Source organism: Cygnus atratus, chromosome 21 (genome assembly GCF_013377495.2).
Source record: "Cygnus atratus isolate AKBS03 ecotype Queensland, Australia chromosome 21, CAtr_DNAZoo_HiC_assembly, whole genome shotgun sequence".
NCBI lineage: Eukaryota > Metazoa > Chordata > Aves > Anseriformes > Anatidae > Cygnus > Cygnus atratus.
In genome coordinates, this window is record NC_066382.1 from 5,980,869 (window position 1) to 6,102,764 (window position 121,896).

General features: G+C 38.9%; 3 protein-coding genes across 8 annotated transcripts; 2 read left to right on the forward strand and 1 right to left on the reverse strand.

Moving 5' to 3' along the window:
- Window positions 1–1,658: 1,658 nt before the first annotated feature.
- Window positions 1,659–17,396, reverse strand: LRRC38 (leucine rich repeat containing 38). Of its 2 annotated transcripts, XM_035557751.2 has the most exons (3): window positions 16,769–17,396; window positions 4,229–4,514; window positions 1,659–1,798 (listed from the first exon to the last, which is right to left on the reverse strand). In XM_035557751.2, exons 1-2 carry the CDS (start codon window positions 17,394–17,396, stop codon window positions 4,261–4,263), a joined length of 882 nt encoding a protein of 293 aa, XP_035413644.1. In that variant the 3' UTR covers window positions 1,659–1,798; window positions 4,229–4,260. The 2 variants fall into 2 exon arrangements, with proteins under 2 accessions (XP_035413644.1, XP_035413643.1); XM_035557750.2 differs by lacking the exon at window positions 1,659–1,798 and having other exon boundaries at window positions 2,253–4,514.
- Window positions 17,397–35,771: 18,375 nt separating this feature from the next.
- On the forward strand, window positions 35,772–51,529 carry PDPN (podoplanin). 5 transcript variants are annotated; one of them, XM_035557754.2, is made up of 6 exons: window positions 35,772–36,085; window positions 47,757–47,842; window positions 48,455–48,587; window positions 49,049–49,087; window positions 49,604–49,705; window positions 50,391–51,529. In XM_035557754.2, exons 1-6 carry the CDS (start codon window positions 36,016–36,018, stop codon window positions 50,405–50,407), a joined length of 447 nt encoding a protein of 148 aa, XP_035413647.1. In that variant the 5' UTR covers window positions 35,772–36,015; the 3' UTR covers window positions 50,408–51,529. The 5 variants fall into 5 exon arrangements, with proteins under 5 accessions (XP_035413647.1, XP_035413650.1, XP_035413646.1 ...); XM_035557757.2 differs by having other exon boundaries at window positions 35,775–36,085; window positions 48,494–48,587; window positions 49,604–49,709; XM_035557753.2 differs by having other exon boundaries at window positions 35,776–36,085; window positions 49,604–49,715.
- A 13,109-nt stretch (window positions 51,530–64,638) lies between these two features.
- On the forward strand, window positions 64,639–121,632 carry PRDM2 (PR/SET domain 2). Its single transcript, XM_050714965.1, is given in 10 exon segments — window positions 64,639–64,752; window positions 81,048–81,165; window positions 82,718–82,821; window positions 86,358–86,510; window positions 92,684–92,810; window positions 112,890–112,997; window positions 113,726–116,655; window positions 116,657–117,365; window positions 117,368–118,091; window positions 120,036–121,632. Coding segments are annotated over 8 exon segments (4,773 nt in total). The 5' UTR covers window positions 64,639–64,752; window positions 81,048–81,165; window positions 82,718–82,812; the 3' UTR covers window positions 120,049–121,632.
- Window positions 121,633–121,896: the final 264 nt, after the last annotated feature.

A 121,896-nucleotide genomic window follows, 5' to 3' on the forward strand; every position in this document is an offset into this window, starting at 1 on the left:
GTCAGGAGCGTGCCAGCTAGCACCCTTGGAAACTAAATTCATTTACTCACGTAGTAGGCAGGTAGCACATGCTGAATCAGTAAAAGGTCCTGCACAGAGCTGCTCCCATGGGTTTGAAAGCCAGTACAGAGGGACCTCCGCTAGGGATGAAGGACTGTCTCAGGCTCAGCATCCCCATCAGGCTTCAGCTGTTCCACTGAGGCTGTCTACAGGGGTGATAGTTACAGCAAGCTCTAGTATTGTGATACACACACACCCTCTCCCTACTGCACAAGCGTGCACAATCCTATCCACATTTATAGGTGGTTGCACACACAGTGCTTTGCACAGCCAACAGACAAGACCATTTTTGGTTATCTCTAAGTATGCCTGGCTAAATTTTAGCTGTCAGTGTACAGTGGCTCACCCTGCAGTATGCATCTGAGGGAGACAAGCAGTATGCTCCTCTTTAAGAGCTTCCAGAACCATCCCTTCAAGGTACTTTCCCAATGTATTTTTATGCTGCTCCAAAAATTGATCCATTAATATTCACATCTGAGTGAGAATCACAGCAGGAATGAAGCTGCCTCAGAAAGATACTGGCTGACTGAGGATGAAATGCTAGGTTTGGACAGTCGCTTCAGGTGATCTTTATTTTAATATTCTGTGGATTAGACATTTTCTTAAACCAATGTGCATGCTTCTAGAAAGTCAGTCTGTATCTCAATTACATTATGCAGATTTGCTTTCTTGCACATTTCTTGGATTCTCACGCATACCAAGATCCAGCATTTCATCAAGGAGACATATCTGCAGGCAATGTGACAGCTGCTTCCTGGCTCTCTGAGCCGGCAACATTTTATTTGGGTCATGCATAGTATCTTTCCTTCTCCTTGAAGCAGGTAGAATGTCTGCCCACTTCTGACGGTGGGAGATACCAACACAAAAATTAAGCCATTTTAGAAGGAAGACTGTCAAGGAAGACAAAGTTCCTACTGCACATTTATAGCAATGCATAGACAGTGTTCCCTGAGCTAGCAATGCATTGCACGGGAAGCTAAATTCAGCTTTTACACTTGACAAGTGCAACTTCACTCATCTTAATGGGAGTTACTGCAGTCTGAGAAGATTACATACTCACTGGATCCCATCCATAGAAGGATCCCTTCACAGGAAGACTTCTCATGTCCACAAAGCTGGACATGGGATTACCTCCATGCAACTACCTTTGTGGAGGTCAGATTGCAATAATAATGCAACCTTCAGGCCACTTTTTCAAGAGTTCTACTCATGGTGAAATTTACTTTTAAAGTTTTGCAGGGGAATGTTTTGCTCTGAAGATTACATAAAATAACATAAAATAACAAAAATCCCAGTAGGAACTAAATCCAAGTTCTGTCTCATTTACTAGCAATTAGAAATATGGAAAATCAATATTAATAGTAGGTTACAGCTGATGCCTACAACAAATAAATATTGCTAACTGGAAGAGCTCAATACTTATGAATTATACATTACATAGTAGGGGAAACATCATTAAAACTTCTTATCTGGAAAAAAAACAACATACTTTGCAAAATTACTTTGATGTGATGGAATGTCCAGAATGGCAGCTTCATAAATAAAGCTTTCCTAAGCCTTGCTCTTCAGTTTGCACTGGATTATGTGGGTGTCAGCTTGGTCTGTTCCTTGCTGTTCTGAGGGGTGCTAAGATCCAAATAAAATCAGTGCTTTCAGGGCTTTATGTTGGGTTGAACAAAATGCTACAAACTCTACACAAATCTAGATCTTCATTTTGAGGCATCACGGTAGGATGAACCTGCAAGTAAGAGCAGAACTCAGTCAAAATAGTTGAGTATGAGCTAAGACCTCTGTAAAACTAGTCACCCTTACAGAATAAAGAAAAAAACAAAAACAAAAACAAAAAAAAAAACACCATAGATTTGTGACTAAAGGCTGGGTAGAAATTTGCTGAAACATTCACTGACATCTCACTGGAAAGTTTGGTAGGACAGATCATTTTGCCAATTGGACGCAAGCTTTGAGCCTGTAATAAAACTTGCCGACAAAAAGGTGTGACCCAGTTTCTTATTCCACCACTGAACCGCTTGCACAGCTCTAAATATAAAACTGTTGATAACATATCCATATTTGTTGCAAAGGGAGCGTACTGCATGAACTGCACCAGGCAACAAGTTGTATATTTCCAACCATACTGCAAAACCGCTCTTTTACTTTTTTTACATACAAATAAACATGAAAGTCCATGATGAAATTATAAATATATTTGTGTTATTTTTAAACATGGCACTACACAGTGAAAGTCATGTCATTTCATTTCTCTTGAAAGAGTAAGAATAACATAAGACAGTATTGATACAGAATATCCTCTTGCTGTCCCACTTAATTCTGTTCCAGTGTGTTTTTAGAAATAATAATCTTAACAACGGTAGGATTAAGTCACATTGAATAAGCTGTAGAGCTAACAGAAGTAAACACTCTTGTGCTGGTTTTAACCTCAGCATGGTGCAAACTCCATTCCGGTTGTGTTAGCCAGTGGAGTAACTCCATTGATGTCATGACTCCACAGCTAAGTCGTGCTGATGTGAGATCCCAATAGATCTGTCATGTAACTTCTGCATCAGCCTTACATACGTAATCATTACACATAGCCCCAGTACAGTGCCTCCCTCCCCCTTGTATATCTCGAAGCACTTAAAAAAAGATAAATAGTTGTTATCTTCATTTCATAGGTAGGAAAATGGAGGCACAGACAGAAAAAGTGATTTGCTGAAAGTCTTCGAGCTGGTCGCGGTTAGACAGGGACAATACCCAGGTGTCCTGAGTCCTAATCTTGTACCCCATCTACTGGACCACAGTACCCCTCAGCACACACAGTGCATTCACTCCTGTCTGCCTGAACAACCAGCGTGACAGATACAAGAGATTTGGAACTAACTGTCCATAAAGTCCATTCATATTAACTGAGCAAGGCAATATTATAACCAGAATGTTTTTAAGAAATGATAGCATTTACAGTAGTTAAATAGATGCTACTTTTTATCAGTTCTATTTTTTTATAATAGCATACAGTCGTTAGATTGTTATTACTATGTTATTTCTTAGTGTAAGTAAGCCCTCATGGCTATTCTAGATAATACTTCAAATACACAGAGCTTTAAAAAAATATTTCCATTACAAATATTTTAAAAATATACTTATCCTAAAAAGCTGTCCAGCACTATTCCAAAAATCACTTGTAATAAATGTCTCTTTTCATTTTAACAAAAATATCTACCGTTATATAGAAGAGCTCAAGTTTTGACAAATCTTTAATAGTCAGAAATATCTTGGGCCAGATTCCACTCTTGTTTATACAGTTGCCAGTTTGGATCACGGTGTTCACTTCATTTGTGTTACTCTAGTATAATCAGGAGCAGAATATAGCCCTTAGTGCTTTAAAATAACTAAACAGACTGAATACTGCAACAGTTCCTTGGGCTAGCATTACAGGGATGGGAATTCCTTTACTTCAATGTGTCTAAAAACGCAAAAGAATCTTGTAGTTAATATTTGTGCCATAATCAAAGAGGTGCCAGGCAGCTGCATTGGATGACTCAGATCTAGAACCATATTTCACCTATAGAGAAGAAGTTTTGGCTCAATGATGCCTGCAACTGTGCCATTAAAAGAAGAATGAACGTTTAGTGAGAACAATTAGAGAGAGAAAATGCCAACCTTCCTATGCTTTCTACAGTTCTAGGAATCATTTTAATTGCATTTTGTTACTTGGAAAATTGCGTGAGCTTATTAGAATCTCCCACTGCTCTAGGAAAGACAGTTTTAATTTGCTTCCATATTTCCAGCTGAAATGCCTCCATCTAGTCAGTTCTTTTCAAAGTGCATTTGAAACAAGCTATTAAGTGCTTGCAGGAATCTGCATCTGACCGGATGGACAATGTGGAAGCTGTTAAGTCTTTTTAAAACACTAGATTTTTTTTTCCCTTTCTTCCTTTTTCTTCCAGCTTTCAAATTTAAATTGTTTGATTAAGGTTCATAGAAATCAATCTGATCTCATTGCATCAGGTTACATATGCACGTAAAACTAACAGCCTCAGATGTAAACGGCAATTCCTACCTTTGACCATCACAAAATTAGAATGCAACCTTAAACATTTCATGTAATTCATATTTAAAGCTTTTAGTCTAGTTTTCTTCCTAGACATTGGCTGATGATCTAGTAACTTACAAACCAAGGAGATTTAAGAATATAGGCTAAGTTCAGTCCTCACTGTTGTCTTCATCATCGTCGTCATCTTTACTGGGAGCACATCTTTGGAAGCAGTGTACTATAGTTGCTAGGAAGAAGCTTGATAGAATTGCAGCAATGGAGACTGCGACTCCAGAGAAGATGATGATAAAAAGGTCCGTCAATGACAAACTAAATTTGCATTCACTAAAGCTGACCTCAGATAATTCATTCAGAAAGATTCTTCTATTTTCTACAGGCAGGGAACACTGGATTTCATGGAGACCTGCAAAGAAGAGGAGAGGGAAACAAATCAGAGGAATATTGATGAATCCTTCTGTTGCTCTGGACAGATACTGAATGTCTGAAGAAAAACTGAAGAAAAGGGTTAATTCCAGGTTTATGAATTTGTATGAAATTCGGGAAAAATTTGAACAATATCTGACACTATCTAAAAGCCATTACATAGTCCCCCTGAGTGCCCCCTCAAGAGATTAAGCTATTTTCACCCTTACTCTTCCACGAGGTATTACCTGGGGCTGTGATTTTGAGGATTAAAAAGCATGAATACTGAACCCAGTACGCCTGGAGACTCGGAAGCATTTCCGTACTAATTTCTGAACACAAATTCTGACTCCAAAACAGGATAAAAGGGACACTGAGTTTCCTTCCACACCTTGGTGCCTTCTACACTATTTTTTTTTCCATGCACAAAACTACAGTTGCCTTTTTCTTCTGGTCAAAAAAAAATAAAAATCTTAGGTTTAAAGGATTCTTGTTTGACTCTGACCTGATTTCAACCTTTTCTCTCCAACACTCCATACACAGACTAACAGATATTATTTCTCCATGCATTACTGAAGAATGCCTACAGGTGGGTTCTTTATAGTAAAAGTAAAAAAATCAAAATTTAAACAGTGGTGAGAATATAATTTGGTAGTAGGCAGTAAAGGCATATCTTCAATTCCCTCTTCATTCACACCAGGAAAAATAAGGAGAGTATATTAATGGGCTGGAATGGAAAAAATAGTGAAGTGAATGAAGTCTGTATCACTGTTAGCAAGATAGCTTTTATCTTGCTGTTGAGTATATGAATGCAAAGGGGAAGTACAAGAACTGCCTATTAATGACATGAGAAGTGCTGCTGTTTTCCCCGACACACACACTTATTATTGTCTGCTGATGATCACAAAATGTGATCCCAGTTTCACACTCTGCATTGCTGTGAGCACTCACTGTACACGGTGTTTCCATTGCACAGCTCCACATTGTGCCACTTTGCAGAGAGGATGTGGGATAAGGTTTTCGCTGCTTTTACAAATTCCATTTTTTCTTGTGCTTGAATTGCTAAGGTGCATTATGTTTTATTACAAAACCCAGGCTCTTAGCACTCGTGGTGCAAATCTGACTAGTTACCTGGATCCAGCCTGGCTGTTATGTTAATTCGAGAGGGATTTTTAGCCAAGGCAGCTGTGGATCCATTAGATGCATCACCCTGACTTATTTGACCCGTTATCAATGATGACTGTATGAAATTTTGATCCCTAAAAGCCGTTGTGTATCTGTCTTATATGCCTGAAGTTCTGTTGCTTTCCTTCTTTTCTCACCCACAACCTAATGAAAGCTGCCAGCAGAACAGGACACTAGTCAGCATGCCCAAGGCTGAATGGCTTCCTCTAGGCAAATTGCCACCTGAATACATGCGACATTTTTTCCCTGAGCCTGGAGCACACTGCTGGTGCATGGCAGATGGCGAGGCAACTTGCTCTGCAGACCTCTGAAACCTCTTGTCTGTGGAACTGGCCTGGAAGGGAGAGGAGCCACCCGGTTTCAAACATTCTCTGAGCCTTTTGGAAATCTGGAACCTGCAGTATTCACACACACCGTGCCTTCTGCACAGGCTGACACAGTGGAGCACTGGAGTGTGCCTGTGACTGCACAGATGGCGAGAGGAAGTACACACTCCTGCACTCTGTAGCTTGTGATAGAGCTCTTTGTACAAACCAGGAGAAGTTAGAGTTGTTGGCACTGAGTCTGTATTTTCTTTTCATCTAGACTTGAGAACAGCAACTCCAGGGGAAGAGCCAGAGTGACAAACAAAAGAGGACACAAATGGGTACCTTTCTATTCAAAGCCATAAGAAATAAGAGAGGAGAGAAAAGCCATAGCCTTTGACTCCAAAACCTGTCTTTCTAGTAAGCTTTTAAAAAAGGAAATGGTTTTCAATAAATTAAAGTGGGTAATCAAAGCAGTTACTGCTATTGTACAGAAACAGCAAGAAAATGAGTGTAACCTATTGAAAAATTGTTTGAAGAGGAGTTCCTCGCTAATAGGAAAAGATCATAGCAATATTTTGACTGAAATGCCATCTAAAATTCCATTTCACTTGTAGGAAGCACAAACAAAACAAAACAAAACAAAACAAAAAATATATAAACCTTGTTTCTGTAAAACAAACCATTAATAACTGCTGAGTTCTTATCAGCACTGCTATTTTCATAACAGCTGAGCTGTGTTCTCAGCGTGTCTAAAGAAAGATTGCACAGGTGACCATAAACAATTCTACTTTGCGAAAGAAATTCTCTGGTGTCCTCATCTGCAAGCTTTTAAAATTATCTCTGTGCTGCAGTGGCCTTTATGAGCTGGAGTAGCAAATCTAAGCTTCCACGAGGAATGCAGAAAAACAATATATTATAAAGAGAAAGAGAGAGGGGGAAAAAAACACAAAAACAAACAAACAAAAAACAACTAGCATTCTAAACAGCTCTACTTACTGCAGCCCTCGCCTCTAGAAATAACTTGCTGTTGTAGCATCTGCTCATGATCCTAGAGGGAAAAGAGCCCAATTGTTCCGCAGTGTTACCAGCAGCAGTTTTGCCACAGACCTAAATGGAACCTGTAGGCTCTGAGCTCTATTCCTCTTCCCCGATGCTTTCTCCTAACATCACAGCACACAGAATACAAACCGAAAAGAATCGCCAACATACCAAGTCACTTAGAGGATATTTCTTGCTAGGAGAATCAGTGTACTGTAATGATTTTGAGTCTGATTATACAATGGAGAGATATAAAAAAGCTCTTCTCTCTCCATGTAGCAATCGGTACTGAAATCTAGGTCATGTTCTCAAACCAAATAGATAAGATAGGAATTTTCTACTTGCTTTATTTTTCAACACTCCAAGGTGCTAGCTTAGCCTCCAGTTTTTTTGCAGAATTCTTAGTCATTGAAAACAGTAGATGCCAACAGGCAAAATACATCATAAATCAGGAGCCGGTATAGAGGCCTTGCTATCTCCCAGCTAATGTTTCACCCACCCTGCATATGCACCATTTGCCCAACAAGACGTGAATGAACGGACTTCCATCCACACATAAGGCAGTCTGCTAAAATCATACTGGAAATCATACTGGAAACCTAGAATGACTGCAGAGCGCAGTGGAAGCATGGCAGTGACTGAGGGAGAGAGGACCATTTATTATTACATCCTGCCCAGCAAATGTTGGTTTGGTTTTTTGTTTCTTTGGGGGGTATTTTTTGCTGTCTTGTGACACTATTGCAAACCCCAATACAATTAACAGAACCTTTTCTTTTGACTCCAAAGAGAATTTGGAGTACTTGGAAGGGCCTGTATTTGTAATAGTAGTAAGCTTAGCAGCTTTATTTCTAGTGACGCAAGGAATTTCTCCTCCCAAAGCTAATGCAGCCAGTATTAGACCAGAGCTTCCAATTGCTTACCTGAAAACACCACAATGTGAAGGTCAGGGGCATGTCTGTCTAGGACAACACACAAACAATGCCATTTCAGCTGCTTCCTTCCAAGCAGTATGGAACTTTGTATTACGTAACAGTACATTGGCCTTAAGAAATGGGCATCCAGTGTGTGGAGCACTGATGTTATGTGCTCCACCTCTCCTATTACATTCGTGCCTAGCAACATGGCCAGTTTTGTTCTTTGCTTAGGCAGAAAGTAATCCCAGGTTATCATGCACCCTCTACATGAGCACCCTCCACACAAGTCTTGCAGAGGAGGACAGTGCCATTTAACCTTAGGGGTCTGCTTTCACACATTTTGACCACTTGAATCATATCATTTTCTGATATGTAGATACACTTCTAATTCAGTACAACGTGTTTAATTTACTCTTTTAAAAAATCCGTTAGGCTTCTTGTAAAGGGTATCACAAGGAGGTTCAATATTTATTGCAGCAAGAAAACCTTTGATGATAGTTATATATATCTCATTGCTCCCACAACATGTTCAAAGAGTTGCTTCTTCATACCAAACAAATCTGTAAATGAAATAACAAGTGTGAGCATGTTATAAATACGCAGCTTGTTATTTTGGTCAGGGCCATCACATTATCTGTAAAAACTCCAGCTGTCTCAAGGACAATGTCACGCGCTCTTACTTTCTGCTACGTCCTCTGAAGAAGCAGATGTACTACACTGCCAGGCTGTAATGAATTGTTTGCTTTTAAAATGGGAATGCTTTGAAGTCCTAGTCAAGGGCCAGGTGCTAGATTCTGCAGAGGCTGGTCTCTAAATACTGAAAAAATGAGTTGAAATATGGGTCTGTTCCCAGATATCTAAGTTATGTGGGGAGTGTGAAGTTGTTGGAGCTCTAGAGCCTTATTTTTTAAAGGGAGAAGCGTTGGATTTTTTTTGTTTTGCTTTGTTTGTTTTGTTTGGTCTTTTGTTTGTCTGATATTTTGACTGCATTGTGAGTTGTGCCTTTTTTTATATTCCACTGGCTAAAGACAAGCAGCAGCACATATCACTTACACAGGTTGACCTGACTATTTGAAGGACTCCTTGTGTCATGATTTCTTAATACCTATGCTAACTATACCTTTTATTGGACAACTTCCGAAATTCATTATTACTTCAATATTGTGGTCTTTGCCTGTTAACCCTCTGTAGCTGGGAAATCTTGCTGTATTTTTGGAGGTTGAGTTTAAAAAAGAAGAAAAAGAAAGGGAAGCCCCAATTCTATCGGGTCTTTGTAGACTTCACATAATACAACTATTTAAGAAATATATATATAATTATATATGCTCTAATATAATAATGTACAGCAGTGCACACTAGTATGGGATTATGAAAATGCCTGCTCATACATACACTGATATATACAGGAATACATGCAGAACAATGTATGAAACAAGCCATAAACGTAAGTGTGTTTCATGTAAATGTGTTCATGACAATAACTGTAAGAGCACTATAATATGCTATTCAAATATTTTAGGAAAAATAAAACTGATATTTGCCTTTTTGGGTGCAATTCAGCTGTTCTCCCATGGCACTGAATGTAGTTTACACAGACTTGAAATGTTTAAGTGTGGTGTTTTATTTCTTGTATGGTGTTTTCCCTCCAGCTATAGTTCTCTTTAGTCTATTTAAACATCATCACTAATGTATTAGATCTATTAATAAGCAGTGAGAGAGGCCTTGCTTCTGAAGAGATATGGAATTTCATTAAAATTAGCCTCAAGCTATCAGAAAAGTAAGGCTTAAAAAAATGAAGCCTATATTTAGACTCCTAAATAAATTTTTTTAATGGCCAAATGCCCTAGAGTCTCCTAGTTTAACATCAGAAGGTACTTTATATTTAGCCATTGAAGCAAACTGTCAAGTTTAACATTAGGTGCCACACTGCAAACTGTCCTCACATCTTCAAATCCTGAGAGATGGAAGTACTCCAAAAAACCTTAGGATGGAAGAAACAGCGAAAAGGCAGTGGCAGCCAGATCATTTTACTGAAAATGACTTGGATATCACCTTATGTATTTATATATATATACGTATATATAGAAACAAATCTGTTGCACTTGTTAGGTAATCTTATTTCTCTTAGGAGTTTCTGCATGAACAGAATAAAAGCTGCTGAATGGGCATTCTTAGGGCTTTTAATTCCTTTCCAAAAACTGGATATTATGTTCTGTACTAGTGATGTGCTAGCATGTGCATGATATCCCAGGAAGAATTGAGCTGTAATGGACAGAACAGTCTGTCCTGGTTAGCAGAAGCTTGTTCTGGTTCTATATTAGTGCACGAAATTAAGGCAGCCTTGTCTACATAGCAGATGAACATAGGTACTGATAAAGAACAGTAAGTCAAGAGGACTTACAAAAAGCTGAGTCGTTTTACCAGCTTTTAGTTAGGTTAGAAGGTCAAATGAAGCTTGCACTCACATATAATTATGATGCTGTGTTTTTAAGACAATGTTTACCATTTTCAGTGAGCCCCTAAGGGCTACTCTAAGGGCCTAGACTACAGAAGCATGACATTATTTTTTTTTTTATTTACAGAATAAATTTATTTAGTAGTATATCTTGGATTGGAATGGGATTATAAAAGGACGTGGAGAACCAAGACATGATCACCTCGGGCACAGCCTTTCTGAACAGGCTTACAAAACCCATTCCATTCTCACTGCACTGATTCAATACTAAATCTCATAACCACTGCTTTTTGTACTGAATTCAGTTCAAGGACCCAGCTCCAGAAGGCTGCTTACAGTCTCCTTGTCCCCTGCTCTTAGCTTTTTTCCTGCCTCTCCTCTCACTACCATCCTTCCCTCCTATTCTTTGCATGGACGGTCTTTACATGGAAACACACCACTTTACCACAGTTTAACTATCCATCCATACTGGGGAGGTACCACCTACAGAAGTCCTAGAAGTAGCTAAATAGAACCCATACCAACACTGGCACTAAAAACATGCTCTGGGTCACTTAAGGATCTGTAATCTTGTGTACAAAACTTTCCAAAGTGGAGCAACAACTGATTAAATGAGGAGGAAAACACGGCCCTAGATATAGCCTTCATGTTGTCACATAGGCTTTGCAGTCCTCCCCTATAGCTCGTCTTACTCTGATTTTAAATGCTCAAAGCATATATTGCCTTTATTTATCAAAGAGAGCACAAACCTACTGGGAATTCCATCTCTGGCCAATCCTGAATGAATTTTTCAAGTCTCTCTGGAAATATCAGTGTGCAAATAAGAATGATTAGTCAAAAACTTCTCTGTAAATTGCTTAAGGTCTTTCTAATACTGTTATAATAAAAAGGGCAGCAGAACCTTTCATTCATGCAATGGATAGCAGGGAACTTAAATGGAGTATTTGTTAACTACACAAGGTTGAGAAAGCACCACTGTGTCTAGTATGAAAAGCACACAATGTTTCTTGCAGTCCCACAAACTCTACACAACTTCCTGAAACATTTTTTCCAAAGAAACTAAGGGGAAGACAAAAAAAAAAGGGAAGATGATGGAAAGGAGACACTCTGTCACACTAAGGAATAATTAAGCACTAATTAAAAGTCATGTTAAAAATGCATTCGTAATTAGCAAACAAGGCACAGCTGTCCAAAGCATGTTCACAGAAAGTAAAAATCAGCAGCAGATTTCTACAAAGCACTTTAATATGTTGACTGCAGACCTCCTGCATTTGCTTTTGCTATGTGCATTTTAACTGAGTCCATTACCTTCAAGATGAGATGCTCAGAAGGATTCGAGAAATTTCTTTTGTAGTGTCATGCACTCTAAACAGCACCTTTCACCAAGAACTTATTCCATCAAAACTTGCTGTACTTAAATGCTGGAATGGCAGCATTTCTGAAACTCATTTCTGCAGGTAATGGATGCCCACAACCTTCTGCTGGATGAGCCCAGAGTTTGAAACAGTATTATTGCAAAAATTAGGATAAGAGACAAGGCAGGAAAGGAAAAGTGCATTTTTAGCAAAGATAAAATGTGATACAGAACACAAACTTTGAAAGTAGAAGAAAGCCCCTCCATACATTAGAAATTGGTGAGTATTTTTGTAAGATTTCCAGTTCCCACCACAGCAGAAAATACAAATCTCAAAGGTGACTTGATCTAAGAAGGAAAGAAGGAAAGAAAGAAGGGAAGAAGGGAAGAAGGAATGAAGGACAGAAGGAAGGAAGGAAGGAAGGATGGATAATGGCAAATTTCCTTGGACTGAATTCAAAGCTTTGAAGCGTTATGCACAAAAGATATTTAACCAATAATCACGCTTCCCCTTTATTCAGTACCTTTCTTGCTTTCTATCATATTTTTCTTAATCACTTCTGTCAGATTCCTAACAAACTCTCTTCTTCTTCCTCTGCTTTCTTCAATTCCCACTTTAGCAAACTTCAGGCTTATGAGATGCTAGTTGTAAAATTCAAGAAGATAAAAAGGATTCTGTGGAACAAATACATGCAAGCAGAGACTAGAACATAATAGCATACACCTCAGATATGCAATTTCCTTGAATTCTTTGAATAACACATTCAAGACCAAGTTAGACTTCTGTTTTTTCAAGATATTCTTTGTTCTGAGAGTTTGCTTGCCCCACCATGGAATAAAACCTTCCATGAAAGACAACTGTCTTTAAAGGGACAGAGATCTTACAGAAGCTTTTCTATTTCCAAAAAAAATATCCAGTATTCTTAATCTCCATACTCCTCCTACTGGGAAGCTTTTAATGTGCATCATCAACCATCATGCTGCCATTCAGGCTTATCAAATGCCTGTAAAATCAAACTCACCCTTCCACAGAAAATCTTTTTAAGTTTTACAACTTAACTGTCCCATTGTGACCCACAGTGAACACTTTCTGTCTTCTCTAGGAAAAAAACTAACTGTTATATGTTCTCCACTTAGCACCATTTCACTGACCTTCACAGTTCCTTCTTCTACACTGCATTATGCACATCCATTTGTTTTTTTAATCCATATTAACCAAATGAGAGGGTAAAAATGTTGTTTGGTTTTCAAGGATGATGAAAATTCCATTATTGATATCTGTCTTACAAATAGAAAAATATATTTGCTTTTCTATTTTTTTAAAGCAGGTAGAATGCTGAGTTTCGTTGCAAAACTTTTAGGGCAGTTTCTTCATTAAGTCTGCTTGCAAATTTGGCACGTGAGAGTAGTTTCTTATTGCCAATCAATGCTTTAGTTAGAAATTTAGGTTGGATGCATAAATGCTGGGATCTGTAAAATGATTCAAATCCCAGCTGCATGTGTGCAGCGACAAGCTAGATTTGCAGAGGCAGCACAGCTGGAATGAGGCTTTCCAGTCAGCTAGTCAGGCAGGCCAGCAGAAGTTGTAACTTCACAAGCTTTTTCTGGTAGCATGCCAGAAAGAAAACAGACCTGGCTTTTGCAAAGCTAATGAGTTGAAGTATGTCTTTTGTTCAGATCACTGAGTTCTCCAGAGGCCTTAATTGCAGAGGTAGAGAGTTTCAGGATCAATTATTGAGATTTCTGTTCTGATTGACAAAACTCCAATTCTTAAAGCAAGCTGGTATTTCTTTTGCAAAAAACAAGGGCAGGTTTGACCAGCATGACATTTTACTGCAGTGCTAAAATTAAAAGGTGGAACAGTGGCTAGGCTTCATAAACAGTTGCAGCTCGAGTGATTTCTCTCAGACATGCAGACAGGGCACATTAAACTATTTTAAGTGTCATTGAAAGTGAAGAATCCAAATGAACTCCCTATACATAAGCCTGTCGGTGTATTTCTCCCAGACATTTATCTTCTGTTGCTACTGGTTCTGACTCCCCAGGGACTGCTACGAAACACTTCCAAATTGCACACCTGGATCCTACTTCATTCACAGTATAGTTGGAGTGTGTTTCTTTTCCACTTTGGCATACCTTTTCCCTTTCTAGTCCATTCTGAAGCATCCCAATCCAGCAGAAGACACACATGACACTGTACAGAGCCTTTAGCTTCTTTGTAGCTCTTTGTACTTTGTGTGAACACGCTGGGGATCACTGATGCAAGTTACTGTCATTCACCTTTCCATATTCTTTCCCTTCCCAGTAAATCCAGGTCACAAAGTTTGTCATTTAAAAGCTGGGGAACATCAGTCTGTCACAAAACTGCTCTGTAGCGTAAATCACTGCATATTCTTAAAGAAAATCAAGAAAAGAAAAACCCCAGCCAACCCTTTTTTCCATCCTTCTGTCTTCCATTCACAGAGGCCATGCAATGGAAATGCTCGAGCTTCTGCAGCATTACAAGAGACAAATATATAGCCAAGATAAGGAAGCTCTTTTCTTGGGCCCTGAAAATGTATTCTTATATTTCTCTTTTGCAGTGTTTCCAGACAATGCCTGCTGCCCTACTTATCCTGATGTGTTTGCTGCAAGAATACTTGCCTCCAACCTCATAGCAGTATCATGAGGAAGCCAGCAAGTCTGAATGCTGAGTCTTTGAGTTGCTCTTCCCACTCCTCCCAGGGAAGATGTAACACCACCAGAAATGCCAGGCAAAGAGGGCTTTGGACAAGTATAAGCAGACAATGAATGCTGGCACGATTAGCTCCTAATTGGTAAAATGTTGCAACTTCATTATAAACTCATGACTGTGTATAAAACCTGATCAAAACCCAATCCTAAGAATTAGTTCTACACGGACTTTCGGAAAGTTGCTTTGAAAGGCACTCAACTGTGGACATATTGTTTTAAAATGTCACCCAGAGGGTCTTTTCTTTTGGTCATTAGTTTTGCCCTCACCTTCAGGAATAATGTTTTACTGATCTATTAAAGGAGGCAGCCAGCATTTTTTGTGACAGCAGCTCACAAGGAGCAATCAAGGTGCTGAGTTTGTGCGCTCTTCTGCATGCAGGCACTGAACCCTCACTGACATGACTGGCTGCAAAGACATGGGTAGATCTGCACCTGGGAGTAAATGCAAAGCAGTGCATTTGCTTAGGCAATGGTCAGGTGGGCAGCTCTGCAAAGCAACCATTTAAATATTTGCTTCTTTCCTCCTTGTCTTCCCAAAGCAAACCAAACTGAAACTTTGAAAGGTATGGACAGGTAAATTATTATTTTTTGGTTGTTTGACTGAAACACAGCTTCCATTACTTTCAGTGAGCTAAAATACTGTAAGAAAACATCTGCAAGCTTGCAAGAGGCTGGGGAACACAGACACCGAGATGGAAAAGCTTAGGTACTTGAGATTTCCAGACATAAGAAGTTCAGATAAGCTTAAAAACACTGACAGGACAGGAAAGAAAGAGAGATGGGCTGCAACAGACTCTAACTGAACAGACTCAGTCTGGACGAAGGGGAAGGAGCTTAAAGTTCATGAAAAGATGGAAAGTATGGGGAAGTGAGCTGATGTTTGGCTGAGAGCCAGCAGGAGAGATGGGCAAATACTTGGCTCAAACAGAGTGAACTTTCACTAGAGCACTGGGAAGGTGGGGGAACAGCCAAGGTTTGGTGTACAAAGGGTAAAGATTTCACTGAGGCAGACAGGAAAAAACAAACAAACAAACAAAAAACACTTTTCCCTCAAATGACTTCATTATTATTATTATTATTATTATTATTATTATTTACAGCTAAGAATATTTAAGGCAACCTAGATGAATATAATAAAAAATGCCACCCAAGGTCATGAGCATAGAAAGAGCTTGAATAAGTGATTGCAAACTAATGATCAAGAGAGGAGACAAAAGACCTCTGAAATTTCTGGGCGGTGTTTTTCTTCTTTTGCATCTGAAGTCAACCAACCACTTACTCGACCTCAGCCCATTCTCCTGAGATTCTCCCCCAGCCTTTTACTTCTCACCATCTTCTTCAGGGACGTCATCCCTTGGACAAAGCCCAGACCCCAGTGATTTCGTGTACACCTGTACACCCTTGGCAGCCCTTACAAGCTTTTACGGTCCCAGCAGTCGCCCTTCTGCTAGCAGCTGGGCAGCTCAATGGCAGGAGTTTATGCTCCAGTGCTTGTTGGGAGGCAGGAACTGTAAGGTGATCTCCTGTTAAAGCTGGGTTAAGGATGGCTTTGGGGTCAGGTGGGAAATGAGGAGCAAAACCTTGGATTCCCAGGGACACGTGGCAGTCTTTTTTGTCCATGCTCTTCTGAAAATTACTGGCCCAAATACCAGAATTATATATCCTGTATTTTGGGGTGTTCCAGAGCCATTTTAATTTATTCCTAATATTGGAAGCAGTGCTATTTCAGTAAAAGCACCGTAATCAAGCTATTGAACAGAGTTTCAGAACATCACAACAAAATAGTTCTGGGAAAGGGGTGACAACCACAGCTGCATAAACTGCGGATTTAACTCCTCTGTAGCAGCTTTGTAGCTGATGAGTAAAATGCGAAGAAAATCAGCTTTCCTAAGGAGTTGGCACAGAATATTAGGTGTTCAAAGGGCTTACTGTAGAAAGAAACCGAAGTCTGGAAGAGAATCAGCTCTGGGCACAATGAATTTGAAAAGGCTCCTTCACTGCCTATGTGAGTTTAGTCTATAAATTGAAATTATTATGGCTTATTTTTAAAGCTTATTTCTTAACTGGGAGGAAGACTTGCTGCTAAAAAGAAACCAACATCATTTTAATGGCCTCTTTTGCTGAAAGCATGCAATTAGAGTTCGACCAAAAGGCAGTTCAGGTCACTGCAGGCAGGACACACAGGCAGTTTGACCAACAACCCTCCTTCCCTCCAAGACACATGTACAAAGCAACGTGCACACTGTGCTCTAAGCCACCGAGCTTTACCTTTCTGGAGCTTGGATGCATTGTCCTGTATCCAGCTGAAAAGGTTGGCAAAGTCACAGTCACAGACCCAAGGGTTGCCCTCTAAGCGTATAGTCCTCAGGGAGGGCAGCGCTTCCAGGGCTGCCACGTTGAGGCTTTGTAAGTTATTGTCATTCAGTTCTAACACTTGGAGCTGTTCCAGGTTCTCAAAAGCAGCCTCATCCACATCCACCAGGTTATTGTTTCCAAGGCTCAGTTTTATCAGTTTTTCTGCTGACTTGAATATCCCAGCATCAAGCTGCGTTAAATTATTGTAGCTTAAGTCTAAATACACCAGTTTGGTAGAGCTGCTAAAAGTGCCCTCTTCTAAAGAGGTGAGAGAGTTATTCCTGAAGTCCAAATAGACCAAATCTCCATAAAATATAAAGAAGTCAGCTGGTATCGCCTGAATGTTGTTATCGGCTATAAGAAGTTTCCGTACATCCAATGGAAATGGATTAGGAACACTTGGGAGTCCTTGATCCCGGCAGTCTATGGTGTGGTAGTCCATACAGCTACAGACAGCAGGACAAAAATGACCCCCGGGTAAGAAGAGCAGGCAGACAAAGACAGAAAAAGGCAGAAGGCAGAAAGGAAAGCATGGCAACATCGTCAAGGATTTGAAAGCTGTGATGAGCACCACTTCTAAGAGAAGGACATTTTGCCTAGCTGAGCAGCAGTGCCTGGTACTCGTGTGTGTGTGCTCGTCTCCAGGAGATCACATATCATCCCCGATCTGATGGCAGCGGGCTCGGCAGGGGGAGGGAGACAGTGACTGAAGGGGAGAGGGAGGCAGGCATATGTGAGGATTTACACTGTCAGAGAATGATAATACCGTACAATGCAAGGGAAAGAGCGATGATTGGGTAAGCCGAGGACCTTTCGAAGGACTCCCTTGCTTTTGTGAGCTAAAAAAAGCTGGGAGCCTGGTAGCATATTTGCTGTATATTCCAGCAAATGGGAAATCACACCTAATCCTGTGACTCTGGCAGCAACAGCTCATGTTTAAAAAGCCCTTCAGGTAATGCACCCTGATGAAAAAAATGATTTTGTTTCTTCACATGTGCCTACATCAAAGTGACCAACACCCGACAGAAAAGCAGGTGAGGGTCAGAATTATCCAGCTGACTGCTAAGGTCTCTTTTCTCTTTTATTTGTAAAATAGGGAGCAGAAGAGCAGCAAAGACAAGGAGAAATAGCTTGTGCTGTTTCTGGATGCCTTGCCAGCTTTTAGGGCAAGCATATTAACACTATTTAAATGACTCATTATCTTTTAATCAATGAGAATAATCTACTGCAGCAACAAAGAATATGGTCTCGAAAATGAGGGTGTTTGTTTTCCTGTTTTAATAACCTAAATGGCTACTTTCTAATATGGCACTAGTAATGTCCTTCAGGCCAGATAAAAGCAAAAAATGTGGATCAGACCTTCAGCTAGTTAAAAATGAATGGATTTTCTTCATTTTCAGGGCAAAAAAATATTTGACAATCAATCTGCCTGCCTCCTGCATCTCTGCTTCAATCAGCAGAGATGATTTTGCAAGAAGGCATCTGTGTTTTTGTGACACCCCCAAATCCACACCCAGAAAGGTAGGATCTCTGCCAGCTGCAAGCTTAACTTTTAACTCCATCACTCCCTCTTTACATACATCCTGTAAGTAGACAGAAATGGGACTCTAGTGCTTGGGCCACACCTATGTACTATGAACGAAGATTTTTCTAAAAAGACAGACTGTATTTTGGTGTGTACATCCTGAAGATTAAAGCACAAACTCAAGTGCCTTTGGCAAGCTCATTCCCAGGTCAAAGAGAGGCCAGTGATGTTGATTTAAGGTCATTTCATAACTGAATTCAGAGTACATAACTGAATTCAGAGTATTCATTCAGGACAGGGTACAAAAAATTCCATCTAAGATATCATATCCTCCCAAGACACCAAGAGTTACACTTAAATACAGAAAGTAGTACCATCCTCTCCTTCAGTGAGTGATACTGTTTTTGTAAAAGAAGACCCCTCCCCTTCTCCTTTCATTCAATAAAGACCCTCCTTAAATAGCAATCTGAAGGTGAGACTGTTCCATGCATCTGCTCCACCAGACAGTGCCAGGCACTGCTGTGTCATTCTGTTATTTAGCATTATTACAGACTTAAGAGTGAAATGCCACAATATCACTGTTTTTTCAAACGCGTTACGCTGCACAAGACTTTGATTTTGTGTTACGGCTTATGGTGAACACAGGGAGCATACCTTTTGCATACTTCCAGTGGAAGTCTGTTTCCTTCCACAGCCTTTCTCGTTAGCCCCAGCATTTCTGATGACAGCAGTGTTTGCTGAAGGTGTGCAGCAGGAGCTGAGAGTACCGGCCTGATGTACAAAGGACAAAATCCAGCCGGTAAAAGGGAACTTTGGATAGAAGGCCAGGGTGGGCACAAAGAGGGAACAGTCATGGATGGGACAGAAGCCAAGGCAGCACTTGCAACTGTGCTGCAAAACACACACAAGTTCACACACACACAAACACTTGAGAAAACCCTACACAGGGATGATTTTCTAGCATGCACAGAACCACCTTAGATAGCTAGTACTATGCTCCACGAAATTCTAAAGTACAGCAGGAAAGATAATTAAAACCTTTCAAAATCACCGGACCTCTTATGTAACTCCTTCCTAATGGGCACTGGAGCTGGAGTGACTGACAAGCGTAACTGACACGGCATTTTGCAGTACTGACGTACCTAACTTCACATTCCTAGATGGTTCTCCAGTGAAGTTATCAATATACAGCACTTAAGGGTCCCCCTGTGCAGATTTTTTCTTTTTTCCTATCAAATGTACGAAGTCAGACCCTGACATTTTCTTTTCCAAGATGTCTCAGCATTATTACGCCTATTTCACAGATGGGAGACTCCAGACAGTAAGGCATGATTTGCGAAAGATCCAAGAACATGTTAGTGGCAGAGGTAGGAACAGGACTCAGCTTCCCTGAATTCCGGCCCTTGCTCCAATTCCTGCTCCTTTCTGTATGAAAGGGACCTTCCCATTCTCAGCTGTTTGTGTGTATTCTTGCTGGTGTAGGGGAAGCACTCTAAGCAACGCTATTTTCACAGTGATGCTGCACCCTTGCATGCAGTTTGCAATTTCTCCACAGTATTTGTGGAGCTTTCCTGTCCGAGATGTTTGTGGAGGGGCTGGTAGGAGGTTATAGATTATTATTTTGAGCTAGGTATCCCACCGGTTTGTCAAACAGAGGCAGAGCATCCAGGCAAACAAGCATTTCAGTGCCAGCACATAGCACTGATCTTCTGCCAGACAGGACCAGCTGCAGTGCCTGCCATCGCAGGCCACCTGCCAGGGTCTGACACCTTCCTCTTGCCACCTTGGATTTCTGAGTTTCTCTCTGACCTGTCTTCCTCCGTATAACATTTCCTGTTTCAGTTTGTCTGTTTCAGCTACATTCTTTCCCTAGCTCCTGCTTATTTCTGTACCTCATCTGTTTCCCTCAAAGATCAGAAATTCTCTTTAATCTTTTAGAAGCTTCTTTCACTTGCAGACATTTCAGGCAATTTTGGATGGCACAAAGGAGATTCTGAAAAGCTTTCTACCTAATAAGACAGTAAAGCTTTATTTCTTTAATCTTTTATTTGCATCAGTTGGATACAGTAACCTATATTACTATACACAGGGCCTGGCCAGCTATCTGCTAAGTGCACAGCACCCTCTTGTGCCCTGCGGGACAGCAGTCACTCCACAACCACTATGGGCTCCTACCAGAAGCTATCAGTGAGCTTTACCGTACTCCTGTAGTTCTTGAATTTCACTGCTTCCTCTTCCAGTGGCCTCCTAAAGACACCCCAATCACTCCACGCAGGAAAATGAGATACATAATTTTGGTGGTGGTGTTCTCTCAGGTGCTCCCTTTAGAGAGGCGTACACTAAAACAGCAGCAGCAGCACAGAGCAAGCCTCACTGATGCGTGGACCTGTGAAGGGAAGCAAATGCAGGGAACAAAGCGAGCCTCTAGTTCCCTGCTTGCACTAAGACACGGGAGCTGAATTGCACACCTACTGTCTGCTGCAACTCCTGGCATTGGAATTTCATTCTACCTGCATGCTCTGCCATATCTTTTGGCTGTAGTAACTGGGACACCAGATTACAGACAAGCAATTGCTTAACAAAGCTGGAGGAAATGGTAAAGAACTTCACAATCGGTAATACACATCAGGAGCTTCTGCTTGGCTTCAGCTGACAGTAATGTATAACACAGAGCTGCTCCACCAGTGAGAAGTCTCACAAAAAAAGCTTTGTTTATAAGATGTGCTTATGGGATTCCACATGGATCAAAGCTCAACTATTAGCTCTTTAGTGATGATCCTTGTTTCCAAGGCTCCCCCAAGGCGAGGGACATGATCAGTATAAAACACATGCTTATGAAACAAAGATGGTAACAATTTCCTAGTCAGAGAACTAGTGAGCATCCCTACTTTATCCTTTTTATTTCTATTTTTAATTACTTTACAATATCTAGCACACTGCAGTCCTGGAACTGACAGAAGCTACCAAAGTTATTCTTTATGATAAAGTATACACGCATGTAAAAAAGCAAATCCATCTCATTTAACCCTTGAAAATGAGCATGGATGTTTTGTGTCAAATCCTTTTGTGGAGAATGAGGAAATAAAAAAGTATCTTCCGTCATCCCTTCTCAGCTGTGTGACTTGAATAAGCATAACAGTAGGCAGGCTTTGGATTAAAGTCACAAAGATCTGGCTTTCAATCCCTTTAACTTTCTGTTCAGGACATCACTAGGAGAAACTCAAATAAAACAGAGAGTGACCAGCCACAATGCTCCTAGACCTTTAGAGTGCTGCCAGTTTTATAACATGGCAAACAGTAGGAAACTAAAAAAATATATTAAACTCCTTGCCTAGTACAGTAAGAAATAGCTCTAGGCATCTTTCCCTCAGAAACTTTGAGCTCTCCTCTTAAGAAGAGCTCTCAAAACTTCCCAGAACAGCTTGAACAATGGAAGAAAAAAGAAAGAGCAATCACAGTACAGACACACATGAAGGATTCTGATATCATAAGAAATCATTACTTACAAGAGAATGAAACAGAAAATTGTCCATCCTCATTCGTATTTGTGAGCAGCTAATTAAGCATGTTTCTCTGTGAACGAAAGTTGTTATTCTGGGCTTATGCTTCACTGAGTCAAGGTACATGTTGTGTCCCAGGCTGCTGCACCAGGTGCACACAACGATTGCAAAGGGGTTTCCTAATTACCATACATAAGCAATGTGTCATGTGGACCAGTGTTCAGACTTGAATGACTAACAATAAGTTAACCAATCAAACACTGAAATCAAGTGGTGAACAACATCTCTGAAAGAGAATCCCATTTTTATTCCGATATTTACCATCTTGGCTTCAGCACATTATTCTTCTGAGAAATAGCTTGCCCTGCTATGACCAGATGGGTTTTTATGAATGCAGCCAAGGGGCACCTTTGGACATTTTTCCCTCTGATCTTGCATCTAAAATGGACTGAAAAAGCGAAAGAGGAAGAGGGATATATTCTTTTGTCTTACAAAAGAATAATAGAAACTGTGAACTGAAGCTTGTATTATACCTGCCCGCTGCTGCTGTTGCTGCTGCCATGCAACTGGGAGGGAAATCACATCAAAATTAATCAGCATGACAGCAGCAATGATTGAATTTGAAAACTTGAGACACTGCAGTTCAACAGCCAAATGAGAGCAGCCTAAACCCATCAGACTGCTTCCATCATCTGCTCTAGGGATGACATGGCTTTCTCAGACATGTGGTCACTACCTTATTATCAACCATTTACAGTCACCATAAACACTCTCAGGAGAAGAACCACTGTAAATTATGTTTCCTTTCTCCCCCAGGAAGCAGTTGGTATCCAGCCACTGTTGTCAGCTGCTTATCCTCTACGTAGTTTTGTTCCGGCCCAGTCCTACCACAGCTGGAAAGCAAATTAAAGGCAACTAAAAGTGAAAATTCTCCTAAGTTGTCAAACGGATATGCTCACGTGTATCCACCAGGTATGAGATAGATTTGGGACTAGATGGATCTTTGGCATGACCGAGAATGGCTATTCCTATACGTAAGAAAGTTGCAAGTACAGCTGGACACAGGTTTCTTCTCAAACACTGTTTATCTGGCCAGATTCAAGAGCGGGTCTGTCAAAATGTGAAGACCCTTAGGCAGACCTGAGAGTCTTTGGAAGCTCAGAGCTTCTGAATAGATATATATAAAAAAGTCCAATGCAGGTTTTGTAGACGAAAAATTACAAAACTCAGTGACTTTAAAGTAGCAGTTGGATTTGAGCATCCTTCATAACTGAAACTTGTTTCAACCTGTAGCTAAGTTTCAAACAGTGAAGCTAAACAGAAAAGGAAGTTCAAGAAAGTTCCCAAAGCCTTGCCATATCGCAGTTCAGTCCAGCTCTTGTGAAAGGCTGAACAGGCCGTGATTTTTAACCTGTGATTGCCATTATAAACATATAAAAAAGAATATTTGCTTCAAAAGACAGGAAAATAATGACTGTGGGAACTGATTTCTTCCAAACTGCATACTCATGATATAGAGAACAACTGCTACCTCTTCATCAAGCATCCAGGGGCTGAATGTACCCCTGTGCAATCTGGCTGAGCAGAGGGTAGAGCACAGCAAGTGGCGTATGTTCTGGGGAATCGAAGGCAGAAAACCATGTCTTAGAGGAAGGAAAACAAGAAATGATTCTGGAATATCTGGGAATTTGTACTGGTTCAGCAGGATGTGTACTGTTTTTATTTGTGCTCTGTGCAATCCAGGAAAACCTTTGGAGAGTTCTTTGTTCAAATGAAGAGCAAACAGATTTACAGCAAATAAAACAACTGACAGCTAATGTTTATACACACACAGTTTTTGAATATAAAACCCCTTCAGTTCATTTTACCCATAAGAGTATAAAAAACAAATAAAAATGACTCACATTCATTTTGCTGTTAACTTTGTAATATTAATGGGTACTAATGGGCTGAATGCCCTTTCCAGACCAAAGAAGACTGTGTACTTGTGAGGACTTAATGCAAATTGATACCAAATACACACCCAGCAAGAAAACAGTTCCACTTACAAACAAGGGCACAGCGAACTTAATTGGACATCAAGGTGTTTTAACGACTCCTTAGGCTGCTTTGATAAGGGGGTCTCATGAGGATGTTACTGTATTAGCTTATTTGATGTGATACAAGCTGAACACAGTGGGAAAAACAAGCTAGACTTTTTTATTATTATTTTTTTTTCCTGCAGAGACAAACCCATAAGACAGCCATTGGTAATTGTTGCCCTTCACCCACCTACCACGCTGACTATTGCTGCACACACTCCATGGATGTAAATTTGAAGGAAGGGTTTGTGTCAGTGGACATTCCAAGTACCTGATGAGTGACAGAGATAATGGAAATAATTATTAAACCCCTCTGCTGTTCTTTACCATAAAAATACCTCACCAAAAAATATAACTAAATGCTTAAAAGGTCAGAGTACATTTGAAATAGGGCTTGAAAATTGCCCTTTGAATTACATCGCAGACTCATTAAATTATGTGCACCATCACTGCAATCATGCTACCCCCCATCCTACAGGTTACTTCTGAACAGCTGGCTACCTGCAAAACTAATTACTCCACAGAAATGCACTCATCTCTGCCTTGGAACCAGACAGCATTAACAAGTACAAAGAGACAACAAACAATAGTTCAGGACTTGAGGCAAAAAAGGGAAGACTAGAATCTTGCACTGTGTTCAAATGAAAATAAGCGACAAATTAAGTTTGTGTGTACATGCCCATATCTGAGTATACAGGCAGTTCCTTCTTTTTTATTCTTTTTTAAATTAAAAATGGAAAACCAGAGTGGGGCAGTCTAGTGGAAACAACTGAAAGTTTGGCCCTAACACTTTCTTTGTGGAGCTCTCTTTGTGGGCAGGTCAGTCAGCCTTTTCAATCCTGTGTTAAACAAAGGCAACCCCCTTTGTAAATTCAAGCAGTACCGAGTGGTTTCATACCCACATGACGAGCAGAATGAAACAAAATGTTGACAAAGATCCTTGAACCAATGCAGTAAAATCTCCTCTGATGCAAAGGACTTGTTTTCACCTTTTAAGTATGAAGTATATGTTGAAAAGGTCTGTATGCTTTCTGTATGCAAAGAACATTTGCAGGATGACAAAAATTCATTATAGAAACCAATCTCCTGTGTAACTGTAAAATATCTATAGTCCCGTTCATGGTAAGTGATCCCGGTCATTCACATGTCTTCACTCTAAAGTGATCTTTCTATCCTCTTACAAGTTTCTCTGGCTATACAGAAGTGTATTGTCCTTAGGGAATGCAGCATAGTTTGACTTAATGGCTTCTGACATTTCACTCGCCTTGTTAATATGATGGGTAAAATGTCAGGTGGAATTATATCAGCGAGTGCAGCAATCCCCCAAAGGGAAATATTTGGAGCCTTGTAACACTGCTGCTGGATTTGCTTTTTAAAAGTGTGTTGATAACCAATGCTGATTATTACAATGACTAGTTTTCCTAATTGCTTCAGAAATTACATATCTCAGTGAGAACGAACTGGAGGTACTCCTCTGGTACTCAGTGATATCAGACATAACCTCTAGAATTTTAGTACAGTTCGAAGCGGTGCATTAGCACAGCTAATGTCCAGCACAAGTTCCTCCAGCCTAAATATTGACACTGCAGTGGTACATCAGAGTTTTAAATACTACAACTTCGGTAGGATTCTTTGCACTGGGAGATGGAGCTGTTTTAGTATTTGGCTGCACAGGTCCAGCCCCCAGTGTCCCGTGCCACTGTTGTGCAAAGGTAACTCTGTCAAGAGGCTTATCTGCTTGGATATATGATTAATGTTTGGATGAACCCCTTTACACATCTGCTTATACAGGCTTCTACAATTTTTGAGGTTGTCACATTTCAGATATTAAAGCTAAGAAACATCACCAAAAGAAAGTCAAACTCCCTGAGGAATGTAGTGAAGTTAGTGGGCATCAGTTAGCAGTATCCAGACTGTAGTTCTCAGCCACTAAAATCTTTGGGATTGTCCTACATCAATTTCTTTTTTATTAATAAATAAATAAATAAACCAATCTCCAAAAATGGAATAAGTGAAGTCTCTTAAATTTCGAAGTTGAATGGAATCCAGAAGAAAAAGTGTGTTTGCTTCAGGCTCTTGTAAATTTTTCAGAAAGTTAATGGCACAGAAGATGAACATAGTAAAAATATTGTTCATGTGGTAACACATGGAATGTTCTATACACTCCATTTTCTCAGGCTATGCTATAAGCAAAAGGTATTTTTAGGGAAAATGGAATGGCTGCAGACTAAAAATAGAGAAGCCAAAAGTGTCCAAGAAAACTTTCAACAAAAACATAAAACCGAAAAAGTAACTTCAACTGCTAATTTCTGTTTCCTTTGTTAAAAATGTTTTCAGTTTTTAACCAGGGATTTCATCTGTTAATTCTCACATTTTCTATATAACATTTAAACTTCTGAAAAGTCATCTCCTAAAACATAAGATCATTCAGTCAGAATGATCTTATCTAACTAAGCATATAGTGAGAGGCTTCTATTTATTTTTTCATATAGACACTTATGCATTAGCTGCTCCTACTGAAGCTAAACAAAGATTTGTTAAAACTCTGTGTATGGCTTCTTCTCACAGAGATTTTACTTTGCAAGTATTTTATTTGCTTATCCTGCAATAATAATCTAGCTTCCTGTTTTTTCATTATCAAGGTTTAGTTGTGTTGAGAAGAGGAAGATGGTGTGAAGCTAACTTCTTAGTAGGTACATAAGCAGACCAATTATTCAAAGCTCCCAGAGATGGGACTACGCCAGTGTCAAACCGTTTATGTGAGTACCATGGGCACAGAGGCCTGGGATAGCTGTCAAGGCATTGATGTAAGAGCTGTGCCATCCTCCTTCAAAGTTATTCACCATGACACCACAAGGTAAAAATGTTTGAAGCTATTAGCAATGACCAATTTTGATTCTGGTGGGAGGGCCACTACATTTAAAATGACTTTGTTATATTGTTGATGTTGGATCCCCTAAAAGGGGACTTTTCACTCCAAAAATATATGAAGTTGCACATCACAAATATCTTCTCTTCTGGCTGCATTTCCAAGCAAATACTGCACGCTATTCTGTGGGATGGCAAAAGGAATATAGTCACAGGTTGTACCATTGTGAAGCGTTGCAATGACTGCTTTTGGAGTAAGAAGAGATAAATCATTCTAGATGGACTTTTAATGCTCAGAGAAATCATTAAACCTACAATGGATAAGTTAATGCAAATGTCAGAGAAAGCACTATTGATTTTTAGTTTGCTTTTAGACTTGTCACTTTTCAGATAATATAGTATACTGAAATACTGTCACTGAGAGCATGGCTATTTGGCATCACTCAGTTGAGCAGACAACTTACTGTTCTGTCACAGAACAGTCCCGTTACTTTTAAAATATGATGTTGTGCACTGCCTGCTGATGTGGGGAACACCTTCACTCTTGCCTTCTTAAGTGAGAGAGGATGAAGGGCTGCAACTGCTGAGTCTAAGAATACAGCCCCAGAACTCCTGATAAGCTTTCTGGAAGATTTATATGCATAGTTTTATGCAAAAATATTTCACATTTTAATAAAACACAGGTCAAACTCCCTTGATATATGCTCCGAAGCAAAAAAAAAAAAAAAAAAATCATTAAAATATTCATTTTACCTTTACTCATACTTATGTAACACCTCATGCTTCAGTTTCTCCTTTTGAAACCAGGGAAAGTATAGAACTGCTACAAGAGTTATGGGCTATATAGGGCATAAGACAAATGGATCTAAATCCTTTGATTTAGAAGTAATCATACTCCAAATAAGTTCCAAAGGACCCTTACTCTGAGAAACAATTTCTTTTTCTTTGAAAGATGCTATATTACCATTACTGCTTGCAGGCAATTGAAATTGTTAATATTCTTTGTGTTGTACTTGGTGTACAGCTGCCTACGCCCACAAACACATGATTCATGATCCTCTAATTCAGTGAAACCAAGAAGAGATTAACACTCTAGTAAAGAAAAAACTCTTAATTCACTCCTTATATTGAATGAAGGAATTTATAGAATAGAGGCAGTGTTGGCATTGAAGGCAAAATCTGAGGTTCTTGTTTACACTCCTGATCTACTGTGTAATCACAGAGGTCACTACAGTGCTCAGTGCTTCAGCTTCCCCACTGCTTCATACTGAAATAACTAAATCCAGCTGGATGGACCTTTACAGTTAGATTATATTCACCTCAAAAGTTTTCGGTGTTCCCATTTTAAAAGGCATGGAATTTAAAATATTTACATTTTAAGAATACAATAGTGCCTTGATCTGAAGACACATGTAGGTGACCTGGGGCTATTAAAGTGGTGAGCAGGCCTCCAAGAGAGCAACTACCTTGTTCTCCTTTGTGTCCTAGAATTGGTTGATGCAAGACAAATCTTGCAAACACAGAGCAAAGCATAAAACATTTATTTCCTAATTTAAAGCATGAATTAACTTACCCATTAGATAGGAAAATCCTGCATTTGAACTGCCTTCCCTTCTCTCCCATGAGTTACTACTGACAAGCTAATATCACAAAAAGGGATCTCGTAATGGCTTGAGTAATGCAAAGATAAGTTCTCTTTTTATAAGTTCCAGTTCAATTGCACCCCTCTAGGCCCACCCTCTACACAGACTGGGACTCCCCCCCTCTACGCATTCTCAAGTCATCATTTCATTTTATCCAGACATAAGTGATTTATAGCATAGTTCAGGGAATAACCTGAACCCAGTCATTGTGTTAGCTATGATGAGCATTCATTACATTTTTTGGCATTCTTTGTTGTTCTTGCTTCCCTTGCTATTAAACATAATGGATTCTTTTCTTGAAAAATAAAGTGAATTAATATTCTAAACATTTAGCAGAAATATTTTTAAAGCAACACAATCAGTCTAGTATTTCTTCTAGACAAAGCATTAGGAGTTGCAGCTGAGACCAATTCTTTGCTGTAATATTTCATTTTTGGAGATTACAGTATAATATTCGACCATGTCAGTGAGTGTGAAAGAATCCAGATTTTGCAATATAACTGAGGCATTCGTGATTCTTCCACCTCCCCATGATTTCAGTGCGTAGTTTTGTTTTCATTTGACGTACGCTTTGCTCCTTAAAATTCTTCAAATCACTCTACCTGTTGAATTCGGCTGCCAGTCAGAAGGTGAACTGGGGTCACTCCAACAGCTGTCACTTCAAGAAAACCAACCGTTGCTACTGCTGAAATGTCTGTGCCTTGCATCTACCACTGAAACTGTCTCTGAAGCATGTATTTTCATACCCATTTGGACATGCAGCCAGCGTGGAAAAACACATTGCTGCTTGAAAATGTGGTAAAGCAATTGCAGCCCAAAGCCTGGCTTGTTTGGAAGCACATTTGTCTGCTCGGTTTCCTCTCAGGCGCTGGGGAAGTGGCAGAGTCCAGCCCTGCAGGGAGAGTTTTACACAAAACCCCACCAGCGACCATCTCGCTCCCTCTGGTGGCTGCAGAGTACCATGTAGACGGCCTAGTTCTGTCCGCTCACTTACAGATGCTATTTGCAGATAAATCCCAGTTCTATGAAATGTGCCGGAGCCAGGAAAGGCCACTGTAGGACATCTTTCTGTAGAACCCCCTCCCCACAGCCATCAGTACCCATCCCCGCACGCAGCCTGCTTCTCGGTCCCCACCCTCCATCCCTCTCATGTGAAGCACAGCTATTCTCTTTCCACCAGCTTTTGTTCATTTTTCCACTCCCTTCATAAAGCTGCTTATTCTCGGGAACATGCTTTGTATACAAAAAGGAAAAGAAACCACATTACTTTACTTGGGATTCCTCCCTAAAAACAGAGTTGGAACGAGAATTTTGCCATGGACCTTAACGGGGGGAGCATTTCTCACGTGTTCATCCACGTGCATCTCATTTCTTCTTGCAAGACAAGTTCATTCAAGGTGACAATTCCTCATTTGCAGAAAAACTGACTGCACTGTTTGTGACTTAGTCCGTCCATCTCCTTGCAAATCCTGGCAAATCCTGCCCCATACCGAAGCAGCGCAGGCAGCTGTTGTCCTGACTGCTGGGGCATCGCATGGCTTTGGAGAGCACGGGGATGAAGTTTGGTGCAGCGTGGTCTCAGCCACGCTTCGGGCCACAGCATTACTTGGTGTATTTTCAGCACTCAGGCACAACATATTTAAGAAAAGTCAGGACATGGAAATCCCTAATGACAGACGTTTGCTTATAAGTATAAACTCACTATAGAAGCAGTGTTTGGAAGTATAGTTTGGAAGTAAAGTTTGGAAGGCTTTGGAAGTATAAAGAAAAACTCACAGAATCTTTTTTTTTTATATATATAAAGTTCTTTTGGCTCCACTGCTGTGTTGCTTTCCTTATTTAACTGTCCTAGTTAAAAGAACACTCTTGACCTAAGAAAACCTACGTCAACCTCATAATTTTTTTGTTTAAATACATGGTGGTCATCCACAGGTTTAAAAGTAGTAAAGAGTGGGCATTCCGTATTTAACTCTGAGTCACGCCACTCTGTGTCACGTAGAGACAGCTGCTGGTGTTACTCCGTCGAAAAAAGGTAACAAATCATGCCTTTCTGTTAAAAAGGTCCAAATTCATCTGCTTCTAATGAAAAGCTTTACACTATGAATGAGAAACAATTTCAGTTTTGAAATGATAAAAGCAGGAAATAAAGCCACTTCAAGGCACAGACTTTGAAGCACCATAAAGTGTTGACGTTATATATGGACCAACTTGCTGTTACCTAAAACTGCTGTGTGGAGACCTTTCTGCCATTTCCTTTGCCCAGCACATCTTAACTGAGTCTTTGCTGGACTGACCGAAAGGGGATTAGAGAGAGCAGCAGCTTGTATAAGGACAACTGTCCAGAAACCTAAAATGAAAGTAGTACGGGTGCAGATGCTTCCATCTTTTCCCTTAAATACTAGTTCATTTAGAGAATCTGAGAGTCAGGTGAGTACACGGGAATTTCCTGGCTGGGCTGGGACCCGGCTAGTTCAGAGTTGCTCTTTCTCTCCACCCTGACTGCTTTATTTCCCAGAGGCACTGGCTCCGTGTGTGCCCATTTATCAGATCGTGAAATAGTTCAGCTTGCCTCTATGCCCCATAGGCTGGAGCATTTGTTTGAGAAAACTTGTGTGTACTCATTTTTGTGAAGCTCTTGAAGTTATATAGCTCACATCTAGCCCCATCTCTACAGCTGACTGATGACTGTTCCTCATTCTAGGTTAGGATCTCCAACTTCAAGTCCTGTTACAATTTTATGATTCAATAATCTCTCTTCTCTACATCTGACAGTGGTGCTCCCACACGTGCACATAATATTCCACAGGAACACAAATGGTCAACGAATCTTAAAAACATTTGCATATAGTGAATAGTTATGAGTTTATGTTAACACTAACAAAAAACTGAGAATAACCAATTCCTTTCTATGGGACACATTTCACTTTTCAAACACTGAATTATGCTGTCTTATATCAGCCACAACTCTGACTTCGTATTAGAAGTGGTGTCCTCGTCAGGCAGGAAAGGCTGCCTGAAATGTAAAGAGTGTGAAAGTAGCATCTTCCAGTTCTCCCATTCCCTGGCAGATGCTTGATGGAAAACGTCTGGATTTCTATTTTAAAGGCTAAATACAGGCCAATCTGTACTCTCGTATCTTGCACACCAAATTCATTTTCAGAAATTAGAAACTAGAAGCACAGTGACCCAAACCCAAAAGCTACCACAAAGCTACAGCTATCTAAGGCCTACACAAATCAATGAAGAGATCTGATGGACTTCAGCTTGTGACTAAGGGAAGGTAAAATACATTTCTGACTGTAAGGCTCCACACTCCTGCAGAAGCCTTCTAAGAATCTGCTTTCACGCAAGCAACTCCATGAGATTGGAACATAACCAAGCATACTCTTAGTATGCTCTTACTCTTACCCTTTCACAAAATATACACTCAAAAAGTGTAAATTAAGCATCCAATTTGATATCCTTTACAAAGCCACTTTTACTAGAAAGATACAGTCCTTTTCCGTTGCTGAATTTCCTGTTTCGGTACCCTGGGGGCAGCTGTAAACCCTGCAATATTTGTTCAGAAGCATAAATACTGTTTTCTGCAAGATTTTCTAATTTTCAAGTCATTTCCTGTTTTCCCTCTGTAGTCAAAACCCCCCCCTTTGGCAGGTATTGAAACACAAAAGCCCCCAATTCAGTCTGAGGAAATGTTCTAGTACTTGAGAGAGGAGACCCAAAAAATAGCTCCAATTTTCCATTACTTGCTCTCAACAAGGCAACATTGCTTTACTGTGAAGTAATCTTCCAGCAAATCATGCCGTATAGAACAACCCTTCTCAATTCCTGAATTGTTTATGTAATAGAGTTAGTCTTGGAAAACACTGTGCAAGCCACAATCAGTGTCATCCCCCTCCCCCCAAAAGAATCCTCTAGAAGGAGAAATAAAAAGCGGATTTTGTTATAGGTTGTATTTTTCAGAACTGATGTTTAGGCAGCTTCTATTGAGATGTAACCCAAAACGTAAAAACAAAACAAAACACCCAAACTAGTTTGTGTCCAGTTTGAGACATCAGAGCCTGATGAGGATGAACAGGCATGCACAGCTCCAATGGAATTTACAAGCGCTCTGCATGCTTGGCACACCTCACCATCAGTCCTGAAAGACATAAATGTCCTCAGAGGATTTCTAGAAGTTATACAGAAAAATCATATATCAACATGGGTAACCCTGCCCTGAAAAGTATACACCTTGAGATACATAATTCCTCGTGGTTTTAGAGACAGCTGTAGTAAAAAAGGGAATAATTCCTGAGATATTTCAGGAAAATGGGAAGAATTTTGTTGTTACCTGAGATTCCCAGCACAATGAACACCTGGAGCTCTGCAGCAACAGTGCCTCCTTCGCTCCAGCCCCTTCCAAGCAGAAGCTCAGCCAGGACAGTCGATGCCCAGCTTTCATGGTGACACTTCTCCCTGCTCAGCGTGCCTCACTTTCAGGATCGTAGTAATGTTCATTGGTGGGGAAAGGAAATCTGGAGCTGGGTTTTTGCGGTGTAAGTGACATAATGTACACATACAGATTATTTCATTCGGCAGAGAAATGCAATCCTCTTCTGCCAGGCAGTTTGCTAATGGTAAGGCCAAACCACTACCACAGAAGAGATCACCATAGAGAACTACAGTTTCAGAAGAGCGCACTTGGGTGGAACAACCAGCCCTAATACCACCTGCAATCTACTCCCTACATCCCTCCAGCTGTGTGTGAACAACCGTACACAGACGTGCTCACCAGCGACCGAAAACATGCTGCCCAGCCTGGTGTTGGTGTTGCTGCCCAATAGCCTGGCTCCAAGCCTGGTTAGGACACTGGGGAGATGTCCCATTGCCTTTGGTGCTCGTGGGGGCATCTTGCAACACTGACTGAGGCAGAGGAAAACACAACATCCCACCCAACTTCTGCCACAGGGACATAACACTTCGCAGGATGTATTTGCTGGTTTCTCCTCCTCCCCTGGCTACATTTCACGCTTTGCTCTTACTCAACTGGAGACAGCCCGAGCCTTTCACAAGGCTGCGTAAATGACTGATAGGGTCAGACAGGAAGAACAGATTATGAAATGAAAACAAAAGGGCTGCTTGTACTTCAGGTCCTTTCCACCTCCTCCCTTACACTGCTCTGATTAAGGACATACAGAGCAGCCTTGAAAAAAACAACCAAGAAAACCCTAAAACACCACACACACATGCAAAAAAAACCCAAAAAACACAAACCAAACCAAACCAAACTAAACCAAAACAAAAAACACCCCATCAACTAACCAAAAGAAAAATGAGAAACAGTGACCCCTGCACATCCTGCATATCCATACATTCTCCGGTTGGAAAGAGCTTGCTGAAAGACTTCATTGGAATCATCATAGCGCTTCCTGAACAAAGACCCAATTGCAACGTTTCTGTATAGACCTGAACTTTTTTGTAACAGCGTTTAAATATGTAAGTCCACCACCAGCCAGCAAAGACAACACTTACCTACAGGTAAGTATGCACTACTTTTAATTACAAAGCAAAGCACGTAAGTACTGCTTTAAATGAAGATGGATTGTTAAATCAGAACCTGAGAATAATTCCCTTATTTTCACAAAACCTATTGGCTTAACAGAATTATGACACAGTGAGCCACAGTTGCATTAGAAAACCTAAATTTGGTGGAGTTCAGAGGAAAACTGCTCTCTCATTTCTCTATTTCCATACCCTCTCCCAAGGGTACATGGGCCTTTCTGGAAGCATTTTTGTTTGTTTCCAATAAGCGGGCTCAGCAATGGCTCTGAACTTTAATACCCCTCCTCAGCACCATGCTGTTCTCAGAAGCAGGCAAGTTCCTGTCACTGTTGTCCTTAAGAAACAGTTTCATCCTAAGATGGCAATCGGTAAGAGACATTCCTAGCTTTTTCACTAACTCGTTTTGCATCTAGGGGCAAATTTCTTTCCCTTTTTTGCACTTATTTGATGAATTTATCTAAATTTTTCTGAGGAGTGGCCTGGACCAGAAAGGAGCTGGAACTTGGAAGTCTCTAATGGTGTACTTTCCATCTGCAGTCCTCTTTGCATGACTGTATCTCTGCTTACGTTCAAACTTGCTTTGCTCCTTTATATCACAAAGTGTTGTGGGGTCTTCATGAGAGCTCTGACTCATTACTGAGCAAAACAACCCAGCCATGTGGTTGGTTTGTTGTTGTTGTTGTTGTTGTTGTTTTCTCCTCCAAGTTAAAACCTCTCCCACAGGTCTGCTTCATCCTTCTGCAGAGGTTACCTCCTCTACCACTATCAGTAGAAAGGAAGCAAATCCGTATGTCAGCTGCCATGCTTCATGGACTGGTGTCCTAGCGCTGCAGGACACCAAGGTACCGAAACCAAGGGAGCAGAAGAGGCTGCCACCCAGCTAGGAGGAACACTGGTATAGTTAGCTTCCATGTGAACACTGATTAAGGCTCACAACATCCCTTAATAATAGATGTGGTTTAGTAGATTATTACTTGCCCAAGTTTCAGAAAAGGATTAATATAAATCATTGCTGCCAGAGTCCTGCTTCACCCCCAGTCCCTGTGCTGCAGTCCTTGCCTACCTGAGAGCAGAATGTTCAGTATCTGTTACAGATGTTTGTAGAGTGATAATCTAGTCTTGCATATGTGCATCTTGATGCTGATGCACAAAATGTTTACCAGAAGATAGTAACTAGCACTGTACAGACAATTGTACAGCTGTTCTACTTATACATGGAAAGGAAAAATCCTCTATCTCTAGCGGGTGAAATTAAAACTCTCAGGCTTGAAAACCTGTGGACAAAGATAAATGTTAGAGCACAGCAAGCATAGCACTTGAGGACACAAGCTGAAAGAGACGTGGACATGCAGAAACATTCAGTTACTATTTACTACAGAATTAAATACCCCGTTCTGAAACTATTTCAGTATCTCTAAAAGCACATTTATTACCAAACCTACTTATATAAACATAGGGGCTCACTTTGAAATAAAAACAACATCAATTCACTGCTGGAAATAACAGGAAAAATATACTTAGTGTTGGTCCTTAAATATTTTTAAGGAGAGTTTGCAGAAGGGAGGGAACTCCCTGAATACCTCGCTCTGCCTAAGTCCCCTTTCCCCCCTTTGCTAAATAAAAGTCTTCTGAAAGCCACGACAGCTCCTGTAACTTTAAACCTGGGCTGAGTTCATAATTTTAGTACTGACCAAACAGAGTGCAGAGGGCGGGTCTGGCTCTTCTTTTTGAGACCACCTTAGGCATGCTCCCCTCCCACCCCTTGACTAAACAAAAAAATGCTGACTCCACTCAGACACTTTGCTTTAGCTGTATAGTTATCATCTGGGAAAACCTTCCCCCTTTAGCAACAGCAGCTAAAGGAATACTTGGAATACCAAAGTAGTTTTTGCAGTGACTTCTTTTTGCACTCTCAATTCTCGCCTGCCTCTAAAAAGTTATCAGAATCTAAATCCATCTGGTCTCAGAACTGGAAAGCTCTTCTCTAAGCCGAGGAAAGATGTTTATTAAAGTTCAATTCTTCATCTTCATTCTAGGGAGTGTGCCTTTCATAGCACTTGCTGAAGAAGGTAAGAAAAAAACTTTGTTTAAAATTATTTCCAGTGATTTCCTTTAATTTAACAGTTTGTGTGCTTACTAATAGACGATACAATTGCTCTGTCCTGTTTATAAAACTCTTCCTTTTAATTCTTATGCTACCACTGAGCATATACTATGGTTGTAGCAGGAAAGAGGCGCATCAAAAGTTTTCAGATGGTTAGAGTTGTGCTCTATTAGAAAAGACTTCTGTGCGTCTGTGCGAGGGAAGGAATAGTTTGGAAGCAGCCAGCGAAAACATTACATCAGCAGCCCTTGGAAGTGTCTTCAGTTTCACCATATAAAATATGCAGAGAAGACTGCAAGCAGTAATTTAGTTATAACAGAAATTTCAATGGTGAAACTGCCTGCTATGAAAGTCACCTATAAATCTCTCCATTCAAGAGTTTAACTTCTACGCTTAGAGGCATTACCACAACTTGGAACTCACGCCTTATCAAGAATTCTCCTAGTAATAATTTGGCCATAGGCAATATACTTAAGCGAGGGAAGCTAAAAGAGGAAGAATTATTACCTAAGACAGATTTGAGAAATGTTATGTATCTACCCAGGAAAAGTTAATTTTGTGAACTATTTCTTTTGAATTTTATAAGAAAAATACCAAATATACTTTAAAATGTAATAGATTTTAAGTCTTACTAAAGATAAAGCAAAGAGTGATTTACTGACAGTAATCAGAACTGTCCTGAACAGTACTTGATTCCAGGAACAGCACATTCAAGTTTAGTCTGGTTAGCATTTGACTCAGTCTGAATGAGCTGGCCATCAGGCAACGGGCCCGACGGACGCCCATGCAGACAGTATGCACAGCAAGCGTTGCTTCAGGACACAGGCATTCCCTGGGCCAGCTAACAGTTCTCTGAACACAGCGACCCAAAACTCAACCCACTAGTTGTCCAAAGCATAAATCCACTTTTCTGACTTGGATTTTGGGATGTGGCCTGATTTTAGCCTGGTGCCAACCAGTATCGTTCTGCTGGAAATAACGGCTGTATCAATATGCGGGATGGGTAAATGTTGGCTTGCAACTTAATTGGCATTCCTGGTGTTCTTTGTGTCTCAAAGGTTGGAGTTACACTTCAAAATTTCACAGAAAATCTAAAACTGATCAATGTTAGTCAATTCCCAAATATTGCTTTTCTCTGTCCTAGAAACTTAAGGCTCAAATCACCGGCTCCCAGCTAGCTGATCCTTAGCAAGCACCAGTATTAAATATCCCCAAATTTACAGCCATTAACAAGAAGACAAAAAGAAACCACCATTTTACAGAATTATCTTAAGCAGTTTCTAGGATACCAGAACTTCAAGAAAAGAGATCTTCCATCTTAAGGCTTTTGGGGAGTTTTTAAGGATATTTTCTCTCAACTCTGAGTTCAGGAGCCCAGCAATAATGAGGTTGAAACCCCGCGACCCAAAAAAGTTACAGTATTTTAAGCAGAAGATTTCTGTTAAGAGTAGCACAAACCCAGGAAATCTTAACAGGAATTTTTGATCCCAAAGTCAGTAACTTGGTTTCCAACAGAAAGGATAAAGCTCTTTTAACTGGGTCATGTAAAGCAATACAGAACAAAGCTGTGAAAGGATAAAACACAATACTGATGTGGAAAAGAAGAAAATTAATTCATTTCCTTCTTTATATGTGAGCTTCCAAGTAAAATTAATGACAGAAATTAGCAGAAATACAGAAAGAAAACCTAATAACAAATCTTACCTCACTGTCTACTTATAAACCCATTCATGTATACTTTGTATTATCCATTCCTGATTTAAATCCTGACTGAAAGAGCCAAGTATTTGGTCATACTTACCACCCAAGGACAGCCCTGAGCACCCTACACAACCTGATGAATTTTTAGACTAAAGCATTTCCTTTTGAATGACTAGGAGATACATATTTGTCTTTCTGTGATCCTGTTCAGCATATAAAAACCTCAGGCAAAGCTTAGCACACAGGATCAAAAGAAATGAAATGGAAGTTAGCCTAAAATGTTTCTGGGCACAGCATTAATCACATGATGAAAAGCACAAGTATTCCAATGAATGCTTTAGAGGCAACACATTTCCTGACTTGAAACCTTTCCTATGGTGCAAGTATCATTGAGGATAAGAGGATTACTCTGTAGGCTGTCACATAACATGAACAAAAATTAACATGATTGTTAACAAGTTTCCACATGTCACTTGAGCTGCACCAACTGTACATGTGCCTGATCTTAACCAGAGGCAAATACTAAGTAATGCCTCCTTATGCAAGCCTCAAAATAAAGCAGGCCTATGCTAGGTCACATTACTTTACATTGGGTTTGGTCTCAAGGTTAGCACGTGGACAGGTAGGGTAATTGAGATGAAAAGGTTTTTACATGGTAAGAAAGGAAACTGAAGTTTACAGTCAAACACGGAAGTCTACAAAGCTTTCTAAATTTTTCAAAATCAAAAACGCGGATTGAAAAATTGCAAGAAAAGTTTTTTCCAAATGTATCTTGATCTACCCAATTGCCACTGCCAGTTCAGTAGTGAAGATAAACAGTGAAGTTAGGCACCTCTAAACTCTTCTGAAAAAACAAATCCTGTAACTGCAGGTAAGAGAGAAAGTGAACAACCAAAACAAAGACTCACATGTGAGTGCAAACGGGAATGAAAAGCTAGGCTTGTGTCTGTGGTATTTTCAGTTATTAGAGCAAATAAACCATGACTTTAAGTCATCTTTTTGCTACGGTATTTCACATAGCATTTTGCTACAATTTCTGCAGAGATGCACTCATTTCCTTATGCCTAAAATCTTCCCTCCAGTTTTGGCAGAACTGAGGCCTCTCCCTCAGAGGTCAGATCTGTGTCGGTAAGGTCCGAAGTAAGGGACCTGCAGAAGGTTGCAGCTCTCCATATACACAGTCGCAGCTCTTCATACATACGATCACTGCTCCATAAATGCCCCAGGAGACTTTCCCCTAGGCCTGCTGCCCCACCGCACTGCCTGCTCTGGCTCTTCTGCCCTGATGGAGCACGCGGGATTTCCAACCTGCATTCGGCTGCATCGTGGATGAGCGCACTTCTGCGTGCCTCTGTATGTGCCTCTCGACGACTATATTAGCTGGATACGAATCTAGCTGTACATATTCCATACCCAAAATTTAATTACCACAAAAATGTCTCACTAAATCTCAGTTAGTGGGCCTGCAAATTAGTGAGTGCACGTTGCAGCATCTTGGTAAAAAGATCAGCAGAGAGCACATTTTTCATTGGAAAAGCAGGGATGCTTGTGCACCCATTTCTCAAAACCTAGGAGTTAAGTTTTTGAATCTGTGTAATTTTGTACAGAAAGGAAACGGTCATATTTAAAAGCTCACAAGTGGGCCTTTCATTAACTCAGGTGGCACAGTAAAAACGGGAAACAGAGACTGGATTCTCAGCTCCTGTAGTTCAATAGCTTCCACTGAAACCATACATTTACCCTAGATCTAGCACTTCTAAACCATCTGCAGAAATATAAGCAGCTGACAACCTAGAGAGATAAAAGAACATATTAACAGATAATCAAAAAACAGTAAAGCAAGGTTAGCCCACAGTGTACAGGCTGTGGCCTCTGACAGAAGCACCCAGTGTTTCCTCCTTGTGTCATCTGAGGCAAACCATACATGCGTACCACAGAAAAACCTACTGTTTGCCCAGCTCTAACATAAAGTCTCTGTCTCAGTTGTTTGTTGTGTTGGTTTGTTTGCTTTTTGTCTGAGTGCGGTCAGGGACTACAGGATGGAACCCAGATGCTGCCAGGTCCTGCTCTGCCCCTGCATCCCAGACCCACGCTGCAGGCAGGCAGCCTCCAGGCGGCCTCCGCCACTCTGCGGGCACACAAACCCCATCCGCAGCCTGAGTTAAGGCAGCAGCACAGCTCCTTTAGCTGGGTGGTGTGCAGCTTGCTCCTTGTTATTTGGTAACAAAACACACGATTGGGAATACAGGGGCGCTGGGAAGTTTAAAGAAAAATGAGAAAAATTATTAAACAAATTTATGATTTATTTCCAACTCACTGTCTCAGATGTCTGGCCAAAGACTTAAAAGGAAACAAACCGTGGTGTTGTATACGTTCTCCTGTTGCTTTATCGTGCTCGTGCTTGTCCACCATTGTATTTCTTGATTTTAAAGACTACAACATCCAGCTTAAACTGTATCAAAAATCCTTTGCAAGGGTACAATTCAGCTGCGCACCCCATTTCAGGCAAGCAGGCACTTTATTCACAGGACTTGAGTAGTACACGAGCTGCTGCTAGATGTCTAAAGGGGATATACTTCATTCCAAATACATATTAAAATGTTTTTATGACTGTGAAACCCATCCAAACATTAGCTTGTGTATTAGTTAGGATGAATGTCAGACTAAACATATTTGAATGGCTCTCGCTTGCTGGCAACGTTACATTGTGTGGCAATCCACAGCAACTAGCCAAGAACCATTGTGAACAAAATTAAAGGCCAACCAGTTTCCAGTTCTAGTGTTTAGCATACATATTTCAAAGAAATGAGTTAGGAAATGATCACACAAACAGTTCTGCTGACACATTTAAGGGGCTAGCAACCTTTGTGATGGTTGTGATAAACCACCCCAGGAAGTAGCTTCCTCGAGCTGGCAGCTGTAAGAGGGGATAGCTATGGCCTCGGAGTTTTTGGCAGGAAGTGAATCAGAGAAAAAGATTCTTTTATTACTGTATCCAAAGTAATTTCTTAATTCCTTTCATCTGTATTCACAGACCACCATATTTGGACACAGACTGTCTGCTTTCTGCTGCATACCCTGTAAAATTTGTCGATCCACTGCATGAAATCCTGTACTTTTCTCCTTGTCAACCTGAGGTCCCTTGGAGAGTCCCAGCCCCAACACTCCTTCCCTTCCAGCCCTGCTGTGATAAACAGTACTGCAGTGCTGCAGTTTTAGGTGATCCAAATGAGCCCAGAATGATCCAAAAGAGACTCACACCCTGATCACATACCTCCAGTCTTGTTGCCCCCATCAGACCTTTACTGCTCAGAAAACAGAACATTGCTCATAGGACTGCAGCAGGGCAACCTTGTGGTTGGTTGTGGGGCAGCAGCAATCATCCTTAAGAAAGTGGGTTTTTAGACAGGTTCATGAGAGAGCAACTCTGAGGTCAGTGTACACAGTGGACAATCAGTGACACAGCAACATTATTAAAACCAGAAGCCTTAGAAGACTTAGTTCTACACGAATAGTTTAGAAAGAAATATCCCATAATGGAGTTAGATACTGTTTTCCTTAACCACAGCTTTGTGGCCAACTTTATCATAATAGAAAAAGCTTAGTAAGTTACCACCTTTTCCTCCTGTGGCTTTGTTTCATAACTTTGGTTGTGGGTCACATACGTGTAGTAAGCACACGAAGAGCAACTGATTTTCCTTTACATCTGCCCTGGTTAAAATGTGCTTTTTGTTTTGCCTTCCTGAGGGTATCCACATATGGACAATGTACAGTATATTGCAGCATTCAGAAGATGTGACTTACTTTAGAAACAGCTGAGCGTTTCCTTGCTACTCTGCACTGTAGATTTAAACTCTGGCTTAGTTTCTCTGGCTAACCCAGTCATAGCAATAGAAACCAGCTGCAGCAGGGTGTGGTGACCAAAGGAAACAGTTCTGAAAATTCAGCAAAATGTTGTCATCATGAGCCACATGGAATAGACGAACAAAGTCAGTTGTGCTCTAAATAAGGTTTAACTAAATCCTTCCTTGTGCATCATGGATGAGTTTTCAACTGGCAAGCACTTGCCTAAGTTCAAAGTATTTTTGTCATCCAGCTTCCTCCGCTACAAAAAGCAAAGCCGGTCAATCTTTGCATAGGGAAGCAGCAATAAGCACTCCAGGATTTTGTTAGACAGAGTGTACTTTCTCCTGAACAATACAAAGTCTAAGCACTTGAACATGTTTCAGGACATTTCTTTATGAGGGCATGACACACTAATCCAACTTCCAGAAAAAACTAACAGGAAAAAAAATGTAAATGCTGTGGCCCCAAACGGGCTGAAGATACAAAGTTCCGAGGACACCACAGATGCAATGAATTTTGCAGGAGCCACAGGTGCAAACAAGAATTGCAGATCTCACATTAAGGGACTCCTTTGCTTTGCAAAATGTGAAAATTTTAACTGTCTAGATGCTCAAAACTCAGAACGCAAATAAAGAGAACCCAGTATATTTTATTCTTCAAAAGCTCAATTTTTCAGAAAAAGTCCAAAAAAACGTGTACCCTGGATTTGGCAGTGTTGAAACATTTCACAGGAAGAAGAACCTATATGCTTTTCTATATGCCTTAAAACCAACCAAACAAAACAACAACAACAAACTCTGAAAAAAATAAAAGAAAAATAATAGAAAACTACTTTGGGAAGTAAAGTAAATTGCTGAAGTAGGTCTGGGAGGTAGGTACTCCTGTATTTGGGGTACATTTAAAAATGAAGATGAAGCCAAACAACAGAAAACAGAATTGTATTTGAAAACTACAATACTACCACTCAGAAATTATGTATTCAAAAGGAAGATACCTTATGAAATTATACATTTTTGTTAAGCTCCCACCACCAGGAACAGAAGTTCCCACTGAACTACAACTGAACAAGATTCCAATAGTGAGATAACGGATAAGGTATGGGTAAAAATAAACTTGAATTTTAAAATCAAAACCATAATTTGACAGTTACCCTGTTTTTTTTGAACTGTTATAAATAACTGAAAACATATATATGTATATATATTTAATAGGAGCAGAGGTGAAAGGAAAAAAAAAACTCTTTCAGCTAGAGAGAACTACTAGAGAGAACTTACTAGAGAGAACCCTTTAAAGTTAGAAATTTTTACCTACTGGTAAGAATTTTGTCATATTGCAGAGAAGGAAACAGTCTATTTTGAGGGCTTCCTACCTCAAGGACAAAGCTAAAATATTGGCTTAAAACTGCCTTTGCTCACTGGCATCTGGGTTTACTCAGACTGCCGGGAAAGAAAGGAGATCCTCCAACATTCTTCTTCTTCAAAAGTATCTTTGTTGTTTTTGGAGATACCTGAAAGAAATGCTAACTGACAACATTTTTACAGCTCACTCTCCTTTCCAGCACAACCACTGTGATTTGAAAGCAACCCTAAGAGGTTTTTCTAGTAAACTGTCGCTCTATGAATAACAATGAGTAGTGAGCTCATCTTTCCTTAAGTGGGTCATGGGATGCTTACCCACACAACGTTTTCAAAGCAGTATTAAACTATTAAGGACATCAGATTTTCTCCTAGTGTGAGAAGTTGCAGCCTGATAGCAGCTGGGGACTTTGAACTGAAATGCACCCAGCTGGAACTTGGGCAGAAAGAGATGCAATGATGAATTCACATCCACAGCAATGTATAGCTGCAAAAAGAAGAGGCCACAGCAGTATCTGCAGACAAAACCAGCACTGTGAGGCAATGTTTTTATTTACAGCCTCCTGTAAGGTACTGATAAGAACATTTACAGAAGCAGTACTTAACCCTATGGCTCTTGCTACATTTGGCCCACGTGAGATGAAGCCAAATGATTAAAGCACACACACCCTTACGTTGACATTCTCTTGGTATATACGCCTTGTCCTGGGTAGAGGGAAAGAAGTTTCATATCTGGTAGATTCTCTCAAATTTCATTTAAATATTTTAAAAAACTTTAAAACTTAGAAAGCTTGAAGCTAAATTTAGATGCCTTTTCCCAGGGCTGTTTTCGCCCTCCCTTTAATTCTCCCTCCCCACACTGTATTGATCTGAAATCAAAGGGTTGCTTGTTTGCAACCAATGCTGGCTTATTCTTGCAAAGGCATCTGAGAAAGCTAGCCTTTTTACACTGCTTTTACTCTCTCATGTAAGGTGCCAGAGTCCATCACGTCTCTTTCAATACGCTATAGCATCTAAGAATCCACAAAGTTCAAAACAAACCAACACTGCTTTCAGTTTATCTAGTTTCAGTTTCCAAGGATTTGTCTGGCCTTGAGCTTACTGCAGCTTTCTCTGACAAAGAGCTGTCCGGTCTCTGCTATCCCTTCCTACAAATGCAGGACACTGATAACTAATCAGCTCCCAGCCTTCTGATGGCAGCTCAGCAGCGTGTTTACCTACACACCACCATCTAGACCACATCTGTCCAGACACTGTCCATAAAACAAACCTGGAAATACAATCCTGGGACCACTCTCCAGCAAACACAGGACCTCGGCTTTAAGGCAGTATTATTCAGAGTGGGCAGGGCTGGAACAAGACCCACGTATTGGTAGAAATCAGGTCAATCTGTGAGTGTTAGGAAGTTAATATGGAAGCCTTATTATTCTAGTTTCCTTTTACAGTTGAGAAAAGCACTTCCAGAGGATGACCCAAATCTCAGGAGAGCTGAATCACCCTCTGGAAGTATTTACCTTTCTTTACAGACTGTAAGAGAAGGGCACAGACCTTATTTAAGCACCTTCATAAGAACCTAAAATTAGGTCAGATCAATCTGGGCCATTACCTTTCGTCAGTCACTGTATCCTGAGGGAAATGTGCTGAAATAGATTTCCTACATGCTGCTGGTCACCAAGAACCTTTGATAACTTCACCACACAAAGAATAATTATTTTCATGATTCTTTGTGACGTTCACTAGTTCTCTGCACCTTTGCTCTATGACACTGTTTCCTTTCCTGCCTTCACTGTCAGGTAATTCTTCAGGGCTGAGAGCTACTGCCTTGCCAAGGGTATAATTAGCTTCCCAAGTGAGCTGCTTGTTTTTAACATACTAAACTTATTTCACTTTCCATCTGGGTTTTTTTCTCTGGTAATTGGTTTTCTCCATCTGTGCTTATTTTGTCACTAGTGAATAAATGATTTTTTCATTTCTGCCTGGGATCACAAACTTACCTGATCCATACAATTCATGTTTAGCTCTACTGCAATTTCTTTCTTTACATTTAACATATACATACCATAATCCCAATATTCTAACTTAAAGACTTTACTGTATAAACCAAGCCTGAGGATTATTGAATAGTGCCATACCTTAAAATGGCCTGATATTTTAGATGGCTAATGAACATGCCTGGAAGTAAAGCCCCATAAATACTTGTGATCAAAAATGATGAAAACATTATTTTTACCATATAACTTAGACCCTGTTCTGTTCTAGTAGTTCCATGAATTATAAGGCCATTTTTGGGAGTCTGGCTGGCTTATTTAGCCAGCTATATTAGGCTTCATGTTGGCATAACATGAATACACTTTCTTCATCTGTTAGTGCCTCAAGTACTATTTTCACACCCTTCTTTTGGCTCTTAAATAGAAAGTGTATCTGTATGCAGGTTTATAAATAACAATATAAAATATAAAGTTCTTATTACTTAAGTAAATATGAATTTAGAAATCCAAGTTTAGATCAGTGTTTAATATTTTGGGGAAGGGACAAAGCTCTTGGTCTTGTATTGCTAGAGACTGATGACAAAATAATTTGGTTCAAATACTAGTTTTGGGAACAAGAAAAGTATTTGCAAGTTTCCAATAGAATTCAGTGGCAAATGGAAATGGAGATTATATTTACTTATTTATTTTAATGTCAGGTCACTCTTCTGCATGAAATGTTTCCTTTAAAAAGGCTGGTGCATTTTGTTAATTAGTTTCAAAATGAAATTTTTCTTTTTTCATTTGAAAGTACATTTTACATTTAAAGAAGGCTTTTGAAAATTAAATAAAGGTTAAATGGAACTAAAGTTAAAGAAAAATAATTCCCAAGTGATTATATGTACAGCTGATACAAATTGATTTTAATTTTTTCTCATTTTGACACAGTAAAATGCCCATTCTTTCCAATTTTTCAGCCACAGAACAAAAATTCTGTTTAGTTGTCTCTAAATCAAATACAGCATGAGTGTAATGCATTTAGAGGTATAAATATTAAAGTCTTTTATAAGAAATAGAAATAGTCTAACTACTCAGAACTGGTCTAATTAGTCAGTAATAGTCTACATTCAAATGCAGAAGAGGTGAGGATGTTTTCAGGTCACTAAATAAGAGAAAATAGTAGAAACACTGCTTAATATTTAATTAAACAATAGACGCCTCATGAATATTTCTCATATTTCTAATAAAATTGTTGAGTAAAATTCTCTTATTAAATAACTTGTGAATACTGTCATCTCCCTTCCTGAGACAACTCTCCAGCACTACTAAGTTTTCCAAATACAGAGGTATGAAGAGTACTGTATCAAACTACTCTATTCAACAGTAGAAATGCTATGGTATAAACTACCTTGCAAAGGAAAAAAGGATTAGATATTTTGTTCATAATTAACCTATTTGCAGCTGACAATGGTTACCTTATATACACCACAGGTAAATGATGTGTGAGTATCCAGGCTTTTCTCCACCACCTCTCCCTGCAAATCTCTCTGCTGCTTGAAGGGAACGAACATGGCTCTCGTTCACAGAACCTTCAGCTACCATTGCAATATTTCCTTACGGTAGATCAGTATTATACTGAAAACGTGTGAACTGATAAACTGGGTTTTAATGAATTTGGACTTTTGCCCCAGCTGTTGAAATAAAAGTTTGGTGCAAAATTTGAAAGTTGGAAATAATTACCCAGAAGTTTTAGGTTTTTATGCCTGATGTTTTTGCTCAGGAGAACGTCTGTCTATTATTAGTTCTTTGCTTAAATTTAAACACTGGTATCTGGAATTAGCAGAAGTCTTACGCGCCAGGCAACAGCAAAACAAGCAGCTTCACCTCCTAGCTTTACAGTCATGGTGAATTAAAAACTCCCAAGAGATATCACGCTACACTAACATCATAATGTGTATGGTCATAGTTTTGTGAGTCAGCATGCAACTTAGTCAAATGATGTGTGTACTTCCAACATTTCCTTGATAACTGCCAGTTATCTTCATGTACACATATTTTTTGTGTTCTACCTTGTTATGTCTCATTTTCCCTATTGATGATATTTAGCCATATTTGTGAGAAATGGTTTAGGTCAAAATTAAGTGTTTGTTATACCAAAAAGCATAGATGACATATAGGTCTAGAATAAAAAAGGAGACTTAAAAAAAACAATGAGAATTACAGCAGATAAGGTTTGCAACATTAAAAAGCCTCTCGTGTAGTAATATTTTTTAAACTATAGCTATACACATAAACATTAATGGCAGTACTAAAAAGTAAAGGTGGTGGCTGGGACTATGCTGAAAGATGGGAGAAAACTTTTACTACTTTAGAAAAGCAAAGATGCTTAAAGTAATTCATCCAGATATATATATACTAATACTTGAAGTATGGAGTAGTTGCATTCACCCGTACGGAGGGGACAACTTCTATTGAATAAAAATTTCCCTTGGAAAAAGTGTTTAGTGTTCAACCCTGACACAACACAGAAACATTATAAGCGATATGCGCTTAAGTTCTGTCCTACGGCTTTCTATAAGAATATAGACGAAGCCAGAAAGTCAGTCCAAATAATTTTGCAAGCCCAAGTGCAAAGGTAGGCAGATTGAGTGCTACCTATATATATATCATGTTTAACATAATTCAGATGTCAAAGTAGCCAGAACATGCAGCTATCAAGTAAAATCCTAACAAAGATCTATCTTTAATTTTCTAAAATTTTATTCAGCAAGTGCAATTCTAGAAGGAGAAGAAAGTGCAACAATTGATTTCAAAGACAGAAATGACACAGAGTTTGAAGAATTACCAACCCTGGTGAGTATCAGTCTAAATAAAGGTTGCTTTCCATTACCCTGATTTCACAGTCCTGGTTTTGACTCATTGCTTAGATTTTAAACAATCATAAATTATAGAGAAAAACTCTGAGTTATAAAATAAAAAAGACCATATGCTGATGCTTTTGCTTTGCAAGCAAGTAGGTTGAAGGCGACAAAGCTGAAAACATTTTTGGCAGTTCACCTGTGCTGCAGAAAGTGTTCATAACCTGCTTCTTTATTGCCATTTGCCTCTTCTAACTCCCTGTCTCTCTGTTAGCTCCTGTGAAACCAAACTGACAAACAATCAGACAAAAAAAAAAACACAAAACCACAAAAATCAAAAAGAACACGCAGGTCTGCAACCTTCTGCAGTCTTCTCCTGCACTTTAGTAGTCCTGTTGAGAATTCACCTGATCTATAAAGTCTCCGTCAGGAAAGACAAATCAGCTTGCTTTGGGTTTTGTCACTCTTCATAAGGGACACAAAGATGACAGGCGGTGGCTAGAAATTCATGTTCAGGGCACTCGGCAGATCAAGACATTTAAATGCATACTTAGACTGAACATACTGTGGTTTTCTTTCCCCTCTGTTTTTCCCCCAACTCTTTTAGCTGCCCACAAGTCTACACAGTGTAACAAATCTCTTGCAGTTTGGACAACTAATGACCACAGAAAGTGCATTTGCCCTGCCTGAAGACAGTGACAATTCTACGGACTATGAAGTTAACACTGGAAGTGTTGATGGTAAAAAAAAAAAAAAAATATTTCATTTTCCATTTTAATACATTCCAATCTTACGTCTTCTACTAAACATATATCTGGAAAATTCAAATACCAAGTTTAAGCTGCTCTCAAATGCAAATTCAATTCCAGAATTAAAGAACTGTACAAAAAAGATTTTGTACAAGTTTCCATGCACAAAAACAACATAAACTGATCTGACTTAAATTCCACTAGTGTATATTAGATATAACCATTTCATTAGATTTTAGTTTGTATTTCTATAACTTCAAGGAGCTCCTTGCATTCACTCTTGAGCTTTTCATTTGCTCAGTCCCTGTCCCAACAAAAGAGCAGCCTATAATGCAGCTCTCATACTGTTGTGATGTAGCTGATAAAAGTGTTCCTTGGATATGTCATTGTGAATTGGGATGCAGAACTTGGTATAAAGCACCTAAGTAATTATTCTCTTTCTGACTTTACAGGTGGACTGGGTGGGGAGAAACCAGAGAAAACTGAGAAAGGTATTAAACAAAATAATTGATTATAAAGACAAGGGAGAGCTCAATTGTCAGCTCACACCCTTCTTGAAGGCATTAGTTATGCCCATGCTATTCTTAAAAACAATGTCAGGAGGAGCCATGGTACACCCCCTGATCTGCCTCCTCCTGTTGACACGATCATTGTCTCTTTTCATCACATCTTTGCGGAGCCCTGCAGCCCAAAGGCACATTTGCAGGCCTATAGTCTACACAGACTATGAATCACTGTATGGATGGCTTTGCAGGTCTCAGTGCACAGAATAGACCATCTCAGTGACTTCAGCAAGTTTTCAATCTAGCACAAACGCTACAAAAAAAAAAACAAACCAAAACAAGGAAAACTGCTGAACTTATCAAATCCACCTGAGAGTTCACAAGAAACAAGGAAATCTACACCAAGGACTGGGCTGCAGCAGAAAAGTGTCAGTTCTATCTCTAGCCCCTGTTATCAATGGTCTCCATGGGAAACAAGTTAACATACCCAATTTCTTCTTTTAGGTGGTCTGGAAACAATTGCACTTGTTGGAATAATTATTGGAATCATAGTAGCCGTTGGAATCCTTGCAGGAATCATAATCGCTGTTGTAAGGAAGATGTCAGGCAGGTACTCGTAAGTAAATTGTTAATCAGGCTTTTCAAATAAGCAGAATCTTCTGAGCAAGGTCACAGGAATAGCTTCTGAACTTTCTAATACTTCCAGTTTGTGAAAAGTAACCTATTCAGAAAGAGCTGCCAATGTGCTGTGAGTGCTTTAAGTCCCCTGTGAGACACTTCAGAAAGATCTGTCACACATTGCATGCACACTCTCATAATGCCTCACCAGGTGCAGCAGTTTGGAGTTAGTCTACCACACATACATGAAGCTCACTACAAAGAATTGAAGGACCAAGTTCTAGAAGTGCTGGACAACATGTGAACACTGACAAGGGACCTTTGTCTTAATAATCTGGATATTTAAGGAAGCTAGTACCAATAACATTCATTGCTGCCACTCAATCAAAAATGCTTTACAAATTTTAGAGTAGTTAAAAAACAAACAAAAAACTCACATTGCATTTAACAAATACTGTTCACTCGGCATTAGTCAGTGGGCAGTAAAAGAATACTTCCAGTAACAGGGATAGGAGAAAATAAATTACGAACTGGGAGGAGAAATACAGAGGTGACGGGAAAGACAGGCAAGGGGAAGGAAAACAGATCACGTACCTAACATTTGGGTAACTTCATGAAAAACAATAAAATGTCTTCATGGTTTTTTTTTTCTTTTTTTTTTTTTTCTTTACAGGCCCTGAAAATAGTTGAAAAAGCAACCAAGCCATTCTATGCCAGTAAATACATAGCAAGTGCTTCTTACTTTATAAGAACTAAAGACTATTCCTGTATTGGTGTGAGAAGATGATCCATGGAAAATATGGTTGAAGAATTCCAGATCTATGGGGATCCCACACAACGCTCCCAAACACTATTTTTTACAGACTACAGAGAATGGAACATTCACATAGGATTTTTATTAACCAGGAGTTTACTAGAAGAATGAAAAAAGATTATTCAGTAGGAAAAAACTCCAGCGGCAATGACATTTACATCTGAAATATGATTTGCAGGTAATGTATGCTAGCTTAATTTTAAATGCTGCTGGCAAAGACTATTTCACATCACATTTTATGCATTTCTTTAAAAAACATATCAAGAATCTTTTCTGTCAAGTGTTTTGGCTGGTTAAGTGCTTATGGCATGTTCATCCAGTGAACGTATAGTTTGGCAAGATATGAAATTTCTTATCAAAAAGAAGGAATTGCTTCAGAGAGAACCAATTATATACAAATTCAGAAAACGTTCGGTACTGGAAGCTAAAACCTTTTCACTATCGTTACTGATTTTTTGCTGTTGATACTTACGTTATTGTGTGGCAAAGTGTGATAGGTCCAGCTGGAACTGACCTACCAACTGAAAGCTTGTGCATCTGACTGCTGCGACAAGAATTTCCTGCCTCCTCTTGTTGCAGAGACACAGGGATTGAAATACACATCCTGAATTAAAGGGTGCTTGGAAAATACCCAGTTTTGATGGGTCAACTTTAACCAGTTACTCAGCACGCTTTAGAGCTGATGTGTAAAAGCTTTTGAATTAATGTATATGTGTTTTCTTTATAACTGTCATTTTCCAACAGTGTAGCCTGCTTGATCACATGTGCACGACACTAGATTCGAGCATATTGGTAAGGTATAAAGCATCTTTGGACTCTACAGCTTTCCACTAAGGCATATTAAGCGCAGAAGTACCTGAACATGCAGAGTTCAGAGTAAAAGCTTTGCATGCCAAATGGCTGCAATGCATCGTGTTTTCTAAACTAAGGCATTAAATGTTTGGTGTAAAAATCATTAAAATCCATATGGTCAATATGTATTAAACAATTTATCTGAATATGTTTTTCTGTTTCTTCCTTGTGCCATGAACTTTCATATCGATCTGATCTTTGGAAAGAAAATACAATGCAAACTATGTTGTGTTTTAGAGTAATTGTTCTCTATTTTTTTAATTTCCTCAATAGCTTTGCTACTTGTCTTGTCAATTCTGACACATTTGACACTTTGATAACACCTGAAACATTTAGTCTGTATCAAAGCTAAACATGAGAAAAAATAATTTAGAGTCTTTTAGCACTGTTCTTACGCTCATGTGGTGGGGATGATGAGTTTATAAACTGCAAAAAGAGTAAGACGAGAGACTAGTAAATACCTCAATTGAGCAATATAAGCTTTGAATACATCTGAAAAGCCTCCATTTGGATCTTGTTAGGTTAAACTTTAGTAATCTTTGTCTTCAGACTGGCCTATACTAAGAACTCCACTTTAGGCTTTAGGCTTTGATTACCAGATATGGCTGCTTTTCTGTCCTATCTATTAAAACAAAACACTTTTTTTTTCCTGAAGTCTGTGTTTAGACTTTCCTTTAGTCTCAGAAATCAAGCATATTTGTATACAAGATTTTGGTTTGTAGCTTGCTGTCAGCAAATATAATCATCTTCAAAGCGCTGACCTTACTCCTGGTAGTAATTCACCTGAAACAGTCATTCTCTTCCTTATCAAGGAAGATTCTAATGTAAAGTTCTCCACAGGAATGACTTTCCCCTTGAATAAATTATTCCCATCACATCTCAAGCAGTATCCAGGCAGGCAATTTATAATGAAATGGAAGTACACCTTAACTTGTTTTGAAAATCTGCTCTGATGAAACATGGTGGAGATTATCATGTGTAGAGTATGTATGTACCCACACAAGGATGCAACTTACATTAAGGAATCTGTCATGTGTTTGCATTTACATACTAATCCTATGCAGTGAAACCTCAGATACCAAAGCATATGCATCCAGAATCTGTCCACAGTAATATAATTACTGCCCTTTGGTTCAAGGTAAAGCTTTATTAATCTTAGGTGACACCAATCATTAAACAGACTGCCCATGCTCCACTGAAATATAATCTGGGGGGCTTCCAGCACTGGAGGCTTAGTACTAAATATATTGTGCTGTAATAGATCTGAAGCAGTAAAAACATAAAGACACAAATTCCCTTCTGATTATCAGCTGGGATACAGAACACTCAGTATATGACTAGAGAAAGCAGGGGCTCTAAGAATCAGAATACCACCATTTCCCTTATTCTGCCAACAAGAAGAAACAACAACTGCTGCTGCACTGATGCATTTAATCCTATGACGATTCACACTGCCTTGCTGCCGAGAAATCTCCAGTGTAAAACATTCTATTCTGCCTCAATCAGGCCTCAAGAAACAATGACTGCGAAAAGCTTTGTTATGTATTTATATGCTACTGAAGAATTCGTAATTTAATTCACTTTTGTAACTTCATGATACAAGCATTCTAGAAATATAAACTAAAAAAAAAAAAAAAATCAACACAGAGGTCTACACTCCTACGTAAAGTACAGCAGTGTGCTGGGGCTGAGCTTTCACTGACCTGGATTATTTAGCTTCCCATTACTAGTTCAGAAATTCAACAGTAGGTTTAACATGAGCTACCTGTTTGGTGGTTGTTTTTTTTTTGTTTGTTTGTTTTCATGGAATATATGTGGAAGATGGGATCTTTTCTGCTTTGGAGAAGTCAAACAGCACACTGTCCTAGGGCAAATACTTCCATAAGCTGAAATGAACGATAAGTATACATGCTTGCAGAATCAGGGCCCAAGGTCAGGAAACTTCCTATGAATGTGAGCACATCAGGAAACATCAGTTCCATACTTTGACCAGCTGGCCAGGTTAGATTTTTATTCACCAGGAATGACATTCAATATATCAACACTTGTTGTTAACTTAAAATCCTGATTACTGATCATGTTCATTCCTTTATAGTTAGTAACAGTAATGTTCCCTTTCACAGCTTGGCTTTGAGTCATGACTGTGGCTCTCTCTAACAGACAAGCAGGCACCAGGCTTCCTCTGAAAATGCCAGATGTCACCAAAAAGTATCATAAACATGGTCGTCCCCTTATATTTGTGTCTGTGAGAAAGATATACAGGGGTAGTATACTGTGAAAGTAATGATTTGATGCATGAATATTTATAATTCTAGGTGTCAGTACAATGATTCATCATAAGGCTTTTTTTTTTTACTGTAAGAACAGAAAACATCTGAAGAATGAATTCAGTAACTGGCAATAACTAAGTATTCACCAGAAGAATATTATGGAAATCTCAAACTCCTCCCACAGATTTAAAAATTATTCATAAACAGTTAGAACACTAATTAAAACATGCAGCAATTTTAAAATCATTATTCAGTATTTTAAGAGATTACATTATAATATTGCAAGTATCTTAGCTGCATGCTATTTCAGACTTGCATTAAAAAGTACAACCTGCACACTAACACAAAGTTCTCAAACTCAAAAGCGCTGATGCATCGTCCACAAAAGGACAGTAAGTGCTACCTCCGGTTCAGGAGAGAATGATACACAGATGAAGTGACTTGCCAAGTGTTATATCTATGGGTAAGGGAAAAGCCATCAACACATGAATCTTTAAACATTAGTCCTGTCACAGCTTTCTATTACTTCAGATGAAGAGATAATCATTACATTATGATTACATGATCCTTTTTATTCTGTAATATAAAACAGTAACAACAGGCACAAGAAAAAAGCAACTACAATCTACCAGGAGGCCTCAGGTCAGAAATGCTCTCATGATTAATGTTTCTGATGAGAAGCCACTCCATCTAAAACAGTCTCTCCTGCACATATGAAGTTCTGTAGTGTAGGTACTCCTGAACCACTGCAATTTAAAGCTTTAAGTTATAATTGCCTACACCACGCCTGAACACGTTGTCATAACTATTTATATGCATCTACTTAACTAGGTTAAGTATAAGCTGATCATACCTGTCCTTTCCCAGACAGCTTTTTAACATGAAGTATCAATCATACCAAATTTCTCAGCACTTAGTTTTGCTGGATGGCTACTGATCAGCACAGAAGGTAACAGCAGATACGTAACTCGATATTAGGTACCATAACATACATTTCTCACAGCTGCAGCATGGAGGTATTTATGTATAAATAAGCCCAGCATCCCCTGTGTCTTTGTCTGGGCCTTGTGGATTCAGGCATCAGACCAAAACCATAGCCCCCCGCTCTCCAACAAACAGTTGGACAACGCCACAAAGATCCCTGTTCAATCACGCAGCTTGTTAGGCTCTTCTAGGCTGGAGTTAGTCTCTAGCAAATGCTATATTAGCAAGCGTCTTAGCCAGCAAGGAGTGCTGCACATTCCATGCATTTTCAAGGGTGTACTCTGTTTCCAGAAGGCATTTGGCAAGGGTGATTGATTTTGAGAGTTGAGAAACAAAACCAAGCAGTACCATCCAGAGAAGTGAAAAATGGAAGGAATAGGAAATGGTATAGCAACGCTGGCATAAACCAGGTTTAGTTTTTCAAATTGAGGATAATCTAAGAAGTCACTGCAGAAGCAGATATTGCAACCTTATTATACTTTCCCTTTGAAAGATGAGGGATACTGATGCAACGCAGCAATAAGTCCAATAAAACCTGGGTAAAACTAGAGGCTCCTCCTGGTTCTTGAGAGGAAAATAGTAAGAAAAACCTGCTTGATTCTTCACAGAAACCCTTCTTCTCCCAAGCAGAACAGGAAACTACTGATCAAGCAAGTCCTTTAACTCATCTTTTCCCTACAAAAAAAACCTGTCATCTGGTAATAACTTAAAGGCAATATGATCAGCAACTGAGTTAAATCAACTAGAAGTGGACCTAAGTCCTTATCAAAAAAACTTCCACCTTCCCTATGGAATGAAGAAATGTTCTCTAAGAAAGCAACTTCAAATGTACTAATGATTATCTTGGTCTTATGAAATCAGTACTGTATGACTCATTTGAGCTGGGAAGCAACTCTATTTCATACTCACATCAACTGTGTTATCCTCAGATAACACAGTTCTTTAGAGACCTGTGGATATTTTGCCTCATTACATTTGATTCATCGTATACAGGAAACAGGGAAGGGATTACTAGATTCAACAGGGAAAAAGATGGGAATGTCAGTTGTTCTTCACTTCCTATCTAGTCTTGGAAAAAATGACCACAGGAGATGAATAAGCAGTAATAACTGACCATAGCACAACATACTACCTTCCACCCTGAAGGAATGTCTTTTGTCTCCTGTGCACTTCTTACTGATGCTATTTACCGAGAAATAAGGAACAGCCATTTGCAGAACTGTCAGTGTTCTCCTGCCTGCAGCCTTATAGGCTCCTTCCACGGCAGAATTTCTCACGCATTCATTGTATGAGAGAGAGCCCTATCACTTATGCAAAGGCTACACATTATGTTAGTCCTTCACAACAAAATATCAGAACACCAAGAGGAAAAAGGTGTATTAGGGAGTGTGCATAAGCTTTTGCATATTCTGACATATCGATGTTAATTGTGTCCTGAAAGGTTTTTTTATAGCACTCAAAACATTTCAACTTGAAACTCTACATTCCTGTTACACTTTGGCATAAAGACAATTGCTGAAGAGACATGTTCTCTTTAAACATTGCAATACTTCATACAATCGAAACAGCTCAAATTTTACAGCTGTGAATGTTCAAGTGACGTTACTTTGCTTCCACGATAGTCAGTGTTTGGTCAGCCTAGATCTACTACACTAGTTTCAGTTCTTTCACCTCGGTTGATCAGAGACTGACAAAAGGCTGAGGATCACACAGGGGAACCTATTGTTTCATACAGACGCAGATAACACTTGCCTTGCAGAACTAAAATTACAAAAAGAATTAAGCAAAGGCCACTTCTCAAAATTTAACCTTAGTTTTATAGCTTGGTGGTAGGAGAGATTTTGACCCAAGACCCAGCCCTTAAAGGTAAGTTATACAATAAAATATAGCTTGCATTTTTAACAGGCAGCCTTGGCTTTATCAGTAAATGGTGAAAGCATTAAGATAATATAAATTGCTGCATCAAGTTACCTCTGTAATCCAGAGTGGGACTTCACCTGAGGAAACTACCCTTGGCACTAACACTCTTTGAGAGACAAAAAAAGTAATGAAATCACAAAAACATACATTGCTACTAACCACAATTCCCAGGGAGGCAAAACCTACCCTCTGTTCATTTAGAACTAGAAGTTCTGGGCTTAAGAAATGTTTTACTCTAATTATGAAGTTACCCCTTGAAAACAGCTTTCCTGGTGGACTTGCCTAGGTCATTTTGTCATGATTAATAATTAGCTTACTTCTACAATAAGTATGCTTGATTAACTGAGTGGAAAGCAATAAAAGTATCTGAGAAGGTAAAGTATTTCTGCATTTCACGCAGAGAACTGGGCAAGAATGACTTAAGACTTGATATACATGACAAGAAGCAATGTTTAAAAAAATACACAAGCAGAATACCAAAAGGAAAGACTTCTCACTGCAGGCTATTAATACAGATGCAGTATGACGGCATACCCAGTAAGTTGTATCATAGCACCAGCTAGTGGTAAGAATTAATGAAGGCATTTTTACAGGAAAAATAACCAGCATGTTCATAACAAGAAAGCTTCAGATTATTGTATGTAGTCTCTTAGCCATCAAGCCTATTGCCATATCTGTATTTTAGATATGGTTCAATAAAACCAAAGTTCCATATCAGTTTCACTGAGCATGCCTAATCCATCTATACTGCATATCAAGTGGTTTTGATGTAGCTGCTAAACGTTAGTAGTGTAGACAACAACCAAGCACTAAGTATGGGAAAAAGTGTTACTTCATCCTCAGAGCCAGCCTGTCATTAGACAAGTATTAGTTAACCAAAACAAAGAAGTTAAACACTATTTTATCATGTTTTTACCTTCCATGGAGTATTACCAACATTCTCCTTCAACATAAACTCACTGAAATACAGGATTTTCTCTGCTGAGTTAATTACTTAAATATTTAATGATCAATCATTTTCTGGTCCCAATCCTACAGTGTTTGAAGTTGTTTACAGAGGCAATCCTAAAACATCTACTCTAGTTTGCAGTGGAAACCATCGAATGTCAGTTGATATTCTAACTTTATTTGGACCTTATTTTTATCCCTATGTCATTGTTGATGTAATTAACACAGATTAATTTTTCCAATTACTAACCATCACCTGAGTCACTACTCCCAAGAAGTCCTACATAGCTTACCTGATGGACTGAAGATCTCAGCAGCTGTCAAGTTCTGGAGACAGCAATGCTCAAATTAAGCACATCTGTTCTGCCTTGGACTTAAGTTATCTGTTCTGTAAAACAGAAAAAAAAAAAAAAGTCTTGGGCTCCACTGCCTGTGATCAAGAGTTCATGAAAAGACTTCACCGAGTTTTGACAATTGTCCTACCCTGGATGCCCTCGTTACCTTTTTGCTTAAGTCATATGTGATTTGTGGGAAGGCCACTTGCAGGGTGTTCAGGGAAGCACAATATCTAAGACTAACTAGCTATGACCATATAATCAGTTCCTTAAAGTAGTCCTGAAGAGGAACCTTGCAACAACTACAGGGAAAGGAGTACTTGTTGGTTGGCAGATGGGTTGATGTACAGTATTACAGGCAATAACAGAACTCAGACAAGAGTGACAAGCAAACCATGAGGCATTTATGAATGGCGTTAACAGACACCATTGATAAGCTTCGGTACTGCTGTTGTAAAATAATTAGATCTTAAATTAAACTTGTTACTAATGTAAAGAAGAAAGACCATAGAAAATAGAAATGAAAAAATAAGGACTTTGAAGGACCCTGAGGCTAAGTTAGAAAGGACCACCTAAACCAGAAGGAAGTGAAATAGAAATACTTGAGTATTATTACCCAGGATATTCCAAGTCACCGAAATATCTTAGTAGTTCAGCCAATTCTTTGTTGCCTCTCAAACAATTTTAGAAAAAAACAAAACAAAACAAAACAAAAAAAAACATATTAAAATTTAGAGCTACTAAGTACCCCAAATCCCAAGCAGTTGGACAGTATCAGTCTTCCCCTGAGAAGCTTTTAGTTTAAGCCATAACATGCAGTGTATTGTCTCCTGTGCTTACAAGAACAAACTTGAACAGCACAGAACAATTAGATAATAGAGACCTTGTTCCAATTAACAAGAGAAGAATTGGCCATATTGGTATCACCTTGGTTCAGTTAGTTTCAAGGCTGCTTCAGACTCTCTGATGAGAAAAATCTTTTCTAGAAATTTCATTTTTCTTGGATGGGTCACCAAGACTGCTACATCTAACAACTTCCCTATCTCTAGCAACATAAGCATCACCTTTTCAAACACCCTGAATATATTCAGTCAGACATCCAGATTTACAGAAGTTCTTACCATTATTTTTCTCTCCCGTGAACTGATATGTGTCTGTGCATTTTTAAGCACACTCAGGCAACACAAGCTAGCCTAACTCAGGCTAATTTGTGATTTAGAAGCACAAGAATAGCAATATTGCTATTTTAAGAACACAAAAATTGAGTGTTCAGAATGTCAGTGGGCTAAAGATTTGTAGGCTTCTCTGACCATCAAAACTAGTAGAAACTGAAGTGCATGTCCACTGGAACACCGCCAGATGGTATATATTCTCAACGTGAGGTGAAAATAAAGATGACGTTCTTATATGTACACAGTCAGACCTATCTAGGTTTCAAGAAGTGGCTAGATAAACAAAAACCTTTGCTTTTTTTCCAGGCAAAGCAAACTGCAAAGTCTACCTGGAAATAAATAGGGCCAAGAGAAGAGTCAAGACCAGCACAGACTATGTCAAAACAGGACAGCTTTTTCTGCTCAGTAAGGCTGAATGATCAGTTCTGGAGAAAAAAAAAAAAAAAAGTATTAACAGTCACTCACCACAAGAAAGTGACCGAGTTACAGAATGAAAGTGTTTCAGACAAAGCTGATACTGCAAGATCTGTTTTTATTGTAAAAAGGGATGTTTCCTACGTGTTTCCATCACAATTATCCAAAAGTTCTGTTATCTGCCTTTTTAATGCTGTCTTTTAACCTCAATGGGCTTGCGTACATTTGAAAATGAGTTCTGATTACTTCAGTTTGCTGAAGTATTTCTCCTTCAGAGAAGGTAGAGTATTGCAGTAAGCTTTGTAGAGACATTTCTAATTTAAATGAGCAGCCTGAGAGCCATAGGATTCATATATGGAAGACTGCTACATCAGGAGTGAGCTGCTAAAATATTTATAAATAATGTGACATTCTACTGTGTAATGACTTCCAACTAGTGGTATTAATCTGTCACAAAAGATGAAATGGTATTTTACTCCCCTGCATTGTCATTCCTAATTTTTTTTTATGGACAAATCTTTGTCCATATAAAGAGTTCATGTGTCAATACTTTGGTTAACACAGTTATGAGATAAACCCTAATCATCTCCAGAAAGAAACATGGCTTTGAACCTTGACGAGTGTTCTCTCCTGTTAGAGCCTAATGTAGCTTTGAAAACATCCTGTCCATACAACAGATCCTTGGAGCCTCCTTTTGAATGTTAGTAAGGCCTTACAGCAAAACAGAAACAAGTCATTTCAGTTCTCCCTTTGCTAGTGTTTTGTCTGAGGTAAAGTATTGAAATAATGCCTAGCATTCTATCTCTTAAGGCAGCAGTTACTAAAAAAATAAATTTTTAAACAGAAGATTCTCATATACCTCATGTAACTCTTGCATTTTTAAAATAAAAAGGTGTTAAATATCAATGTCTTTCTGGTCCATATTCCACTGTTAGAAGCTATATATTAACTGAATCACAGCAGCACAGAAAAGTGATTTGGAAGCTGGATAATCAACAACAATACAGGGAACAATGTATGTGACTACATGATTATGGGTGTCGCTACCTTACAATCTTTCAGAACATACTACATGTAAAGTAGAGGTATAGAACCTGCTTGAGTGACAGCTAGTTGAGTAAGACACTAAGTGCTATTCACACTTGAGCAAAGCACAGCTGCTTAGAGCAAGAGTGATAGGATAAACCAAAAATACACAGCCTGAGAAACTACCAGTGAGGCCCCTAAGGGAAAATAACTGGAATCCCTGTAGTTCAATACCAAGCTGACAAATCATACGTTGTCTCAAGTTTCTCCAAATCTTCAAGTGTACTTTCACTGATGAAGTGTGGTGCTCAGTTTGTTGGTGGAGATCACATTATTCCCTATTACTGTTTTAAAAAGCAGCACAAATTTGTGAAGATTTTCACAAAGTTTGATTCATTACAAGTCACTGCCTGAACAATGCAAGAACTACAAAAAAAAGGCTCTTGTCTACCCTTTTTTTGCTTGTGAAAATGTTCCAGTGACAGCTGAACAGAGCAGTACTACTACTACTATTCAATAACCAACACCGACAAGCAACTCCAAAAGCAAAGTTTGTATTTGTAAGCGATTTGCTATCACACAGTCAATACAGTATTATTTGACAATATCCTTTAACAGGTTCATCAAACATTTGAAAGAGATATTGTTATATTTGCAGTATGGCTTATTTGCATCCCTTGTGTGTTGATTTATTCTATTCAGCACAGCAGAAGTTCTAATTTCGTCAGTGCAATACCTGAGAACTTATTATTATAGACACATAAGTAGTATTTAACACATGCATCTCTAAATTCAAGAGAGTCAGAACCCAGTTTAAAGTTTTACAAGTATTCCCCCCACATAGACACACCCCATAAAGTACTACATTAGTGGAAGAAAGCAAGAACCTTTTACAATATATAGTTAGTATTCTCTAAAATTTAAAAAGAAAATTCTTCTGTCAGAACTCATTTCTTTAATGTACTGTGCATCTGTTTATTTTTAGAACAGTCTTGGAAGATGATTCAAGTTAACAACAGAAAATATGAAGCCCAGAAAAGACTACGCATCCATTTTTAAGTTAAAAAAGGAAACAAATAGGATAGAGGTTCAAAAGTATATTTACTAGCAAATAGCACACTGTTGAGCAAATGGCTTGGAAATACTTGGACTACACTCAGCTTATATTACTAATGGCATTACAAGTGTTAAACACCAAAACTACTGATGAACAGACAGCACCTGAGAAGTTGTTGGGTTTTTTTTTCTCCTTTTGCAGGTATGCACATAATAAGCGCATGACAACTATACTTTATATAGATAATAAGAGAATATGACTGCTTTCTACTCTGAGGATTTTGGCTAAATAAGTGTAATAATCCATCCTTAAAATATCTGCAAACAAGAGTTCCTTAGGTCATAAATTACTTAATGCAAACCAATTCCAAAGCCTATCTTGTCTTAGCATGGTTAGCAGACCTCTTCAACATTTAGATTCTTTGTTTTAGTTATTTTCTTGTAACAGTGACAATTAGTCTTTTTAATTAACAGAGTTGAAGTATTTTCTCTTACTATTCCAACTCTTTCTTTTAAGATTTCTAACAACAAGGGTTCTAACAACAAATCAATTTTATTAAAAGCTTTTTTGAAAAATACTGATATTGTTACCATAGAACTAGGGCCTTTTATCCATTGCAATTACACGCATAAAATGTAAGTAATTAGAATAAGCTACCTTGTTTCCACTTAGAGCTTCAGCTTTTCAAGAGTTCCTTCTTCATCTACAATATAAGGTAGAACAAAGAAACAGTTAATAAAACAAGAAATATATTAAGAGCAACACAGAATTAAAGAGCCTTTGGAAAGAATTATGGATCTATAAAGAAGTCCATGTTGTTCCAGCATTACCTTCCTAGACAATAAAAAATAAAACAATGGCGTTGAACAAACAAAGACAATTTATAGTTTAAGGACCATCATCCATTAGAAGTCTCCTTAGGAATTATCATTAAATACTAAAGTACACTGGAAAAAGGTTTTTTAAATCGCCAACTAAGCGAAGCACAAAACAATGAATCCATCTTAGCTATACTACATTCCTACTATATTACTGCAGAAAGACACATAAAACCTGCAAGAAAACAAAAAATGCAAGAAATGAAAGACCAGCAGCCTCCCTTTTTATTTAAAATTAATAAATAAACAAATCCCACATATCCCAGACCTCAAAGTAAACCTATTACTGGCTTCTCCTATGACTTTTAAATAGATGTCCTTCCATCAGCGGCAGGTTGAGTCTTTATGTTAGGCTTCTGAAGTGCCTTGACCAGGAAGGAATAGAGAAGCAGTAGTTCTCAATGGAAAGTTTTTGCTTCTTTCAGCCTTAAATGAGGGAATAAGCATTGCTAATTTAGTAATGAAACTATAAAATAAATAAGTTCTAACAAAATGTTAAAAATACTAGCGCTTTGTAGCTAATGCTGTATGTTATGTGGGTTGGCTCGTTGGTATCTTCTCTGCTTAGTTTACAGTGTCAACAACAATGCTTCTGGAGTATAGAAAAAGAAGTTAAAAGATGTAAGATGGTAAACGTATATTTTCTGAAAGGGATTTGTTCTGAGCTTATCTGACACCATTTTCTAAGGCTCTAAATATGTTAAGCAGAAGACTGTTGTGATTTGTATTCAGATTACTTGTGGTAGTTTTGAGAAACCTTATCTTCAGTATTTTTGAAGATAAAAAAAGGTTGTACTTCAGCTAGTAAAACATGCATTTTGTTCTGGGGATTTGGTTTCTGTTACAGGTACAATAAAGCCCTAATAGAGCCAAGGAAAGCCTTGATTTTTTCTTGAGGGGAAAAAAAAAAATACGAAAACCTGTATAGGTGTAATCAGTCTAGTTTATAAACTGTTAATACAGATAAATTAGAATTCAATTAACTTAGTCACTTAATAAGTCAAAGCAGTTTAAGCATATTTATCTAAGGATTTGTCATTACTAAAATTAGAGGGTTCAGAACTGATTTTGGTATACTTAAGCAGCATTTTAAAATATAAATATCTCCTGGGTGTTCCAGGTGGGAAGATCACTGTGTCCTGTTATTTTCAGTCTGCTGTTGTTTGGTGGAGTTATGCATTGTAACAGAGGCATTAAAACTTCCTGGCTTTGAAGTCCATGCTTTCCTTATACGTGAAAGATCATCTTTGCAGCTATGCTCATTGGAAACACGGTGGAGTCTTTCAAAAAGCTTCAGTTTGACATGAATTGATGGTCAGGCAATTTCCTTGGCTACTTGTTAAGGAACTTTCCTGCTTTGTGGAACAGGGCTCCTCTCTATCCTGTTACTACGAGTACTTTGCATATCCAGGCTTAACGATTCTAGTGTTACTCCTTGATGTGCATACATAATGAATGTGAAATCAAAATAATCTAATAAATATTAAACGTTTCTAAACTTCAAACCTCTGATTTATAACTGTATTAGCTTGACTCCCATCTGATGGGCATAACTCAGGCTTTTTTTCACTACGTAAATGGCAAATCCTTAACACTTCCATGTTTTAAAAAAAAAAAAAAAGCCCTAGCCTAGGAAGATTACATCTTTTTGATGCTATTATGAATACAAAATTCAAGTGAGCGGTAAAAATTATTTTCCTCCGCAACTTAGACAAAGGGAGATGCCGTTATTACCATCTCCAAGGTGTAACTTGGCATTTTTCCTCTCAGAAATTAAACCAAAACAATTCTGGTTTCAAGAGGCCGGCACGACAGACGCGCAGCAGGGGCAGGTCGCAGCCCCCTGTCAGACCGCCGGCCCTCGGGGGGCGAGGCTGCGGCCGTGCATCACCTCCAGGTTTTCCAATCGTTTCCCCACAGACACTGACGTGATTTTTTTCCTTTTTTCAGTCAGAGTGCGGAGCTGCACTGCGAAAAGATGACATTTAAAAAAAATAATTAAAAAAATCAACTAAAAATTAAAAAATAAATAGGGAAAGAGAACCTGCTCTTCACAGCTCATTGTCTGGGGATGAGGGTGGTGGCTGGAGGCCGCGGTGCGGAGCCGGCTCGGGCAGGTGGGGTGAGCTGAGGCGGTCTCACGGGGGGCGAGGCGGGGGGCTGAGGGCGTCGGGGGTGGGGGGGGGGACGGCCCCGCTCCGGAGGGGGTCCCGCGGCGAGGGGACTGCCCGCTGGCCTCCCCCCAACGTCACTTCCGAGGCTGGAGACAAAATGGCGTCGGGACGGTGCCGGAGCTGAGGCCGCTCCGGGCCGCTCCGAGCCGGGGCCGCGGGAGGAGGCGGCGGCGGCGGTGGCGGCGCCTCAGGTGAGGGGAGGCGGCGGGGCCGGGCGCGCTGCCCGCGGGCGCCGCCGCGCAGGAGGGGCGGGCCGGGGCTTGGGGGCGGTGGGCAGAGCCACAGCCAGAGCCAGCGGTGCGGGGCCGGGGGCGCGGCTGGGAGGGGGTCCGGCCGGCGGAGCTGCCTCCTGCGGGGAGGTGGAGCCGCCCTGGGGGGACCCGGCCCGAGAGGGCTGCAGGGTTTCAGCCTGGCAGGGAGCGGGTCCCAGGGAGGGGAGGGAGCATCTTCTGCCACCCATCTGCGTCCCCTGCCTTGGGTTTTCAGGTTTCTTGTTGAAAACGCTGCCTCAGAGGCATCAGCTGGCGAGGCAGAGCTTTGTTTGCGAGACAACTTTTGGCTTCCAAGTAGTTTGCAATGCCTGTGCCTCTGAAGTTTTGGCAGTTCCCGAGTGATAGGGCTTGCTGTAGCCCAAGTGGCTGCCCAGCTGGGTGAGAGGGGGCTCGGAGACGTGAATTTTGCTTTCCTCAGTAAGAACATCCTTCCTGGGACACGGCACTCAAACCAGGGATTTCTTCGTAGCGGTGCAGTGGTAACGTGGGGAAGAAGGCTTGGAGTGAGCAGGCATCAATGTGGATGTGGGATATTTAGGGGAAATCAGAAGTAGTACCTTGAAGTACATTTTGTGTTTGAAGCCAGAGCAGCAAGTGGAGCATTGCTGACAAGCTTCTCAAGAGCATGTAGCTGAAATCTTCAGTAAAGTTTCTGATGGTTTTAAATTCACATGAAGGAGCCGCAGCTTTATTTTGAAATAGCAAAGACAACTTTAAATTGTTTTCAACTGTTGAAGAAGGGAGGGAAGGTGATGTGGCTGCACCTGCTGCCTCGGCACTTAGAGGCAAAAAGAAATATTTTTCTTACTTCACATTCAAGTGATCGATAGCGGACAGCTTTCGAAGGCAGCAGGGCTGCTTGCCTTTCTGATGCCACTTTTGCTTCTCCCAGCCTAGACTCTGAACTGCGTTGAGCATGTTGTTTGGATGCTAAGTCTTTTTCAGTTTATCCACGTGTATTATGTCAATGGGAAGATGTACGGCAGTGTAGTGTCTAAGTATTATGTTACTGTCCCTTGACATTTGCCACGTTTTAATAAAAACGCTGTGCGTGCTAAGGTACACCATCCTTGGCATAGACTGGGAGGCCTTCAGCTCTTCTAGCTGCTGAAACCAGTGGCAGTGGGGCAGTGACAGCCCTTCAGATAAAGAACGGCACCACTGGTAGACGGGCAATGTGACTTTTAGGAAACAGAAGATCTGTCCGTTTTGTAGAGAGTGCTGTCAGAGCCGTGTAGCGCTTCTTGGTTTTCAGGCGTGTAGCTCAGTGTTGGCCCCCCCCTCAGGATAAGCTAGGGCAGAAGCATCTCAACAGCTTGTCTGACCATAACAACGAGGCCAAGTTTCACTTTTAGTGAGACCCTAGTTTTGTGGGAAAAAAAGGCAAATCATCGCTTTGGACAATACAATCTTCGATAGAAATGATGGTTATGGTGTTGGAGATTCCCGAATTGAGTGCTATTTGCTGTAGGTGTGGGGATCCTAAAAAAAAAAACCTTCAAGAGTAGCATGGAAGATGGGGGAAGGATGTTGAAGTACTTACGTACATTTGTGTAAACCATCTATATTTATCTACAAGTATTTGCTTGAAAATGGAAGGGAATTAAAACAGAAAGTCAAAGTCAACGACAGCTTTCCTTTAAAACTCAAATGGCTCTTGGCATCCTTTGTTCAGTGCAGCATTGTGCCCGTTTCAGTGTTTTATACAAAGATTTTGATCCTTAGGGGTGAAAAAAAGTGACAGGACATAAAAAGATTTAAATATTGCTCAGCCCTAGGTGCCAATCCGGTAAAAACAGAAGTTCAGGGAGATTTAGAGATGACAGTTGTGGTAATGTGTTTGTGTATGGCTGTCTGCAGCCAGTAGCTCCTTAGCAGCATGCCTGCCATACCCTTAAATGAGTCTCAAGTAGGGGAAGAAAAAAAAAAAGAAAACCTAGGCTATGGCTTGTAGCAATAGCACAGTACCCTTTTCATTGTGAGTCATTTGCTTACTTGTGAAGACAGGAGACTGCTACTTTTTTTTTGTCAGGGTTTTATAAACATCTGGGGTTTATAAACTCATGCATGTTGAATACCTGCGTTGGCAAAGCTTTTCCTTTATATTTCCTTGTGAGCCTTTCTTCAGTCTTTGTAGTTAGCAGAGCCTCCATGCTTAATTCTTTCCGAGGTGGAGTTGTGTTACGTGCTATCCCCTTTTGATTTATAGTTTCACAGTTTTTAGTGTTCTGTAATTCAGTCAAATTTTTTAGTCCTGTACATGATTATATTTGCTGTACTATTAACATACATGTTAGTGTCTTACAATTGCAAAATCCCTTTAGTTTACTAACTCTTAATACGTGGCAATTTTTCAATAGGAACACCGTAGTTCTGCAGCATTTTCCATGGCCACGGTACGTGATAAATAAAGTCTTGAAAAGATTCCTGTTATTTTAGTGCAGTGCTCTTCATCTTGGATATGTTTATTTCGACTTAAATCAGACTGTTTGGAGGAATCTTTGAACCACATGTAGTCTTGGCGAGTATGAAGAGATTTTAAAAGTACTGCAATGTATTTCACTTTGAATTTCTTGGCACGTGAAAGGGCAGGTGTGATCCTGCTCCTTAACACCTTCCACCCAAATGAAATTGTTTCCTTTGCCAATGTGTATTTTCTGATCGTATTCCTAGCTGAAAAATATTGCTTTGCCTCTGTGTAAACATGCTTATAGACAGAAGTGAGAGACACTCCTATGTTGTAAGAAGAAACAACTGAAACAGGCTATTCCGTGTACTGGTAAATCTACAGTGTACTTGTCTGAGAAAATCATCGTTTGAATCTACTGCCTTTGCAAGTAGAATGGAAAGGTATGCTTCTGTCTGAAGATCGGAGTGATATTTCTGGGTACGTGCAGTTCTTAGAGACTGATACCTCCTGTTGCTGTTTCTGCTTCGTTGCTGTTTGATCCTGCCATGAGGAAGAAATGATTTTCTAGAAAAATGTGTGTGAAGGTGAAGAACTTGGCGTTTGGTTTTGTGTTGATGACTTGTTGGTGTGGCTATTTAAATAAACCCTCTTAAGGTATAACAGCTTGGTTTTTGCATAGCAGTAAACAAAGCTTTTTTTTTTTTCTTAGTGAACAAGAGGCAACAGATTTTAATGTTCTAATCATTACTTGCCCACTTTTCTCTGCTTTTCTTCTGACAGTCTAGAGTAATTGAAACTGTCGTGGCAATCAAGTGCCCATAGGTAGTGCTGGTTGTTTCTATCAAATCCATGGTTTTTAATCTTTCAGAGCTAACATGAACTTAAATTTTTGGAAGCTTTAGTACACACATTTTCAGTGTATTAGGTGAAAGAGTAACTCAGTATCAAACTGCAAAAAAATGTAAACACCCTGATGTGTGTGTGGGGTTTGTTTTTTAAATCTTTCATATGCTGCAACTGAAAACCAAGACAAAGAAAAAGAGAATTTCCAACACCTTGCAACGTCATCCCAGCCTGAGCCCCTGCTCAGTAAGAAGACACGCTGTTGAACCTTTCAAGTTTTATTCCTGTTTTGTAAAGAACATGTTTTTACTGGGCAGTGATGTAATGCATGTCCCGTTTGCAGCTTCCAAAATAGGATTGATGTTCTTAGGCCTGTTTTTTTTTTTTCCTTTCTCTGAATTGGAAGCAACATTCTCTTTCAAAGTAGTCTTTTATTTTGGGTTTAAAAAAATAAAAAATAAAATTATATGCTTACAGATGTGATAAATATGGCTTAGAAAATCAGAGGATAGACCAGTTGGTATAGCCTAGGATTGTACCTAGTATCTGTAATGCTGGTTTTCTATAAAATTGCTTTCTTTTATGTGCAACATTTATTCCAAGTAAGCTTTTTCTTTTTTCTTTTTTCATAAGGGAATATTTAAAATTCCTTGAATGTAGAATTCAGAAGCAAGGTCAATTTTTTTGTTTCAAATGTTTTCTTTCAGAGTGCTCAGTGTTTCCTCAAATAAGAATGCTTTGTATATTCTCATCTAAATAATTTGTTGCTTAATGATCAGACTTTCTAAATAAACTTTCCTGAGACTCTAAGATTATAGAGAGTGGTAAATATTTCTTTGTTTGTTTCTCAATTGCTTCAATATCGTGTGAAAGTGCCTAGGAATTTTCTACTCATGGGATGCAGCAGTATGTAGTGGTTTGCCGTAAATATTGTAATATTTATATAACTGTTGTAATATTTATGTCAATGTTTTCTGGAAATTTTAAAAATTCAAATTACTGGCGAGTATGTTTCATGTTTGGCATAGAACCAAACCTTTATTTACCTTTTCTGCAGTAGTTCGGTGAATGTTCAAGGTTTACTGTGATAGACTTTAATAATAGTCTGGGCTTTGACTGGTAGATACGTGTATGTGTTGCTGTTAAGTTTGGAGAAAAGGTTCAAAACATTTTTTACCTGTACTTGACGTAGCTGGTGATGTGACTTTTCAAAGTACTAACACAGTCGCAGTCTATTGCAGACTTAAAAACTGATCCATTGTGGTCATCCTCGCTCCTCTGAGCGCAGCGTCCTGCAGTTCCTGTGACTACAAATCAGTGCAGTGTCGCTTCCTTCGGGGCTTTTCTAGGAAACCTTATGTTGGACTCGACTGCACAAGTCGCTAATAAGTCATTAGTGTGTACAGTGGCAGCCTGTTGCTGCTTGCAGCTGCCTAGTTGGTAGCCATCGGTCATGCACGGAGCTGGTATTAGGGCAGCAGTTGTAGAATTTGGTCCATGTTTTCTTGTTTTTGTTGAACGAGGGGTTAAAGACAAAACTTGGTGTTGCGAATGGTTTGTCTTCTTTTCTAAAGCTTTTTTTTAGTTTATGTAAGGAGGAATAGTGACTATGGATCAGTCTGTATGTAGTCTTTTATTTTCTTCCAGTGCAATTAATCTTTCTTTCCAAACAGTTGTGTTCATTGTTAACAAAAACAAGCAAGCAAAGAAAAAAAAAAAAGTAGAAGGAAAAAAGACATTTCAAAAAAAAGACATTTTCAGAGAGCTTTTAAGTTCTAGAGCTCAGGTAACTTGTCAAAACTGCAGGTATAAAATGTGAAGGTGAAATGTGTGCTTTAAATTAGCACCTTTATAAGTAGTTGTTGCAGCTTTTGTTTTACTATAGCTTCATTTCTCATCTGATTGTATTTTTTTTTTTTTTGATGAACTGATTCCTTTGGTAACTTGAAGCTGAAAGAGTGTAGAGTGGTACAGTCTTATGAAAGTAAACTGTTAGGTATACGTTCAAATATAGCAGTGTGTTAAGTTTTGCAAGTTTGAAATATCAGTCAGAGTTTTGGATCCAGTCAGTTCTATAGAAGCTGAATAATAATACACATTTTAAAAAATGTGTGACAAAAAAAAAACACAACAACAGGCTTGTTTTGGTTCTTTCTGAAAACTATTAATTCTAAGCAAAATAATATTGAATTAGTATACGAAAAAGAGAAATGTATTTTTACTGCTCAAATAAAACAACATTAAAAAAAATACTTTTTAAAAGTTTTTTGGCATTTCTCTAATGAGTCACATAAGAAAGACCCCCCCCCTTCACTTATACTTGTTGCCTCTCTAATTCTTTACGTTTAGTGGCAGAGTTGTGGTGCTGATGAATGTTTGCCTCTGTACGCCAGTGCTTTAAATCTGGTCGGTTTTACATACCTAGAGTTCTGAGTTAAGTCTTCCTGGTTTATTCAGTGTTGAAAATCATGTATATACTTCCAGGTGACTGTTGTTTACTGCAACGTAACATCTGTGCACATCTTCCAGTAGGTTTTCTAAATCAGTTTCCAGAGCCATGATAGATGGTTCTGATAGAGGATGGGCACTGATCTGATAAGATGCAGTGCAAGGGGGGAGAAAAGGAAGACGTAGGCAGCTGGAGACACCGACCACATAACCTTGTGTGCTACAGCCTCAGTAGTTCACCAGGCTGCGCTGTGAAATCATGTTAATAAAATATTCTTGCTTTAGGTGTCTTTCTGCGATTAATCGTTTTTAGTTTTCTTGCCAAGCACAGAGAAAAGCAGAGGTTTGTTACCAAAAGTAAAGCATTTTTTCACTCTAGGAAATGCTTGATGCCTCTCTCGCTATCCAAAATAACCTCATTTACAGATGGACGTTAAGCAGGTACCACCCAAACGAGCAGTGAATAAAAGAGCACGGCGTTTTTCCATACCGAGATGCGCAGAAGTTTGTACCGGCTCCAACGTCGCTTTTCATCTCCTCAGCACTTCCATGTGCCATGGCAACTTTGGGCAGATGACAGGCAGCCTGCGGATCGCGTTTCAGAAGCCATTTGTCCAAAGCATTTGAGTAAAAATGTCTGAAGTAGAAACTGTAGTTGTTGGGAGGGAGAAGGAGTTAAGCTGTCGGTTAAGGCTGCGGGAAGTCAGTGGCATGTGGAAGATGTGTGAGGAACAACTGTGCTCCGGCACGAGAGGCTGGAGACAAAGGGACCTTATTGTGGCAGGGTCAAATGATCTCAGGAGTCACCATAAATCGTAACGAAACCCGTGGCACGCTCTGCTTGTTCGGTAGCTTCTTGGTGTTGGCTGTGTTCTTGTCGGTGTTGGGGAGTATTTTAGCAAACGAAATGCTGGGGCTGTATCGTGCCTAGGAATCGGTTTGAGTTTGATGCGCTGAAATAGGTTAGGAAGTAGCTGCGGTGTGCTCCCCAAGTGGTGCTTTTCTCCAGGTGGCTAAAAGCAGTTGGCATGGGGCTCCTGTCCCCGCCTGGTCCCTGCTGGCACAGCCCACAGAACCAGCTGCAGAACTGGACCCGAATTTCAGATGGTTCAGCTGTTTGGCTAAAGACAAGTAGAGTACAGAAATATTAGGACAAAAGTAGCTAATCCCAGAAGAGCTGTACACAATAGAAATACCCTTTTCAAGGAAATTTTTCCTTGTTTTATGAATTGATTAAGCAATGCAATCTTTGTATGAAACTTGGCAGTTTTATCCCTTGTTGTTACTCAGCGTTAAGAACTCTTACATGCAAAGATGTGAAGGATATATTGCTTGAATAAATTTTAAATTAAATGTTCTTACTTATACAAAGTATTTAGTAAAATCATTTAATGATTGTTATATATTTAAAAAAAAAAAACACAGTAAAGATTGGGAAGCAATAGCAGTACTTGAATAAAGTGCTTTAAGTGCTTAAGCACCGGTTAACCTCCAAAAAGGGTATTGTTAATTCATTGAAAATTTTGTATGACACCAGGATGGTGTTTTACAGTGTAATTGCAATAATGCTTTTCTCTGTGTATTGAAGGGAAAAATAAAAGGTGAGTTGATACACTAAACTTTCAGTTATAACATTATTCTGATCAATTTTGTGTTAAGAGTTTCCAAATTTAATGCCTCCTTGGACCAGCAATTTTTGGTGAAAATCTTTTTGAAGTCTCAGGCTTCTGTTAAACAAGAAAGTCAAATGTTAGCGTAATAAAATATCTTAATAAAAGGCCTAGTCTGAATGAAGAATTTCCTGCTTCTAGTATTGGAGAGTAAAGACTCAAATGCATGCATCTTGTTAATTTTAAAAACACTTAAGGTCTTTCATATTACTTTGATATTAAATGCTAAAGAAATTAGTGTTGAACAAGCTAACTTGATTTTGAAAACAAACAAAATGATCCTATTGGAGCACATTTCTCTTGCATCTTACTTTAAAACTTAGATAAATGATATATATTCCTCTTTGCATTATTCATATAGTTTTAAGCTAAAATAACAAAACATTAGCTTGGAGCAGATTTTGTATAAAGCAATATGCTGCTTTGGGAACAGTCCTTTAGGAAGAGAAACTACAGGTCTGTGTGCACTTTCAGTTCAATGTAAATTTGTAGGTAGGTGTGTATTACAATTGTCTGTTTTTCTTTTTAGGGCTCATGTAATCAAAGGAGTTTCTTTGTTGTGTGTGTCTTTTCAGAACACAACAGGAATTCAAAATGAATCAGGTGAGTTTAACTGCAAGACTTCATCAAAATACTTTACTTAGATGTTGGAACAGCTAATTTTTAATAAGTAAATCATCCACAAAAAATGTTCTTAAAAATCTTCAGTGTCATCTGAGCTCATGATCCTCCTTTCCGCAGTGTGCGTGCTTGTGAGATTTATTTCATGGATTTTAGTTTTTTGTGTGTGAATCCCCTTTAGCTACATATAAGTTGTTATGGCTGGCACGTCTTACGAGAATGCCTCTCCAAAAAAAAGAATCTATTTCAGCCTGAGGCTTTTCATAATAATTCAGCTCCTTATAAAAGTGGTTTGAAAATTAAAGGATTCCATTTTTTACCTGTTTAAACCACTTTACTATTTCAAACGTGCAGGGAACAGAATCTGTCATGGAAATTGATTGAACAGACATTTCGCACTTTTCTGGAACCGAAGTGGTTCCCTAGAATCAAGTGGAAAGGCCGGGAAAGCGCATTGCCTTTGCAATGCATTCTCTGCTATATGGATGCAAGAATATCCTGAATGCTCTGGAGGGTGTTGTTTTAATCAGTGCCAAATATGTGTTTTTTTTTTTTTTAATTTGTCTGTCCAAGTAGGAATTTTAATCTGTTTGTTACAGAACAAGTAAATGTTGGCTTCAGTTTTTCTCATAAGCGCTTCTCTATTTGGATGATCTTACAAAGTCCCTTTGGCATGGGAATGTGAACATAAGATGTTACACTGAAGGAAAGCTATTTTTTAATTTGCTAAAAAGATGACTATGTACAGAAGCTTCTTGTTTTCCGAGCCAGAAACAGCCATGGTACACAGTGATGCAAAATGCTTTGTATACTTTTTTCCATTGCCTGTTTCTAATGAGTGCTTTTATTGCCCTTAAGCCCCTAATTGATCAGCAGCAGCATTGAGTACAATTAGCACTTTGAAATATACTCTCACTAAAGTGATAGAAGAGCAAATATAATTAATTACAGTGTGGAGTTGGGTGGTGTGATATTTCCAGTTGCTTTTTTCATCTGATTTAAAGAAAAAAAAAAAACTAAAAAGCAAAATATAATATCTACCAGTCTTGTATTGTAAAGAGTGCATATTTGTATTATATATACACATAAATAGAAATGCTATTTGCATAATGTATAATGCATATTAGAACACGTTGAGACATTAGTTTAGTTTGGGGTAGCTAGGAAAACTATCGCTTCACAATTTATTTCTATTGAGACTTGAAGTTATTTCACCTGTAAAATTTATTTGAGTGCTCTCAGTGGCATAAAGCAAACAACTTGTAGTTCTCATCGAGTAATAGTTCTGCTTCATCGCTTGTTCTGATAAGCTTTGGATTCTGCTAAAACTCTGAAAGCTCTAGATCGTAATCTTTAACTGTTATCAACAGCTGTTTCCTTCCCATTTGTGTCCCCCATTCCACCAACACTGATCTCTTTCTAGAATTAAGTAAAATTTCTGCATTGTGTGAAAATAAAGTTTTCCTCTTTATTACTGGGGCTGCTACTGCTGCTCATGCAGTGCTGCGATGTGTCATCTTACAGTTAAATTAGGAGGTGACCCTGCCTCTGGGGATAGTTACAATAGCTTAGAGTCCTTCTTGGCATCTCTGCCTTTCACATTTAGTTTCCAAAGTGTACAGAGCTCATGTGGCTTTTAATTGTTCAATTACCATTCATATTAAGTGTGTATTTAGCATGAACCCTTTGGTGTTTTTTTCTTGCAGTGCCCTTGTCATTTCATTCACTGTTGACAAGTTGTAGTGCCAGGTCTGTATAAGAAATGTCTTTGATGCCTGATGCCAAACATCTCTCAAGTGCTCTGTTCTCGTATTTCTTTCATTCTGCTTATCTTTGCTTTTGGTGTGACTTTAGTGACCCTGAAACTAACTGGGCTATTGTTAACTTTGTTTGTGTGAAAGCACTGCTAGTTTGGCTGTAATGAAGAAAAACCTTGTCATAAATTGATATTGCCTTCTCCTTGTAGTAAGGAAAAAAAGTTTTTTTTTTTTTCTAAAATGCAGTTGTTGTTTAAATTAATATTTTCGCATTCCTTGGAAACTTGCTGTTTCAGGATAGATGGCATGCGTTCTCTGTTTTTAAAAAGAAATCTTTATTTAATATGTGAACTGCATCAGAATACTCTGAATAGTTTATTTAAAAAAAAAAAGTAAACATGGGTTATTGATCAGTAGCACTTACTCTATCTTAAGGCAGTCTGAAATGCGAAAGTTGTGTGTTACCTGGAGTACTGCATGGGCAGTTATCTTATACCTTCACCATTTTTAAAATAAATGACACCTGCGCTTGTAGTAAAACTCCCTCCCTCCCATTCCATTGGAATTGCTTAAGTGATTATTTCAAATGATTGTTTCTAATACATCTTTAATCTTCAAACACATGCAGTAAAACTGTTGCAAAGGGACATAGGCAGGACTTTGGGACAAGCAGAGACCTTTCTGCTCCTTTCCTTTTCATAACTCTGTTTTCTAACTTTTCTGCCATGTCTCTTTCTTCAGTGGCATCCTTTCATTTATCTGTTCATGTATCTCAGTCCCCTTTCCACCAAAACATGGCACTAACTGAATGTTTGTCATTCACCACGTCATTCAGCATGATTTTTTTTTTAATTTTTTGCTCCAACCTATCTGTAAATGTCTTGTAGCAGGTACTGTTTCTGCTTTGCTTCGGTACTGCTTGTAACACTATAGCCTAACTTGTAGATGGGCCATAGGTACAAGTCTATTGAAAGTGACATAAAAATTGCTTAAGTGCTGAAAGTTACTGTCAGAGTGACTGCACTCTGAATTTGATGCACATGGAGGAAAAAAAGCTTCAGTTAAGGTGCACCTTCAGCCCTCAGATGATTTTTTTGTGCTGTTCTCAGGTCTCGTCACCCGTGCTAGTTTGCATGCTAACAATGTAATATGTCTAATGAACTCCAGGGTAACAAATTTAAAAGGGAAACAAGCTCAGAGTGCTTATGTATTCAAAATTGCAACAAAATTGTGGGCAGGAGTGGGAAAAATACCCTATTAGGACTGCAGTTCAGTGCAGAAGCTGGCTGCAGGGTATGCTCCAGTACACTATCCTTATGGAAAGGTGAACTTCTTAATAGACAAAAGTATTTAAATATGACTGTTAAGTGTTGCTGGAAAAGCGATTGAAATCCTGGTATTTCTTCATTTGGTAGACAGACGTTCCTTGGGGACAAATTTTGGTCTGGAAAGTGCTTTAAATAACCACATATAAATTGCAAATAAAATTATGTTGCACTGATTTGACTGAACTAAATTGTTTATTTTATGATATAGTATTTGGCTACTTATTAATGTTTGTTTGAGGTGTGAAATGTGGTGTTACGTACTAAGCCATTTCCAATTTTCTGGTGCTTGTGAAATCCATTGATGTAACAGGTGCAGAGTGGGTCGGGGTGCTATGTTCTCTGAACATAACAGCTAATCTTTGACTTAGGTAGGTAGATGTTAAATAAAGTTGTAAATAAATTTCTTCAATGGTAGAGCAGTTTTGGAGTATTTATGGCTGAAAGGAGGTATCACTATTAAGAAATGTCTGATAGATCAGAGGATATAGATGTCTAAATTAGCTGAGTCTGATTTTTAAAGTTCTGATCAGATTATTTGGTAGGCTTGAGTTTTTTAACTGTTTATCTAGCTGTGGTTTTAAAAAAAAAAAACAAAACACTTTTGTTAGCTTGAAGCTTAAAATGCGTTGTTCTTGTAGTTGTCTTATTCATTCTCTGCAGTCTCCCTCGTCTATGCCTACATGTAGTTTGTTAGAAACCACTGTGGAAAAAAATAAGCTCGCTTTTCTCCTCAAGTCATGGGGTAATGTACTGGAAGAATATTTAGGCTTCTTCGTTTGATATGCTGAGAAGAGCGAGTTTCTTTTTTGTCTGCCGAGATGTGGACTTTTGCATATCAGTTCAAGGCTAACAGGTGTCTGAATCAGACTTCTTTCATCCCTATTTTTTTCTCTCTGGCTGTTGGAAGAGCAAAATAAAATGAGGAACAGCAAAATAAAATGAAATAAAACTTTGTTCTGCCTCGAGTAGACTTTCAGCTATTATACCTAAAGAATTAGGATCTCTCTTCCCCTGTCCCCTCACCCTTGTGGATGGGAAGGGATTTCTGGCATTCTGTTCCTTCCATAGTTTCCAATTTCGGGGTCTTTCTCCCCTACAAATAGCTCTCTAGGATGTGTCTGTGCAGCTGTTAGGGCTTACCAAGGCAGCAGTAGAATAACATTGCTATGACTCCAGTTTTACCATTTTTCTTGCTGTTATTGCTGAAGAAAGCTGGCAGAAGACATGCTCTTGTAACTTAACTCAGCAAGGCACACTTAGAAATATAAAGGAGAGCAACCTTGCAAAGAGTAGATGCAAAATACAAGAGGTTGGGAAGCTTCACGCATTTCGCTTTAGAGATTAAAAATGTTAACTTTGGTAGCATATAGAGATGCATTTTAAAATATATTTCCAGTAAGCTTTCAGCATAGCATTTCATAAGTGGTCAGGGGAAAATCCTGAGTGTTACTCAGTATATGAAGACTGCTATCATATCTCTGCTTCATGGCTGCATGTAAATGCAAGGATCATTTCTAGAAAGTCAGGGTCTACTTGGACAGCTGTAGTATTGCCCAACTTAGTGTTGTTATTTAACACCGCCTGCAGTTTCTCCAGAACTTAAATATGACATCCTTCCTATTCGAGGAGCTATTGCCATCACCACCAGGATTTGTGGCTGACCAGAAGGATCAAAGTTCAGTGTCGGAGGGCAGATATTTTTTATTTTTAGGGCTGTTGCATGAAGTTCAACATACGCCTTGTTCTCACCAACACAATTCCACAATAATGGGGACTGATTTTATGGGATATTGTACATCCTTGTAACTTTGAAGTTCTGGTAATTTTAATCAGGAATGGGTGTTTTGTTAACTACAATTAGGTAATAAAGTGCTAGTTGTCTATGACAGATGTAGCACTTGCTATTATAAATTATGTGAATAATGATATGAATATTATTATAAGCAGCGTACTGATCCTTGTAGATTCCTTAACATGAACATTAAGCTAATCTCTTAACAAGCATTCATAAATCATTTATTAGCTTTCTATTGCCTTTCCACCTTTAGTATAAAATCTCATAAAACTTTTTGTATTAATCACAGGATGCTGGTTAAGTCTTCTGAACTGTTGGATTATTTAGGAATAGGATACAGAAATAACTTTATTACATTATTTAAAACCCATTATTGTCTTTAAAGAGAGCGGTAAGCTTGACATGCAGATACTTTAAGGTTGGTCTTTGGAGTGGAATGGCACATTTGTAGGTTGTAAATAGAGCAGTAGGAGGATAACAACAGAGCCAGTAGTAGCTCTATGAAGTATGTTACAAGACAAGTTTCAGTATGTCAGCTATTCTACCAGAGGGGTATAGATGAGCATTACTGGTCTCCAGTACATGCAGGGAAGCTTCTCTCTGCCCACCTGGTAGTGCAGGGCATATTCATGCTTGTGGCAGATATTGTATCCCAAATTCCCATTTTAGTATGTACATTGTAGTAGTTTGTTTACTACAATATCCTAGATTCAATAGGTAAAATAAATAACTTTTCATTTTTGTGAACTATATATATTTTCCAGAACTTGGAGTATGGTTTTCTCCTTAAATTTCTATTTGGCCTTCCTTGCAAGAGATAGGTGTTCAAGTAAAGCAATACCAGAAATTATTTTAGATTTTTTTTTTTTTTTTTTTTGAGACTGATTGGGCTGAGAAATCAAGTGATGGCTTCCAGGCAAAAAGGAAATGAATCACTGATGTATGTGAAATTACCCTTAGTGTGGCGGGTAGCTGATGTTTTGGCTTTGCCCTGTATCTCAAAAACCATCACTTGTGTGCTTCTAGGCAAGTTATTTTTGCTCCTGAAGCTTTACATCATTCTTTTCTATTTGCATTTGCTCGGTTTGAAACCTTTATGCGCATGTTGAGGAAATGATTGACAAAAATTAAAATGGATGGCTGCATGAGCAGGTCTGGACCCTCAGACCAGAAGTGCTCTTGCCCTTTTGTAACTTGAAGACATCCTCTGCTCTAAACTGGAAGACCAGTTAGCGTTCACTATGAACACAGGTAGTATGAAACTAAGGTTCACTCAGGAAAATTGCAGTGTGTCTCAGTTGTCACTTAAAAGAATTGAAGTATTCTTAAAAATGCATAGCAAATAATGCTTTGAATTGTGTGTTCCTTACAAATATTTTTATAACTTAACAACTCATAGGATTTGACTTTCTACCTCTCTATTAATAGACATGCTCTTAGTAGTTAAAGATGTTTTTCTTGCTATTTGTCACAGATAACCAGTACTGTTTATGGACAGATATTCAGTGATTTATGTTAAATATAAAATGAAAAGGATGGTTATTGAAAGATAAATGTTTTTCCAGTCATCCTTTTCATTAATGCTGTCAATTATAATCAAGCTAAGCTACATGCCACACATCCGAGGTAGATCCAGTCAAGCCTGCGTGATTCTGTTAACCTTTACTGAAGTCTGCTTGCTGGTGGTCCTAATGGAGAAACTGCTTTGCTAGCTCCAGCAGACTTATTCAAGCCACATTTCTTCTGTGTTTTGGAACAAAATTTGCAGATGGTGAGTGTCTAGGTGTTGCGAGAGGGTAATCGAATGCAGTTGCTAATGCTTTATTGCCCCTGTTTTAGGGGCTTTTACAGTTTTATTCTACGTAGGAAAAAAAAAAAAACCTCCTCTATTTCTGTTCTGGCTGTTTTGCTGTATGCTGTTTTAATCAAATATGTGTATTTTAGCCCAGCAATTTATTTTCCTCTAGCTATTTTGCCAGTAATATGCTTCAACAGTATAATCTGGACAAACGATGTGCCTGTCCTGAAACATTTCTAGTAACTTTTTCTCATCTTCAGACTATTCAGAATCCATAAGTACACATCTGACAAAGGTTTCTGCTAAAAGCATCTTGTGTTGCTCTTAAATGTCCTAGTCTGTCAGAAGTGATCAGCATCATTTTCTAGCAGAAGAGATTATATTTAAGACACAGCATACAGCTGAAACATAAAATAATGAAAACTCTTCTTGAGGATTATTTCTAGAAAAGATTAGGTCTGTATTTAGATTGTACCTCTCTGTATTTTTAAAGGGAAAATCCGTCTAGCTCCTTTAGAGATTTTTTGATTGGGCAAGACTTTCCGGACAGGTTACATAAGAGCTAGTATGTTTTCACACTACGTGTTTTTTTTAAAACTCTGGGAACAATCTGGTTTAAAAGTAGAATTTAAAAATACTGTTTACAATTACCTTGTGTAATCAAAATAATTGTAATGCTTCAATAGAATGTTTAAGGAACTGGAAGTTTCTTTGTGATAACAACTAGATGCTAAAATTGAGGCAATGTTTCTATGAACAACTCTGTGATAAACTCAGGAGTTTCTCATGGCATAACTGATCACAAAAAATAGTGCAATTGAAACTTGACCTGTATTTCTGTTTCATGGATGAATTTTAGATTACCATATTAATGAGCAGTTTCAAAGATCTAACGCTAACCCTGAACCCATGTGAAGGTTATATCTTGAAAAAATGAACCTCATTACATAAATTTAATATGGATAGATGTTTTCCAAGGTATAAAAACACAGTGATTCCCATTTGTTCATCTTTAGGTGTAGTGGACTAGTACTGTCAGGTAAGCTATATTCAGACAAGAGAAATAAAATACATGTAGCTCTACATTTCCCAAATAACTTAAGGGGAAATTTTGAATATGTTTCGTAGGACAAGCCAAGGAAAATGAATGAAATGGCAAATCATCTCTGAGAAATATAAAAACCCTTTCAGTTAAACTCACTGTTCGTAGTCAAAACGCATCTATTAACTCAAGCAAAAGAATACTTACAGAAACTGACATAATTATCGGTGTTTTACATCTCTAGTGGTCTTAGAGCTCTTAATTAAAGCATAAACAAGGGTTATGAGAATAATGGTGAAAACTTGAACGTTCTGATAAAAAGATACATGTTAGAATGTTGATGGAGGACCCTAGTTGAAATGGCGATTTGGAAACTTTTCTTAGGACTAATATTAGGAGTAAAAACTCTCAGGAGTAGGTCATAAGGGGTTGATCATCTGCTGTGCTTTTTGTTTGTTTGTTTTCGCTAATGGTCATGGCCCTTCTGTTTTTTGACTTGTAGAACACAACTGAACCTACTGTGGTTGTGGAGACCTTGGCTGATGTACCTGAGCATGTGCTTAGGGGGCTTCCTGAGGATGTGAGGCTCTTCCCATCTGCTGTTGACAAGACAAGGCTTGGTGAGTGCCAAAACGGTGAAAAGAGAATTAAGACTTTTAAAGTAGCTCGCATAAATTACGCACAGATGCTGTCAAAGTTTGGTGCCCTTGTATGCTGGGTAGAGATGAATGTCCAGAGCATTTATCTGAATAAATTTACATTGGAAAGAGCGGTCTGCTTCTGATGCAGTTTCTCAAACAGACCAAGATTATGTTTATAGAACATAATATAATTTCAAGTCAAAAATGGACCAAGCTGCAGAAAGATTAGGTTATGAAAATACAGGTAAACTACTTCACTGGTTTGCTTTAATTTATAGCACTTTTATCAGTTGGGTTTTTTGTTTTTTTTGCAGCTACCTTATTGTTGTCTCCCTTTAGAATGCTGTGTCTCACTGTCCAATCAATATATAAAGTTTATAAGAAGATTCAGTGCAGACTTGAAAGCTGCTATATGGAATGAAGTATTGTTTTTGTAACGTATGCAAAATGCTTCTTTTTTTAAAACAGAGTTTTAAGTTGGGAGAACTTTGGAAGTCAGATTTGCAGACTGGATACGTGATGTTGAAAGCTGGTAGTTTAAGGAATATCCTGACTATGGATGCATTACTATTAGTAACAGGTTGTAAACTCCTTCGAGCAAGGTTAATATTTTCTAGTATGAACCTGTTCCGGCATAGTCTGAATGAGAATGTTACGTTGGAACATAAGTGAAGTAGAAGGAGGAAAAATGCTAGAAAACTTCTACTACTTTATGTTTCTATAACTTCAAAATATATTTTTAGGACACTTTCATTTTCACAACAAAGTCAGTGTCAAAACATTGTTGAAATATAAAACAAACAAAACAACAACGAAACAGACCTCTCATTTTACACCTGCAGGTAATTCATAAATTCACTGGCTGTTTTACATTCAATTTTTTGTACATGTTGGTGAAAGAGAGGTGGGCTAGGGAAATCTAGAAAAAAATAGCAATTATTTGTCAACCTGTGTGTAGTTTCTTTGCTATAAAATGTGAAGTGTAGCTGTCCATTTTCAGTTCAGCTAAATATTGTAAACTAATTTATGCACATCTTGTAACCAATCTTAAATGCTTTTCCTTCAAAATACAGTATTTAGTTTCATAATTTCTGTGAGGGCTTTATTTGTCTGATGCTATTTCAGGAAAGCAAATAGTTTTTTGTTTTATTAACTTGTTTACTCAGCAAAGCAGCTGGAACTTGGGACTTTATTATATGAAACTTGTAATGGTCTTATGGTATTTTGGATATCACGTGAAGTACAAGAGAAATCATCATTTTTTTTTGTCTTCAGAGCTACAGTAGCCCATGAGCAAAGAATAAAACCAGGTAAACGCTTAAACCTTATGTGATTGAAGGGAGCTTGGGGGTGAGGTTTGTTTGAATTCCTTTCAGTAAACTTCAGTTTCCTCATTGTCATCTTAATATTGTAGAATGCTCCACAACCTGAGACAGACACATATAATGATCTTAAGAAATAGGAGTTGTGAAAAGAACGCTTTCTTGAGATCAGTTAGATTTGTTATAATTATTGATATGTATCCTTTCAGGTGTCTGGGCAACAAAATCAATTTTGAAAGGCAAGAAATTTGGGCCTTTTGTTGGTGACAAGAAAAAAAGATCTCAAGTTAAGAGCAATGTATATATGTGGGAGGTAAGAAAAAGCTTGTAAATGAAAAGGGTATCTGTCACTAGCCCGGTATTTTGTATTTACCTTTCTAGAGATTTTAGATAGACATTATGTGAAATAATTGCTGCTTATGTGTCTGTGGTTACCATTGCAAATGTATTTATAGATACTTGCATTGAGCAACCATTCTGAATTACAAAACTTTAAACTAATGGCATTGTATAAAATTGCTGTAGTAATTTTCTCATATACTGTCTCTGGATCCCTCCTCCTTTTAGGAGTCTACTACTGAAAAAGCTTTGCTTTGTTGGCCTGAACACTGAGTGATATCCCTTCTGCAGTTGAGTACTCACGAAATTAGGGAAATTGGAAGGATATGGAATGTCTTAAAGAAGCCACAACACTCCTCCTCATCTAGCTCTTTGAAAAACAGCTTTGTTATGGGAATTGGTTTTGCTTTTGGAGTCTTTTATAAAAGTTCTCAACTGTTGCAGTATTTCTTGTGCTGCTTGTATTTGGGTTTGCCTTAAAGCAAGTACTGTCTGGACGGTTGAATAGCTTGTTAAGCTCCGCTGATAGTCATAAGACCTCAGATATTATGTAGACTTCAGAATGTAGGTTCCTTAATCTGGAGTTGAATCCTGCCTACAGTGTCTTTAAATAAGACAAGTCATAACTGTTCCCAAAGACTTCTTCAGCCTTCCCGAAGGTACATGCAGCAAGTGGCTTTAGCATAGTGGATGGTCAAGGAGGGGAGATGGAGGAACTGTGGCATAGCATGCACTGAATAGAAATGGCTAGTTTATGGATTTTTAGTGTAAAGAGATTGGTAGCAGTCATCCTTCTTGTCCCTGGCCTGCAAACACAGAACTGCATAAAACACCAGAAACACATTTAAAGCCTAATGTTAAGCCCTGTTGGAGGAATTGAGCTAGAATAATGTCACAGAAATACAGATTCACATTCAGGAAAGTAATAAAGTGTTCAAGTAGAATGCTTGTTGTATTAAGCTAATATATTTTACAAACTCCACTGCATAAGATATCTCCAGTTTTGATCTGGTACAAGAACACTTAGCGAGACTGAAATCAATCAACTAAATTATTGACCTTGCAACTGTTTTTCATCATGTTGGATTTTGAATGTTCTCACTAGATACATCTTAGTATGTTTGAAATTTGTGTTGAGAAATGCTAGTGGCAAACAATTTGATATGAAGATTCATAGCTTGCAATGCAGGCAACCACAGAAACCCTTTCTAGACTTCAAAGTAATCGTGTGTTGCTTCCATACTGATTTTGGAATTTAAAAAAAAAAAAGCAGCTAAAATGAGACAGCAACAGTTGGCCCCATATGCTGATATATGAAACCACTCCAGCATCTTAACTGTAAGAAAATATGATTTGTAAAAGGATGGTGGTGTGTGGAAGGAGTTCAGTATACAGACCTTCAGCTAAGGGAGCAACCTTTTTCCACAATAAATTCATTTTGTTTTTAGTGAAGTTAACCTGAAGAAAAACTAAGGCTTCTAAAACGTACCCTCTCCAGTCAATTTTAATAATTAGAAATGATCATGCTACAGTATCATTTTGAAAAAGATGAGTTCTGTGTCAGCATATGCTTGCTTTGTCTGAAGAGAGCAGTAGACTTTGTATTTTCATTTTCTGTCAGAAAAAAGCCACTGATAGGAAAATGGTAGCAAGTGACTGAAAACTGAGGGAAATGCCGCCCGCTGATGGGCTCAGAACGAGTGGCCCAGCTGCAAAGAATGGTCCTGGTCATGGCTTACAGGAATCATTTAAAATCACAGTGTTATGTAGAGAAGTTGAAACTATTTCCTTTCTCACATTGCACAAGATTTTTACAACAAAATCAGTATTTGCTTACTTTTCAGTGAAACCACCTAATCTACTATGCTTTGCCACGCATTCCATATCTCCTAACTCTTCCACATCATTGTTTAGCTGTTTTCTTCCTTTTTAATGAAAATGATTGCTTTTCCAGTCTTGGTCCGTGAAGCTGTTTACTTTCTCATGTTGCAAGGGCTGGGTGTGCTGATGAACATTCTTTCAGAAGTCAGCTGATGAAATCCATGCTGAAATAGTTTAAGTAAGGAAGAGGCTTTGTCTTTGCTTGGGAGGAGTCTAAGAAGATTTTGGTGATTTGTTGAAACTTCACCTCTATTGATAAAATTCTATTTTATTATAGCAATAGGATATCAGCACAAAAGAAATCAACTTCAGTAAATCATTCTGGCTTTAAGCTATTGTAGGAGTGTAGTTCAAATTGAAAATGTAAAACATTTGGAAAAGACTTAGATTTACTTCTAAAGTAAATATCAAAAACAAGCAAACAAAAGCTGCAGCATTGTGTAACAGAATGGGAAAGTTACAGTAAAATCCGAATTTCAGTGTATTCCTTATCTACGGTGTTGCTAAGCAAATGTTGCAGGAGGTGATGAGCTAGGGACACTGGGCTGTGAGTTCTTCCTGGCAGACACTGATACCTATAAACTTAACCAAAAGGAAATAAAGTGTAATCGAATTGTACTAATTTTTCCTTATTTTTCCAAAAGTCTATAAGCTGCTGAATACTTTTGAGACATTGTGTACCTGTTAGTATGCTTGTGTTCTGAGACAAAGAAAATATTTTTAAATAATGGAAAAATGATAGCTCCAGTTGCTGAATGGTGGTGTGTTCTTCATTTTGGGGAAAAAAAATATATATATATATATATATAGCATCCATTGACAGCTTTTCTTACAGGCATCTAACTTGGATTATAAGAAGAAATGTGGGAGATATACAACGTGTCTTGAAAGAGAAGCAGAGTTGCCTGTCAGCAGAAAATACCGAAGTGCTGTCAGTAGTTTTGCTTTAATGGAAACGGTCTTGAAATGTAGAATATGAATATACATTCAAAACATTTAGCCAAGAGTGCAAACCAAAGAATTTATGTAGCATCTTGGAACATAAAGAAGCTTATTGACATAGTCAATTTTTTCAGGTGATCACAAGACTTCTGAAAGGTTAATATTTTCTTTAATATCCTGAAGCAAGATTAAATATACATTATGCTTTCCTTTTTCTTTGCAAACAAAGCAAATGCTTCTGACTTCTATATAGTTACTTTTCCCAGTTCCTCAGATAGTAAAAATAAAGCTCAATTGCATTTATATCGTAACATCAATCCTTACACTAAATATAAACTCTAGAGAATCATTTCAGGCTTGCCAAACTGAAAACAATGTATAGAATGGAATGTATTTAAGGAGCTCAGCTTTTGAGCTCAAAGCCTTCAGACAGAGAAGGTCTTGGAGGCCAGAAGTTCTTCATTTTTTTTCAATTACACCAGATCCTCTAAAAGGACTGCAAAAGAACAGCAACACTCTCGCCGTAAAACAACCCTTATCTCTGCTCATTTTTTGCCTTACCTCTGACTTGGATGATAACTACTACTTTGTATAGCCTTAAAATACTTTTTTGTGGTTTGGTGCATGCACACCTCAACATGAACAGTTGTCAATTTGCTTGGGATAAATGCCATTTTTCTCTCATAGGTGTATTACCCAAACTTGGGGTGGATGTGTGTTGACGCAACTGATCCAAAGAAAGGGAACTGGCTGCGGTATATAAACTGGGCACGTTCAGGAAAGGAGCAAAATCTGTTTCCTCTGGAGATCAACAGGACTATATACTACAAAAGTTTAAAGGTATCAATGTCTGTGAAGATTCAGTTACTATTCTGTTTAATCTCTTTTATTTTCTGTTACTCAAATCCTTTTTTTAAAACTATTTGTACTAAACAGATTTTGAAACAGTTTATGAAATACAATTAAAATATTGGAAATGCTATATTTCATTGGTCTAAGTTCTTCTGTCAGTATGACTGACGTTACAATCTACTGTTAGAAAATAGAATACTTATGAACATTACATTTTTCTTAGTTAATGATTTGCTGTAGCACCAAAGATGATACAGATGGGGATGAAGAGCAAGCAGATTACATAAAATGTTTTTTTCTATTCCTGTAGTTACTGAGACAAATTGTACTGATTTTTTTTTCTTAGAAATTAGATATTTTTATGGTCTTTGCATCATATAACAAAGATTGGCTTTCAAGACACTTCTATAGGCAGCATCACGAATCAAATTTTCCTAGTCGTTTACCTCTCCAGTTTTGTTGCAGGAGTGGTGGGGGAAAGAGGGTAGGCAGGCGTGATTACTGGCAGGTTGCATCTCCTGAATGAAGAAAATATTTGTTTAGCTCAGTAAGGGCAGAGTATGTTAGTGTTAGAATATCGTAGCTGTAAAGTAGTATTTGAATCTCTTATCAAGAACCTGCTAGTGGTGAGTGTATGTAGGTTGACTTTGGTTAGAATTTGTTAGAAAGCATTTGTTAGAATGCTATAATTGGTTATATACAGCCTTACTGTTATGCTGTGGATGTTTCTTAAATTTCCTTGTAAGGCCAACAATGCTTCTAAGCAACTGTTCCTCACTTAGGAAAAGAATGAATTGGTGCCATGTGGTTTTCAAGTTTATAGGAAAAAAAAGAAGTATGTAGAACTGTTATATTTTAAGTCAAACTAGACTGGAAAAAGCCCTTAAATATTTTCTGAACTTTCTAAGAGCTTTGAGATAGCATTTGAGGAGGGATTCCCTGTTGTCAGCCAGGCTGTTGACTTGTCTTTACTGCTAATTCACTGCGGGCAGGCTCTCAGTGTGCATCTGTAGCTGGTTTAGTTTGCTCTAGCCATTTTATCTTGGGTTGCCCAGACTTTGCCTATAGTCGCACTAGTCCATGGATGTAAGTGTGCTTTTGGAGTCACCGTGCTAAGAGAGGCTGAGCAATTCTGGCAGAATAACAAATACCTGGCTTCAGTATCTGAAATGTCCTTTGTTGCTTTGACTGTCCTCTCGGCTTGCGACCTGATGCATTTTATCCCAGTAAGCCTTGCCAACGAGATCATGCTGCCAAGCAGCTCTCTCTGAAGACTGCTGGAGCAGCCAATAAGGCTCAGTTTTGTTGGTTTCAAAATCTGTCTGGGGTTTCTTGCAGCGAGATGAGATTTTTAGCCTGTCTGGGACACGATGGGGTTTTCAAAGAGCAGTCTTGAGTTTAAGAGGGTTTATTTGCCCCTGCAGCAACCACTTGGAGGTGTGTGCTGTGCCTGTCCCTGTGTGCTGTGGGACTGTTACAGATTCAGGTTAGTGTTAGCAATACCAGTTCAGGTTAGCATCTGGAAATTCACATTTGGTGTCTGCACTGTGTTCTGGTGAGTGTTGTATCAGAAAACGTGTTACCTCGAGGCTGCCTCTGCATGAAGGCTTGCTGCTGTGCCTTTTAGAGTCCAGTGCAGAAGCAGCACCTGTGAGTAGGTTTGGGTGCTGCAGAAGACTGAGAGTGCCAGGACCTGAGCTGCTACAGAGCCTCTAAGTTGTTTCTGCCCTGTGCACGTAGTTCTAGGAATGCAGTGCAGATGTGCTTGAACCGGCTATGCAAGAGCCAGGTTGGGATCACTTGTATTAGTAATCCCAGCTTCATGCTGCTCAAAAGTAATCAAACCGTTCTCAGGGCCAGGTTGTTCCTAGAAGTGTTGCAGCCATGGTCCGGTGGTGGCAGGTCACTCCTGCAGTCCCACGATAGCCACTGCCTCTGAAAAATGGGTAGCTTGGCAGGTAGTTTAAGGTGTAGCTGTGCCAATGTGTGAATTGCTTCACTATGCAACAACTGGGTTATAATATAAAGTTTAACTTTGGTCTGTATTAGAAAAGAAACTTATGAATCTGTAATACCAAAAATTTGTTAACAGTTTACCCTGATATTCTCAATTACTCTTCGAACCATCTATTTCAATGTATTTTACTTTCCTCTTCCACCTTCTAGACTAAGGTGGGAAAGGCCTTCAAGTTGCACCAGTGGAGGTTTAGATTGGATATCAGGAAGATTTTTTTCACAGGAAGGGTGATGAGGTGCTGGAACAGGCTGCCCAGGGAAGTGGTGGACTCACCATCCTTGGAGATATCTAAGTGACGTGTAGACATGACACTCTGGGACATGGTTTAGTGGTGGACTTGGTAGTGTTAGGTGGTGGACTCGGTAGTGTTATATGATGGTTGAACTTTATGATTTTGTTGGTCTTTTGCAACCTAAATGATTCTAGGATTTTTACTGGTATGTAAGGAAGATTCAATCTTGCTAATTTGTTGGGATTTTTGAAGTGAAAATTTCCCATTGAAATCGGACAGTCTTTACCACCATTAAACATTCAGTATTCAGTCAGCCTTCAGATCAAGATTTAGCAAGTCACATCTTATGTTTTTTTAATTCAACAAATTTGAAAAGACTCTTCTTGTAGCTTAGTGGTAGTTAATACTAGAAATAATTGTAATGATAATTATTCCAATATTCTGTTTAATATCTTAGCTGTTCCAATGATATAAAAACCAAAGGATGATATTATGAAAGCTTGTTATATCTAGTGTTTTCTAAAGTTACTTTTCATTATTTAAAGTGACATTTATAGTGACCATGTTTCTTAAAAGTAGTGTGAAGAAATTGGAAATTGAGCTGTGAGACAATGACAGCACAGGTAAAAGTATAACATAGAAGAGGAGATTTCAGATTTGTGGTGTCAAGGGCAAGTTGCTACATGAAAGCATTTAAATGTTATCTGTTCTATCAGCTTTCACTATACTGTAACTTAGAAGCTGCAGGAAAAATTCATAACTTAGCAGAAAAACAGCCCATTTTTTTCTTTCTGTTTACAAAGTATGATTGTTTGTATATCTCCCTTTTATGTAAAGGTCTGCTTTTTATCTCCCCTTTTCTGTCATGATTGTTCATATCAGTCTTAGATTCACATCACACCTTATTGACCAGTGAGACAAAAGAAAATATGGTTAATAACAGTGCGCTCTCAACCATTTAGGAACATCTTATCAAGACTTCCTTTCTAATCTTCTTCATAATGCATAAATTTAGGGGAATTCCATTTGGTGACAAACAACACAGTTTTTATTTACCCCCAAAAGACTTAGTGGCTTGTATGTTATTTTGTTCTGCTTTACCTTGGTAGCATTTTAAGTGTTATCATTGCTATTAATTTATTTTTCCCCCCAGGGTTTTCTTCATTTTTTTTTTGTGGGTTTCTGATTTGTAAGTTAAACAGGCTGATTTCCAGGCTGCATTGCTAAGATAAGCAAAGTCTGCATTTGCTTGGTGTAAAAGAACCTCAGAACTGCACAGAGCTTTAATTTCCATGTTCTCTGCTATACATGAATAGTAAAATTCCACATTGGGGACTTCTAATGAGGTCTCAGATAGCATTTTTAACTGAGCACAAGCAAATATCTTCTCTTCCATCCTTTCTTCTTCTTTACTGAAGGACTGAGGATATTTGTAGGTTGCTTTGCATATGCTTTCCCCAATATACATATATGAGAGTTGTCATATTTCATGGAAACAGCTTAAACTCATTATGGGGTTTCAGAAGTTCTTCCTGCCTCTCCTAATAAAATGAGCTAGTTGAATGGTGTTATTCTGAGCATAGTGCAGGACTTTGTAATTCTTGAAGTAAAACAGTAGTAAATTGCTCAGTTTCAAAAAGTCTTCTAAATAAGTTAGGCTATGAGACTGTCCTTGCATATGGCAAAATCAATTTGTTTAGGGAAGAATGTTTTGTCAGATGGGATTATGATAACTCCAGAACCTCCTTGTTACATAGGAACACAACATAACATAGAATTAGAGTGTGAAAAACGCACACAAGCATCAATGCCACAAACTGTCTGGTGTGGTTACAGCTGGGGAGGTAAGGCCACTTCCAAGTGCAAAAGAACAGTGCAGTGGTAACATACAGGGAAAAACTTGTATTCTAATAAGATCAGAGGGGTAGATGTCTATCTCAGCCTGTACAAGACACATTGCAGTGTTTGCATGTGTACAATGAACTGAATTTTAGATAATCTGTTAGAATTTTGGATATTACTCTTGAAAATAGCAAGTTTCAAAATCTTTTGAACAAAAAGTATTCAGCTTAAGGAACGTTAAATGTCAGAATTGGAGCAGAATGTACCAATAAGCATGTGAAAGCTATTGCTCTATAGGGATGGATTTGGGGCAGGCCCATTCATAACCAAAGTGTCCCAAGCTGATGCTCCAGCAGACGGTTTGGAGATAACAGCTTGGAGGAAGTTGGTTGTCAAAGGTGTTGCTGGAGGGTGCCAGCAGTAAGTTGGCTGTGTGCACCCTAGTGCCAAAGGAGCTCTAGAAGCGGCGCTTGGTCACTGCAGTCCTTTTCTTCTTGTATTGCTGTTGAGGGAGATCTTTTAATGGTCTGATTTTTATTTGTTTATTTTTTTGAAGCCCCTGCTACATCTCATTTTGGAAGTACAAGGTTAGAGGGCTTAATTTAGATTCTAGAGTAGTTATTCCAAAATGAAATTCATCACATCGAATGTCAGTTCCAGCCATGAAGCTAACAAATTACATGTTCATTATCATCATGTGTTTGAATTGCCCAAAAGTTTTGCCAACTCTCTTCTCAGAGTTGTATATGGCTGAAATGAGAAGTTGTTTGCATCAGGCAACTCTTCTTCATTCCTTGCTGCCAACCAGCTGCAGAATGGGACCATGCAAATCTGGTTACCACTGCTTACCCTACCAGGCCTCCAGAGCTGCTAAGCAAAGCCTACTGCTTGGCTTCTTATAATATAACTTAAATGCTTACTTAATAAGTTACAATATAACTTGAACACTTGCATCTCTTGTTGTTCCAGTGTCTGGGGATATAAAGATAACTATCGCCTCTGTCAAGTGCTGTGAGACCTTTTTTGTAATTATTAATAAAAAAAAAAATGCTTTAGAAGAAATAGATACTGCTATTGTTCTCGACACAAAATTTCCCTTTGGCTTCAGACTTGAAGCAATAGTCCTAGGCTACCATTTGCCCTAACGTAATGACTCTAAAAATATTATTTTATTACCTCCAGTGTTCATTATGCCTGGGAAAAAGGGGGATTGTAGTTAAGGTAGAGAAAGGCATTTTTGTGTCTGTGTGATTTTTGGATAAAATGGTTCAGGAAACAGAGAATTATGATTTTAAAAAATAGGTTACAAATACATCTTTAACATGCGAAACTGAAGACTTAGTTGTTTCAGTCAGAGGATGTTTTAAGGAGCACATGAACTAACAGGACACTGGCATGGGTCAGCCTGGTGACGGGGCTTCCATGGGAGTAGAAATCGCAGGGATGGCCGCTTGGCTAGCGTGGCCTTTCCTGTGGATTTTTGGGTAGGATTCAAAAAAAAAAAAAAAGAATCAGAAATAATACCTTTGGAATGGCAGACAAGTCTTTAATTACTGTAATTAAGTGGCTCTCAAACACCTAGTAATTAGGTCTTGCTCTGGGTTCCCTCCCCTTTTAGTCCTCTCCTAGATCTTTAGGTTTTGTCCCAAATTCCAGCAGTCGCGGCTGGCTGATCGCTTTTTTTTTTTGGTAACGCTTGACGTGAGGTAGGCGCGTTTCGCCGGCAGCTCCCCGAGCACAATTAACGTGTGCCGGGGCTTGCCTTTGGGCTCTCCCCGGGCCACTCCCGGCGTCCAGAAGGAGCCTTTTTGCCTGTAAGCGCCAGGCTCGGGGGCTGTGTGGTGGCGGGAGGGGCTGCTTGGGGCCGCTGAGGCACCCCCGGCCCGGCGGGAGGAGCCCCGTGCCCGGCCGGGGGCCGCTGGGCGCCGCGCGTCCTCCGCCCGTCAGGGGGCGCTGCGGGCGGCCCCTTGACGCGGGAAGGGCGCCGCCGCTCCCCCCTTTCCCCCCTCGGCTTTCCACCAACAAACCCCCGCCTGATTGGCCCCGCGCCTCTCTCTTCTCTCCCGGCAGCCAATCGCGCCCGGCGAGGAGCTGTTGGTGTGGTACAATGGGGAGGACGACCCGGAGATAGCCGCCGCTATCGAGGAGGAGCGAGCCAGCGCCCGGAGCCGGCGGCACTCCCCGAAAGCCAGGAGAGGTACGGCCGGGACGGGACGGGACGGGGCGGGAGGGCAGCGCAGCGCAGCGCAGGGTGGGGGGGCGCCTCCTCAGTTCCACGCCGGCCGGGCCCCGGCCGCCGCCGTGACCTTCGGGGGCGGAACGGGGAAGTTGGGGAAGCCGGGGAGGGGAAACGGCCCCGGGCGGGCGGGCTCCGGGAGCGGGGAGGGCTCCGCACGGGGAGGGCTCCCCAGAGCCACCCCCTGAGCGCGGCGGCGTGAGGCGGCCTCGGCGGGGCTCGGCCCGCCTGCCCGGGGCCGGCCCGGAGGGGTGGCGGAGGGGTTCGGGAGGGGGCAGGCGCCTTCGTCAGCGTGGAAATATGTCAGAGCGGCCCTCCCATGGCTTTTCCAGCGTTAAGGCAACAGGGATATATATATATATATGTTTTTTTAGAGTGCATGCGGCTCCGCGCATCGCCTTATGTAACTGGCATTTCGGTCCTGGTTTAGACCAAAGCACGGCAGAAGCTCGCTCGGTTTTTAGGTTTTTATATTCGCTCCCTGCTTTTCCAGTCACTGCGGCGGGGGTGCTGGTGCCTCCCGTAGCCGAATATGTGCACCTCGGGGTTTGCTGCAGGTGACAAACGAACCAAAGGAAGGAAAAAGACGATACGTAAACTGGCATCGTTGTAACTTAGCTTACAGTCTAAGGCCCCGTCTCACTTGTGGTGCAGTTGGTTGTGGAACTCGTGTTGGGAACAAGATCGATGTTTGGGAAAATGGTTATTATATAAATCTTGTTTATTTTAGAGAGTGACCTGGGGCCCGGGAGAAAGAAATGGTGCGAGACGATCGGTTATTCTTCTGAGCACTAATTTGTATTTTGAACTTTCACAAACTCTGCAATTCAAGTACTGGCTGTTATTTTTGCTATCTGTAACGAAATACGTTTGGCGTATGTACGTAGGTAACTCTTGGTAAATTAGAGGTTATATTGCGCTTTTCCTAAGCATGCATTATCTCGGCAAATAAAATTTCTGTGCATGTGATTTACCTGAAAGGCTAGAAAAACAACTTGAAAGGATTTAATTATATTATAAATTAGAAAAGCCAGACAGAATCACTTCTAAGGTAATTTTACATGGCCCAGAACTTCTCTTTGCATTCGTGAAGTTACAGTTTAAAAATATCAGTAAATCAATTTGGGAGTTCCTGGATTTTGTTGCTGTACTATTTTTTAGATCAGGAGTTTTAACTGATAAGGTCTTTAATGATTTCAAACTGTCATTTTTTAAGAAAAATAAGCATTTTCTCTATATTTTATAAATATAGACTCCTTCCCAAATCTCACATCCACACACAAAAAAATAATAATCCCAAACAATATAGATGATGATAGAATAAGAATTATAGGTAATAGATTAATTCTACAGATAAATTGTTCTTTATCATTCGTATAATTTTATTCTTGTATCATTAAGCAGAAAGACCAAATTCTTAGTATTGTGTTGTTTTGAATTATTATGATTAAAGCTTTGTTATCCATGTTGTATAAGATGAGTCAATTCACAATATGTGCTTTGTTTATCTTATAATACGTACATATTTCGAAACTTCTATTTTTAGGAGATTCCAGTGGATTATTTTTTACCCCCCTTCTTCTCAGTTATTTTAGTATTTGCAGTAATGTCAAATATTTGCAACTCACACAGATTTGCTTTTAAAAACGTAATATATTCTGCTGAATTGATAGCTGTAGCTGCAGATAAAATTCCAAAATGGTTTCCATTGATAATGCTTCTTTTGGAGATTCAGGGGCTGAGGTTTTATGGGAAAATAAGGGAAGTGGTGATGAGCTATGTATTCAGCAAGATTAGAAAGGTGTTGTTGTTATTTTGTTTGGTTTTGATTTTTTGAAATAATACTAATTGTACTATAAAAATGGGGGGAGGGAAATGTGACTTTACTTCTTGCATGTGAAAAAATTGGAAGGAAGTGCAACGTAATCATGCAAACAAATTCCCAATTTTAACAGGCTCTTTGGAGAGTGAGATTTGAATTTATTAGCTACCAAAGCAGATCAGTCGATTCCTTTTTTTTTATGAAATTAGTTTTGATCTGTTACAGATTGTACTCATACACTTTCAGAGGAGAAAATAGAACTAAATAAGAACTGCCAGGTTTAAACAACTGTGAATTAGTGTCCTGTAGAAACACATTTTCCAGAAAAGGAAGCTGACAGTTTAGTACCTTACAAATGACTAGACAAGACCTTATTTGACAAGTACATTATAATTTAGTTTTTCAAAACACACAGCTATTTAATAACTAGTCTTTGTTCAGTAAAAGAAGTATCCTTTGGAGTTTTTAATGCATTTTTTAGGCCTTGTCCTTGAACACTTAAGATAGCTAATATTTGACAAACGGTCTTGTTGCTGCAATTTGTTTAATGAACTCTGATATATCAGAAAAAGTGATAATTTCACAGCTATTAAAATTTTGCCCAACGAACTGATGCTTACACCATTGTAAAACTTTTCACACTGCAGTAGGATTTCTCTTGATTTCTGAATAAATCCTTCCCTGATCCCAGTTCAGACCGTCTTACCATAAGAGGTAAGCCTTACTGAATTTGTCAAGTCGGGATGGCATTTCAGAATCAGCAGCTGACCCAGTCTGGGACAGGCACAAGATACAGATGGAAATATCACATTCTGCTTGACCTTGATCTGACCTCTGTTTGCAAGTGATTACTGACACTGGTCCATAATCTCCTTCAGAGCATGTTCAGGGTGGCACCTGGCATTCTCCTCTCTAGACCGGTCTCCTCTAACACGTTTGCAGAACCTTGGTTATGCCTCGATTGTGTTTCTCAAAACTCCCCTGCTCTTTAGTTGCACGACTTCTTTGCCAGTTTTGTTTGTGTCATCTGCCTTCAAAAAGCATCTTGAAGCATTCCATCTTCCTGGTGTTAGCGTGAATAGTTACCGTTTGAGGGTTTGAAGGTTTTCATAACTGCAGTAAATCTTCCGTTTTTCTTTTAACGTGCAAAGCACTTTTGTTAATTAAGGAAAAGTGACAGTTCTTACTAACATATTTTTCTGCATTGAATAATTGCTTGTAAAATGTTGTTGCTAAGGTGATGAGTGTATTTGAGATTTGGAAAGAAATTCAGTAGGATAAAAGGGTCTTTTGGGAGGGGGGGGAACACCAAAAACTTGGTTAGCATCTAAGACTTATTGGAGCTAACCCCTGTTATCTTTGACATGATTACTAAGTGGTTAAAAGCCAGCAGCTGCCAGTGCCTGAGAAGGTTGTCTTGGTCAACAACTAGCAGAAAAATGATTAACACACTCTTGTTTTTGTATTTTCTGAAATTTCATGTATTTGTTAAGCTTTCTAGCCATTACTTCTCCCAGGTTGTAGTCAATATATTTTTGTTCTGCCTATCGAGCTTGGAGGAAAATTTGTTCAAATCAAATGCATTAGCACAAGTTTTTTTCATTAATTCCCTTTCTAAGGCGGGGGCGGGGGGGGGGAATAGCCTGGCTTTCACTTTATAGTTAAATTCATAAATCTGTTTACCTGTCGGTGGAATAGGATGAACTTTTTTCCCTTATCAGCACATTTATTCCTTTATATATGTCAGTGTAGTAACAGTAATAATATGGAAGATGAACATGGACTTCAACAGGCTCCCAAAACGTGATTTTTCCCTTCTCAGACTGTTACAGCTGACTTTTCTCTAGCTCTGGTGTTTCTCTTGCTTTGGTGTTTCTCTTGCAAGGATATGTTTATTTGGTGTTTTGGGAGTCTTTGACTTTGTACTGAATTTTTCTTCTAGAAGCAACTTTTCACTAACCAAATATTTCAAGGGAAGGACGGTCATACATAAAAATGCCCAGTGGTTTTATCAGGCTCTAATCTAAGGTGCTGAGTAGGCTCCAAAGCGTGATCAAGCAATGCTAAGGTAATCTGGACAGTTTCAGTCATGGATTATGTGGCAGATCAAATGTGTGGTCTCAGAGGAAGAAAGATACTGGCATTACATGGGATAAAATGGTGCTCTGCTACGTGCTTGTATATAATACTTCTTAAACTTTATTTTCCAGAGGGGAGAAGAGGCCAGTGTTCTACTTCTGCGCTTATTTATACCCCAGTGGTAGTGTTTCCGTGCTGTGCTGCTCAGCTGTGTTTGTGTCTTAGCAGTGTTCCTCGTAGCACTTTATCTAGGCAACAAACCCCACTGGCATAATTTGTTTCATTGTCTGGAGTGAATGCCCTGAGTGCCTCTTTCATATCTTCTCCCTGCAAAGTCAGGCTGTCAAGAGAAGAGGAAAAAGTCTGTAATTTCACTTGACCAAAAGCATGCTGCGTGAGGCAGTTTGAATGGGAGCCTGTCATGAAACCAAGTGGCCTCTTGGAAAACCCATTTGTGTGTCCTCTTAAAATACAGTCCTCTATTGTAGTAGGACAAAACACCTGAATCAAGATCTTGGGTAGCCCCAGCGAATATCTATTGTAGGACAGTTTTAAACTCTCACGCTGTTGCTAATAAATTTATTAAAACTTCACTACCATAAATGTCTGTACTGCTGTTGTAATGCTGTGTTTTTTATCAGGCTTGAATGCAAAGTGCAACTTCAGGCTTTTGCTTCAGAGATTTTAAATCAGTGCTGCCATACTAGAAGTTACAGTGGATTTACTTTTATCTGAAAGTGTGGCTATGGCTGAAATGGTGTCAAATTGCAGCCGCACAAAAGCAAAACGTGAAGATGCAATAAGCAGGTTAAATTCTGTGCATGGTCAAAATTCTTGCAGTTTTTCTGTTAATGCTTTCATAGGCATTTTCTCTTAGTTCCAAATAATCACTTGCACTTGAATTGCCTAACTACACATCCTGGTCACAAAAGTTGGGCCTTGGATTGCCATCTGGATGGCATCACAAATGGAAATCGTGGCCCAGTGGTGCCGTGATGATCTTTTTTTTTTAATTTGTTACGTGAATTTCTTAGCTAGATCTCTTCATGGAATAAAAGAGCTTGTGAGAAAATGGTTGAGTGTTAACTGGAATATGGCTTACAGAAGGTGGTAAATCTATATGAAAAACTTGGGAACTTAAGGCTTCAAAACTTCCTAGCTAATGACTGGGAAGAGACAAGGGAGGAAGGAGAAGGTCAGAAAGAAGATCTGGAACAAAACTTTAGAATGAAGTTTACTTTGATTTTTCCAAGTTTAGACTGATTAACAAGAAGAATTCTGTAACTCCAGTTTAAAAGTTGCCTTTGGCACGTCAAGGGAGCTGTATCTCTCATTGCTGCTTCTATCTGGTGAACATCTAATATATTTGAGGTCTTCTAACCAGTGGAGATTTTCTCTTATCTCCTATAAAATGGGGCTTTTTGAAGAGGAGACTTGTATTACTTTAAGTTTCCTTCTTCACTTCTACAGCAACGCCCCCAGTTTCTGTGATAGCTGTTGCTCTGAGCCTTCCCGAGCAGCAGAGTGAGATTGGTATGATTCATTCCAGCTTTGCTTCTGCCTACGGGTTTAAGAATAGGAGAAGATAAGACTTCATTTCAGACGTAAAAATAAATTATCGGTGTATATATAAAAATAATTAAGAATTCAGCATTAAATTGCATTTATTGACCCCCTTAAAAACTCCGTATTTCAAAGTTTAAGCTTTTGGAAGAATGAAGACTTAGCATATTCAGATAATAATTCCGAAGTTGTTTTCTAAAAAAAAAAAAATCAGTGTTTTTAATCAGATTATAGCATATTTATATGAACATTGTGCAACTTGTTTACTTGTGTGCTGTAATTGTAAGGTTAGAGAAGGCTGCAAGGTTTGTTTCTTCTTCAGAAGCCTCACACTATTGTGTATGCACTCCCTTTAAAAGTTTCCGAATGTGCAGCTGCTAATGGAAGTCCACAGGTGTTGTCAGTGTGGGGCTGTCGCTGTTATCAGCATCACGGTATGTGCTTGTGCTAAAAGCTGGATTAGACACCCCAATTTTCATGCTGCTGGGGACACCCAGTTCTGTCCGCTCACACATGAGAGTGGTGGTGCCACTAGGAAAGCAAAGTTCCTTGTAATAATAGGAACTTAGCAAAGGGCCAGAAGGTGATTGGGAATGCAGGGTAAGGACTCGGTGCTGATAATACCAGATCTTCATTACAGCAAGTCGTGCAAGCATCCCGTGCACCCTGTGTTACTTCATCCCGGTGTGGTTTTGTCACACAAAAAGTTTATTTAACAACGTCCTTTATAGTTGTTAACAATTCAGTATGTTTTTAGCTACCATATTATTTCTGATTAGGGCATATCTCTAACATAACAAACTTTGATTTGCATATGCAAATCAGATTCTAAACTGATCTGTATTTTCCTTCTTTTCCTCAGTTCAACCACTCTTCCATATGCTATTTTTTCCCCCAAATTAAATAATGAAACACATCTAGATCCCAGTTGCAGCATTTCTGAGCAAATTTGCTAGTGTTCTCTTTAGTTAACCTACAGTAGGAAGAAAAGTAAGGCATCAGACAACTTTCCAATATTAATCAATGTGGTTTTTTTCTATTGATCAGGATTAGCTTTGGAACTGGGGGTGGCCTGGGAGAAAAGAAGCTTAGTATTCCATTGCTTTTTTTTTTTTTTTTTGGAAACCACTTTTTTAATTATCCTGAAAATCAGTTAAGTTATGAAGTTTCTATTAAAATATTACTTCCCTTGCACAAATACTGTTAGGATTTTCCAACGCTTTCTTAAAATACTCTTTTTTCTGAGTCACAGAACTGTTGAACTGTTTCTGTGGAGAAGATGGGGAGAAAAATTGGTGAGTGCTGTTTTAGGAAAGAACTTTGCGTTGAACAGATTTAGAGGCTGTGTTCAAGTACAGGAAGTGGATGAATTCCTGCAGAATAGGAGAATAGATGCAGTTTTCCAGAAACAAGTGGTTTTCTTTTTTGTTCTCTTAAGTGCCTTACATTGTGTGTGTTTGGGAACTGTCCCGTTGCTTGTGAGAGCAGGCTTTGGTTTTTCTCTTACACTCAATGAGTTCCTGCCTTGCCCATGGCAGTGTTTGGGTTTGCTGTCTCACTTAAACCGATGCAACTTTATTCGTGTGAACAAACCTTTCTTGACTTCTTTTGCGTTGTCTCATGTGAAGTCAAGGCTTTACCAGGCACTTACTCTTTCACTTCGTTTGTTGCCTTACAATTGGACGCTTTGGCTTTTGTGGGAGATACAAGCTCATCAATGACTGACTTTCAGTGTATTCTTTCTTACCTTCAGCTTGTCCTTCTTGAATCTTGTCCTCATGTAGTGAAGGCTCTAAGTTCTCCTTATAATGGGAACCTTCCCTACCTCTTAATCATTTTTACTGCTTTTCTCTAGATGCTTTATTTTTACGCTTAATCTTTTTTAAACTGTTTGAGCAATACTACTAATGTTGATTCTGTATCATTAATAGTACTAAACTTTAGTGCTTGTTTTTTTATTGCAATTCACCATTACTTTGCATTGACCATGTATTTTACTTGAATTGTTTATGGGAACCTCTTACTCTGAGGACATATCTACAGATGCCCTGCATAATTTGTTATGAAGTGGCAAGGAGGCACGTTTAGCATAACTCCAAGTATGTCCATACAAAGTTTTGATAAGTGGTTTATTTGTGGGAAGAGATGTGACTCCAATTGTACGTGTGTGTGGCTGAGACCTGTTTTCTTTAGGCATGATACCTCCTTACTTTGTAAGGCAATTTCTGTTTGTAAAGTCTCTGAAAATTCTAATGTCACTATTACAAAACTGCAAAATATCAAAATAATTTTATGTTCCACTTATTCAATGCATTTTTCAAAGGTACAAAAACAGTTATTATCAGACCAGAGCATACTTAATTTTTTTTAGCCTGTCAAACCTTCAAATTTATTTTGTCATTCTTGCCAAGAGCCTTACATAGATTGACAGGAATGACTTTGTGGTAGAGAATTTTCACTGGCCTCCACTCACTGCGTGAAGTCCCTCAATGAAATATAGCAATCTTTAAGTTTTTGCTTGGTTTTAACAGTTACTGAAATAAAGCTTACTGGTGATTCAACACTTCTAGCTAGAAATCAGGTATTGTCTGAACACCAGATGTTCACTAGTATATATTTTACTGTGTATGAACTTCTTCCCCTGGACTAAGCAAGTGTGTTATTTATTTGTATCACCAGTGTATGTTTGCCTAGCATGAAACCTTCAGAAAAATTTAAGAGCTTACTAGGTTTGCTGTTGAGAGTTAATTTTGTTGTCACACTTTCTATCAGAGTTCTGCAAGAGCATTTGATAGACTATGATTAATGCCCCAGAACTTCAAAGAGGCAGTATTATTAACGTGGTGGTTGGCATAAAGTTACTCTAGTGAGACTATTATAATAGTTGAAAATCTTCTTGATTATTATTACTGCAAAATGCTATGGAAATGAGTTGTCAGCTACACATCTATTCCAACTTGCATTGACAGCCAGGCTCCTTGCTTGCTAGAATCTAGCCAAATCCGAATCTGGTTTTATTTGGCAGTCTGTAAGAAAATTCCGTTGTTATATGGCGAAGGCCTAGTGTTTCTGAAAGTGGCTTAATTCGTGTAAATTATGGTAGATTTTCTCTCCTATTGTCACTGGTCAAAGCCAGGTACAGTGCAAACTTCCTCTTACTGTTGCCAGTAAAATCAAACACTTCACTGGGTAGTAAGCTCTGGTGTAAAGCAGCTCAGCAGCAGTGACAGCTGAGCTCTCTGTAGCACGAAGTTTGTATCAGAATCTTAAAATACCCACCTTTGCCTTCGAGTCATACTCCTAAAAGGAAATGTGCACGGTACGGGTGCCAAATGTTAGAATCGTCTTGGGTTTTTACCAAGGAGTAGGTCACACCAAGTTTCAGCCGGTTGAGTAAAAAATTGACTTCCTGCGGTGTTCTATTTCAAGTGACAAGTAAAGAGCAAAGAGCCCAGCATTTCAGATCTTATGGACCCTTGTCAGGGATTGCAAAAGCAAAGTGGACTTTGTGCTGGAACTTCATTTGTAGCTACCAAATCCTTAACTGTTAAGTGTCAGCCTCGAGGCTCTCCGCTCTTTTTTCTGGTTTCTTGAGTGAAAATGCCCAAGTTACTTTTCAGTGAGGTTTTATTTTTGCATTCTACTTCAGTTTTCATTTTATTCTGTGAAAAAATGTGTGGAAATCTACACTTTTCATGTCCAGTTTCATCAGAAGAGGTTAATCTTGAATGTAGCAGTTAACTGAGCAGAAGACAAATACACTTGTCCTCTGACTGGGGCTTGTTTTCACATCATTTGAGAAGTGGAAGAAGTTGCCATTCTCTGTAGTGACTTTATGAGCCTATCGACCTTCCTTCAATTCATAAATTAGGCAGAATCCAGTCGTCTGATTTGGGGCAAACTGTACATCTAGTAACTTCTTTTGTCAGCTCTATTACCCTGAGCGCCAACTGTTGTCCTGTTGCATCGTGCACTACAACTCCAAAAGCACAGGTTGGGCAACTGGAGCACTGCAGCTAGAATTCCTCTGGAGATACAGGTCAGTACACCCTCTGTTCTCAGAGAAGCCTGAAAAGCATTTCTCTGGGGGGGGGGGGGGGAAGACTGCAGCTAAACTGAGTGAAGCACCTGGGTTTACAGAAAAAGCTAAGCAAATCCTTCACAACTTCTCAACAGATATAAATGATTCAGAGACTTGGTTGAACATTATTTTAATGAATTTCCATAACGTTTATCCTCGTCCTTAGTCTGCTTTTACATATTAGTATGGACCTGTAGTGATAGTCTGCCATATGACCTTGGCTTGTCCCTCTGAAGTTGGAAGGAGATGAGACTTTCCAAATTTAACAGATGCAGAGAAGCAGTTTTCATGCATGCAAATGTGTCCTGACAGTAGCTGCCCGTGAGCAGTTAAAGATGTTCCTTGTGAGGCTGGAGGCCCAGTTCATAAAATGCTATCGTATTTTTAATGAGGGCTAATGGACACAAACTATGTATTTACTGTAACAGGTAGCTGGTAATTCCATTTTTTGTCATCTCTACTTAATTTGTCAGTAACGTTTTTTCCTACCTCATATAAATGAAGGCATGTCGTTGGGCATCAGTTGTTTTCATTTCAGTTACATGGTAATGTTCTTATACAGTGCCTGAGCAAAAAGCTCAGGGCAATTAAGTGCTATGCTTCCAGTAAAGAATAGCCTTTAAAACTGTTACAGACCAAAGATATTTATTGTTTAGGGCAAGCTTTTGTTGCATGCCAGTACTGATGGCTTTCTTCAGAGGTAAGAGAGGGCGATAAGGGAGTGTGTGTGCTGTGGAAAATACTATGGAATAAGTTTTCCAGGTTAAGTTTCTCTTGAGAAATTCAAGATACGACTTTATTGCAAATCTATTAGATTGCTGCAGATAAAAACAACGAAAAAAGCAAAAATGTCTACTGTATGTGTTTTTTTTTTCCTCCATTGAATCCCCCACAATAAAGATTGCCTCTTCAAGTTGTATTGAAGAAGAAAATGAGAAAGTACGAAGAAAGAAAACGGGGAAATGTGTGGCTAAGCGGGGGATGAAGTACTTTGTAAAAGAGAGGGGCCTGATTTTACTGAACTCTTTACTACTTTGGAGACAAACATCTGACTAAAGACATGGCATAGGTATGGCGAACAGAGGGCTTTAGTTTAGTAAAAAAGAAAGAGTAACACGATGGATTTCAGTGAAAGTAAATAAAACCTGTTAGCAATTCTCAGGGGGTTAATTTTATACATGGGAGACTTAATCTGGTGGTAGCAGCACTGTCGGCGCCCTACATCTGTGAGAGGCTTTGCTCTTCTTTCCTCGGCGTTGGAGACTCCTGTTACAGTAATCCCCGTGCTGCGCTGGGCACAAAGGCTGTCCTGTTTCCTGGGAATCGTAGCCCTCATACAGCTGCGTTCAAGTGAAGCCATAGCCCATGTTTGGACACAAACGTTTGGTCCTGTGCATTTTTGGCCTTAGAGGCGATTGCAGCTTTTCTCTGACTTTTCAAGAGTTCTGTTTGGGGTGGTGGAGCAAAAACGCTCTTTGCAGCAGATCACCGCCTTCGTTTGCAGTGTGTGAGGGGCATTAGCTTTTTGGATCTGCTTGTGGGCTCAGCAGTCCTGCTGTTTTTGAAAAGTGACTTGTTAGTGTGATTATTACTTCATTTGAACATACTTGGTTTGTCAAACAGCAGAATAAAATGGCAGAGAAAGTCTTAAGTAGTTACCTCTAAAGATAACCTAGCCTTAAAAAAAAAAAAACAAATACTGTTAACCTGACCTCAGAAGTTAGCGAAGAAAATAGTACAATGATGGATCTGTGGGTTGGTTATTACAGATACAGACTGATCTAGTAGTGTTTGTTTAACTGTTCTGGTACAACTACTTGTGTGAGCTTTTGCATTTCTATTATCTTGCAAAGGCTGCTGTCGAAATGCATGCTGCTACTTAATCATCTGCATGTGGCTTTGTTGCAGGGTCAAAAATGTTTCCTGGAGAGCTGTAGCGAGTGTAGCAGTACCATCCTCTGGATTAAAGGAAAAGCTCATGTTCATGAAAGTGGAGGTTTACATTTTGAATAGTTTTGTGTTTAAATAAAAATAAAGATACTGTTTTGTAACTGAATTGTCCACAAAAAAATGTCTAAATATAGAGAACACCAATTACTTCTGGAAACTCAAGGGTTCTGTGTGCCAGCTGTCATTTTTATTGATTCTTTACGCTTTAATACTTAACGTTAGCTAAATGAAAGCTAATGGAATACAACCACAGAGAAGAGTGTTTGTTGTGCTTTCTGTAACAGGTTGGCCGTGTCAGTGGTGGCTGCGTAGAGTAACTTGCTAGGACTGGTGGGAAGCCGTGTTATTACGGAGGGGAGGAGGTAGGAGTGCACAACTACGAGGAGCAATTGAGAAATTCTAGAGCAGGTCTGACACCGCATATTTGTGTTCTGTCTGCTGGTTTAGTTTTATAAGTGTTGGCATCGAGGTAGAAATAACATCTTTGTCTACTAAGATAAAAGCTGTAGGTTTAATTATTTACGCTTAATTGTTTCAGCACAGCTCTTGTGTGGGTTAAATTTGCATAGAATTGAACCCTGTGGATGTTTGTTTGCCCTGCTTCATAGTTGTTAGATGACATTCTGTAGTATTTAAGTCATTATGGATGAGTAAGTCTTAGCCTGTAAACTTAATACTTCCTATGATTTATACTCAGGTTAGTCAGAGAAGGCATAACACATTAAGGATTTCAGCGAGGTGCTGTGAATGGCAATGGCATGCTATGCAAACATGTATGTATTACTTCTTGCTCCTCTTTCTATTACAGGGGTAATGGTACACAATTCAGTTCACAAAATGTGAAATATGTGAGGAAGAATGTAGGCAATTCCTACTTCAGTTTTTGTGGAGTGGTATAATAATACTGTACATTTGAGATTGGCTTTCTCCTCGTAGGACTCTTCAGACTAAATGCATTTATTTGTTTATCTGAGTGTTGCGAATAGCTTCAGCTAAGCTTTTCTGAGTTTATGAAGAACTTCATGTAATGACAACGTTTCCTTTTGCTTCTTCTAAGTCATTTTGTCTTTTTTTTATGTTGGCATAGTATATCCTACTGTGCTAACGTTTGTCTGGTACTGATGATTATAATTTAAGAAGTTTGTGGTGAGATACAGTAACTTGATCTTAAGTGTTAATTAATCTTAACTTAATGATCTTAAGTGTTCATTAATGTGAAGATTTGGCCAAACATTTGCAGAAATCACTGTTTTAAATAGCCCCAGCTCAGAATTTTCTTAAGCTTTCCATGGCAACAAGCTTACCTGTAAAGCGAATGTGCTAGCAGACTTTGTGAATGCGTTGCTCCATTTCTTTTCTGCAAAGTGGATGTTTAGTGCGTGGTACAAACATTTTAATACAGAAATACAGTTCCATGCATAAGCATCTGTATTCAGGTGTATTGAACTATCTTCCCAAGGTGAGAGTGTTACGGTAATACTGTCTAGTTGGATGATGCAGTGATTAAAATGCTACTCTTTGTGTGTATGTGAAGTGATGGTTTATGTGTAGTAATAGGTTTATTTCATAGGACAAAGTCATTTTTTAAATGATGGTGGTGGTTTCAGTGAGGCAGCTTGATTCTAGCAGTTACTGTAAGTTTTGTCTTCCATGCTTATGCTGTCACTCTCCCACTGCTACCTCGTGAACTTGATTGTGTGTTTTTAAGGAAGATGAGATGCAAGTTGTGGTGGGAAAAAAAGCATGGAAGAACCCTTGCTTCCTGAATATGCTTTTATTCCTGATGCAAAGCATCCATTTATTGCTGCCGTTTGTGGTCTTCAGACAGGTCATTGAGTTCCAAATTAGAGCAAAAATGACTAAAACAATGGGGCATGCGGTTTCTCTTCAGAGCCCTTGTTTCTATACCTTCTGCTTTTGAAAGGCAGCTGAGCTCCTTCCTGGAGACTCTGTTATCCTTTGGGGGAGCCTGTTGCCGCACAGACCTGCGCATGCACCCCTTGCCTCCCCTCCCAGCCTGTACCGAAGGGATGTGGAGAGCTGAACGAAGACGAGTGATTCTGTGAGTAGTCAGCCCCTGGCATTGAATTGCAGGGAGATTGCAAGCAGTTGGAGCAGAGTGCCCTGCTGAGTCTTTGTCCTGCAAGCAGTGGCAGGTTGTTCTGGGCACGAGGCTGAGCGTCTGCTTCTGTAGTACGGGCGTGGGGCTGCGGGTGTAGACCTTCTTCAAGGTTTTTCCAAGTATTTTCTGTATATATAGTTCTGTGTGTTATCCCTCTTCTGAAATAATCAGATATGTTAGGTTTGGGCAGACTGACAACACAGAAGTAAGGTCTTAGAGCTCTCCATTCACTTGATTCTCAGGGGTCAGAAGTTAAAATTGCACCTTGCGATGATGATTTTTATGAAGTAAAATAGGCATCAGCTGTTTCACAGGGTTTAATTTGTTTAATGGTACCTAAAATAATGTCCACACAAACTAGTCTGATAATTTTATAATGCTATTGCAAAAAAAAAAAGCCCACTAATTATTAATAATAATAGATCAAGGAAAATGGGGTCATTGTGACATCTAAATGTGACTCTTTTTTGCATGTTTTCATACATACTTCACAGTACTGTTGAAATAGGCCTCTTAATGGTACTGTCTATGTAGCCATTCAGAATTAATTGACATCCGCTTTAGGTGCTTCTGTTTCAGAAATTAAGCTGTGCCTTTTATGTCTTGAGTCTCACCCTTAGAATTGCTTGGATATGAACAAAAATGTGTCGTTTTTGCATCCTTTTAACATCTTTTTTTTAATATTCAATTTTAGAAAGATTTGGTATTGTTAGCGTAAAATCCAGTTGATATTGTGAGACTTAGCCTGTGTTTTTGAATTAAGAATGGGTACCTTCCTGCCTAGGGTATGAATTCTGTTAGAGGATGCTGGAATTGATTTTATATGTGCATGCACCAAAGCAGCAGGATGCATCTCTATAGCCAAACTGGAAAATGCTCCTGGTATAGCATATATTATACTAAAAATGAAAATATTCTGTCGTGACTCATACTAATTCAGTACAGAAAGAATCTACCACCAAAGCTGCTGTATGGCAGCATTTGAATATCGGAGCCGTGGGACCTGGGAGGTGTCTGTCACCCTCTGCGTTCTCTTGGCTTCTGTAGTAATTGCTCTTGCCAGTACAAGAGCGTTTTTCCCTAAAGCTCACTGGTGGTTCCCTGTTTTGTTTCATTTTAAGTTGGAAGCTTTTGAGTTCAAAAGATGTTCCCTCTGTAGGTAGTTAGGTGCGTGTTCAGAAGTTCCCTTCAGAGCTTTTCAGCTATGCTTGCTCTAGTCAAGTTTCAAAAAGGAACTGTGGTTTATTGTTGTGTTAACAGTAATGGTACATGAGAGAGAATGGAAGTTAATGTCATAACACACAACCTGATTTTAATAAAGCAGAAGTGTTGAGGTTCTTTCTTTCAAGGTTGGCATCTTTTCTTTTCCTGACCTAATGATGACGTGCTCTGTAACTGATCCCAGCTGTTTTCACTTTCTCTTCCTCTTTCTCTGAGAGTTCAAATGACTTAGTGGAATAACCTCACCTGTACAAAATTACTTAAATCTTCGGACACCAATTTAAAAATGGTTTGGTTACTGTATGTTATGAGTTGGTGCACATGCAGTTATTTGAGGTTTTGACCAATTTCTGCAATCATTTTGAATATGGCTTTTTTTGTGTGTAGAAGACACTAATTTTTGCTAGCCTGTCTTCCAGAACAAACAACGAGTCAGATTTTACAGATGCCTGGGAGTTTAAGTAATTCCCTTTGAAAAGCATGACATGTCTCCCAGCATTCTGGATATAGGAATAGAGGAATTCTGGTACGCAACTTTCCCCAATTAAAAATCAAGTTGCATCAGCGTTTTGGAAGTCATTAATCAGAATAATGCGGAAGTGGTTACACAGTTGTGGTTTCTGCTGAATTTTCTGTAAGGACTGTTTAGCTTGTATATATGCTCAATCTTTATTTTACTTTCTTGGTACTTTAAATAGGAGGAAAAAATCAAAAGTTGATGTACAGAATAGCAGTAACTACTGAATGAGACTGGTGCAAGCTATCGCTAATCTGAACCAGTCCCCAAAGGATTAGCTAGCAAGTTTATGCTAGTATATTGTAATTCGCATCATGAAACCATGTGGCAATTGCTGTCAGTGTGATACGTGCAAATTTGTCTCCTTTCATATTTCTTGTAAGTGATCAAAAACCATGTTGGTGATCAGATACAAGATTCCCCTTCCTGCTTTATGGTGTTAGCTGTGAACGTGTTTGGTGCCGCACTTAAAGCTTATTAAAGATAATAGCATCTTGTACAATTTTGCAATACTTAATGATAGGATGCAGTTCCATGTGTATGGAAAGACTGTGTTTAACTTTTTCTTTCCTGGCATCTGAGTGTGCTTAATCTGTCTGAGCAGCAGTCACTCAGTTGTTGTACAGTCCCGTTAGTATTTTGGTTAACAGCAAAAATACAAGTGCAGGTGCTGTGGGTTGTTTTGAGATGTCTTGGTCTGATCAATAGAATGAAGTATGGGCAAATGAAGATTACTGCTCTTCTTGAAATTGTTATCCTCTGAACTCTTCTGAGATAAGTGGCACTGCGTGATTGGTATTGGCCCGTTATCTGGATGTAGGCAGTAACATGAGATCTCCCATGCTTGTTGCAGTGTTTGTACTAGATGTGCGGGTGCTGTAAGGGTGTAAAGGCAGGTAATGCTCTTAGTGACCTGTCTGCAACACACATAAATGAAGGAAAGGGGAGAAGGAACCATATTTAAAAACTAAGTGGCAAGACGGAAATTCTTGCACTCTTCTTTTGATCTTTGTCACTGTAGGCAGGTAGCTGTTTTTCCATCTGTTTCTTTCATTCAGTTTCCTTTGCATCTTTCTTTTGCAATTCTTGTAATGCACATACACGTATATTAAGTTCTGCCCTTCATTTATTCTTTTGTCATTGTTTCCATTTCACTTTCCCTGTGTTTCATTCCTGTATCTTTCTTGTTTAGACCAAGTGGAGGATCCAGCTGGCAGTAGCAGCCATGTAGGACCCTTCAGGAACCTGATGGTAAGTGCACCTGTGTACTTATGCTCAGGCTTCCACCAGGTTCTGTACCGTGAGGAAGTTTTTCCCCTCCTGCAGGCTTCTCTTAGTTCTTGACATCTGAAACTGTAAGAAAATTGTGGGACAGACCTTGGGTTACTTCCACAGTGATACCCTTTGTATCAGAGTTGCAGGTAGTGTTTTTCATTGGGACTGTGCAGGAAGGGAATAGTACAAATCTTTCAGGTTCACATGAATTTAAAAAGCACTTTGAGAACTCATGAAGTCAAAAAACTAGCCTGTCAAAAGCTAGTTGGTGTCTTCAAAAATTCCTGAGCTCTGGAGAGGTGAAAGCTGGGAGAGTATACCAAGGAAGCATCACTTTACTGTTCCTCTGTTCTTAAATGCCCTCCCTGAACATCTGCAATGGAATATTGTTAGGTTTAGGACCACGAGATGGATGCGTCTTGGACAGCCTTTGCCATGCTTGAGTATGGTGGACTTTTTTTTTAGTCTTTATAAAAAAAAAAAAACTGCAACCTAAAAATGAACAGGTGAAAGCTGATAAACGGAAAATATCAAAAATCATTTGGTATCCCTCTGTGTCAACCTGAACTGGCACATCTAAAATTACACATATGTGCAAGCAGTTTTGCTTGCTATTCTGAGTAAGGGCAAGGAGGTGCTAGATAAAACTTCTCAAATGCCTTTATGCTTAAAGGGCAATAACTTACAAGAGTACATCACCTAAATAACTCAATTTCAGTTATAAATTGTGCTAGCGACTTCCCAGATTATAATTGGATTTGAAGTGCATAAATTTTGTATTCTGTAAATGGACAACACTTTGGAAAACCTGTGTTTGCTTTAGTACTTGAGTAACTTTTGTTGTTGCTTTTACATATCTTACCTCACATTTGAAAGAGCTCACTTCATCTCTAATCTTGCTGTGAGAAAGAATCGGGTCTTGGTTTGAATGCTTTTAGAGTAACCTGTCATTATGCTGAAATTCAATCCTGCTGTAGAATTAAATGTAGAATTGTCCAGTGACTTCATCTGCAAAGTATCATCCAGTGCTGCACCACCTTGTAAAACGTTGTCTCTAACTGTGGCCAAGTTTGGTATAGGTGAATCTTTTCCTTCTTGTTTCCACCCTCACCTGTAAAGATGAGAGATGCATCTAGAATTTTGTCAATGAAGTCAAAATTACTGATGTTAATCTGTAAAGCTGATAAGCAGTCTGCAAAAAAGTTAATAGTTCTTAAAGGGTTCTAACAACTAAATCCATGTTCTGCTGCATGGCTCCTAACGTGTATTGCGATGCAATTTTGACTCCCTAGGAATGTACTGAAACTTTATACTTAGATGTTTTACCTAGCAATAGAATATTTTTTGATTATTGTTACTGTACAGTTCAAGAGCAGTTTTGGATGGCTAGGCAGATATTTCTGGAAACTTATTTGAAATTCTTCTTACTCAGATCTTGGTACTAGTTGTTGCAAGCAGTAGAGCTGCCGGTAGTACTGAATTCTGTCAAACTGAACTTTCAGTAACGTGTCACATAAAGATGTGCTTAAACTCCCAGTGCTTCTGTGAACCACTATTGACAACTTAGAAGTGTTTGGTATTGAAGCATTGTATTGTATTGTCAGGTAAACCAGAGTTTGCTCGTTGCCCATGGTTTTAATACAGAGACTGTTAGGATATTTGAGGATATTATAGGATAGTTGCTAGTTCAGTTTAGGAAGAGTGCATGCGTATTTATTTTTTCAAAGATGACAAAAGTGCCTTCTTTGTGACTATACTATCAGTTTCTCAGACTGAAAACTCTTAAATTGGATAAAGGGAGGGAAAAGGAAGGATAATTACACATATGAAACTGAAAAACCCTGTGGAATTTGGGGAGCAGCTGTGAAACTTGATCTTGAGAGGAAATACAGGTAATTATTTGGATGGTGTGGAATGTTCACATAAAAGGTCAACTTTAAAATGCTTGCTATCTTCGATCTGCTCTATATGAGAGGGTGCATACTTCAAAAATTTGAGTTTGAATAGAGAGGAATGGTTTTTGTTTAAAAGGTGTTTCAAGTTCTTGGCCTACGATGTGAAAAATATTTCAAGGAAAAAAAGGAGGAACTTATTGCCAGGATCATGAGTTAGAAGAATGTGCTTTTAAATAAGACGGATTTAGGGCTATGATTCACACTTCTAACTAGAGAAGAAGGGTCAGTGTGTTAGAGTAGTAGTTTGTGCGTTAGAGGGAGCAAAGGAGAAATTTGGATTGCAGCTTTTGGAGAATTCTTGTTCCTAAGAGGTGGGTGTGTGGAAGTGTGAAGTTTCAGATGAGTGGCGTTTCAACCATGTGGTTATATGTAAAATAAGTTCTGCGTGGAGAAATAAGGTCACTGCAATGAATTGAGTTAGAATATCTTAAAGTTTCTTTTGTTATTACAATCCTTGCCTTCAGTTCCAAATGTTACAGGACTGCATCTTTAAGAGCCAGGGCAAAAAAGTAGGATTATAACTTTGGGGCATAGGTTATTGAAGTTTTGAATGCCTTTACATCTTTCATCACTGATTAGGTCTTCGTGTAATACCATTTTGCCCTAATCTTCATTGTGTTCATTATCTCGTGCAATTCGTATGTGCTGCTTAATCTTGCTAACAGAAAGTGTTAGCAAACTTGTTTGTGTTTGTGTCAGTAGACATGATGATATACTTTTATAGTTTACTTTTATCCAGTTCCGTCTAATTTGGTTTTGCTGCTTTTCCATGTTGGTCAACATCATACTGCTTTTAGTCTTCTCATAGTGTTTAAACTTCATTGCGTTTATTATAACTCTCCTCCACAGCGTTGTTCAGAATGGTCATGCTAGTATAGAAGTCTCTTTGAGCTTCTATTTGATAAGGTCTTCCAATTAACACTAGGGATTAGTATTACCTGAAGAAACTTCAAAGTTTCCATAGACTTGTATGACATACAGTAATTTAACTGATTTGAAGGTAGTGAATAACTGTATGATGTGGGCTGGTTAACTCTGTGGATGATACAAAACAAACAGACTATAATGGAAATGTAAGTGAGCAAAGTATTTCAGAGTCTTAGGGGTTTTTTTGATACTCATGATTATCTTTACTTTTAATTTCTTCTAGGCCCTAAAGACTTACTGCTTTATAAATATATATTCACAGAGCAGACATCAAAATTAAATGTACTGATGTGTAATTTCTTGTAAGTTACCTTTTCTTGCATTCTTTGTTCTACACTTTGGCCTTCAACGCCTCTTGCAGGTAGTGAATGTATTCTCTGACTTCTGTCCCTTCTTACTGATTGTATTTCTCAGAAGTGTTTCTACAGAAGTATGTTATATTCCAAAGCTGGCTGTCTTATTTTTCCACTCAGATATGAAAAATAAAAATTGCTGAACAGAAATAATAAATGTTGTTTTTCCTTCCAGGAAAGAAAAAGACTCAGGAAGGTAAAAACAAGGGAAAGAAGGTAACAGATACAAAGCAGAAAAAGGCTGACTTGGATTCTTCTGCAGATATGAGGGATTCTAAAGAGGGTGAGAGTTCCCAAGTATCTTAGTTTTTCTTTCTAGCTATCTTTTTAAATCAAAGGACAATTTTTGTTGCATTTAATAAGCTAAGGTGTTATATTAGAGTAGCAAAGTGAATGTGTTTATATTGTTTACCCGAACATTTTGTTAGTAAGCAGTTTCAATGTCAGAACTATGTCATTAAATATGCAATTAATAATAGGAAAAACTAATCTATTATAAAATTTCTATGTCCAAACCACGTGCCAGATACAAAGTATGCCTTGCCATACATTACAGTACAAATCCAGGTTGTATTGTGCATCAAAATAATAACTTAGGAGAAATGTCCAAGTCCAAAATTTGCATGATAGACTTCCTAGATACTTTATCTGTATGCATTGCTGTACTTTTCTGACACTCCTTTGCTGTAGGAAAAGTCACTGAAGCTTTTTCAGAGATTTCTTGAAATGTTCTGAAGTCTACTGTTTTGTTTTCTTTGGCCACAATGTTCAGTTCGAAGATTCTCGCTGTATAGGCAGTTGTCTACATTCTGCTGAAGTTTCAGACGGAATTTCTGAATACAGTTTTATGCTTGGGACTGTATCACAGCAGTAAGAAATAGAGAGGTATTGTGTGGATCATAAAGTGTTGACTATACTGTGTTAGAGGATGAGGTGGAAGAAAGGTGCAGAGTACTTCAAAATGTTTTGTAAAAATGGCTTATGCTTTTCTTTTCCTACTTTGTGTATCAGGTCATAAAGAAGAAGATGAAAAGCCTTCTGTTTCTGCTGTACTGTCTCTGGAACAAACAGCTGTAATTCAGGAAATGGTAAATCAAGATGTACTTCCAAAGCTGATGATCCCCAGTCCTACCACTGAACCACAAACGGTGACTGAAGACAAACAAGGAGAAGCAATAAACTGTGGATTGGATGATTTAGATGATGATGAAGAGGAGGAGGATGAGGATGAGGAGGAAGATGAAGAGGAGATAGAAGAAACCAGTATGCTTAAGGAAAATGCTGAAATGCCTTTAATATGCGAAGAAAAGTTAGATTCTATGGAAGAGCAAAAGAGTACATCAGAGGAATCTCCAGAAAGCTCTCCAAAGAAACTAGTTGTGAAAATTCCAAAAGCAAGAGGCGAATCAAATGGTGATGTTCAGGAAACGTTCATGTTTCCTTGTCAACATTGTGAGAGGAAGTTTACAACAAAGCAAGGACTTGAACGCCACATGCACATTCATATATCTACTGTTAACCATGCTTTCAAATGTCGATATTGTGGGAAAGCCTTCGGTACTCAGATTAACAGACGAAGACACGAACGGCGCCATGAGGCAGGGCCAAAAAGGAAACCGTTCTTAACCCTAACATCATCGCAACACTTGGATAATGTTGCTGATAACCAAGTAATTGTGGATGATGGTCTTAAAGATGACTTGAACGTTTCCAGTCTTGTGCAAGACTCTGTAGTCTTGGATTCTGAGAAAGCCTCCCAAGAAATGTCAAACTCCACTTTTGCTGAGGAAAATAAGGAGCCCAAAGAATTGCATCCGTGCAAATATTGCAAAAAGGTTTTTGGAACTCACACCAACATGCGGAGGCATCAGCGTAGGGTTCATGAGCGTCACCTTATTCCCAAAGGTGTCAGAAGAAAAGGATTCTATTCTGAAGAGCCACCACTTCAGACTGAGCAGACCCCAGCAGTCCAGAGTGTATATATAGCAAGTACAGAAATAGAAGAGGAAGGTGAAGTAGATGACGTCTATATTATGGATATTTCCAGCAATATCTCTGAAAACTTAAATTATTACATTGATGGTAAAATTCAGTCCAACAGCAGTACTAGCAATTGTGATGTGATTCAGATGGAGTCCAACTCTGCAGACTTGTATGGACTAAATTGTATAATCAGTCCAGTCACAGTGGAAATTTCCTCAAATTTGAAGGTTACACAAACGCATGTGAATGAACCTCCTAAAGAGCCCTCTAGCAGTGGGAGCAATGAATCCAAAAAGAGGAGAACTGCCAGCCCTCCTCTTGTACCAAAAATAAAAACCGAAACAGACCCAGAACCTATAACTCCTACTAGTTCTTTAAATCTTCCTCTTAGCATTTCAACAGAGAGCTTGCCTTTTCATAAAGAAAAAAGTGTGTATTTGTCGTCAAAATTAAAACAGCTTCTTCAGACACAGGACAATAAGAAAATAACTCCATCAAGCGAAATCCCTAAACTAGGACCCTCTGTTACATCATCACCTATTTTGCCTCCAGTATCCAGTAGATTTAAAAGAAGGACCAGCTCTCCTCCTAGTTCTCCACAACATAGTCCAGTACTTCGAGACTTTAAGTCAGGTGAGGGAAAAACTGTGTGGAATGATAATCTTCGAAGCTCAAAAATGCCAAAGTTAGAAAGCCACAGCAACTCACCTGCTTGGAGCTTGACTGGAAGGGAAGAAAGAGAGACTATGAGCCCTCTTTGCTTTGAAGACTACAAGCTATCGAAAGACTGGACAGCAGCTCCAACTTTTGGCAATGTGTGCAACCAGCAGCCACTGGATTTGTCTAGTGGTGTAAAGCAACGGTCTGATGTCAAAAATAAGAATCAAGTTCCTTGGGAATCTGTATTAGATTTAAGCGTGCATAAGAAGCCTTGCAGTGATGCTGAAATTAGGGAATATAAAGAAAACTCCATACAGCCAACCTGTAGTGGTGTTAAAAAGAAGAAACCAACTACTTGCATGTTACAGAAGGTTCTGCTGAATGAGTATAATGGAATGGATGCAGCCACAGACAGCACACCCAGTGTGAACAGAAGCCCGAGTCCAAGCAAATCTCAGGAGTCTCAACCAGAACCTGACACAGACCCCAGTCTATCTGCATCATCTTCTGTTGACACTCAGCCCCTTAGTTCCTCTGTTTCCCCTGTGCCACAGCCATCTGCTGTACCTTCCATGTGCCAGTTGCCACCTTTGTTAACACCCACCAATCCTTCTTCCCCACCACCCTGCCCACCTGTGTTAACAGTTGCTACATCACCTCCTCCCCTTCTTCCAACGATGCCATTATCAATTCCAGATGTCTCTGCCAGTGCCACTAACACTTCTTCTTGTCCGTCTCCACTTTCTAACACTACTACCCAGTCCCCTCTACCTGTTCTTTCACCTACTGTTTCTCCTTCTCCGTCCCCTGTTCCTTCTGTTGAACCTCTTATTTCTGCTGCTTCACCTGGTCCTCCTACTCTCTCTTCCTCTTCTTCTTCCTCCTCTTCCTCCTCCTTCTCCTCCTCTTCCTCTTCATCATCTCCTTCTCCACCTCCTCTTTCAGTAGTTTCTTCTGTTGTTTCCTCTGCTGATAATCTTGAAAATACTCTTCCAATAATAAAACAGGAGGAAACTGAAAATGAACAGAAAGCAAGAGAAGATCCTCATACTTCAGGTGAATCAGGAGTAGTGCAGGAAACATTCAATAAAAGCTTTGTGTGCAATGTCTGTGAATCACCTTTTCTTTCTATTAAAGACCTAACTAAACATTTATCTGTTCATGCTGAAGAGTGGCCCTTCAAATGTGAATTCTGTGTACAGCTTTTTAGGGATAAAAGAGACTTGTCAGAACATCGCTTTCTGCTTCATGGAGTGGGAAATATCTTTGTTTGCTCGGTCTGTAAAAAGGAATTTGCTTTTTTTGTGCAATTTGCAGCAGCATCAGCGAGATCTCCATCCAGACAAAGAGTGCACGCATCATGAGTTTGAAAGTGGGACTTTGAGACCCCAGAATTTTACTGACCCTAGTAAGGTCAACATAGAGCACATGCAGAACCTGTCAGAAGACTCTTTAGAACCTTCTAAAGAGGAAGATGATGAAGATCTAAATGATTCCTCTGAAGAACTTTATACTACTATAAAAATAATGGCTTCTGGGGTAAAATCTAAAGATCCAGATGTTCGTATGGGCCTCAATCAACACTACCCAAGCTTTAAACCACCTCCATTTCAGTATCACCATCGCAATCCTATGGGTATTGGAGTTACTGCAACAAACTTCACTACCCACAATATTCCACAGACTTTTACTACTGCCATCCGCTGCACAAAATGTGGGAAAAGTGTTGATAACATGCCTGAATTACACAAACACATATTGGCTTGTGCATCTGCGAGTGATAAAAAGAGATACACACCCAAAAAAAATCCAGTACCGCTGAAACAGACAGTGCAGCCTAAGAATGGCATGGTTGTTATAGCTGGCCCTGGAAAGAATGCTTTCAGACGAATGGGTCAGCCTAAAAGACTTAATTTCAATGTTGAGATTAGCAAAATGTCCTCAAGTAAACTAAAAATAAGTGCATTGAAAAAGAAAAACCAGCTTGTCCAGAAAGCTATTTTGCAAAAAAGAAATCTGCCCAGCAGAAGGCAGAATTGAAAAATAATTCATCCGAGTCAGACTCCCATATCTGCCCCTACTGTAATCGAGAGTTTACGTATATTGGAAGTTTGAACAAACACGCATCATATAGCTGTCCCAAGAAACCCATCTCCCCATCCTCTAAAAAAAATTCATCAAAAAAAAATGTAAGTTCTTCGTTACCTGCAAGCAATGAAAAAGGCAGCAACCAGCGTAGGCGAACAGCAGATGCTGAGATCAAAATGCAAGGCATGCAGCCTCACTTGGGCAAGACAAGAGCACGAACCTCAGGACCTGCTCAAATCCAGCTGCCCTCTGCGTCCTTCAAATCAAAACAAAACGTTAAATTTGTACCTTCCATGCGATCTAAAAAGCCAAATTCATCTTCATCGTTGAGGAACTCTAGTCCTGTAAGAGTGTCCAAAATGACTCACGTTGATGGGAAAAAAACTAAAGTGGTGGCTAAGAACAGTTCCTCTGGAATCTCAAGCAAAGCGACCCGGAAATTGCACGTCAGAATACAAAGGAATAATAAAGCTGTTCTGTCAAGTAAGTCTGCTGTGGCGAGTAAGAAAAAGGCAGACAGATTCTCTGTAAAATCTAGAGAGAGGATTGGAGGACCTATTACACGAAGCTTACAGCAGGCGGCAAATGCAGAGGCAGCAGAAAACAAAAGAGATGAAAGTACAAAACAAGAATTAAAAGATTTCAGGTAAGCTTTTAATTTGAAGTTCAGACAAAACAGGAACACGGTGCTTGCTGTTTTGCTGATTTTCTTGGTCTTTTTTTTTTTTTTTTTGAGTTTCTCATATTTAAAACAAAAGAAGATTGCATTTCCTAAACCATGGTTAGCAGCTCAGTCATGCTGAGGTATGATGTACATACTTGGTGCATTTTGTCACATTGTCATGAAATAATACATAATTTGTATAGAGAATGTTTAATTATAAATGGAATTGAAAACGCTGGGAAAAAATCTCTCCACCTGAGTGCAAATAAACCTTAACTCATTAAAGTTATTGGAGGCAATGACTATGTATTTGCTATCCAGCATACAGTGGCCCAAAATCGTTCTAGATTTGGTTTACGGTGGTTCATTAAGCTAAAAATCATGACTGCATTTTTACCCTCTTACTAAAATAATTTGAAATGTTGGTTTTTAATAAAAAGTATTCTCTGCATATCATATATTAAAAAAAACATACTTCAGAAATTGTATGTGCATACTAATTGAGTCAGATCTCTAAATACTTAATGAAGGGAAATAGATGTGTAAGAAAAGTTACATGAATGTGTAAATTTTTGTTAAAAGTATCATGCTCTTATGTTTCAGTATAAAAAAAAATATTACTAAAGCTCTATTTCATTTTCAGAAGAAGCATTTTAATCACAAGAAAGAATAATACTTAAATAAAAAAATAAAAGCTTAATCTATGTGCCTGAGTCCCATTTAAAGTCTTCATGTAGTCTTTTAAGTAGTCAGTAGTATATTTTACAAACTTTGAAATTTCTGTTAGCAGGCTCCCGCCCTGCTATTCTTGAAATAGGTGTCTGATTTGCTGGGTAACTTCCACAAAACTCAGTGGTAATTAAGGGTTCTTTTATTTTTGCTAATTGCAGTCTATGCTATGATTAACACCAGGTTTATGGCTAAAGGTAGTATTTTTTACCAAAGCAAATGATAGTGGGGAAGGGGGTGGAAGTGGCAGCCTCTTTCACAAGTGTCCACAAGTGGAATTTGTCAGGAAGCGTCAAAATCCAAACTATTTGCAGCTTGTGTGTCTTACGGTGAAGACCCTACGTGATAATTTTGAGGAAATACTTCCTATAAAGTCAATCTACAACATAACAGAATTATTTCAAAGAAGGGAATTTGACTCAGTTAATATCCGAGGTAGGACACGTTGAAGGAAAAAAATAATTCTTCCTGGAATTTGGAGATTAATGGTGTTGAATATGCCTTTAAAGTACAAGAACCATTGAGCAGGCCTGTTCCCTTGGGCCATAATCATCTTCATGTTACTTAATTCTACTCAGCTGCTTCCTTAGCAATACGTGTGAAGCTGTCTTTTACGTGATGCCAGAGCAGATCAGTGGAATTTGAAGCCAGAATGACACATCTTTCCATCCAAACTAATCATTTGACCTTTAAGCAAAATAAGCAAGTGCTTGGAAATCTCTGCATATGGAAACTGTTTAATAGCATTCAGGGTAAATAATGATTTACCTAGGGGTAATATTTCCTTGACTGTCTCAAATACTGTTAGTTTACTTTGGCAGCTTGCAGTCTTTAATGGTTTAACAAATATTTATGCTAGAAGAACTCTTGCTTTTGTTTCTGAAATAATGCTCGTAAATCTGGATTGTCTCATCACCTCATCACCTTTTTTTTCTATATCAAGTACTAAGAGTCTTTTTGTCTTCATACACTATTTAATGTCAGCATAAGCTTCGATTCTACTCAGTGTAGACATTGATTTTTTTTTTTTCTTGCCCCCAGGAAATCTCAATTCTTAGCATTCATTCAAGATTGTTGCTTCATGTAGTAATTGTCTCCAAATTTGTTTTTCACCTTTCCGTTTTTCTGTGTAAACATATTCCATTCACAAATAATTTGTGTTGTCATTTATCTTCAGTTTTTGTTTTTATTTTCTAGGAATCTCCTGTAAAACAAAGCAAAACAAAACAAAAAAAATCCCTTAATGACATGGTAGAGCTGTTGCATGCTCAACTTAGGATAAGCACTACGACAATGGATGTGAAGTCCACCAAGCTTGCGAAACCAGCTGAAGCTGACTCACAATCATAAAATTGCCTGCAGGCTTCTTGCTAATACTCGGTGTCAGGCATAGACTTATTTTGTGCCTGACACTCATGCTGGGCTTCACGATGATTCAGATAAGAGAAGGGTACTATTAAAAACAAAATGGAACCAAAACACCACCACCAAACCAAAAATAATAATAATAAAAAACAACACACACACACCAAAAAAAAAATATCAAAAGCAAGTGGGATTAAACTAAACCAAATCTTCTTCCCTTGAATGCTTAGATCCTTGTTTTGTCTGTACCTTCACAAATGGCATAATGGCAGTCACTTGTAAAGTTGGCAAAGGAGAGATTGCCTGTTTTATCAGTAATGCAGTAGAGATTCAGGGACAACAAATGTTGGCGCATTCTAAGTATTTCTGTCATGTAGAAAGTCTGCTAAAACCTTTCTTCTAAACAGTAGAGAGGAACCTAGTATGATGCATTTCCTTTTCTTCCCACCTTCTCCCCACTTCCTGAGTGTTTTAGATGACCAGCATATAATGGGAAAAAAGCCTGATTTGGATGTTCTGTGAGTTTTCCAAATTCCTATTTATACTTGCAGATGGAACTTTATATAGCAATGAAATACCGATACCAGTTTCTAAATACTATATATAATGAATGCAGTGTATCTTTTTATTGATAAAAAGGCTAGACCAGGGCTACATACCTGTATATTTTGAAAGTTAAATATATAATTACTCTAAAAGGTCTTACACCTCTATCTAATAACTTAAAACAACAAATTGGTCTGTTGTTCTTAAACATCTTTTTATGGAAATACCATTTCTCGTGTTTATATAGCTTTCAAGATTAATGACTGAGTTGATGGAAAGTGACTAGTTTCATTATACAGCCACCCCTTTTATTTTTTGTTCTTGACTTAAAAAGTAATCTACCTCTTAAAATTTGTAGTTTAATACTTGTTTGGTGAATTTGTGCCACTTTAACTTTCACTTTCACTATCATTCCCATTTTGTTACATTTCTGTTATGGGGACTTTATGTTGAAATATTGTATAAAGCATTTGTAGCAAGTTTAAAAAATAAAATATTTAAAATTATTTAAATTGTTTTGGACACTTCAATTGTACTATATGTGATTTACATTTTACATTAATTTCATTTTGTTTTCATTTTGGGTTGTTAATCTCGGAGCATGTTCCTGTATTAAAGTTTGCTGTTAGTTATATTGTTTCTTTTCTTTTTTTTTCTTTTTTTTTTTTTTTGGAGAGTGATATAAAGAGTATTCTAATGAAAACATTAAAAATTACAATTTGACATACAAGTGGGGTCGTCATTGCTTTTGAACATTGTAGCCTTGCCGAAGATACTGTAAGTGCAGGTAAGCAACTGAAGAGGGAGATTTCTCCTCCAGCACGCAGCACATCATATAAGTTGCAGATGTGGCAAAGAGTCTCTGTGGTATTGCAAGCAAGCACTTAATGACCAACTAGATGGAACTATCATGACACATTTTATATAACTGTAACCAATAAAGTAAACTTTTTAAAAACTTGTGGGAAACTGTGTTTTGTATGGAAACCAGATGTACCAGGAAAATGAGACTCTGTACATCTAGAAGGAATTAAGTATGCTTGCATCCTTTGGCTTCCTATGCCCAGCTCACTAAAACAAATTTATACAAATTTGACACATCTCAGTTAATTCTTCATTTTCTTTACTGTGGATATAGTTAATTTAA

Bases quoted from the DNA above. Each gene is read 5' to 3' on its own strand.
- LRRC38 (XM_035557751.2), bottom strand. From the start codon at position 17,396: ATGTTGCCATGCTTTCCTTTCTGCCTTCTGCCTTTTTCTGTCTTTGTC. The intron at 4,515-16,768 runs GTAAAGCTCGGT...TCTTCTTTGCAG, and splicing joins TGCATCCAAGCTCCAGAAAG to GTCTCCATGAAATCCAGTGT.
- PDPN (XM_035557754.2), top strand. From the start codon at position 36,016: ATGTTTATTAAAGTTCAATTCTTCATCTTCATTCTAGGGAGTGTGCCT. The intron at 36,086-47,756 runs GTAAGAAAAAAA...AATTTTATTCAG, and splicing joins CATAGCACTTGCTGAAGAAG to CAAGTGCAATTCTAGAAGGA. The intron at 47,843-48,454 runs GTGAGTATCAGT...CAACTCTTTTAG, and splicing joins TTGAAGAATTACCAACCCTG to CTGCCCACAAGTCTACACAG.